Source organism: Rhinoderma darwinii, chromosome 7 (genome assembly GCF_050947455.1).
Source record: "Rhinoderma darwinii isolate aRhiDar2 chromosome 7, aRhiDar2.hap1, whole genome shotgun sequence".
Taxonomy (NCBI): domain Eukaryota; kingdom Metazoa; phylum Chordata; class Amphibia; order Anura; family Rhinodermatidae; genus Rhinoderma; species Rhinoderma darwinii.
The window spans coordinates 94006510-94150688 of record NC_134693.1 but is presented as its reverse complement, the minus strand read 5'-3'; the positions used below and the strand labels follow the sequence as shown (position 1 = coordinate 94150688).

At 43.9% G+C, this 144179-nt stretch overlaps 1 protein-coding gene and 1 long non-coding RNA gene across 3 annotated transcripts; one reads left to right on the top strand and one right to left on the bottom strand.

Moving 5' to 3' along the window:
* Window positions 1-50899: 50899 nt before the first annotated feature.
* On the bottom strand, window positions 50900-109537 carry HMGXB4 (HMG-box containing 4). Of its 2 annotated transcripts, none has more exons than XM_075833696.1 (11): window positions 109417-109537; window positions 107725-107809; window positions 105890-106038; window positions 104153-104231; window positions 103078-103919; window positions 85491-85572; window positions 84966-85030; window positions 80493-80598; window positions 79573-79742; window positions 51389-51511; window positions 50900-51197 (listed from the first exon to the last, which is right to left on the bottom strand). In XM_075833696.1, exons 2-11 carry the CDS (start codon window positions 107744-107746, stop codon window positions 51153-51155), a joined length of 1683 nt encoding a protein of 560 aa, XP_075689811.1. In that variant the 5' UTR covers window positions 107747-107809; window positions 109417-109537; the 3' UTR covers window positions 50900-51152. The 2 variants fall into 2 exon arrangements, with proteins under 2 accessions (XP_075689811.1, XP_075689812.1); XM_075833697.1 differs by lacking the exon at window positions 109417-109537 and adding an exon at window positions 109281-109407.
* LOC142658038 (uncharacterized) lies at window positions 109408-122615 on the top strand. The gene is made up of 3 exons (XR_012850024.1): window positions 109408-109744; window positions 122198-122338; window positions 122456-122615. It is a non-coding gene; the product is annotated as an uncharacterized LOC142658038 (long non-coding RNA).
* Window positions 122616-144179: the final 21564 nt, after the last annotated feature.

Genomic DNA, 144179 nt, shown 5'->3' with positions numbered 1-144179 from the left:
GGTGCCGCGGGCGTTGCGAGGGGGGCCCGTGAGCGTTGCGAGGGGGGGGCCCGTGGGGGGGGGGCAACAGTCCGAGGGGAGGGGGGGAGCAACAGTCCGAGGGGGGGGGTGCGATGGCAGCCCGGCGGGCCCCTTTTACTTCATTCATGTGGCCGGGCCCCTGACGGGAGTACCAGTAATACCCCCCTGATGGCGGCCCTGGTTGTGTAGGCCAGCTTGTAGCAGAGAGCAGTGGTGGTGGATTGGTGGTGGTTGACTGGTAGTAGTGGTGGTGGTGGACTACTGACAGCACGGGTGGTGGTGGTAGTAGTAGCTGCATCAACAGCACAGCAGCACATTAAAAAAGAGTGGACTGGACAAAGCCCTGTGGTTGTTTTTCTGAGACTTGTCAGAGGTACTGCAGATGGTGCTGTGTATGAGGACCGGCGTCGGTTACTAGGCAGACACAGACAGCATGGAAGATCAAGCCAAGGCTTCCTTTGGAACAAAACATGTGGAAAATAAACTTTGGTAGAATTTTACAATCCCCAAGATAAAAAGAGGACATTAAAAAAAGACTGTGGTGGGGCAGGCCTGCTTGTAGCAGACGGCAGTGGAGGTGTATTGGTGGTAGTAGAGGTAGCCATCGGACAGCATGGGTGGTGGTGGTAGTAGTAGTAGTAGTAGCAGCACATTAAAACAGACTGGACAGTCACAAAAAAAGCCCTGTGGTGGGGCAGTCCTGCTTGTAGCAGACGGCACTGGGGGTGGACTGGTGGTAGAAGTAGTAGCAGCACCAACAGCGGCACATTAAAAAAAGAGTGGACAGGACAGAATCCCGTAGTAGCAGGCGGCAGTAGCAGGCGGCAGCGGCAGCAGCAGCAGCAGCAGCAGCAATGTCAGATCTTATCAGTGGCATCAGGCACAGGGGTTTTAAAATCCTCACCGATCCACGCTTGATTTATTTTCAGAAACTTGAGATTTTCCAAGCTCTTGGCGGACAATCTTGTTCGCTTAGGGGTGACGAAGCCCCCTGCCGCACTGAATACCCTCTATGACGCTACACTGGAGGGTGGACAAGACAGTACACCCATGGCAAACTGGGCCAGTTCTTGCCAATGATCCAATCTGCTGACCCAGAAGTCCATGGGGTCTGGGATCAGGATTTCTGACGGAGAAAGGGCACCGTCCAGGTACGAGTGAACCTGGTTGTTTAGGTGCTGGTGATGGTGAACATCCCTTTGGTGACTACGATGTGTGTCAGGTCGGGATATTGGATGTAAAAATGTTGTCATCATATTTTCCAAACTGAATTGGCTGCTGCTGCTGCCGCTGCTGCCACCTATTGCAGAGGTAGCTCTGCCAGAGGCGGTGGAACGATGAGACAGTGGGGAGCGGAGAGTGGCTCCCCTGGTCAGACATGGTTGTGGCAGGTGTTTGCCGTTTGAAAGCCGTGACAAGCTGGCTGCATAGCTTCTCTCGATAATAAGCCAATTTTGCCTCCCTCTCGGAAGGCGCAAAAAACTCACCCATTCTGGCTTTATACCGAGGGTTTAAAAGTGTGGCTATCCAGTACTCATCTATTTGCTTCATGCTAACAATACGACAGTCAGCGCGCAAGTAACAAAGCATACAGCTCGCCATCCTGGCCAGCGTTTCAGAGGGCCCGGTTGGTTCCATCTCCGCCCCATACTGCCATGGTTGTCCATCATCAAGGTCGTCGTCAGACTCGTCATCATCATTACTGTCATGTTGTGCGGCTGCCTCGTCCCCTATCCCTTCCTGTGATTCCATCTTCAAATCCAGCTCCTCTTCAGGTCCTGTTTCCTCATCCCCATCCTCCTCCTCCTCCTCCTCAACATCCATAGCCAGATGTGATCCTTCCTCCATCCCTTGCTGAATCATCGCTGTGAGCGTTTGCTCCAGAATGAATATCAGCGGCATAACATCGTTCATTCCGCTAGCGTCACGGCTCACAAATCGTGTGGCCTCTTCAAAGGGCCTCAAAACGCGTCATGCGTCACTAACCAGCTGCCAGTGCCTGAGCTCGAAATTACACTGGCTCCAAACGCTGCCCGTCTGCTGCATCAGGAAATCATTCACAGCTTTCCGCTGTTTGTACAGACGGTCCAACATGTGCAGGGTGGAATTCCAGCGTGTTGGAACGTCGCAAATCAGGCTGTGTTGTGGGAGATTGTTTTGACGCTGCAAGTCCAGGAGGGCGTCCTTGAATGCATACGATCGTCTAAAGCGAACGCAAACCCTCCTGGACATGGCCAGCACACCCTTCAAACCAACATATGATTTTAAGAAGCGTGTTATGACCAGATTGATCACATGTGCCATGCAAGGAGCGTGTGTCAGGTGACCTAGACGCAGTGCAGCCACAACGTTCTTCCCGTTATCAGAGACAACATTGCCCAGTGTGAGTTTCAGAGGAGACAGCCAGCGTGCGATTTCCTCCTTGATGCACAGCAGCAGCTCCTGCCCTGTGTGGCTTTTCTCGCCCAGGCTCAGCAGGTGTAAGACAGCGTTGTGGCGCTTCACCTTGCACCTATGAAAAGAGGAGGGAGGAGGAGTGGAAGATATGCTGTGTCCTGTCGGGGACGGGAAGACCTCCATTGAGGAGGGCAAGGAGGAGGAGTAGGAGGAGGAGGATGGTAGGCGCCTGGTGTCCGGGGTTGAACCAGAAAGATACAAGCGTGGAGGTGGTAATGCCTGGCATTGCTGCGGTGGTGCATCGGACTGCAAAATATTGACCCAGTGGGCCGTGAAAGACATGTACTGTCCCTGCCCATAGTTGCTGCTCCACATGTCGACAGTGGCATGTACCCTGCTGCAAACGGATAATTGCAAGGACTGGCCCACCTTTTCCTCCACGTGCTTGTGCAAGGCAGGGACAGCTGTCTTGGAGAAGTAATGGCGGCTAGGTATTTGCCACCTAGGCTGAGCGCACGCAATCAATTGCTTGAAGCCGGCGGAGTCGACCAGGTGGTACGGCAGCGACTGCACCACCAACAACTTAGCCAGGTGTGAATTAAGCCGCACGACAAGTGGATGACTGGGTATATATTGTTGCTTATTGAACAACGATTCCGTAATGGATAACTGACGGGACGTAGGAGGAGTACTGGATGACAGTGATGATGATGATGACAACGAGATGGTGGATAAGGCCTGGCTACTACTTAGATGACAGGGACACGGAGCAGCAGCAGCGGCAGAGGGGTCTTCATTAGATGTACATGATGGTGGGGCATGTCGATTGTCCCACATGGCCTTGTGATGCCACTCCATGTGTTTACGTAGAGCGGTAGTTCCTACATTGCTGCCCTGCTCACGCCTTACTTTCTGCTTGCAGATACGGCACTGTGCCATGTTTTCGTCCTCCGGGAAGGTACAGAAAAATTGCCACATGGCAGAGTACCGTAAAGAGGTAGTACCACGTCCACCACCACCACCACCAACACCACCACCCGAGCTTGCCCCTTGTCTGGCAGGCTTTTTTCGGGAGCCTACACCAGTAGCAGCAGTGTCGCCGTCACCGGCTCCTGAGCTGACTCTACCGCTGCAACGTTTTGCAGATTTACTTCTGCCGCTACCTCGGCTTGGCTGTTTATCACTGCCAGTGCCGCCACTATTACCCTCCTCCTCTGACGCCGTCATCACCTCGTCACCTGGTTCCCACGTCCTGTCTAAAACAACATCATCATAGCCCTCCTTATCATCCCCGCCACTTCTGTCACTGTGTTGTGATGTGAAATCATGGGCTCCATGCCCCCCCACATTACTGCGTCTGCCACAACGGCTACCACCAACACCCCCACTACCACAGCTATGCGTCTCGGACACCGCTTCCACCTCCACCACCGCCGCAACACACTCCGTTGGCTGACTCGCGGAAAACAAATCATCATCACTATGTTGTTCAGTATCTTCCTTCGCACCCGAGGAGATGTCTCATAGGACTCTCAGGAAAGATGGCTTCCCGCTAGGAAGGGGGAGTGAAGACATAGATGATGGAATGGAAACGCTAGAAATACTCATATTACTACTGTGCCAAGGAACTGTAGAGGATCTGGAATCCAACGAAACCTGGCTTGAAGCCAGATCGTCAGAGTCTTCCTGCTGAGATGACCGCGAGCCAGCCAACAAGTCCACAATGGCCGTATTGTCTGAAATAACCCGCCCACCGGAGGAGATGGACAACTCTGGCTTGCTGATACTGCTACTACTACCAGCAGGCACATGGCTGCTGCTACTAGTAGAACTGGGCACATGTCTTGTGCCACAAATGCTGGTACTGACACCAACAGATCCAACATTTGGACTGGAAGAGGACATGGCATGGGTGTTTTTTCCTCTACCCCGTCCTTTCACAACCTTTTTTTTACCAGACATTTCACTGCTGGAGTGCAGCAAGTTGAATCAAAACCCCTTCCCCTACTAGAGGAATGAGGCCCTTATAAAATATTATTTGGACTGGCTGAAAATGAGTGACTGTGAATAGGTGGCAGTCAGTGTATGCTGTGACTTGTATAATAGCACCAAAGGCATCGGCTGTACTTAATTAGCACGTTGAATTAAACCCTTAGGGTATGTTCACACGGCCTATTTACGGACGTAATTCGGGCGTTTTTGCCCCGAATTACGTCTGAAAATAGCGCCTCAATAGCGCTGACAAACATCTGCCCATTGAAAGCAATGGGCAGACGTTTGTCTGTTCACACGAGGCGTATATTTACGCACCGCTGTCAAATGACGGCGCGTAAATAGACGCCCGCGTAGAAGAAGTGACCTGTCACTTCTTTGGCCGTATTTGGAGCCGCTATTCATTGACTCCAATGAATAGCAGCGCTAATTACGTCCGTAATTGACGCGGCGTTCAAGCGCCTGCACATGCCGGTACGGCTGAATTTACGGGGATGTTTTCAGGCTGAAACATCCCCGTAATTTCAGCCGTTACGGACCCCCGCCGTGTGAACATACCCTTAGACAGAAGTGAGGCCCTTTTAAATTGTTATTCGGACTGGCAGAAAATCAGTGACTCATAAGGTGCCAGTCAGTAGGGGAATGCTGGGCGTTGTAGTACTACAAAGGCTGCCTGTATGGCAAGTTGGATGTTAACCCATGCAACGGGGATGAGCCCCTTCTAAAAGCTTATTCACACACTGGCTTGGCAAATGGCAATGAATGAGAATTTCTATCAGCCACTGTGCACTCAGGGAATGCTGGGCGTTGTAGTACTACAAAGGCTGCCTGTATTGCAAGTTGGATGTTAACCCATGCAACGGGGATGAGCCCCTTCTAAAAGCTTATTCACACCCTGGCTTGGCAAATGGCAATGAATGAGAATTTCTATCAGCCACTGTGCACTCAGGGAATGCTGGGCGTTGTAGTACTACAGCTGCCGGCCTGGATGGCAAGTTGGATGTTAACCCATGCAACAGGGATGAGCCCCTTATAAAAGCTTATTCACACACTGGCTTGGCAAATAGCAATGAATGAGAATTTCTATCAGCCACGGTGCACTCAGGGAATGCTGGGCGTTGTAGTACTACAGCTGCCTGCCTGGATGGCAAGTTGGATGTTAACCCATGCAACGGGGATGAGCCCCTTATAAAAGCTTATTCACACACTGGCTTGGCAAATGGCAATGAAGAATGGCAAATGGCAAATGGAGAATTTGTATTGCAATTTGGATGTTGAGAGTAGAGTAGACTCCCGCTGTAGTGGATGAGCCCCTTCAATTGCTGGATTCCTGGCTTTTAGATTCCTAAAGCTTTCCCTTACTGCACAGAGATGCTATCCTTACAGCTCCTGTCTCTAAAATGGCCGCTGAGCTCCGTGCATAGACTTTTATTGCAGGCTTGAGCCCGCCCCTATGCTGCCTCCCGATTGGCTGGAAGAGCCGTTTGCAAGGCATTATGGGGTAGCCTGATGTCAGGTGATATTTTGAAATCCTCCATTTCAGATCTAACATGTGGCAGGCGCCAAAATGTAGCCGGGTTCGGTCAAAACGTGTTCGGCCGAACGCGGTGAAGTTCGGATTCGCTGCGAACCAAACTTTTCACGATGCTCGGACCGAAACCGGGTTCGGTTGTCCCGGTTCGCTCATCTCTTCTCCTGATCAATACCCCAGTGTGAACATCCTGGGCGGGTACCCAAGTCCTCTCCTCATGCCCGTATCCTCTCCAATGGACCAGGTACTGGAGGGAGCCTTGGACCATCCTGCTATCCACAATCTTGGCCACCTCGAATTCTACCCCTTCAGGGGTGAGAACACGGACCGGAGGTTTCCTCGAGGTAGCCAAAGACGGGGAGCAGCGTTTCAGGAGGGAGGCATGAAACACGTTGTGTATTTGAAAAGACGGGGGTAACTCCAGCCGGAAAGAGACAGGGTTAAGGACCTCAATGACCTTGTACGGCCCTATATACCGGGGAGAAAATATTTTGGACGGAACTGTAAGAAGCAAATTTTTTGAAGATAGCCACACCAGATCCCCGACCACAAACATGGGGTTAGCAGAATGTCTTCTATCTACCTGAGTCTTTTGTATGCTCTGGGACGCCTCTAGGTTCTTCTGAACCTGGGCCCAGACTGTGCACAGTTCCCGATGAACTACATCTACCTCGGGATTGTTGGAACCACCAGGTGAAACGGAGGAGAACCGTGGATTAAACCCAAAATTACAGAAAAAGGGGGAGACCCCTGACGAGTTACTGACCCGGTTATTAAGGGAAAATTCGGCAAGGGGAATGAAGGAGACCCAATCATGTTGACAGTCGGAGATAAAACACCTTAAATATTGTTGTAGAGACTAATTAGTCCTCTGAGTTTGGCCATTAGTTTCAGGATGGAAGGCCAAGGAGAAGGACAGATCAATCTCCAACTTTTTACAGAACGCTCTCCAAAACAATGAAACAAATTGTACCCTGGAGACGCAGGATGTGTTTGACAAACAAGGTAGCTAACGTCTTGGCATTGGGTAGTTTCTTGAGGGGCACAAAGTGGCACATCTTACTGAAGCGGCATACTACAACCCACACCACCGACTTGCCTTCAGATGGAGGCAGATCGGTGATAAAATCCATGGAGATATGGGTCCAAGGTCTCTGGGGAATGGGCAAATAACATAGTAAGCCCGCTGGTCGGGACCTGAGAGTCTTGGACCTAGCACAAATTTCACAAGCGGCGACGTAGGCCTTAACGTCTTTAGGCAACCCAGGCCACCAATAGTTTCTAGCAATGAGGTGCTTGGTACCCAGGATGCCTGGGTGGCCAGATAGTCATGATTTTCCCTGAGTACCCTTAGCCGGAATTGCAGGGGAACAAACAGCTTGTTCTCAGGAAGGTTCCCGGGAGCTGAACATTGATCAGCCGCAATTTCGGAGACTAAGTCAGAATCAACAGAGGATATGATTATACCTCGGGGCAAAACACAAGCAGGATCTTCCTCCGAAGGAGGGCTGGCCATGAAGCTACGCGACAGTGCATCTGCTTTAATATTTTTAGACCCAGCCCTATAGGTGACCACAAAGTTAAAGAGGCTCTGTCACCAGATTTTCAAACCCCTATCTCCTATTGCAGCTGATCGGCGCTGCAATGTAGATAACAGTAACGTTTTTCTTTTTCAAAAACGAGCATTTTTGGCCAAGTTATGAGCATTTTTATATTTATGCAAATGAGCCTTTCTTATGGACAACTGGGCGTTTTTAATATTATTTCCAACTGGGCGTGTATTGTGTTTGTTACATCTGGGTGTGCTTACTTGTTTTACTAGCTGGGCGTTGTGAATGGAAGTGTATGATGCTGACGAATCAGCATCATCCACTTCTCTTCGTTACCACCCAGCTTCTGGCAGTGCACAGACACAGCGTGTCCTCTCGAGATCACGCTGTGACGTCACTCACTTCCTCCCACAGGAGGAACGAGCGAGGACACGCTGTGTGTCTGTGAACTGCCAGAAGTTGGGTGGTAACGAAGAGAAGTGGATGATGCTGATTTGTCAGAATCATATACTTCCATTCACAACGCCTAGCTAGTAAAACAAATAAACACACCCAGATGTAACAAACATAATACACGCCCAGTTGGAAATAAGATTAAAAACGCCCAGTTGTCCATAAGAAAGACTCATTTGCATAAATATAAAAATGCTCATAACTTGGCCAAAAATGCTCGTTATTGAAAAAGAAAAACGTTACTTTTATCTACATTGCAGCGCCGATCAGCTGCAATAGGAGATAGGGGTTTAAAAATCTGGTGACAGAGCCTCTTTAAGGCCTCATGCACACGACCGTGTTTTTGCGTCCGCAATTCCCCCGCAAATCCACGGGAGAATTGCGGACCCATTCTTTTCTATGGGGCCGTGCACACGACCGTAGTTTTTGCGGTCCGTGCACGGCCCGGGAACCCGGACCGCAGAAAGTACGGACATGTCCTATTATGGTCCGGAGTTGCGGTCCGGGCTCATTGAAAACAATGGCCCGGCCATGTGCATGTGCGGGCGGCTTGCGGCTGACAGTCCGCTGACAGTCCGCAGCCGGCCGACACGAAAATCACGGGCGTGCACACGGCTACGGTCGGGCTACGGTCGTGTGCATGAGGCCTAAATCTAGTAAAAAACAACGCCCATCAAGCTTGTCTCGGGTTTAGCCTCCGGGCAGATTCTAGGAAAACCAGATTCTTGTGGTCGGTAAGGACAGTTACCTGGTGCCTAAGAAGTGGCGCCAATCTTCAAATGCCCATTTAATGGCTAAGAGTTTGCGGTTGCACACGTCATAGTTACTCTCAGTGGGCGAGAACTTCCTGGAGAAGTAGGCACAGGGACGGAGATGGGTGAGGGACCTGGTACCCTGGGACAAGACAGCACCCACTCCCACCTCGGAGGCATCAACCTCCACGATGAATGGCTCCATTTGGTTAGGCTGAAACAGCACTGGGGCCGAAATAAAGCACTTCTTAAGGATCTCAAAAGCCTGGACCGCCTCCCGAGGCCAGTGGAGGAGATTAGCACCTTTGCGAGTAAGATCCGTAAGAGGCTTAGCGATGACCGAGAAGTTTGAAATAAATCTCCTGTAATAATTAGCAAATCCTAGGAAGCACTGTAACGCCTTCAGGGAGGCAGGTTTGGTCCCATTCAGCCACAGCCTGAACCTTGGCAGGGTCCATGCGGAATTCATTAGGAGTGAGGATTTGACCCAAAAATGGTATCTCCTGCACCCCAAACACACATTTTTCGGATTTAGCAAAGAGTTTGTTTTCCTGAAGGGCCTGGAGCACCTTCCTGACATGCTCAATGTGGGAGGACCAGTCCTTGGAAAATACAAGTATGTCACCAAGGTACACTACAAGAAATACCCCCAGGTAGTCTCTTAAAATCTCATTTATGAAATTCTGTAAGACCGCGGGGGCATTACACACCCCAAATGGCATGACAAGGTATTCTAAATGACCTTGGGGCGTGTTAAATGCAGTCTTCCACTCATCCCCTTCTCTGATTCGGATAAGGTTATAAGCCCCCCGAAGATCAAACTTAGAGAACCATTTGGCCCTTTGAACCTGATTGAAGAGATCAGGAATCAAAGGAAGGGGATACTGGTTCCTTACAGTGACCTTATTCAAGTTTCGGTAATCGATGCACTGCCTAAAACTACCATCCTTCTTCCCTACGAAAAAGAAGCCAGCACCTACCGGAGAAGTAGAGGGGCGAATGTAACCCTTGGTCAGGATTTCCTGGATATATTCTCTCATGGCCTTACGTTCGGGACAATAGAGATTAAAAATCCTACCTTTAGGGAGCTTAGCTCCTGGTATCAAATCGATTGCGCAATCGTATTCTCTATGAGGAGGTAACACTTCGGAGGCCTTTTTAGAAAAAACATCAGCGAAGTCCTGAATAAACTCAGGTAGAGTGTTTACCGCCTCAGGGAGAGAAATAAAATTAACAGAAAAACAGGACGTCATGCATTCATTACCCCATTTGGTACAGAGCACTGCTCCAAATGAATGGAGCGAACAATGAGTTCAAAAACAGGGGTATGCTGCGTAAAATAACCATTAGCAAGTGGAGTGGAGTCGATACCCACTACCGGGACAGGTTTAGGCAAATCAAACAATGGCATAGGTAGAGACATAGCAAATTCCAGAGACATAATATTAGCATAAGACCCTGAATCCACGAAGGCGCTTCTGGTGGCAGACCTACCCTCAAAAAAGACCTGAAAGGGAAGCAAGATCTTATTAGGTTTCATATTTACGGGAAAAACCTGTGCGCCCAAGTTACCTCCCCGATGATGAAGAAGAAGAAGAAGAAGAAGAAGAAAAAATGGGAGAGTTCCTCCAGCTCACCTTATTGTGTAGATAGATGGAATCGTTCACGCACGGATCCCCGTGTCGGCACACATACAGGCATAGAAAAAAGCAAAAATTGGATCCAGCGTTGAGTCCTTTTGGTCTGTTTAAAATAGGAAACTTCTTCCAAGTTTTATTAACAAGAAAATAAAAACAAGTGCGGTGAAATAAAATAGAGGGATAGTGAAGCAGTGTGAGCGGTGCCTACGCGTTTCTGACGCTGACTGCGTCCTTAGCCATGACTAAGGATGCAGTCAGCGTCAGAAACGCGTAGGCACCGCTCACACTGCTTCACTATCCCTCTATTTGTACTCTGGAAATAATTTTATTTCACCGCACTTGTTTTTATTTTCTTGTTAATAAAACTTGGAAGAAGTTTCCTATTTTAAACAGACCAAAAGGACTCAACGCTGGATCCAATTTTTGCTTTTTTCTATGACCTCCCCGATGGTCACTTAGGCGCAGAAGTATTCCGGCTGCTTATTCTTACGCCTTGGACAGTTGTTCACTTGATGCTTGTCATCCCCACAGTAGAAGCAGAGACCATTCTTCCTGCAGAGCTCTCTACATTGTTGGGGAGACACGGAGGCCCCGAGTTGCATTGGTTCATCCGAGATTCCCGTGGAAGAACGAAGCAACAGAACCTCGGGAGGCATCATGGGGGAGCCAGAGGAGAAGGCACAAAAACGTTCAAGTCGTCGTTCCCTGAGACGTCGGTCAAGACGTACCGCTAAAGCCATAACCTGATCTAGAGAGTCAGAAGAGGGATAGCTAACTAATAGGTCTTTCAGGGCATTCGACAGACCCAATCTAAACTGGCACCTCAAGGCAGGGTCATTCCACCGAGAAGCTACGCACCACTCCCTAAAGTCAGAACAGTACTCCTCAACGGGTCTCTTACCCTGACGTAAGGTCACCAGCTGACTCTCGGCAAAGGAAGTCTTGTCAGTCTCGTCATAGATGAGCCCGAGAGCAGAAAAAATAAGATCAACAGAGGAAAGTTCAGGGGCGTCAGGAGCCAAGGAGAAGGCACATTTTTGGGGGCCCTCCTGGAGCCAGGACATAATTATACCCACTCGCTGGCTCTCAGAACCTGAGGAGTGGGGTCTTAATCGGAAATAGAGCCTACAACGCTCCCGAAAGGAGAAAAAAGTCTTCCTGTCCCCTGAGAACAGGTCAGGCAACTTGAGGTGGGGTTCAAGAGGTGAGGTGGAGGGCACTACGTGGTTAGCATCACGCTGGTTGCACCTCTGAGTCAGGGCTTGGACCTGTAGGGAGAGACCCTGCATTTGCTGAGCCAGGGTCTCAAGGGGGTCCATAGTTGTGTAGGAACCCGGGTAGAAAAGGTATATGTGCCTGTGATTATGTAATGTCGGGGTAGGTAGACAGACAGGTGAGCCCTAATCTACCCGCCACTCAGTCCCTGCCTACTTGCACGGCCCGTCCTAGGCAACGGCGTACAACTGGGCGACGGTCCCTACGCTCAATAAGTGCACGACAGACAAGCAGACAAGGGTACACAGAAGCTAAGGGAAATGGGGCAGTTGCCCACGGCCACACCGTGAGCAGCAAGAGTAGTGAACGAGCCGAGTCAAACCAGTAGTGTACGAGGTACCAAACGCAGAGCAGGAGAGTAGTCAGTAAAGCCAGGGTCAATTTGAAGCAGAGGTCAATAGTACTAGCAGGAACAGCAGAGCCAGGAAACCAGACAGAATCACAGGCAAAGGAAGAGCAGTAAATGAAGGTATAAATAGACCGAGGACGGGAGCTAGCTCCGTCTGGCCAGCTGTGATAGGTTCTCCCACTCCTCAGCCTACCAGCCTGAGTAGTAGCAGATCGAGTCACTCTATCAGACCTAGCAGCAGATGCAAACTGATTAACCACTGGCGTCGACACAGAAGCTGTGTCTGGCAGATCCTTTACAGAGACCATTTGCAAGACAAACTTTAGGTACACAATGCTCAAGCAATGATCAAGGGGGCAGAGCCCTTTTTATAGTCCAGCAGCATTCTGGACTGATTGCAGCCATTTAAGGCTGTGCACGCGCGGGTGCCCACACCCTGCGGGAGATAGTCTCAGATCCTGGAAGTGAATGCCGGCGTCTCACAGGAGGGAGACGCTGCAGAGAACTCATGTGTCCATGGCCGCGGCCGTCAGGAGGGTAAGTCAGAACGATGGGCCGCAGTCATAGACGTTACATAATGTACATCTGATAGTTTACCCTTTAATAAAACATTCATGCACCTACCAAATAATGCCACTATACAAGGCCCAAATAATATCTCCACACCTTGACCACATATACACCGCGTTCCAAATTATTATGCAAATGTTATTTTTCGCTGATTTTCCTAAATAGTCGATGGAAATGACAGTCCGTATAATCTTCAAGCCATCAACCGTTGGAGTATAATGCGAATTTTATTGAACAAATCTCCTAATGATAACAGATTTTTTTTTAGAAGTAAAAAACTCAAAATGCACTGTTTCAAATTACTATGCACAACAGAGATCAAAATTTTTTAAAGGTTAGAACTAAAATGGTAATTTGTTGAATTTGCAGCATCAGGAGGTCATATTTACAGAAATCAAAAGCTCTTTCAATCAAAAAAAACTTAACAGGCCAAGTTACATGTTAACATAGGACCCCTTCTTTGATATTACCTTCAGAATTCTTGCATCCATTGAATTTGTGAGTATTTGGACAGTTTCTGCTTGAATATCTTTGCAGGATGTCAGAATAGCCTCCCAGAGCTTCTGTTTTGATGTGAACTGCCTCCCACCCTCATAGATATTTTGCTTGAGGATGCTCCAAAGGTTCTCAATAGGGTTGAGGTCAGGGGAACATGGTGGCCAAACCATGAGTTTCTCTCCTTTTATGCCCATAGCAGCCAATGACACAGAGGTATTCTTTGCAGCATGAGATGTTGCATTGTCATGCATGAAGATAATTTTGCTACGGAAGGCACGGTTCTTCTTTTTGTACCACGGAAGAAAGTGGTCAGTCATAAACTCTACGTACTTTGCAGAGGTCATTTTCACACTGTCATGGACCCTAAAGGGGCCTACCAGCTCTCTCCCCATGATTCCAGCCCAAAACATGACTCCACCACCTCCTTGCTGACGTCGCAGCCTTGTTGGGACATGGTGGCCATTCACCAACCATCCATTACTCCATCCATCTGGACCATCCAGGGTTGCACGGCACACATCAGTAAACAACACGGTTTGAAAATTAGCCTTCATGTATTTCTGAGCTCACTGCAACCGTTTCTGCTTGTGAGCATTGTTTAGTAGTGGCCGAATAATAGCTTTATGCACACTTGCAAACCTCTGGAGGATCCTACACCTTGAGGTTCGCAGGACTCCAGAGGCACCAGCGGCTTCAAATACCTGTTTGCTGCTTTGCAATGGCATTTTAGCAGCTGCTCTCCTAATCCTATTAATTTGTCTGGTAGAAACCTTCCTCATTATGCCTTTATCTGAACGAACCCGTCTGTGCTCTGAATCAGCCACAAATCTTTTCACAGTACGATGATCACGCTTAAGTTTTCTTGAAATATCCAATGTTTTCATACCTTGTCCAAGGTATTGCACTATTTCACGCTTTTCGGCAGCAGAGAGATCCTTTTTCTTTCCCATATTGCTTGAAACCTGTGGCCTGCTTAATAATGTGGAACGTCATTCTTAAGTAGTTTTCCTTTGATTGGGCACACCTGGCAAACTAATTATCACAGGTGTCTGAGATTGATTGCAATGATCCAAAGAGCCCTAAGACACAATACAATCCATGAGTTTAATTGAAAAACTAATAATTAAATGTTTATGATACTTAAATCCAATGTGCATAATAATTTGGAACACGGTGTATCTTCCACAATGACCAATGCAGACAATAATACCACCATACAGTGGTCACATACCAGTCCTACACTGGCGCTCTGCAGAGCATAATCACCGTACAGTGACCATACAGTGGTCACAAATCAGTCCTACACTGGCACATGGCATAATGTAATTACAGTGTAGACCTTATATAAGTGAATAAAGTACAGCTGTATCCAGTGACTCACGGTAATGTCTTCTCGTTTACTTTCCTTTTTTCTCCATCCGACCCAGAATGCTATGACAACTTGGCATTGTTTTTTCCTCCGTTTAAAGTATACACCGGGAAAATCTCCCATCATATAAATTAAAATAGAGGCTGTTACAGTTTGTTATGGACCCATGCTTAAGGGACCACATGGTCCCCTAAGTGTGGGTTCATGACAACTTTTCTGTACTTTAAAGAGGCTCTGTCACCAGATTATAAGTGCCCTATCTCCTAAATAATCTGATCGGCGCTGTAATGTAGATAACAGCAGTGGTTTTTATTTTGAAAAACAATCATTTTTGAGCAAGTTATGAGCAATTTTAGATTTATGCTAATTACTTTATTAATAACCAACTGGGCGTGTTTATACTTTTGACCAACTGGGCATTATACAGAGGAGTGTATGACGCTGACCAATCAGTGACCAATCAGCATCATACACTTCTCATTGTTCCAACCCAGCATGATCCACATCACAGTGTGATTGTGCAGTGAAAGAAGCTGGGCTGGAACAATGAGAAGTGTATGACACTGATTGGTCACTGATTGGTCAGCGTCATACACTCTTCTGTACAACGCCCAGTTGTCTATTAAGAAACAAATTAGAATACATCTAAAATTGCTCATAACTTGCTAAAAAATGATCGTTTTTCAAAATAAAAACCACTATTGTAATCTACATTACAGCGCCAATCACATTATGTAGGAGATAGGACACTTATAATCTGGTGACACAGCCTCTTTAAGCTCATATGCTTCTTGATGTCTCTTGACATCATTGCACTATTGCACGTTACCTTCTAGATCTTGTATTTCAGTGATGCTGAGGTAATAAGTTAATCTTGTATTATATTGTTATATACATATATTTGATCCGGGGATGCTGTACATTCTGCGTTGTGGGACTGAAGTGTTTTTATCTGGATTAATAAAGATATATCTTTTATTTCAATATTCGACTATTTTGTGCACACTTGTTTTTTTCTTTGTCGGTTTAGGAACAGTGCAGCGTTTGATGTGGTTCGGTGAAATACTGCTCTTACATTAGTTGAGAAATTTTTGTGGCTGTTGAAAATGTATGTCTTCAAGTATTGTTGGTTTAAAGGTATTTGCAGTTGCGCCACGCTCTTTCATGGTTCTTTGAGCTTAGGAAACTTATTTCAACCTATTTTAGTTTCTACGGCGTCCACCGTACAGTAAAAATGTCAACTTTATTCTGCGGCTCAATACGATTACGTAGATACCAAATTTATATCGTTTATTTCATGTTTTACTACTTTTACAAAGAAAACAAGTAATTTTTAAAACTAAAATTTGTTTTGTGCCACCGTATACTGGGAGCCATAACTTTCCTATTTTTCTGTCGATTGAGAGCTATGACGGCTTGATTTTTGCTGGATGAGTGGTTTTATTTCTAAAATTTTGGGCTACATACGACTTTTTGATCACTTCTTATTCCATTTCTTGTGGGAGATGAGGTGACAAAAAAAGCAGCGATTCTGGCAGTTTACATTTTTTATACTGTGTTCACCATGCGGGTTAAATAATGTTATATTGTAATAGTTAGATTTTTTAAGTCCATGGCAATACCAGTTATGTTTATTAGTTTATGTTTACATAGCTTTTGGTGGAAAATGCAGTTTATCGTGATTTTTTTACAGGCTCCTATTAACCCCTTCCCGCCGCAGCCCTTTTTCAGATTTTCATTTTCGTTTTTTCCTCCCCACCTTCCAAAAGCCATAACGTCTTTATTTTTCCGTCGATATAGTAATATAGTATAGTTTTAAAAAAGTGATTCCTCCATGGTTTTTTGCACGCCGTTTTTACGGAATTCACTGTGCAATTAAAACAACATGTTAATTTTATTCTGTGGGTCATTACGATTACGCCGATACCAAATATATATAGTCTTTTCTATATTTTACTACTTTTACAAGTAAAAACCTAAGTGTAAAAAAGAAAATGTATTTTGTGTCGCCAAATTCCGAGAGCCATAACTTTTTTATTTTTCCATCGATTAATTGGTATGAGGGCTTATTTTGTTGCAAGATAAGCTGTAGTTTTCAATACTACCATTTTGGTGTACATGCGACGGTTTGATCACTTTTTATTTCCTTTTTTGGTGGGAGATTAGGTGACCAAAAAATAGAGATTCTGGCGTTTACAATTTTTTCTTTATGGCGTTCACCGTGCGGGTTTAGATGAAGCTATTGGCCATGGCATTTAAGGGGTTAAACAAGTGGGATCCCGCTCGTTGCAGTGAAGAGTCGGTTGTTTCCGTACTCCTGACCATCTCGTCAGTCAGTGGCCAGAGAGAAGCAAGAGAAGGTTGAACAGGAGTTATGGGGCCCCTTTCTAGACATAGGTGTGGGTCCCAGAGGTGGTACTTGCATCTATTGGACATTTATGGCCTATCCTGTGGATAGACCATAAATGTCCAAGGTGAAAATGCCCCTTTAATAGTTGTTTTGGGTATTTGTTCTTGGTTATTTTCAGATCAAAATAAATCAATTTATCCGTTGTGTAAAGGGATTTTCTGAAGTAGTGTCATTGCCTGGCCCTATAGTAGGTAGACTATTGATGAGAAACAAAACAAAAGCTTGGCACTTCTATGCAATACTGACCCCAATACAAGGGCAAACACACCATCGAGGAAAACCATTCATCCCTTGCAGAGTCCAGGATCAGTACAATCCTTTTTGCTACTGAGAACTTTTGTTGACAAGCAAAGGGATGAGAAATTGGCCCAATGGTCATAGAATGGGTGTAGAGGAGGTAAACAAACAACATGCCCCTCTGTCCTGCAGTGGCAAAATCGAGCACCATAATGGAGGGACCATTTTGTTCTTTGCTATGCCAGTGCCCAAATATTTAGTGACAACAATGCTGGCCATATAGTTATTAGATGTGGGCATGCAATGCAGACCCCAATTTCACAATTACTATTAAAGAGGCTCTGTCACCACATTATAAGTGGCCTATCTTCTACATAATGTGATCGGCGCTGTAATCTAATTTACAGCATTGTTTTTATTTAGAAAAACAATAAATTTTGACAAAATTATGACCTATTTTAGATTATTGCTAATAACTTTCTCAGTAGACAACTGGGCGTATTTTTACTTTTTAACAAAGTGGGCGTTGTGTAGAGAAGTGTATGACGCTGACCAATCAGCGTCATACACTTCCCCCCATTCATTTACTCAGCACATAGTGATCCTGCGTTGTTCACTATGTGCTGCCACATACTCACACATTAACGTTACTGAAGTGTCTTGAGAGTTAATAGACATCGCTTCCAGCCAGGACGCTATGTTTATTCACAATCCCGAAACTTCGGTAACGTTTGTGTGTAACTTAATGACAGCAAGCGTGATCTCGCGAGATCACGCTGTAAGGGCTTATTTACACGAACGTGATTTTCACGCGTGTCGCACGGACATATATTAGTCTATGGGGCAGTGCAGACTGTCAGTGATTTTTGCGCAGCGTGAGTCTGCTGCATAAAACTCACGACATGTCCTATATTTCTGCGTTGTTCGCGCATCACGCACCCATTGAAGTCAATGGGTGCGTGAAAATCACGCGCACCACACGGAAGCACTTCCGTGGGATGAGCTTGATTCGCGCAACAGCTGTCAAACTATGAATGTAAACAGAAAAGCACCACGTGCTTTTCTGTTTACAAACATCCAAACGGAGTGTCATAATGATGGCGGCTGCGCAAAAATCACGCAGCCGCGCATCATACGGGGCTGACACATGGAGTTGTTAAGTGCCTTTTGCGCACGCAAAATGCTGCGTTTTTTGCGTGCGCAAAACGCACACGCTCGTGTAAATCCCCCCTAAATCTCGCTTGCTGTCATTAAAGAGGCTCTGTCACCAGATTATAAGTGCCCTATCTCCTACATAATCTGATCTGCGCTGTAATGTAGATAACAGCAGTGGTTTTTATTTTGAAAAACGATCATTTTTGAGCAAGTTATGAGCAATTTTAGATTTAGTTTCTTAATGCCCAACTGGGCGTGTTTTTACTTTTGACCAAGTGGATGTTGTAAAGAGGTGTATGAGGCTGACCAATCAGTGACCAATCAGCATCATACACTTCTCATTGTTCCAGCCCAGCTTCTTTCACTGCATAACCACACTGTGCTTACCTGCAAACGCTGATGCTGGTGCAGAATCAACTGTAGCCTCTGGTGCCGATGTGTCCTCGCTCGTCTGATGCAGGACCTGTGAGTGACGTCACAGCGTGATCTGGCAGAAGCTGGGCGTTCTGAAGAGAAGTGGATGATACTTCTCATCAGAACGCCCAGCTAGTAAAAGTATTAAAAACGCCCCGATGTACGCACATAATACACGCCCACTTGGACTTTTACTTTTAAACACACCCACTTGGACTTTTGCAAGCCTCATTTGCATAACTACAAAAATGGTCATAACTTGGCCAAAAATGCTCGTTTTTAAAAAATAAAAACGTTACTGTAATCTACATTGCAGCACCTATCTGCTGCAATAGCAGATAGGGGTTGCAAAATCTGGTGACAGAGCCTCTTTAAGTCCCACACAAACGTTACCAAAGTGTCGGGATTGTGAATAGACATCCTGGCTGGAAGCGATGTCTATTAACTCTCAAGACACTTCAATAACGTTAATGTGTGAGTATGTGACTGCACATAAGGCAAGAACACTATGTGCTGAATAAATGAATGGAGAGAAATGTATGACGCTGATTGGTCAGCGTCATACAATTCTCTTTACAACGCCCACTTGGACAAAAAATAAAACCACGCCCAGTTATTTATTAAGAAAGTAAGTAGCATAAATCTCAAATAATTCATAACTCCGTCAAAATTGCTTTTCTATATAAAAACACTGCTGTAATCTACATTACAGCGCCGATCACATTATCTAGAAGATAGGTCAATTATAAAGTGGTGACAGAGCCTCTTTAACTACTCTGTAGTGTGTGTTCAAAAATCTCAACAAGCATCTGACTGCTATATTGAGACTATATTCTGAGGCAGAGATAGCTATTATCACTAGGGATTGAATACACTGGACCTTGCTCAGGAGCAAGCCCATATGGTATGAGGAATGCATTTAAGTGTGTCTATATAGATCTGGTAACAGATACTAACAAATAAAGGAACAGGATAAGCCAGAGATTACATATCTTGATTTTCTTGTGAACAGAATTTTTTATTCTGCCATTATCTGCTGTTATTTTAAGGGTCCTCTAAGGCTTCATTCACATCTGCGCCAGGGTCTCGTTCGGCGTCGACTACACTATTGATTCCGTCAAAACGACGGAACCCTTGCATAACAGAGAAAAATGGAAACTATTGGCACCGGATCCGTCACCGGATCCGTCGGTTTCCGTTTGTGTAAGTCAGGGTCGAAGCCTTACATGGCCCGACATGGGCCGTGATAACGAGCGCCGATCAACGAAACAGCTCGTTGATTTGGAGCTCATTTGCCTCTTTCACAAGCAGCCATGTTTGGGGAAGAGTGATTGTTACTACGTTCGCTCGTCCTCATACATTTCTATCGTGTCGGCAGCACATCTCTCTGTTTACACGGGGAGATGTGCTGCCGACAACAATAATATTTCTTGCAGCATAAACTACAAACAGCGGATGAACAAGCGTTTGCTCGTGCATCGGCTGATCATTGCCCTGGTTACACAGGGCAAGGATCGGGAACGAGTGTTCATGTGAACGCTCTTTTGCCAAATAATAGGCCCATGTAAATTGGCCTTAAAGGGAAGGTATCATTAATTTTTTTTTTTTTATAATATTGCTTTTAATGTAATATTTTCAAACATTTTATTAAATTGTGTTCTCATGTTTCACTTTTTTATGTTTTCTGACTTTTACTTCTCTATGGGGGCTGCCATTTTTTTTCATCTCTGTATGTGTCGATTAACGATACATACAGAGATGGAATACGGCACATACAACCCCATAGAGAATGCGAACGGGAGCCGTTCCATTCGCAGTTGCGTGTGCCGTCTGTGTGGGAATGGCGCATGCGCCGCTCCCACACAGACCAAAACGAAGCTTGTTCGTAGAGCGAAATCCTGCGCCATTTTCATGTGGACCGGAAGCCGCTGCCGGACAGTAAGATGACGACTTCCGGCCGCGGCTTCCGGCCATATGTTCAACGAAGCGAAGGTGCAAGGAAGAGGAGCGTAGACCAACGGAGGCGGCGGCAGGAGCAGGTAATTTATGTTCGTGTGTATTATGTTCGTGTGTATTATGTTCATGTGTATTATGTTCGTGTGTATTATGTTCTTGTGTATTATGTTCGTGTATTACTGTCTGCTGAGCCCTGAATCTAAGGGTATGTGCACACACACTAATTACGTCCGTAATTTACGGACGTATTTCGGCCGCAAGTAGTGGACCGAACACAGTGCAGGGAGCCGGGCTCCAAGCATCATACTTATGTACGATGCTAGGAGTCCCTGCCTCTCCGTGGAACTACTGTCCTGTACTGAAAACATGATTACGGTACGGGACAGTTGTCCGGCAGCGAGGCAGGGACTCCTAGCGTCGTACATAACTATGATGCTAGGAGCCCGGCTCCCTGCACTGAGTTCGGTCCGGAACTTGCGGCCGAAATACGTCCGTAAATTACGGACGTAATTAGTGTGTGTGCACATACCCTTATCCTCCTACACTGTGCAGTCGCTCAGAAAATGGCGGCACACAGTGTAGGAGGTTTGAATACATTCAAACCCCTCCCTCTCCTGGCACTAGTCAGAAGAAGGGAGGGGGGATTGTGTGAGCCCCAAATTTGCAGCATAAATCAATGAGGTTGCTTTACCACATTGACCATGCTGCAATTTTGGGAACTGTTCCCTCTAGTGGCCAGCACATAGAAATGTTATAAATTATAATCTAATTTCCTGACTTGTGAAAAAATGTAAAAAATTTAACTGAAAAAAATAAATATTCTAGCGACACATTCCATTTAAAGCTGCTCATATACTGTCTGACCTACCAACTGTGGGAGAATTGGGCTGTGTATAGGGGAGAGGGTTAAAGGGAATGTGTCACGAATGAAACCTTTTTTTTAAGTAAATTACTTATTACTATTATATTTTTTTAACATTCTTGCTGTATTTTTTATAGGACACACCAAAAGGCTAAGGCTATGTTCACACGCTTACTAAACAAAGGGAAAACAGCTCCTGATTTTCAGCCATTTTTTAATCAAACTCGCGTTTTTGGCCGCGTTTTTACGACCGTTTTTGGAGCTGTTTTTCTACAGAGTCAATGAAAAACGGCTCAAAAAATGTCCCAAGAAGTGACATGCACTTCTTTTTGGCGGGCGTCTTTTTACGTGCCGTTTTTGGAAAACGGACGCATAAAAAACGTCCCGTCGGAACAGAATGACGTATTTCCCATTGAAACCAATGGGCAGATGTTTGTAGGTGTTCTGCTTCCGATTTTTCAGCCGTTTTTCGGGACGTTTACGGCCCGAAAAACGTCTGAAAACACTGCATGTAAACATACCCTTAGAATGATGAAAGTGAAGTGAATGACTTTTCAGTTGACTGGTTCACATGGCGTGTATTTGACACGTTATTTTTGCACATTTTACATGCCAAAAACAGCATAAAAAAACAATTGATTTTATTTACATAATTGGTAAAGTGCGCTGTTAGTGCATACAACGCGCTTATTTACACACGCGTTTTTAAAATACGCGTTGTGTAAATAAAATACACAGACACACAATCAGCTCTGCTACACACAGACACACACTCAGCACTGCTACACACAGATATACATACACAACTCTACTACACACAGACACAGACACACACACACACACACACTCAGCTCTGCTACACACAGACACACTCAGCTTTGCTACACACAGACACACACACACACACACACATGGGGGTAGGGGTTGTGAGGGGGGTCACGAGAGGGGGGGTCTGTGAGAGAGAGATAGGGACAGACAGAGAAACACACGCCTTACCTGCAGTGCAGCCGCTCTTCATAATGGCGCCTGCTATCTCCCTACAAATCAGCTTCTCTGCTGGGTGGCTCTGAACTGCGCCTGTGCAGTACAGAGCCAGAAGGCAGATGCAATGAACGGCTCCCGTTCATTGTGTCCTATGCACTGTGCTGCCGTATTCCATCTGTGTATGTGTCTCGTTAAGAGACACATACACAGATGAAATAAAACATGGCAGCCCCTAGTACAGTAAGAAAGTGTTATTAAAAAAAACTTTGTGTGTGAAAAATTAAATAAAGTCAATATAATATTCTATTAAATAAAAACACATAAATTAATTTAAAAAAAAAAAGCAACACTAGACCAAAAACTTGCCCCTTGTGTTTGTCAGTCTGCAAGATTTTCTGCATGTTCCTAAAAAAACTGGTAGAAATTTGGCAGAGGACACGGGTTAATTTCTTGCTGATATGTTCCAATTTTTGGCTGGTTAATGGCTGAGGGGACGTGGCTTAGCAAATAGGTGTGGCTTAATCTGTATGTCCTGCTACAGACAGGGCAAAAAAGAGGCTCCTGCTGCAGCCAGTTGTCTTACAGCCAGACACATTCTTGTGGTGAAGAGGAAGAGGAAGAAAAGGCTATAGAGATCGAAATATGAGACAAAATAGGATCAAAGAAAAGCAGAAGAATAAGGGACAAATTGCAGGTATTTCTTCTTTTTTTGTGTGTGTATTTTGTATGTTTAGTATTTCTAAAGTATTCGAAAGTTCATGCACACGGTGATCCTGCATAATCAGCTATGACAGACTAAACTGAGAGGAAATGGCAATAAGCACAATTATAATGGAGGTTAAACCCCTACAAAGCTGTTCACTGCAGGGTGTGGTGTGGTGTTATTTATATCAGGGTGTATGCATGTGTGTGCTTACATAACTCTATGAGAGTAAACAATGCTAAAATAAATCAGAACTCTCAGCATGTAGCCAGAGCAGACTTCATGGAAAGCTGGTTTATGGGATTTCCTCCCCACGGAGAAAATGTATAAACTGGATCTTGTGATTCACTATATTTATAGCTGAATGGGTTATCTGCTGCCGTTATTATAAATGCCACTTCCATGTAATGACACATTCAATGCTTACATGTGGTAATAACTCTTGATTGGGTTATTTTCCCATAGGTGAATAACTTTAAAAGCACAATTACAACAAATTATATGCACAACTATCTGTGATTATCTGCGTGATTAATGCATTTCAGTACTAGTCTATAATTCCTGATGACTGGATAAAAAAGCGAAAAAGATCACTGATGATTTGGAATCTTCCCTATGTAGTAAATGTCGTATAAGGCCCTGTTCACACAGTTTTTTACAGGCAGCAAAAATCTACTTTAGCCCTGTTGTCCGTTTTTGCAGGCAGAAATATCTGCCTCGAAATTCCGTCAGGACTTTTGAGGCAGATTTAGACCTGCCTGCACTCTATTTGCTGTGTTTTTCGGCTGCGGCCATTGAGCGCCACGAGCAAAACTTGCAGCAAGGACCACTTTCTCTGCCTCCCATTCGTGTCAATGGGAGGTCAGAGACGGAAACGCATGACACTCCTTTTTCCCGCAAGTGTTTTTTTCAGCTCGCGGGAAAAAAACACCTCTGCCTGAAATCAATGGAAGGGGTTTTCGGATGTTTTTTTTGGCGCAGTTTCAGACGTGGTTTCTTCGTCAAAAACAGAGCCAAAAAAACTCTGTGTGAACTAGGCCTTAGAATTCCTTCAGAAATTTTCAAGCAGATTTTGACCTGCCTGCACTTTTGTGCCCCATTTTTCGCCCACGACCATTGAGTGCCGAGGGCAAAAAATGCAGCGAAAAACGCTTTTCCTGCCTCCCATTGATTTCAATGGGCGGTCAGAGGCAGAACCACGGCAAGAAAGGACAACCCGCTATCTTTTCCCGCGAGTGGCTGAACGCCTTTGCCTCCCATTTAAATCAGTGGGAGGTGGTTTCGGACGTTTTTTAGTGCCGATTCCGACACAGTTTCCGCATCAAAATCAGCACCAAAAAACTCAGTGTGAACTGGGACTAAAAGTGCAACCTGCTTCTCCTGCTTTAAGGGTCAGTTCATATAGAGTTTTTTTGACGCAGAAGCCGCGTTGAAAGTGCGGCAAAAAACTTCAGAAAATGCCTTCCATTGATTTCAATGGGAGGCGGAGGCTTTTGTTTCCCGTGAGCGGAACAAACGGCTCGCAGGAAAAAGAAGTGACATGCCTTATCTTCGGGTGTTTACGTCTCTAACCTCCCATTGACATCAATGGGAGGCAGAGAAAGCGTATTTCAATGCGTTTTTTGCCCGCGGCGCTCAATTTTCGCGGCGTGCAGGCAGAGCAAAATCTGGCTCAAAATTCCAAACAGAAATTTGAGACAGATTTTCTGTCTTCAAAAAACTCTGTGTGAACCCAGCCTCCGCCTCCCATTTTCGGCCGTTTTTTTTACGCGTTTTCCTCGTCAAAAAAACTCTGTGTGAACTGGCCCTAACACAGTAGTTTTGTTTTCACTAATATTTAATATCCACCATCATTTTATAATATTTATTTTATAGAGGTCAGAGTTGCGTTTTTCACAACATAGACCTACATGGTACAACTCTGGCTGCCTACAACCACCCCTAGGGAGAGCTCATTGCATTTGGATTTATGGATTGATTATTGAACTCAGCACTGGGAGTTGTAAAACATCTCTGCAATGAGCTCCTCCTAGTGAAGGCTGCAAGAAAACACTATGGGTGGAGTTTATTAACTTTTCTACACCAGTTTTCTGCCGTAGAAGTTGCAACGGCAAGCGAAAAAAATTGCGGCTTTTGTGGTGTTGCCGCCGCTCATGGCACTTTTGAATAAAGTGGGCAGAGCTTAGCTGAAAGGGGTGTGGCCACCTGCCGGCAGAAAAATGTACTTTCATTTATTCCAGTAACTGGCAGAAATTATCAGTCTTAAAAAAATCTCCCCCAATGACTATACTGTTCCTTCTCAATGAATTAGAATATCATCAAAAAGTTTATTTATTTCAGTAACGAGTGATCTATTTCCAGATTTGTTTTCTTTTAATGTTGATGGTTATGGCGAACAATTAATGAAAACACAAAATTTAGTGTCTCAGAAAATGTGAATATTATATAAGCCCAATTTCAAAAAAGATTTTTAATACCGAAATGTTGGCCTAGTGAAAAGTATGTACAGTATATACACTCAATACTTGGTGACGGCTGCTTTTGCATGAAGTACTGCATCAATACGGCGTGGCATGGAGGCGATCAGCCTGTGGCACTGCTAACTGTCATGGTCTGTCGGTATGTGGACCCACTTGGCCGCACCGCCGTAGCGGGGAGGCAGCTGGCCAAGCAACAGAGCACCCAATCAAATACAAAGTCCCGCACTAGGGTACCTGAATAGTCCAGACAGTGGCCGAGGCTTTAGCATGGATAGAGGTGGGTGCAGCAGGTTGCGCCAGACGTGGCAGATGACACTAGATGTGGTAGATCATACTGGACGTGGCGGATGACACTGGATGCGGCAGAAGGCAGCAGGTTCAGTAGGACATGACTCCAACTCTAACAGGCTCAGGAACAAGGACACAGCACAGGATACAGGTAACAGGGCACGGAAGCAACGGGAACAGGATAACACTAAGGGACCATCTACGAGGAAATTTTAGAGCACTTCATGCTTCCATCTTTATGGAGATGCTAATTTAATTTTCCAGCCGGACTTGGCAGCTGTCCACACTGCAAAAAGTACCAATACCTGGTTTAAAGAGAACATTTTACTTCCCCAAACATGTGCAGCTGAGTGCAGCATGTAATGGGGAGGGCTGCACAAACCCTGGGGCACTTTAAATTATTTTTCTACCTCCCACCGTTATTTAGATAAATAGTCCTCTGCCGAACTGGCAAGGGGGCGTGTCACTGCTATGGACAGTGTAAGAGCTGTGGAGAGGAGAGCGCACTCTCATCTCTTCAGCTCTTGTGAGAGATCAGTCTTGTATTGTCTGCCGAACTGGCAAGGCGGCATGTCTCTGCTACGGACAGTGCAAGCGCTCCACAGCTCTTACACTGTCCGTAGCAGTGACACGCCCCCTTGCCAGTTCGGCAGACAAAGTACAAGACTGATCTCTCACAAGAGCTGAAGAGAAGAGAGCGCACATGCGCGCTCTCCTCTCCACAGCTCTTACACTGTCCGTAGCAGTGACACGCCCCTTTGCCAGTTTAGCAGAAGACTGATCTTGAAAGCTGAAGAGAGAGAGAGAGTGTACGCGCGCGCACACTCTCTCTCTCCTCGCTCTTGCTGTTACACTGTCCATATCTGATTGGACAGGGTCACAGCCCCCTTGCCAGTACACGCCCCGTTGACAGTTCAGGGGGTTAAATATCGGGTGCCAAATATAACAGCACCAATATGTAAATAATGGAGGGAGATAGAAATTTTTTCTAATGTGCCCCAGGGTTTGTGCAGCCCTCCCCAATACATGCTGCACATGTATGGGGACGTGAAAGGTTCTCTTTAATAACCACAGTATCACTGTTCTGATTGGCCAGAAAACTCACCTGACCTAAACCCCATAGAGAATCTATGGGGTACTGTCAAGAGGAAGATGAGACACCAGACTCAACAATACAGGCGAGCTGAAGGCCGCTATCAAAGCAACCTGGACTTCCATAACACCTCAGCAGTGCCACAGGATGATCGCCTCCATGCCACGCCGCATTAATGTAGTAATTCATGCAAAAGGAGCCCCGGGGCGATCAAGTATTGACTGCATATACTGTACATACTTTTCAGTAGGCCTACGTTTCGATATTAAAAATTTATTTTTGAAATTGGGCTTATATCATCTAATTTTCTGAGACACAAAATTTTGGGTTTTGATTAACTGTTAGCCATAATCATCAACGTTAAAAGAAAAAAATGCTGGAAATAGATCACTCTGCGTGTAATGAATCTATCTACAATATGAGTTTCACTTTTTGATTTGAATTACTGAAATAAATAAACTTTTTGATATTCTAATTAATTGAGAAGGACTAGTACATACCGGGAAGCAGTGGAGCTCCGGGCACTCGCGATCTGATCTGCATCTATGGTGATTATGCCACTCACAGATAGATATATATATACAAAGTCGAATCACATTATTATGACCACCAGCTAATATCCAGAGTCACCGCTTTGTGCAGCACGGACATAGTTACATAGTTAGTACGGCTGAGAAAAAAAAACACGTCCATCAAGTTCAATCAAGGAAAGGGAAGGGGAACCTTTCTACACATAGCTAATATTTTTTTGTTCTAGGAAATTATCTAAGCCTTTTTTAAAGCCATCTACTGTAGCTACTGTGACCAGCTCCTGCGGTAGACTATTCCATAGACTCACAGTTCTCACAGTAAATAAGGCTTGTCGCCTCTGCAGATTGAACCTTTTTTTCTTCAGACGGAGGTAGTGCCACCTTGTTTGTTTTTTTTAGGGAGTTTTACATGAAACAGGATTTCACCATATTTTTTGTATGTGCCATTCATATATATATATAAGTTAATCATGTCCCCCCTTACTCAAGGCTAAATAGGTTTAATTCTTTTAATCTTTCCTCATAACTTAGATTCTCCATGCCCCTTCTTAGCTTCGTTGCTCTTCTTTGTATTTTTTCCAACTCCAGGGCATCCTTTCTATGAACTGGAGCCCAGAACCAAATGGCATATTTTATGAGGCCTCACTAATGCTTTGTAAAGTGGTAATATTATATCCCTGTCCCGTGAGTCCATGCCTCTTTTAATACATGACAATATCTTACTGGCCTTTGAAGCAGCTGATTGGCATTGCATGCTGTTATTTAGTTTATGATCTACAAGTATACCCAGATCCTTCTCAACAAGTGACTCTCCCAGTATAGCTTAACTTTACATTTATCCACATTAAACTTAATTTGCCAAGTAAATGCCCAAACACTTAGTGTGCCCACATCAGCTTGCAATTTACGTACATCTTCCATAGACTGAACTATATTACATAGCTTGGTATCTGCAAAAATAGAAATAGTCCTATTAATCCCAAACCTCTATATCATTAATAAATAAGTTTAATAATAGTGGTCCCAGCACGGAACCCGGGGGTACACAACTTATAACCGGGGACCATTCAGAGTAGGAACCATTGACCACAACTCTCTGGATACGGTCCTTACTTTCTAAACCTATAGTCCTTAATTTACACATTAGACGTCTATGAGGGACAGTGTCAATTGCCTTTGCAAAGTCCAAAAACACTATATCCACAGCGGCCGCTCTGTCTAGGCTTCAGCTCACCTCTTCATAAAAACAAATCAGGTTGGTTTGACAACTTCTGTCCATAGTAAAACCGTGCTGGCATTCACTTGTAATAGTATTTTTTGTCACATAATCCTGTATATAGTCCTTCAATAGCCCCTCAAACATTTTTCCCACAATGGATGTTAAGCTTACTGGTCTATAATTACCCAGGGAAGACCTAGAGCCCATTTTGAAAATGGGCACGTTTGCCCTGCGCCAGTCCCTTGGCACTATACCTGTCACTAGAGAATCTCTAAATATTATGAAGAGGGGTACAGAAATAACTGAACTCCGCTAAGAACTCTAGGGTGTAACCCATCTGGTCCCGGGGCCATGTGTACATTTATTTTAATTAACTTAGCTTGGATATCTACATTCAGCCAATTCAGTATATCAACTGATATATTAGCAGCACTGGCACCGGCTACATCAGCTGCTCTTTCTTCTGTTGTATATACAGAGCTAAAGAACCCATTTAGTAACTCTGCCTTCTCTTGATCCCCTGTGACCAACTCCACATTACCACTGTTTAGGGGTCCTACATGTTCAGACCTTGGCTTTTTAGCATTTACATACTTGAAGAAGTTTTTGGGATGTTTTACTATCCTTGGCCACCTGCCTTTCATTTTGTATTTCTGCGGATTTTATTAACTTTTTACAGATTTTATTAAAGAGGCTCTGTCACCAGATTTTGCAACCCCTATCTGCTATTGCAGCAGATAGGCGCTGCAATGTAGATTACAGTAATGTTTTTATTTTTAAAAAACGAGCATTTTTGGCCAAGTTATGACCATTTTTGTAGTTATGCAAATGAGGCTTGCAAAAGTCCAAGTGGGTGTGTTTAAAAGTAAAAGTCCAAGTGGGCGTGTATTATGTGCGTACATCGGGGCGTTTTTAATACTTTTACTAGCTGGGCGCTCTGACGAGAAGTATCATCCACTTCTCTTCAGAACGCCCAGCTTCTGCCAGATCACGCTGTGACGTCACTCACAGGTCCTGCATCGTGTCGGACACATCGGCACCAGAGGCTTCAGTTGATTCTGCAGCAGCATCGGCGTTAGCAGGTAAGTCCCTAGCTACTTACCTGCAAACGCCGATGCTGCTGCAGAATCATCTGTAGCCTCTGGTGCCGATGTGTCCCCGCTCGTCTGACACGATGCAGGACCTGTGAGTGACGACACAGCGTGATCTCTCGAGAACACGCTGTGTCTGCACTGCCAGAAGCTGGGCGTTCTGAAGAGAAGTGGATGATACTTCTCATCAGAACGGCCAGCTAGTAAAAGTATTAAAAACGCCCCGATGTACGCACACAATACACGCCCACTTGGACTTTTACTTTTAAACACACCCACTTGGACTTTTGCAAGCCTCATTTGCATAACTACAAAAATGGTCATAACTTGGCCAAAAATGCTCGTTTTTAAAAAATAAAAACGTTACTGTAATCTACATTGCAGCGCCTATCTGCTGCAATAGCAGATAGGGGCTGCAACATCTGGTGACAGAGCCTCTTTAAGCTCTTTATAATTTACTAAGGCTATAGCTGTATCCTCAGATTTGTATTTTTCAAATGCCCCTTTTTTGTCATATACTGCCCTTTTTACAGAAGGTGTAAGCCATGTGGGGTTTAATTTTAGTCGTTTATACTTATTACCTATAGGAATACATTTTGCACTATAATTACCCAAAGTAGATTTTTAAATCTCCCATTTAGAATTTGTACCATTATTTTACATTAGTTCTTCCCAGTCTATATCCTGAATTGCAGCCCTCATCCTGGGGAAATTGGCATTCTTAAAATTAAGTGTTTTTGCCCTCCCAGCCTGTGTTTGTTTTTTACAGTATAGGTAAAATATAACTATATTGTGATCACTGTTACCGAGGGTTTCACGTGCTGGTAGTGACTCAATAAGGTGCTGGTAGGTTGTCTCAGGTATCTGGAGCCATGCTGACTGCAGTGGATCCCACATTTGTTGGAGGCTGTGTGGGGGAGGATCCATAGAGTAAACAAGACAATCAAGGTGGTCCCACAGATGCTCAATTGGGTGCAAGTCTGGCGAATTAGGGGGCCAGGGAAGTACTTAGAAGTTTCGGTCGTTCTCTTCCAACCACTGTTGGACATTTCTAGCTGTGTGACATGTCGTATTGTCTTGCTGGAAGATTCCATCTGCCCCAGGGAAGACAAACAACATGTATGGGTGGACGTGATCTGCAACAATAGATTCATACCCAAAACGGTTCAGAGTGCCTTTCACATGGATGAGTGGGTCCAGAGAATGCCATGACAAAATTCCCCAAACCATAATGCTGCCGCCGCTATCTTGTATTCTTCCAGATATGGTTGCAGGGTGTTTGTTCTCTGATGTTTCTCGCCTGACATGCCAATGTCCATCCATTCAATGAAACCGTGACTCATTGGAGAAGGCAACCCTTTGCAATCGTCGGTGGTCCAATTCAGACACGGCCGTGCAACTTGAAGCCTTATTTTCCAATGAACCTTTGTTAGCATAGGAGCAGTGACTATCCGTCTGCTTCGGAGCCCTATACGCAGTAGGGTTTGCTGAATTGTTGTTTTAAACACACGTCTAGCAGCCCCCTGGTTGATTTTCAAGGTGAGCTGCTGCACTGTAGCAGCTGATGTTCACCTTTCACACCAATGGCACGTGGTGCTCCACAGTTTCCACGTCGGTAATTCCAAATGGTGCAGAGGCATGTTAAAACAGGTTCATCAGAGACTATAACATTGATGTTTTATCAGTAGGGGCTCAACATCCGGACCCCCGCTAATTAGAATAAAGGGGCCCACAGCACTGCTGCGAGTGCCACGTCCCCTTCAATGTATACATACGCACAGCGGCTCATCCATACAGGCTCCCATGCCTCATACTACAATTAAATCCAAGAATAGGCCATCCATGTCCATGTTATAGAAGAACCCTTTTAACGATACATGTTGGTGAGCACGAAAGAATCTGTAAAGGATCTGCCAGGCACAACTTCTGTGTATACGCCCATAGGTAATCAGTCTGCACCTGAGTCTATGTCTCTGAGACTGACTCCAGCTTCCACCACTCAGGCTGGCAGGCTTAGGAGTGGGAGAGCCTATCGCAGCCTGGCCAGACGGAGCTAGCTCTCGCCCTCTGTCTATTTATACCTGCCTTTCCTGTTCCTCCTTTGCTTGTGATTCTTCTCATGTGGTTTCCTGGCCCAGCTACAGCTTCTACTATTTGATCCTGCTCCATACTGACCCTGGCTTACTGACTACTCTCCTGCTCTGCGTCTGGTACCTCGTACACTCCTGGTTTGACTCGGCTCGTTCACCACTCTTGTTGCTCACGGTGTTGCCGTGGGCAACTGCCCCATTTCCCTTAGCTTTGTGTACCCTTGTCTGTTTGTCTCGTGCACTTACTGAGCGTAGGGACCGCCGCCCAGTTGTACCCCGTCGCCTAGGGCGGGTCGTTGCAAGTAGGCAGGGACAGAGTGGCGGGTAGATTAGGGCTCACTTGTCCGTTTCCCTGCCCCCATCATTACAGAATCTTTCATGTTTTGAGTGAGGCATATTTGTTTCTCGTTTTTACACTTATACAGTAAAGACAGGTAGGCCAACAAGTAACTTTTTTTTTGTACATACACATTTACGCTCGCTTGACAATAGCACCTTCCTAGTTGACGAACTCGATGATTAGAGCGTCCAGCTAGTGCAGCTCTATAAAGAATACTGGCATGGGGGGGGGGGGGGTTCTTGCCAGAAAAATCTTAAGACAATATTCTTATACATTTTCCAAAATATAGTTTTAAAATAGCGTGGCCCCTGATCAATTAGCAGTGTGGAATGTGGCTCAAAAGAAAGAAAAGAGACAAAATAAGGTGCTTTTCTTGTTTTTAATTCTTTTGGTGGCTTTATGCTGCCTGGCTCCCAGTGATTTGTGGGCACTACAGTTCTTTATGGGTCACATCTCTCGCTAGTGGTACTGTATTGACTTTACAGCACTGCTTGCTTTAGCATGCGTGCTCCCGTCCCATGTGTAGCAGTATAGAAGGACTCCAGGATATTTACGTATGACCTGGAGCTGTGTTATAAACTTGGATGGAGCTGCCAAGAGATAGCTGGGCAGGTAGGTACTGCACATGCTCCAGCATACGCGCTCCCGAGATTCCAGCCATCCTCACTGTAAAAAAATGTGATAGAGCAGTGAAAGCGCCGCCACCACTGCTGGACCATAGTCGTAACCATTGACAAGAGTGGATAAACGATAAAGGGGACCATGGGTGGAAAAGACTGTGTATCTTGATAATAGTAAATTTGTGAAAAATTATTTTGCTAAAATTTATATTTTAACAGCGATTATATTAAGGAAGATTGCCGAGATGGGAATACCGCTTTAGTTAACATAAAATAATTTAAAGTCTATTTTCTACAAATTATTTTACTAGAATAGTTAACGTTGTAGGAATGACAGCTGACCATATAACCAGACTGCATACAACAGTACTAAAAATATTAGAAGTGGTTTGTATCTCTTAGCATAAGTAGAATGCAAATTGACCCATTATGTGCCTGCAGCCTTTAATACTCTGGTGCAATTTAAAGGGAACCTGTCACCAGCATTTCACCTATTAAACCGACTATACCTGGTGGTAGTGGGTGAAAAATCATTTCTATATAACCTATAATTATCTTCTTAGTCGGCTCTGTAGCTTTAGTATTTAGCTTTTTAGTGTTCCCACACCATATGCTAATGAGTAGAAAAGAGTCAGATCTTCATTTGAAAAGAGTCAAATCTTCGTTTGAAAAGAGTCAAATCTTCATTCCTCAAGTTTTTCCTAGTTTACTTCGCCTCCTTACTTTTGATTGACAGCTACTCGCCTTCCCCCAGCACACAAAATCCTGCGCTTGTGCATTGATGTCCTCTTTTGGTGTGTGCGCACAAAGGGACACCGCATAATTACGATAAAAGGCGCAAAACGTTTGCAGACCGATATTTACAGTCGGAAGAGGAGTTTAGGAGAGGGGATAACGGCAATGAACTTTTTACAGCAGTGGCCAGTGAGGGAGAAGTAAAGTTCAATAGGTGAAATGCTGGTGACAGGTTCCCTTTAAAGAGCATTATTTTTCAAAGCAGTTGAGCAGGTAGACTTTACTTATATTATGGTGCTACAGTTAAAAAATATTTAGTCAGAACTTATTAGTTCCCTGACAGTATTAGCCATTTAATGGCAGTGCGCTATACAGTGTGATCTGCTATTAGAATGAAGTATGCGCCAATAGGATGTGAATAGTCAGTGGTCGAGCAAGAAGAGGTTTTAAGTGTTCAGTCTTGAATACAGCCTTTTCATGCAAAAAAAAATGCCAGAAATAGCACCCAGGAGTTAGCTCACTAAAGGCATTATTGGTATACCTCTAGGACAGGGGTCAGCAACCTATGGCACCGGTAGGCACTTGGGGCATGATTTGCTGGCACACTTCCCTCTCCTAGTGTCCAGATCAGTTATGTGCTTGGCGGTCCTTCATAAGGCGCTTGGCAGTGCTGATCACCAGGAGAGAGATAGAGAGAGCAGTACTTCATTGTGTTTGTTGCTACTGAACACTTGGCAAGCACACAATGCAGCACTGCTCTCTCTTCTGTTGTTCAGCGTCGCCAAGAGCATAATGAAGCGCTACGCTCTCCTAGTGATCAGCATCGCAAGGACACAGTTCAGTAGCCACTCTGTAAAAGAAAAAGTTAGCAAAAGTTGTCAGCTGACTCTCTTATGTGCACCCCCCTCCAGGCTGGTGTTCAGTAGCCAGTCTCTCCTGTGTGCAGTTCCCCCAAGCTGGCGTTCAGTAGCCGCGGTCTCTCCTGTGTGCAGTTCCCTCTATCTGGTGTTCAGTAGCAGCGGTCTTTCCTGTCGGCACCCCTCCAGCTGGTGTTCAGTAGCCTTATGTGCACCACAGATGGGTCATCTTTGCAAAGCAAGTCATGAACAAGGGTTACACTAAAATGTAAGTTTTTAATAAACGGATTCATTTTTTTCCTGCCACATACATGGTAACAGTTTGTCTTTTATGACTTTTCTATTTGCATGGCATATGGAGTACTTCATCATTGATTCTTTTCTGGAACGACAGACAAAAAAGAGCCTACCCCTGCTCTAGTATATACCATCAAAGTTCGATTGGTGGGTATATGACTGTTGTGACCCCAAGAGATTCTAGTCGCTAAGAAAGTGCCATTTCCCTTAAGCTGCTTACACACATATTTTATCAGTTTTTTTCTGTCCGTAATAAAGAGCCAATGTTAATCTATACGTTTATTGACATGGACGTATAAAATATGCACATATTTTCAAAAACGCTGCATACAGTACTTTCCTCTTGTTGCAGATGGAGAAAAGGCGATTTAAGTATATGCAGAGTGATTAAAATATGGGTGCATCCGTATGTGATCCGTATTGCATTAGTAGATCATCAATATTGTATGTGTATTGCATTTGTTTGTGGCTGTCTCATGTAGTTCAGTTTCCTACCTAGAACACAGCCCATCAGTCTTACTAATCAATAATATGGATCAAATACTGATGATACACTAATGCAATTATACCTGTAATGTGTCCGTATTGTGGATTAATTTGACAGTTTACGTCTTAGAAATACGTGCGTGTGAAATAGTCCTTAGGCCACTTTCACACAGCAGTATTTTGGATCAGTATTTATAATCCAAAGCCAGAAGTGGATCGTACACCGGAATAAAGTATAATGGAAAGATTTGTACCTCTTCCTTGTTTTGGACCCACTCCTGGTTTTGGCTTACAAACACTAAAGCAAAATATTGATAAGAGTAAGAAAGTCGCCTTAGGCTCTGGTTGGCTTTTGTGAGTTTAAACTCAAAAAACAGTGACTGATGCACGAATTCTCAAGCCGTCAATACAGCATTTTTGCCGATCTAAGACCTCCATCTATGAAGATGGTACTGGCACATTGGGGAATGGTACCAGTCCTGAAGAAATTGTATAGATTGTACAATGGTAATGTTTCCCAACATGCCATTTGCTATACATGAGGGAAAACAGATTTGCTATTATATGCTACTGAAGTTCTCATCAAAGGGACTCAATAGCTTGACACATGAGGTGTTGGGTTCATCAGGACAAAATATTGCAGTGTGTATAGCCAGCATATGGGGTAGTCATGCAATACCAGATTTTATAATATGATAAATCATCTCTCTGTTAATTATAATAGGTGTAACTTAAAAGGATCCTCCAGTCAGAAGTCACTTATCATGAAATGTCTGGGTAGCTTTATTCTGCCCTGACGTTTTACTTCTATGAAAATTGTGGTAGTGGAAATCATGGAAATGAATATTGTGATAACTTCAGACTATCCGAAACTATTGGGGTTTGCTGCACACAAATCATCATCTCATTTAGGGGATGTTCACACGCAGTGACCAAAAACGTCTGAAAATACGGAGCTCCTGATTTTCAGATGTTTTTTAAGCCGCTCGCAATTTTCGCTGCGTTTTTTTACGGCCATTTTGGAGCTGTTTTCAAGTCAATGAAAAAGGCTCCAAAAACGTCCCAAGAAGTGTCCTGCACTTCTTTTAACGAGCCGTCATTTTACGTGCCGTATTTTGACAGCGATGCGTAAAATAAAGGCTCGTGGGAACAGAACATCGTAATTCCCTTTGAAAGCAATGGGCAGATGTTTGTAGGCGTATTAGGGGCATTTTTTCCACGCGTAATTCGAGGCATAAAAAAGGCCGGAATAACGTCTGAAACCACTGCGTGTGAACATACCCTTATAATCGCGGTTTATTACAGCAAATTTTTGTATTGCGATAAACATTTTGCGTGTAGTTTTAGCCTAATGAATTTATATAGACAGCGATTTATCACTCTCTACAACAACAAAAAAAGAAGCCTAGGTCTAGCCCCAGTCTATACATATTTAAAAAAAAACTATGTGGCATGTTATTCTGGCAGGATGAGCCGATGATCTAAAGTGCATCAGGGCCTCCTGACTCTTACCCGACGACAGATGTCTCATGCACACGACCGTTGTTTTCGTCAGTGTCCTATCCGGTTTTTTTATGGATAGTATACTGAACCATTCCTTTCTATGGGACAATGCACAATGTTTTTGCGGACCTAGGTGTCTGGTCCGCAAATTTATAGAACATGTCCTATCCTCGTTCGTCTTTGTGATCCATCTCACCAATTCTAGCGTATGGGTCCACAAAAAAAACAGACCGCACACGGAAGCCACTAGAACCCGTGTTTTAAGAATCAGCAAAACGGAAACTGTTGTGTGCATGATGATTAAAGAAGGATTGAGCACGATGGATTTCAAGCTGTTTTTCCCATTGAAATAAACATGCACATTCAGCCAAGCCAGGTGTGTATAGTTATGGTGGATTTAGGAGAAATACCTGTCAGACACAACTTAGGTCTATAGCCACCTTTAAACTGTCTCCCGACAGTGCAGACGTCTAATATTAGACGTCTTCGCTATGTAGCAGACAGGCAAGGGCAGGTAAAATCATATTTCAGTGCCTGTTTGCCCACTTTGCAATACAGTGCCAGGCAGAAAATGAGCATCAGGCCCCCGAGACCCAGTTCCTCACTAAGTATAGCCATTTTTATGTTCTATATCCTACTTGCTAAATCCAATTTAAAATTAAACTCAAGTACAGAGGACTGGAGTACCGATTTGAAGTATATAGCAAAAGTGGTCTATTAGGCTGAAGAGAGGAGCTGAAACAGCAAATACTTCAAACAATTCTTCAGCTCCTGCAAAATGTTGTTCCAAAGGAAACACCTGTCATATGACGCTATAATATCCATATTGGCAGACACCAAGGTGCAAAGCAGGTAAAACAGGTTTCTCAATTGCACTTTAGCATTTATATAAAATTTCTGTCCTCCCTAATCTAGCATTATAAATTGGACTTTACAATGTTTCTATGAGAGATGCCCGAATTAGGGCATGTAAACGTGAAAGCCAAAAACCGAGTTGCTGCAAATAACATCTTCCACTCTGGTGGAGTCAGTATGCACCATGTAATACTTAAATACTCCTGCAGGATCGACTCACATGCCACTTCTCTCAAGGGTAACCGCTGATCATGGAGTGTCCCTGCAATCAGCATTACCTTATGCTCATCCCCCATTGAAATAAACATGCATGCCTGACAGATTCAGATCTGCATGTGTATGGGGGAGTCGGAAGGGAAAGCCATCTAAATGTGTATGGCTATCCTAAAGGGGTTGTCCGCTTTGGACAATCCCTTTTTGTTAAAAGGGTCCCCCTATATAGTATAAAACAATTGTTGCGCTCTACCAAGTTCCACAGCAAACACAGTGTTGTGAAGGTCAAGTATTCCCTTCCGTTCCAGGAATAAACATCAATTCCCACTGGCTAAGGGGAAGTCTGCACTTTAAGTCCAATAAGATCTTCCCATACAGAAGTCCTCAATATTCAGCAACAACATAAAAAGGTGGACATAGTGCAATAACATCTAAAGCCAGTGCTCTGAACTATCGCCTGTATCGGCTTCTTCCAGGGCATGACGCCCGACAATAAGCTGATCATAGGTCATCCTGCTTCAGGGACACCTGTGATCAACTGTAATCTATTGGGTAACCGGACAGCAATTGCCCAGCAGCACCACTACAGGGAAAACAGAGCATTACACAGTTCAAATTTATTTTAATGGGCTGTCCATGTAATGTGCAGGTGGACACAGCTCCAGCGACCCTTGACCACCTTCTCCCTCATAATATGTTTCAGAGTTTAGTAAACCCGATGTGTGGTGCCTACATTAACTGGTAAATAACATGCTCTGATATAAATAGAACACACAAAAACATAGTACACCCAAACTTCCGCAAAGTGCTAATGATCATACCTGCCCTCTTTACAACACATTAGAATTACTATTATGGTGACAATTACCATTAAAGTTAAAGTGTCACGGAAATTTTTTTTTTTACATCCGTTTGATTTTAGTGTTTTATTAAAAACTTCTATATTTATTTGTGCGTTTGTGTTTTACTTTTTCACTTTTTCTTCCCTATGGGGGCTGCCATTTTTTTTTCCATTTCTGTATGTGTCGATTAACGACACATACAGACATGGAATACGGCAGCTACAGTCCCATAGTGAATGCGAACGGGGCCCGTTCCATCCACTATGCTGTACGCCGTCTGTGTGGGAACGGCGCATGCGCCGCTCCCACACAGTCCAAGTTGAACTGTGCGCCGTCCGGCGCCATTTTCCTGTAGACCGGCAGTCGCGGCCGGACAGTAAGATTACTACTTCCGGTCGCAGCTTCCGGACTTGTGCACTTGGAGCGGCGGTAGCAGACGGCGCGGACGGACCGGAGGGAGCGGCGGCGACTGGAGCAGGTAAGTTATTTCTGTGTATGTAAGTGTTTTACTGTGTGTTTACTAGTGTATGTAAACCTACTACACTGTGTGTTAGCTCAAAAAATGGCGACACACAGTGTAGGAGGTTTGACCGTTCAATCCCCTCGTTTCTCCCGGCACTAGCCAGGATAAAGGAGGGGGGGGGATTCTGAGAGCTCACTAGAGCGAGTGAGTTTTCTCAAATTTTGCAGCATAAAGCAATGTGGTTGCTTTACCACATGCAATGCTGCAATATTGGGAATTGCTCCATCTAGTGACCAGCACTGGGAAATATTATAAATTAGAATCTAATTTATAATATTTCCTGACTCGTGAAAAAAATTAAAAAAATTAGAACAATGTTTAATCACCTATACACTAATTGTTTAACTAAAAAAAAAAAAAAATTTTTTCTAGCGTCACATTCCCTTTAATATTCTAGAAAAACTGGATTTCACCAACTACTTAATAGCCTACTAAACTACTTATAGAGCACTGCCTGCCATAGGCCGGATTCACATGAGCGTTGCGCATCTCAGACGTGAAAAACTGCAGTTTTTCACGTCCGAGGTGCATCTGTGCTCTGTGGGACGCGTTGTCACACATCCCCCATAGATAAGAGTCTATGGAGGGATGCGTGAAAAAATAGGACATGTCCCATTTTCTCACGGACCCTTCACACGGTTCGTTGAAACAACGGACATGTGAACAGCCACACTGAATTATGTAGGTCCGTGTGACGGCCATTGTTTCAACGGCTGACACACTGACGTTTAACACGTTCGTGTAAATAAGGCCATAAAAGGGACATTCCGGCCAAAACTAAAGTTTCCCATGTGTACCAGTATGGTATTCCATGTGTCAGGCTCTGGCCGGTTATTTTTCTTGCTGCTTCTATTTTTACATATCAGACTGGGATGCTTGCTTAGTAGCAGTGTGAATCAGGCTCGGTGAAACGCTTTCTATAGCTGATTCTATGGAGATCTATACGTCACCCATCACAGGCTTCAGCAGTTCCTGTACTACACTAGCTTAGCACAGGGGGGATAGAAACGTCTATCATCAGCTACCACTGATACAAAGGCCTGATTTAGACGAGCGGTGTATACGTACCTATGCAATTCAATGGGGCTATTCAGACGTCCGATTTTTCACGCAGCGTGTTTTCGTTGCATGAAACTCACTGCATGTCCTATTCTGGTCCGTTTTTGCGGACCACGTCACCCATTGAAGTCTATGGGTGCGTGAAAATCACAGACAGCACATGGATTTCATCCGTGTGCCATGCACCCCTTAAGAAATGCTGAGAAAAAAAAAATTATGTGCACCAACACGGACATTTAAAGCTAACGCACACGGACCGGAAATGCATTAAATGCTAAAATAAATATGAAAATCGAATCATATTTGAATCATCTTGAGCGTGGTCGTACGGTGCCAACCAGGGGATAACAATTTTACTGATACAAAAAATATGGAAGGGGAGAGGAAAAAAAGGGAAGGGAAAGGGAGGAGAAGAGGGATAGGGAAAGAAAATAAGGAAATAACCCCTGGTAAAGAAGGCACTCGGCTCAGCATAAAAATATCAAAACGTTTATTTAGCAAAATATAATAAAACCACATAACGAAAAATAACAGATAGTGATCCTGTATCCAAAATTAAATGAACACAATACAAAAAATGACAGACAAACGTCACAAGCCCGTCCGGGTAAATAAGAATTAGCTCAGAGTACGATTAACCTAGTTAGTTATGAAAGCATACATCGTGCACGAAAAGTGTTGCATACAATAGTAACTATACAACAACTGATAAATAAGTCGGTCCTATATGGACCATATAGATCAGGGGTCTCAAACTAGGCCGGGTAAGTAGGCCACATTACTTTCAAATTTGATACAATACAAAATTATTCTTAATCAATTAGTTATTTGAACTACTATAATAATGCTCTATTACTACATTACTATAATAATACTGCTAGGTTTAAACTTAACGGAAATTTGCGAGATTTCTCCACATGCTTATTTCAACAATCCAGTTTTCCAGGTTAAGGCTGGATTCACACGAGCATGTGCGTTTTGCGCATGCAAACAACACAGCGTTTTGCGTGCGAAAAGGCACTTAACAGCTCTGTGTCATGATCATATGGTGCGCGGCTGCGTGCTTTTCGCGCAGCCACCATCATTATGACACTCTGTTTGTATACAGAAATATAGTTACATAGTTAGTACGGCTGAAAAAAGACACATGTCCATCAAGTTCAACCAAGGGAAGGGAAAAGGGAAGGAAAAATTTCTACACATAGGAGCTAATATTTTTTTGTTCTAGGAAATTATCTAACCCTTTTTTAAAGCCATCTACTGTCCCTGCTGTGACCAGCTCCTGCGGTAGGCTATTCCATAAATTCACAGTTCTCACTGTAAAGAAGCCTTGTCGCCTCTGCAGCTTGAACCTTTTTTTCTCCAGACGGAGGGAGTGCCCCCTTGTTTTTTGAGGGGGTTTTACAAGGAACAGGATTTCACCATATTTTTTGTATGTGCCATTAATATATTTATACAAGTTAATCATGTCCCCCCTTAGTCGTCTTTTTTCAAGGCTAAATAGGTTTAATTCTTTCAATCTTTCCTCATAACTTAAATTCTCCATGCCCCTTATTAGCTTCGTTGCTCTTCTTTGTATTTTTTCCAACTCCAGGGCATCCTTTCTATGAACTGGAGCCCAGAACTGGACTGCATATTCTAGATGAGGCCTCACTAATGCTTTGTAAAGTGGCATTATTACATCCCTGTCCCGCGAGTCCATGCCTCTTTTAATACACGACAATATCCTGCTGGCCTTTGACGCAGCTGATTGACACTGCATGCTGTTATTGAGTTTATGATTTACAAGTACACCCAGATCCTTCTCAACAAGTGAATCCGCCAGTGTAGCGCCCCCTAGGACATATGATGCATGCAGGTTGTTGGTACCAAGATGCATAACTTTACATTTATCTACATTAAACTTCATTTGCCAAGTGGACGCCCAAACACTTAGTTTGTTTAAATCTGCCTGTAATTCATGAACATCTTCCATAGTCTGAACTATATTACATAGCTTGGTGTCATCTGCAAAAATAGAAATAGTGCTATTAATCCCTTCCTCTATATCATTAATAAATAAGTTGAATAATAGTGGTCCCAGCACTGAACCCTGGGGTACACCACTTATAACCGGGGACCATTCAGAGAAGGAATCATTGACCACAACCCTCTGGATACGGTCCTTGAGCCAATTCTCAATCCAATTACAAACTATATTTTCTAAACCTATAGTCCTTAATTTACCCATTAGGCGTCTATGGGGGACAGTGTCAAATGCCTTTGCAAAGTCCAAAAACACTAAATCCACAGCGGCCCCTCTGTCTAGACTTCTGCTCACCTCTTCATAAAAACAGATTAGGTTAGTTTGACAACTTCTGTCCTTAGTAAAACCGTGCTGGCTGTCACTTATAATGCTATTTATTGTCACATAATCCTGTATATAGTCCCTCAATAGCCCCTCAAACATTTTCCCCACGATGGATGTTAAGCTTACTGGTCTATAATTACCCGGGGAAGACCTAGAGCCCTTTTTGAAAATAGGCACCACATTTGCCCTGCGCCAGTCCCTTGGCACTATACCAGTCACTAGAGATTCTCTGAATATTATGAAAAGGGGGACAGAAATAACTGAACTAAGCTCTTTAAGAATTCTAGGGTGTAACCCATCTGGTCCCGGAGCCTTGTGCACATTTATTTTATTTAATTTAGCTTGGACCATCTCTACATTCATCCAATTCAGTATATCAACTGATATATTAACAGCACTGGCACCGGCTACATCAGCTGCTCTTTCTTCTGTTGTATATACAGAGCGGAAGAACCCATTTAGTAACTCTGCCTTCTCTTGATCCCCTGTGATCAACTCCCCATTACCATTATCTAGGGGTCCTACATGTTCAGACCTTGGCTTTTTTGCATTTATATGCTTGAAGAATTTTTTAGGATTTGTTTTACTATCCTTGGCCACCTGCCTTTCATTTTGTATTTTTGCTAATTTTATTACATTTTTACAGATTTTATTAAGCTCTTTATATTTTACAAAGGCTACAGATGTACCCTCAGATTTGTATTTTTTAAATGCCCTTTTTTTGTCATGTATTGCCCCTTTCACTGAAGGTGTAAGCCATGTGGGGTTTAATTTGAGTCGTTTATACTTATTACCTGTAGGAATAAATTTTGCACTATAATAACTCAAAGTAGATTTGAAAATCTCCCATTTATCATTTGTTCCATTATTTGACATTAGTTCTTCCCAGTCTATATCCTGAATTGCAGCCCTCATCCTGGGGAAATTGGCTTTCTTAAAATTAAATGTTTTTGCCCTCCCAGCCTGCGTTTGTTTTTTACAGTATAGGTAAAATGTAACTATATTATGATCACTGTTACCGAGGTTTTCACGAACATTGACATTCCCAACAAGATCTGCATTATTAGAAATGACCAGATCCAACAGAGCTTCACCTCTAGTCGGGTCTTCCACAAACTGGCCCATAAAATTTTCCTGCAATAGGTTGAGGAAATGTCTCCCCTTTGCAGTTGAAGCCGAACCATGACACCAATTAATATCCCGGAAATTAAAATCTCCCATTATCACTACAGTACCCGCCTGTGCAGCCCGCTCCATCTGTTTATATATCTGACCTTCCATCTCCTCAGTTATATTGGGGGGTCTATAGATTACACCTAAAGTAATTTTTTCAGTGTTTACCTCCCTTTCTAGTTCCACCCACAAGGTTTCAACCTCCTCACAGTCTTGACCCACTATTGTCTCTTTCACACTCGCCTTCATATCACTTCTCACATACAGACATACACCACCACCTTTCCTATTTGTCCTGTCTTTACGAAAAAGTGTAAAACCCTGTAGATATATATGGACAGAGATGTCAGGGGCAACCCCAGAGCTGGAGTCCCGGGCCATATGTGGACAGCGATGTAAGGGGATTCCACAGAGTCCCAGAGCAGAGCCTATACTATCGCTCTGCCCGGGACTACGGCTCTGGGGAAGTCCCAAACATCGTGTGTCCATATATGGACAGCGATGTCATGGAATTCCACAGAGTCCTGGAGCAGAGCCGATACCAGTGGCTCTGTGTCCCGCGGGCCGCAGATGACTGCCTCACGGGCCGCATGTGGCCCGCGTGCTTGAGTCCCCTGATATAGATGGTGAGCTAAGCGTAATCCCGTACAGCAACAGGGAATGAGGGGCAGATAGCCCAAGGTATATTACCACGTGGACATAGGAAAAAGCCTCGAAGGAAAATCATTACTGGGACGGACAATCCCCATTCTCAGCAACCACTGCAACTGGGCCTACGTTTGGCTGCTGGTGAAAAAAATGGAGACATGGTCTGTTGAAAAAACTACACGCTTACAACTAACAGATTGGAAATCTCAGTTGAACGCACTATCTACTGGCCTGCATTTCAGAAACCACACTATATGGCGATGAGTATATAGCTTGGAATATTTATGTCCTGTTTATCTTTTGCCATGGATTGACTGCAGTTGGTTCTGTGTGTTGTGTTTTGTCTGCTATGCTAATTCCACCGTAACCATATTGCGGACCTAAATCAGGTTAATTATTGCTGTTGGAAAATATTTCTCCAATTTTTACAATTGTGTTATAAATAGGTAACAATATCTATTTCACATCCACAACTGACACATTTCCTATGTCCACATGGTAATATACCTTGTACCCCTCATTCCCTGTTGCTGTACAGGATTACACTTAGCTCACCATCTATATGGTCCATATAGGACCGACTTATTTATTAGTTATTATATAGTTACTATTATATGCAGCACCTTTCATGCATAATGTATGCTTTCATAACTAACTAGCTTAAACGTACTCTGTGAGCTAATTCTTATTTACCTGGCCGGGCTCGTGACATTTAGGTCTGTAATTTTTTATTTTCTTTCCCTATCCCTCTTCTCCTCCCTTTCCCTTCCCTTTTTTTCCCCTCCCCCTTCCATTTTTTTTTGTATCTGTGCATTAAATAGTGTCTGTTTTTTGTGGACGCAAAACGGACACGCTCATCTGAATAAGGCCAGACAGGTTCCTGTCACACAGGTATAATGTAGAATAATATAGTGCTGCCTCCCTGTCTATATACTTATGATTTCTCAGCTTATTTAGGTGAATATAGAGGGAATGATATTCAGTGTCCCCCAGAATGCAGAAATGGTATGGTCATGCGATTTTGTGCTGAAGCATCATGGGATTGATAGTAAAGCAGAGGGGAAGAAAAAAAATGGGCAAATCTAAGAATCAAGATGGAGGCTTTTTTAAAGAACAGACAAGGCAGCAGTTCAAAAAGTAAGTACAGTATACATAAAAAGTGTAGCGTGTGGTATACAGTCAGGTGGGGAATACAGACATGGAAAGTTGTGTTTCCACTGGGGGTCTTCTTTAAGAATACACAGAAAGCTGATCTATTACAGTTTACCATTTATTTATAAAATTGCAACACTTTAAAAATATGCCCAAAAGACAATACAATTTAGACATAAAACTGAATTTTAAAATTTCCCAGGGTTATTTTTGGATGGGAATTGCTATCTGACCTGATTGAAGTACACACTTTTCTTTAAATAAAATAAAAGCTGAAGAAAATAAGAAAAATTTACTTTTGCATATGTGCAACAAAATATACATGTATGGATATTATACCTATTATTGGACACTCTACTTAGGACTAAAAAGCTGCACAAAATTAGCGCTGACCCCCAGTTTTCCATTAAAAAATAAAAAACATCAATTTTTTTTTTTCTATCAAACCAGCGTTCCAGGGAAAAATGTTCCAGTCATAGCAGAAATCCCACAGTAAAACTGCAACTGAATTTATTACATGATTACCTGTAAACAGCCCTTTCAAGCTGAGGAGAGGTCCACTATAATGTTCATCAATGCAATTACTTATGGAAAGTCCAGAGAATCCCTGCCCACTATTTTATCTCACAACTCTGGTCTAGTCACCTCCAGATTCCTATACATATTTGTAAATGAGCAGCTTTAAGGGTGTCCCACAAATCAGAAGTGGTAATTTAATTATTTCTCTTTTATAGAAAAATAAGACTTTCCCCAATTGGAAGAGTGTAAAAAAAAAAAAAAAAGTTTAGCATTTTTTTATTTACACTGGCACCTCCCGCAGTTTCTAGCATAAGCTCCTTTACAAATCCATCCAGTGATAATTTAGCTAGATTTCAACTAGACTTTGACAGTTTTCTGTCGTAAATGATAATATATTTGTCCGCCCTTTTTTACGAAGCTACACCCCTTTTTCAAAGAAGTCTCAAGGACAGCGCAAAAAGGACTTTTGAGCCCTGGTGCGCTTTCATACACCAGAAATCTGGCACAGAAAGGTTGATAAATCCTCCCCAATAACGTTCGGCATGTCTAGGAGGGGGAACTGAAGGCGCAAAAAAAATAAAAAAAGACATTTTCAGCAAGTTAAAGGTTTTCCAGCCAGTAAAAATTGTTGATGGGTCAGGTTCCGCCTCCGAGGACCCCTGCCGATCAGCTATCTCTAGAACAGGGCCCCCTAAACCCCGTTTTACCTCTCTGTGCTCCGGTTGACGTGTGTGATTTCAGATTATGAAGAAGAAAGCAGCGTCTCATGGAACTGAATGGTAGTTCATGTTACACTGCTTCCGTAACTGCCATTCACTATTATGGGAGTTACGGAAACAGCGTAGCTCAGCGAGCTACACAGTTTTCTTCTTCATGGTTGGAAATCACACACTTCAGCTGCAACACAGAACAGTATAACGGGGGCCCTGTTCTAGTGATAGGTGCGAGGACCGAAATTTGACATATCCTGTGGATATGTCATAAATGTCCCTGATGGGAAAACCCTTTAAAGTCCTGAAATGATGTTATTAGCTTTTTTAAAGAAATTAGCAGTTTTTCAATCCGAGCATACAATACTCAATTTTTTATTTCCCGGGGTGCTGCTGCTAATCTGTTCTGCTGGGGAGGAGTTATGAGCAGAATCAGTCTCCTACTCCCTCTGACAGCTGATAGTCCCTTCTTACTTCCCCTGCAGGAGGAGTCTTCTCAGCTGTACTGCTGCAGAGGCTCTGCTCCTTCCCTGACAAGCAGGGAAGAAAACCATTTCTATTGACTACTCTGTAGTGAACAGAGAATCACTATGCAGAGAACTGGCTGTGGAAAGTAAGACTGGGAATGCGTGTCAACTAGCATTCAGCTCATTAAAGAGGGTCTGTCACCAGATTATAAATGCCCTATCTCCTACATAATCTGATTGGCGCTGTAATGAAGATAACAGTGGTTTTTATTTTGAAAAACGATTTTTGAGCAAGTTATGAACAATTTTAGATTTATGCTAATTAGTTCTTAATAGACAACTGGGTGTTTAACTTTTTATCAACTGGGCGTTGTAAAGAGAAGTGTATGACGCTGACCAATCAGCCCAGCTTCTTGCACTGCACACACAGCGTGATCTCGCTGTGAATGACAGCACAGCGTGATTTCACAAGATCACGCTGTGCTGTCACTTACTCACATATTAACTTTACCCTAGTATCTTTAGTGAATAGTAGAGAGTTACCACAGCACTGAACCGCCAGACCGGTGCACGCCTCTTCAGAACCCGGTCCAAGGTCCTCAGTATCAAGCAAAAAATAGTCAAGGAGACAGCACTTCCAAAAATGTAGAAAACCTTTAATCACCCATGCAACGTTTCAATCCCTCAGGACCTTTCTCATGCTTGAGGGTGAATAGACTGCCTCCAGCCAGGATGCGATGTCTACTCACACTCCCGACACTTCGGTAAAATTTCTGTGGGACTTACTTACACAGCACGATCTCGCGGTGAATGACCGCACCAGCGTGATCTCGCGATAACGCTGTGTGTGCAGTGAAAGAAGCTGGGCTGGAACGATGAGAAGTGTATGACGCTGATTGATCAGCGTCATACACTTCTCTTTACAATGCCCAGTTGGTAAAAAGTTAAAAAACACCCAGTTCTCTATTAAGAAACGTATTCGCATAAATCTAAAATTGTTCATAACTTGCTCAAAAATGATCGTTTTTCAATATAAAACCACGGTTATCTACATTACAGCGCCGATCAGCTTACGTAGGAGATAATGTAGAGATTCTTTGGAAAAACGGGACCCCGTGAGGCGCTGCTACTCAAGAAGGATTCAATAGTAATAATAAATGATGCTTTATTGTTGTAGGCTACGCGTTTCAATGCCGCACCGGCATCTTCCTCAGGAAGATGCCGGTGCGGCATTGAAACGCGTAGCCTACAACAATAAAGCATCATTATTACTATTGAATCCTTCTTGAGTAGCAGCGCCTCACGGGGTCCCGTTTTTCCAAAGAATCTCTACATTATCTATTGCGGTGGTCCTCCAGGGCTGACCGGCTGGGATCTCGGCAGCAGCACTCATTCAACACCTACCTACCTACTATACGCTCTAGTCCTATCCACCTGTGATAAGCCTCCATTTGTCAAGCTAAAGTTTGTTATTTCCTGGGCTTACTCACACTATGTGGCGCCGTGCTTTTTTCTTTTAATTCTCTACGTAGGAGATAGGGCACTTATAATCTGGTGACAGAGCCTCTTTAAGTGAAAGTGCACATAGCTATACGCTTTGAACACCAGGCGCAGCAATACTATGCAAGTCAACGTCATGATTTTTCACTTTTTTTTCTTTTTTTTTTTAACTTGTACATTTTTATGAGCTATACAATAATTATGATATTTAATGGTGGGACAAACCTAAGTTTTCTTGATGAGCTAAATTATCAGTAGATGGTCCTGATGTTTTCGTTATCCATCATCACACGGGTATGAATGTGCACCACCAGCTTTTCTAGTGAATGTGAGTGAGAAATACCAAGCAGCCAAAATAACCTGAAATCAGGCACGATCATCCATGGACCACGTCACTCGTTACGGTTACTATGGAGCAGCCAGAACCTATTTGGGCCTCTGCATAGCCAACATTGCAGCTAAATAATATTTTAATAGGGGTTCAGAAAGAGTCCCCCCAATTAACAATTACATTGAGGTTTTTACCAGGAAAATAAAAATGCTAATAGTTTATGGTCAAACCAATATCTAATAACTAGAGTTAATACCTTTTTGCCCGGATGCAGCTATACAAGATCGTTTTTTTGCCGAATAAGTTGCAATTTCTTTAAGTGTACCTACCACTTTGGCTATTAGCATTTAATCTATTAATCGAATAGCACATGTTACAGTTATGAGTAAACCAAATATGTGGAGTTATTTTTTATAGTATGTATTAAATAAAATATACTTAAAAATTTCTTCTTTTATTTATGTCCCATAAAAGGACCTTAACTTCAAACTTTGTTTATAACTTGGCATATAAATTTATTACAGCTGCACTCTACATGGGCAGTGACAGTTCCTGTGCAGTCACTTTGACATGATAATTTGCCCAGACTACCTCAGGCCCTCGACACTCTATCCTGAAATTGTGAAACCCACAAAATGTAAATACTGCTGACACAACTTACGTATACCAGTGCAGACCCATGGACGTGTCTTGTGTATGGCATCCATGAACGAAACATTGCACTGGTCACTTGTACTGTGCATGTAATGTGGCCTGGCACGTCTTTTATTATATAACCCTGCTGAGAATGAATGCCAGGAGTCACATGGCTGACGCCATTGTTTAAAACCTATTCAGTTAGCCCACGGGCGCACTAGACTGGACACATGCATGAACTATACTATTCGACTGTGCAGAGATAGTAATCTACTGTACTGGTATAAGAATGCTGCGTGAGGAACAGTTAACCCATTTTATGAACAATTAAAAAACGAAATACCTAATAAAAATATGCATTGAAAATTGTCCTTAAATCATCATGAAATACTCATCCTAATCCCTGACAAAGAGCATTAAAATGGTCACTGTTCTTTGCAATGTGATATATTCTAAAAGCTACAGCTACAGTGACCGCTATACCATTGAATTATATCATAATGTATATAAAGCGCTTGAAGCTATTTTGTCAGACAAGCATCCTGATCGCTGAAATGGAAAATTGAATGGCAGCTTATATGTTCACACATACAATTGCTATATGAAGAACTAGAACACGATATTTCAATATTTATGTTCAGTTCCATGCAAAATTTTTAAGAGTTAATAAGTAAATCTTTGCAAAATTACTTTAAAGAGGTAACTCAGAAATAAACCTTTATCACCCATCCACAGAATAGGAGGAGATAAATGATGGATTGTGGGGTTTCTGCCTCATCAGCTAGAATGTGGGACCTCAGTCCCCCCTCCACCCTCACAATGAGGAGCAGTTTGGATGTAGCAGTGGTTCAGCACGCTCCATACAACTCTATGGGAGTTATAGAAATAGCGGAGCTGTCACCTTGGTCAAGTGTGCATGTGTACACAAAGGTCCCCAATTCTAGCAAACGGTGGGGGTCCCAGCACACAGACTCCCATTAATCTAACATTTATCACAAATTGGCTGGGTTAAAAATGTTTTTTGCCTTTTTAGAGCTTGATCAAGCAGTGCTATTTTAGTACAGATATTGTATGCTTTATTCAAAAACCGTACTGGTTGACCAAAGCCTTACCATATTGAACAAGATCATGTGCCATCTGTGTACTGCAGAGGAGCATATGCTTGTGCTTCATCTTAGAGAAATAATTGTCATTTTATTGCAGGATGGGTGGGTGGACTGCACAAAACTTTTCTTTTAACACACATTCTGTGAGTCGGTTTCAAAGAGCTAGACCGCATGTTCTTGTAGGAACAGTGCCATTTCATTTAAAAATCCCAATAAAACTATGAAGTGATATAAAAGTTTAGACATTGTATACATATAATACAGCATGTACATATATAAAAACACACGTTGCTCCAGACATTGCATGCATCACTTCTGTTGTCACAAGCCTGGCATCACATAGGCAATGTTATCCAAAGTGTTGGACTAGAGAAATAAAAGACAGAAAATGCAAAAAAAATTAATTCTAAATACAAGTGATTTCTAGAATTATGCTGAAGTAAATTTTCCACTAGAAAAAAGGCACATTTCTATTTTTAAAACAACATTCAGGACCTACTATATGTTTTATCTCACAACTATGAAACAGTAGTAGCTAAACTTCAGATACTACTTACCAACACTTGCTTCGAGCAGCCATTTAGCTCAGGAACATTGCTAGTGAGGCACACCAAAGGGCTCATTGCACAAAGGATAGAATCCAACAGAACAGACAAGCTACCAGAAACTGCAACCATGCCCTACAAAAAATGAAACCATCAATCAGGTAGAAGCGGATTTCTTTCCTAACTTTTTATTGACTATATCTATTATTACAAATTACTTCATTTGAGCAGAGGCATCCATATATGTTCCTCTGAACCCCCTGGAAATTAAAAGAATCATCATCATCAAAAATTGTTTAACCCCTTCCCGCTTTGGCCACTTTTGAGCTTCCGGACAGAGCCACATTTTTAAAATCTGATGTTTCACTTTATGTGGTAATAACATCGGAATGCTTTTACCTATCAGAGCGATTCTGAGAATGTTTTCTCGTGACACATTGGACTTTGTTACTGGCAAAATTTGCGCCATAAGTTCAGTATTTCATTGTGAAAAACACCAAAATTTAGCGAAAAATGGCAAAAATGAGCATTTTTCTCAATTTAAAATGTATCTGCTTGTAAGACAGGCAGTTATACCACACAAAATTGTTGCTAAATAACATCCCCCATATGTCTACTTTAGATTTGCAGCATTTTTTTGAACATCCTTTTTTTTTTCTAGGACGTTACAAGACTTTGAACTTTAGCAGCAATTTCTCACATTTTCAAGAAAATTTCAAAAGGCTATTTTTACAGGGGCCAGTTCAGTTGTGAAGTGGCTTTGAGGGCCTTCTATATTAGAAACCCCCAAAAAGTCACCCCATTTTAAAAACTGCTCCCCTCAATGTATTCAAAACAGCGTTTAGAACGTTTCTTAACCCTTTAGACGTTTCACAGGAATTAAAGCAAAGTAGAGGTGAAATTTACAAATTTCATATTTTTTTGCAGAAATTAATTTTTAATCCATTGTTTTGTAACACAAAGTTTTACCAGAGAAATGCAACTCAATATTTATTGCCCAGATTCTGCAGTTTTAGGAAATATACCACATGTGGCCCTAGTGTGCTTATGGACTGATTATTAGAACCTATTTTAGGCACCATGTCAGGTTTGAAGGGCTTTTGCGGTGGAAATCCCCCAAAAGTGACCCCATTTGGGAAACTACACACCAAGGAAATTATCTAGGAGTATAGTGAGCATTTTGACCGCACAGGTTTTATACAGAAATTATTGGCAGTAGGCCGTGAAAATGAAAATCTACATTCTTTCAAAGAAAATGTAGGTTTAGCTAATTTTTTCTCATTTCCACAAGGACTAAAAGGAGAAAAAGCACTGCAAAATTTGTAAAGCAATTTCTCCTGAGTAAAACAATACCTCACATGTGGTCATAAATGGCTGTTTGGAAACACGGCAGGGCTTAGAAGGGAAAGAGCGCTATTTGGCTTTTGGAGATCACATTTAGCAGGAATGGTTTGCGGAGGTCATGTCACATTTGCAAAGCCCCTGAGAGGACAAAACAATGAAAACGCCCAAAAAGTTACTCCATTTAGGAAACTACACCCCTTGAGGAATACATCTAGGGGTGTAGTGAGCATTTTGACCCCACAGGTGTTTCATAGAATTTCTTAGAATTGGGCAGTGAAAATAATAACAATCCTTTTTCTTCAATAAGACGTAGCTTTAGCTCAAAATTTTTCATTTTCTCAACAAATGAAGAAAAAAAAAAAAAAGAACCCCAACATTTGTAAAGCAATTTCTCCAGAGCACGGCAATACCCCATATGTGGTCATAAACTGCTGTTTGGGCACACGGCAGGGCTCAGAAGGGAAGGAGCGGCATTTGGCTTTTGGAGTGCAGATTTTGCTGGATTGGTTTCTGGGCGCCTGTGGAACCAAAACCGTGGAAACCCCCCCAGAAGTGGCATTTTGGAAACTACACCCCTCAATGCATTCACCTAGGGGTGTAGATATACCAATATATGGTGCCCAGCTTGTGCCACCATAACAAGACAGATCTCTAATTATTATGCAGTGTTTACCGGTTTTAGAAACACCCTACATGTGACCCTAATTTTTTGCCTGGAAATTTGACAGGGCTCAGGAGTGAAAGAGTACCATGTGAAATTGAGGCCTAATTTAGCGATTTACAAAGTATTGGTTCACAACTGCAGAGGCTCTGATGTGAAATAATAAAAATAAACCCCTGAGAAGTGACCCCATTTTGGAAACTACACCCCTCAAGGCATTTATTGAGAGGTGTAGTGAGCATTTTCACCAAAGAGGTCTATTTCATAAATGAATGCAAATTAAAAATTAATATTTTTTCCTAGATATGTCATTTCAGTGGTAAATATGTCATGCCCAGCTTGTGCCACATACCCCAAAAATTGTTAAAAGGGTTCTCCTGGGTATGGCGATGCCATATATGTGGAAGTAAACGGCTGTTTGGGCACGCTGTAGGGTTCAGAGGGGAGGGAGCGCCATTTGGCTTTTGGAGAGCGGATTTTGCTTGGTAGTAGTTTTGTTTGAGTATTGCTGGTGTTTCCGTTTATAATGTGGGGGTACATGTAAGCTGGGCAGAGTACATCAGGGGCATAGTCAGGTGGTATAATAATGGTGTAAAAAAACAATAAAATAATCCATAGATGTGTGCTACGCTGTGGAGCAATCCTTTCTGCACAGGCCGGTATCGAACTGATAAATGGTGTCTTTTCTTATCCCCATTTTGGTCCACACTCCGCACCTTTGCAATTTGGGGAATTTTGAAAGGAAAGTGTTGTCCTGGTATAATACGGGCACCCACTCTTACAGCGGATATGTTTGGGCCCTACCCTTCCTGGTTCCCTAATTTTAGGGCCTTGATAAATCGCCTCTTGAAACAGAAGAAATGTTCCCCTCGGACCAGCACAACTGCATATTTTTTATTTCCTGACTTATTGGAGCCTTAACTAATTTTATTTTTTCAGACTTCGTGGTATGAGGGCTGTTTTTTTGCGGGACGAGCTGTAGTTATTATTGGTACCATTTTGGGGTACATGCGACCTTTTTGATCACTTTTCATCCAATTTTTTGGGAGACCAGGTAACCAAAAAAAAAAGCAATTCCGGCAGTGTTCACCATGCGTTATAAATTACATGTTAACTTTATTTTGCGGGTCAGTCCGATTCCGGTGATACCTAATTTATAGCACTTTTTTATGTTTTACAATATTTTGCACAACAAAATTACTTTTGTAAAAAGAATGTATTTTTTCTGTTGCCAAGTTGTGAGAACCATAACTTTTTAGTCGACGGAGCTGTATGAGGGCTTGTTTTTTGCGAGACGAGCAATAGTTTTTATAGGTACCATTTTTGGAATACGTGCGCCTTTTTGGTCACTTTTTATTCCAATATTTGTAGGGAAAAGTGACAACAAAAAATACCCGAATTTCTGTTTTTTGAAGTTTTTTTTACGCTGTTCACTGCGTGCAATAAATAAAATATTTTTATAGCTCAGGCCGTTACGGTCGCGGCGATACCAAATACGTATGGTTTATTTTATTTTTATACTTATGGTTTATTATGTTTTCAAACTTATTTTTTTTCACACTTTTTTTCAAGTCTCACTAGGGGACTTGAATGTCCAACTGTCTGTTTTTTTTTCACTGACAGAAAGCCGATTACGCTTCACCTCCCGGCAGCGCTCAATCGGCTTCCGTAATGGCAGAGCAGGCGGCCATTGTGTCTCCTGTTGCCATAGCAGCAGTCGGCAGTCCTGATTGCATGTCAGGGCTGGCGATCTCCTAGCAACCGCTAAGATGCAGCAATCGCTTTTGACATTTGGATTTTGCTGGATTGGTTTTCAGTGCCATGTCACGTTTGCAACACCCTGGAGGGACCAAAAAACTGTGGAAATCCCCCAAAAGTGACCCCATTTTGGAGACTACACCTCTCAAGGAATTTTTCTAGGGGTATAGTTAGCATTTTGACCCCACAGTTTTTTTGCTGAACTTAGTGGAATTAGACCGTGAAAATGAAAATCTACTTTTTTCTGAAAAAGGTCAGTAAAATTTTTACAATGAATAAAGGAGAAAAAGCACCCCAAAATTTGTAAAGCAATTTCTCCAGATTACGGTAATACGCCATATTTGGTAATAAACTGCTGTTTGGAACCACGGCAAGAAGAAACAATATTTGGGTTTTTGAGCTCAAATTTAGCTGGAATAGTTTTTGGGTGTTATGTTGCATTTGCAAAGCCCTTGAGGTACCAAAACCGTGGAAACACCCCAAAACTGACCCCATTTGGGAAACTACACCCCTTAACCCCTTCCCGCAAAATCACGTACAGTTACGTCATGGGAGATGGACTGTTCCCGCATCTTGACGTAACTGTACGTCATGGAGATGAAGCTGGCTCAGGAGCTGAGCCAGCGACATCACCGCCGGGTGACAGCTGTATGTTACAGCTGGCACCCTGAGGTATCGGCCAGGACCGGAGCTAGCCTCCGATCCGACCGATTAACCCCTCACATGCTGCGTTCAATAGCGATCGCAGCATGTGAGGAGTTTATAGCCACCGGCGCCCCAGGAACATGATCGCTGGGTTGCCGGTGGCTGCAAAGGCGATCGGAGGGCTAATGCTTACCTCCCGGTCCGCCAGCAACGGAATCCTCCTATGCCCCGTCGTCGGCGGGGCCCAGGAGGCTTCCGGTACCATCGGCAAGATGGCGCCGGCTCAGCTTCCGGCTCAGAAGCTGAGCCGGCGTCATCAGCAGTGGGTGTCCGCTGTATGTTACAGCGGACACCCCGATCTATCGCCAGGAACCGGAGCTAGCTCCGATTCCTGGCATTAACCCCTTCGATGCAGCGATCCATTGTGATCGCTGCATCCTAGAGGTTTGTAGCAAATCGGCAGCCTTGCCACGCGATGGCAAGGCTGGCGACTGCTACCATGGCAACAGGAGCCCTAACAATGGACTCCTGTCTGCCATTTCGTAAGCTGATTAGGCCCCGCCCAGAGGCGGAGCCTGATCGGCTTGCTGTCATTGAACAACTGACAGTTCTAATACATTGCACTACATAGGTAGTGCAATGTATTAGAACATCAAACAAACTGTTGGACCTTCATGTCCCCTAGTGGGACTAAAGAAAAGTGTCAAAAAAAGTGTCAAAAAAGTAAAAATAAAAAGTTGTAAAAAATACAATAAAAGTTTCAAATAATAACCCAAAACACAATCGCCCTTTTTCCCTTATCAAGTCATTTATTATTGAAAAAAATAATAAAGCCATACATATTTGGTATCGCTGCGACCGTAACGACCTGAACTATAAAAATATTATGTTATTTATTCCGCACAGTGAACGCCGTAAAAAAAATAACTAAAAAATACTGACATAATTGCTATTTTTTGGTCACTTTGTCTTCCAAAAATTGAAATAAAAAGTGATCAAAAAGTCGCATGTACATAAAATGGTGTCTATAAAAACTATAATTCGTCTCGCTAAAAACAAGCCCTCATACAGCTCCGCCGACGAAAAATGTAAAACCGTTATGGCTCTCACAACTTGGCGACAGAAAAAATCCACTCTCTTTACAAAAGTTATTTTATTGTGCAAAAAGTTGTAAAACATAAAAAGTGCTATAAATTAGGTATCACCGGAATCGGACAGACCCGCAGAATAAAGGTAACATGTAATTCATAACGTGTGGTGAACGCTATATAAAAAGAACTAAAAAAATATGCCAGAATTGCTGTTTTTTGGTCACCTGGCCTCCCAAAAAAAAAAGGATAACAAGTGATCAAAAAGTCGCATGTACCCCAAAATGGTACCAATAATAACTACAGCTCGTCCCGCAAAAAAATACAGCCCTCATACCACTACGTCTATGAAAAAATAAAATTAGTCAAGGCACCAATAAGCCAGGAAATAAAAATATGCAGTTGTGCAGCCCGAGGGGAACATTTCTTCTGTTTCAAGTGGCGAATTATCAAGGCCCCTAAAATTAGGGATCCAGGAAGGGGAGGGCCCAAACATATCTGCTGGAAGCGAGGGTGCCCGTATTATACCAGGACAACACTTCCCAGCAAAATTCCCCAAACTTCAAAGGTGCCGAGTGCGGACCAAAAGGGGGATAAGTAAAGACCATTTATTAGTGAGACACCGGCCTGTGCAGAAAGGATTGTGTCACAGCATAACACACATCTATGGATTATTATTTATTTATTTTTTTACCCCACTATACCACCTGACTATGCCCCTTATATACTCCGCCCGCCTTACATGTGCCCCCACATTATAAACGGAAACACCAGTAAGACTCCAAACAAAACTACTACCAAGCAAAATCCACGCTCCAAAAGCCAAATGGCTCTACCTCCCTTCTGAACCCTACAGTGTGCCCAAACAGCAGTTTACTTCCACATATATGGCATCGCCACACCCGGGAGAACCCTTTTAATAATTTTTGGGGTGTGTGTCTCCAGTGGCACAAGCTGGGTATTGGCATATCTATTGAAAAACCATTTTCACTCTGCAACATCACGTGCACACCAATTTCTGCCAATCACCTGTGGGGTTAATATGCTCACTATACCCCTAGGTGAATACCTTGAGGGGTGTAGTTTCCAAAATGGGGTCACTTCTGGGGGGGATCCACTGTTTTGGTCCCACAGGGACTTTGCAAATGCGATATAGCGCCCAGAAACCAATCCAGCAAAATCTGTACTCCAAAAGCCAAATGGCGCTCCTTCCCTTCTGTGCCCTACTCTGTGCCTAAACAGCAGTTTATGACCACATATGTGGTATTGTCATACACAGGAGAAGTTGCTTTACAAGTGTTGTGGTGCTCTTTTACATTTATTTGTTGAGAATATGAAACATTTTCAGCTAAAACTACGTCTTGAAGAAAAATGATTTTTTTTATTTTCACTGCCCAATTCTAATAAAATCTATGAAACACCTGTGGGGTCAAAATGCTCACTACACCCCTAGATGAACTCCTCAAGGGGTGTAGTTTTGTGAATGGAATCACTTTTGGGGAGTTTCCACTGTACTGACACCTTAGGAGCTTTGCAAAAGTGACATGGTGTCAAGAAACCAATCCAGCAAAATCTGTGCTCCAAAAGCCAAATGGCACTCCTTCTCTTCTGATCCTTGCCGTGTGCCCCAACAGCAGTTTATGACCACAAATGGGGTATTGCCGTACTCCAGAGAAGTTGCTTTACAAATGTTGGGGTTCTTTTATTCCTTTATTTGTTGAGAAAATGAAAAATGTTGAGCTAAAGCTACGTCTTATTGGAAAAAAAGGATTTTTTTTATCTTCACTGCCCAATTCTAATAAAATCTATGAAACCCCTGTGGGTTCAAAATGCTCACTACACCCCTAGATGAATTCTTCAAGGGGTGTAGTTTCCTAAATGGAGTCACTTTTTTGGTGTTTTCACTGTTTTGGTCCCTTAGGGGCTTTGCAAATGCGATGTGGTCTCCGCAAACCATTACTGCTAAATTTGAGCTCCAAAAGCCAAATGGCGCTCTTTCCCTTCTAAGCTCCGCCGTGTGTCCAAAAAGCCGTTTATGACCACATGCGGGGTATTGCTTTACTCGGGAGAAATTGCTTTACAAAAGTAATGGTGCATTTTCTCCTTTTAGTCCTTGTGGAAATTAGAAAAAATTAGCTAAACCTACATTTTCTTTGAAAGAATGTAGATTTTCATTTTCACGGCCTACTTCCAATAATTTCTGCAAAAAACCTGCGGGGTCAAAATGCTCACTATACCCCTAGATAATTTCCTCAAGGGGTATAGTTTCCAAAATGGTGTCACTTTTGGGGGATTTCCACTGTTTTGGTGCCGCAAGAGCCTTTCAGATCCGACATGGAGCCTAAAATATTTTCTAATAAAAAGGAGACCCCAAAATCCTCTAGGTGCTCCTTTGCTTCTGAGGCTGGTGCTGCAGTCAATAAGTGCACTAGGGCCACATGTGGGATATTTCTAAAAACTGCAGAATCTGGGCAATAGATATTGAGTTGCGTTTCTCTGGTAAAACTTTCTGTGTTACAAAAAAAATAGATGAAAAATGAATTTCTGCAAAAAAAAAAAGAAATTTGAACATTTCACATCTAGTTTGCCTTAATTCCTGTGAAACATCTAAAGGGTTAAGAAACTTTCTAAATGCTGTTTTGAATACTTTGAGGGGTGAAGTTTTTAAAATGGGGTGACTTATCGAGGGTTTCTAATATATAAGGCCCTAAAATCCACTTCACATCTGAACTGGCCCCTGTAAAAATAGCCTTTTGAAATTTTCTTGAAAATGTGAGAAATTGCTGCTAAAGTTCTAAGCCTTGTGATGTCATAGAAAAATAAAAGGATGTTCAAAAAACGATGCCAATCTAAAGTAGACATATGGGTGATGTTAATTAGCAACAATTTTGTGTGGTATTACCATCTGTCTTACAAGCTGATACATATAAATTTAGAAAAATGCAAATTTTTGCAATTTTTCGCTACATTTTGGTGTTTTTCACAATTAAATACTTAATGTATCGAGCAAATTTTGCAAGTAACATAAAGTCCAATGTGTCACGAGAAAACAATCTCAGAATCGCTTGGATAGGTCAAAGCATTCCGGAGTTATTACCACATAAAGTGAAACATGTCAGATTTGAAAAAATCGGCTGTGTCCTGAAGGCCAAAACAGGCAGTGTCCTTAAGGGGTTAAGGAATCTATCTAGGGGTATAGTGAGTATTTAGACCTCACAGGTCTTTTGCAGAATTTATTAGAATTAGGCTGTGAAAATGAATAGCAACATTTTTTCCCCAAAAAAGTAGAATTTTTCATTTTCACAAAGGATAAAGGCGAAAAAGCACCGCATCATTTGTAAAGCAATTTCTCCCAAGTACGGCAATACCCCACGTGGTCATAAATTATATTTCAGTCGAAATTAATTAACCCTTTCAGGACTGATCCATTTTTTGCTTTTACATTTTAGTTTTTCCCTCCACGCTTTCCAAGAGCCATAACTTTTTTTATTTTTCCGTCAGTATAGTGGTGTGAGGGCTTATTTTTTGCGGGACGAGTTGTAGTTTCTAGTGACACCATTTAATGCAGTGGAAAACTAAAAATAAAATTCTTTGCAGACAAATTGGAAAAATCTGCGATTCCTCCATTGTTTTTTGGGTTTCGTTTTTATAATACGATTACGGCGATACCAAATTTATACAGTTTTTTTTTTTTTTATATTTTACTACTTTTACAAAGTAAAAACTGTTTGATAGCAATACCACGCGATCTTCCATGTTGCTACAGTTGGGAGGTGTACGCGAGGATGTGGGGCTTATCCGACACGATTTACAGAAAGTCTTAGACAGGTGGTCGGTGGTGGAGGGCCGCGTTAGTGAGATTGCAGACGCCATGTTACCCATGCAAAGAGATCTTTTGAAGCATGACCGCGCCATTTTGAATTTGCAAGCTAAGGCGGATGATTTGGAGAACAGACTCCGACTAAATAATGTCCGATTGGTGGGTTTGACTGAACGCACGGAGGGTAATACCCCGACTGAATACGTTGAGATGTGGCTGAAATCTACTTTTGGTGATACAATTTTGTTGCCTATGTATGCTGTAGAACGTGCTCACAGGGTCCCCATGAGACCACTTCTGCCTGGGTCACAGCCGCGGACCATGCTTGTCAAGCTCCTGCTATATCGTGACAGGGATGCCATTCTGAAAGCGGCCAGAGATATGAAAGATGTTACTGTTGATGGTCATCGTATATCATTTTTTCCAGACTTCTCAGCGGATATCCAAAAGAAACGTCTTCTATTCCAGGAGGTAAAGAGGAGATTGCGTACTTTCCAAATCCCATATTCGATGTAAAATCCTGAGAAGCTTCGAGTGGTCACCTTGGGGGAAACGCATTTCTTTGAGAACTCTAAGGACGCTGTGAGATGGCTTGACCGCAGCGAGCGTCGTATTCGAGATGCAGATGGATAGATGGTGGAACAGGATATGTTTGTCTTCATTGCACTATATACACAATATAGAATTATCGGAGTTTATATTCCGCCTCCCTTTAATTACGATGTACTTAGAAAGGTTTTGAATTTTACTGGCACTAGACCAGGTATACCGTTTGTTCTGCTAGGAGATTTTAATAATTATATACATAGACCCCTAGAAGAAGCCAGAATGCTGGCGAAACGTGCTTTGGGTGCATAGTACTTTTTAACCAACCTAGGTGAAATACAATGGCCTCCATACATACAGTATAACCGCTTGCGTGTAGCTAATTTCATCTCACATTGAAAGCTGACAGCTGCATCACAAGCGCACTAGCGAGGTCTCGCGAGAATTGTACGCAACCTCGCTCTAGGAGCAGAGCGAGACTCAGCGCTCATCTGCCACACGCCTGTGGACATTTCCCTGTTCCCTACACGGAACGGTCTCTCCTGCTTCTCCGCCCCATCAGCCACTTGGGACGCTGCTGCAGTAGCCCACCTGTTCAGGGGACAACTGGCTGGGCTAACTCCTGCAAGATTGCCTCGCTTCTCACATCCAGTCGGGTGGAGCTAGCCGTACCACCGCTCTGCTCATTTAGACGGAGCACATCAACTGTCTTGAACCTATACAGACAGTGCAGCTTAAGAAATGCGTGGCAGTAGCTCCATTGTGATTTTTCACAGTAATATATATTTTTGTTATACTCTTTACTGGCTCTTAGGTATGTGAGTTTGGGGGGTCACTCACACATACCCAATTGCACCAAGGTATTTTATATAATTTGTTTATTTAAACCAAAACAATAAAAGTTATTTATTAATCAGACCACATACCTATCCCTTCTCTCTACTTTTCCTCACAATCTACATAATAATTATATACATCCTTAGTGGGATAAATTTAATAATGATGGAGCAAGTGTGGATGGTCCTATAACTGCTTTTGGTTATTTTCTTCATGAGGTGATGCTGCTGGATTTATGGAGAATGAAACATATTCATGATAAACATTATTCCTGTTTTTCTAGCTCACAAAACAGCCTGTCCCGTATAGATCTTGGATTGGGCCCGGACACTGTAGCAAGAGTGATTGTAACTGTTGAATATTTACCTAAGGCACTCTCTGATCATTCTCCCCTATTGTTGGTTATATCTCTATCTCAACATACTAAAACTAATAGTACACTGCGGAGGTTGAATGCCTTTTGGTTAACTATTATAAATGTATCTGATGTGCTTAAGGTATTGACGGATTATTTTTCAGAAAATGTGGGCACGGCGAATACAGGAATGGTATGGAATACTATGAAAGCTACGCTGAGAGGGTGTTTGATTCAGTTAATAAGCAGGGTCAAATTGAAAACTAGAAAGTTGGGTGATACTCTTAGGGATAGGACAGACTGAGGCGACTCATGTTATGAATAACACCACTACGTCTTTGGCTGATTGGTGCGAGGCTCAGGAACTACTAAAAACGCATTTAATGGAAACTGCAAATAAGAGGATGTTTCAGAAACAGCGGTCTTATGCTGTAGGGGAGAAGGTGGGACATATGCTTGCTATGGTTGTGAGAGCACAGTATGGCCAAACATATATTGCAACAATACGAAATACGGAGGGGGTCTTGGCGGCTGGTAATGCAGAGATAGCAAATGTATTTAAATCTTACTGTGCTTCTCTATATAGTTCATGTGTCTGAGGCACAGCTAGAATCATACTTATCAGGTATTTCATTGCCACTTATATCTTCTATTGATAAAGAATTTTTGGAGACCCCATTACAGTTGGAGGAATTGCAGGAGGCGGTAGCATCTCTAGCTAATGGTAAGGCTCTGGGATCGGATGGCCTTCCGGTGGAAATTTTTAAAAAACTGGGTGTCATACTTTTGCCACATCTTCTAGATGTTTATACGTCAGCTGTTAGAGACCAGGGTTTACCTGACACTATGAGAGAGGCAGTGATTGTGGTTCTTTTGAAACCTGGTAAGGATCCTTTGCTTGCGGACGGTTATAGACCGATATCTCTATTGCCAGAAGACACTAAAATTATCGCTAAGGCCATAGCCGTTCGCCTCTCTAGGATCATCACAACGGTAATACATCCTGATCAAACTGGCTTTATGCTTAATAAATCTACAGCTATAAATCTCAGACGGCTATTTTTGAATGTACAACTTCCAGCTGATAACTCAGGTAGACGGGTGCTTTGTTCTTTGGCAAAAGCCTTCAATAGTGTTGAATGGGCATATTTATGGGCAGTACTTAAGAAAATGGGCTTTCGGGACTCGTTTATCTCATGGATTAAGATGCTGTATGATAGACTTGTGGCTAGACTTAGAGTGAATAACTTTATGACTGACACATTTCCACTGGGTAGAGGTACACAGCAGGGTTGCCCGCTTTCTCCATCACTTTTCGGCATAGCTATAGAGCGGTTAGTAGTTTTGATTCGGGGTTCAGTAGATATTGTCGGGTTCAGTCATGGAGAGCAGGAGGATAAACTAGCATTATACGCTGATGACGGTTTTTGGAGGATGATGCTGCTTCCCTGGATGCTGCCATGTCTGCTATTGGGGAGTTTGGTCAATACTCCGGATTGACCATTAACTGGTCCAAGTCTGTTCTGATGCGAGTGGATGATACACGCGCACAGGTGACATGTGAAGATCTCCCTATGAAGTGTGTTACATCCTTTAAATATCTAGGTGTGGAAATATCCATGAAAACGGAGGAGGACTTTAAAAAATTTAATTTTAATATAATTACTGACCCGGTTTAAACTTAAGCTGGATGTGTGGCATAAATTGTATCTCTCAGTGATTGGCAGATGTAACTTAATCAAAATGATATGGATGCCCCAATTGTTATATCTTTTACACAATGCACCTATATGGTTACCACAACATTTTTTTTTAAAAGGTCGACAGGTTATTTCGATCTCTCATTTGGAATACGGGGCATGCACGCATAAAGTTGGAATCGTCGAAGAGAGATAAGACGGACGGAGGTATGGCTGTTCCTAATCCTCGATTATACTAATTGGCTTCTCAGCTGCAGCATCTAAGAGGTTGGGATATTGATGATTCAGTAGATTTCAATAGGCTGTTGCTACAACAATTCTTATGTTCGGATTCCCTATATGAAGCGCTAGAGGCCCATAAATTTCAACAGCATACTAAAAAATATACAACGTAATATTTAATGCACAAACTATGGTGGTTTGTTAGAAATATGCAAGGTGTTACGGGATGTACACAATATACAGCTATTTGGGATACGCCTTGGTTATCTCATATGAATACTCGAACAGATTTTGCTTTGTGGAAGAACAAAGGGGTACGTAGAATAGACTAGTTGTTGGAAAATTAGGAACTGAAGTTCTTCTCATGTCTGCAATCAGAATTTGGTCTCCCTCATACTCAATTTTATAAATGTCTTCAGGTTCGTCATGCGTACGGATTGGAGAGTAGGACTACTGCTGTCACAGTAATGGACAATGTCCTGATAGGAGTTATTAGCAAGGCTAGTCACACCTCCGGCCTTATATCTCTTCTGTACAAAAGCCTTCTGACGAGGTTTCTAGGTGGATTTCCTTCCATGTTAAGGAGTAAAAGGGAAGGAGATCTTGGGCCTATAGAAGAAAGTCAGGGGGGGGGGGGGATATATTATCGCGGATTCCTAAATTATCTATGAATGAGGCACATCATATTTCTCATCTATTTCTGATACATTGGGTTTATAGCACACCAGTATTTCTGACTGAAATTGGCTTCAGGGACTCCCCCCGACTGTCCCAGATGTGGTGGGGAACCTGGCACGTTGATACATATGATGTGGCAATGTGTGCAGCTGCGACAGTTTTGGTCTGAGGTAGTGGACAATATTTCTTCTGTATAGCAGGTGTCGGTGGATGTGTTTTGGGGTATGTGGAGGATATCTCTGTTTCTGAACATGTCAACTTAGCTGTTGCCTGTATGTTATATGTGGCTAGGAAGCTTATTGCATAACATTGGTTGGATGATCGACCGCCTATGTTATCAGAATTTAGTAACAATGTCACATGGCTAACACTTATGGAAAAATATATTTACACGGCTAGGAATGCTAAACACACATTCGATAAAATATGGTCTTCAAGGGTGGAGAGACGAGGCCTGAATTCATCGCCTGATGCTGCGGCTGAGCTGCATTCTGGAATGTAATAGCCTTGTAGACAATGTGTGCTGCTAAGGGGGACCTGATTGGCCTATGGGGGATTTTGGTGATTATTTTATATATCTACTATGGATTTATATATGTTATGTAATGTATTTGGTGCTTTTATATGTGATAATATTGTGTATTCATGATCATACATACTCTGGAAGATGGGGGAGGGGGGAGTTTGTACTTTGGATGTGATGATGTATCACCAATGTTTTATTTTTGCTGAAAATAAAAAAAAAGTTACTTGATTTAAAAAAACTGTTTGTTAAAAAAAACGAAACTTTTTGTTTCACCACATTCTGGGAGGCATATTTTATTTTTTATTTTTTTTGGTCGATTGAGCGGTGAGGGCTTATTTTTTGCACGACAAACTGTCGTTTTTATTGGTGCCATTTTTTTTTACATACAACTTTTTGATTACTTATGATTTTTTTTAAAAAAAAGCTAAGGTGAAGAAAAACAGCGATTTTGGCGTTTTAAATTGTTGATTTTTTTACGGCGTCCCCAGTGCGAGTTAAATAATGGTATATTGTAATAGTTCAGACGTTTCCGGATGCAGCGATACCAATTTTGTTTATTTTTTACATTACTTTAAAGGAAACATGGGAAAGGTAGATTTTTTGGACTTTAAATATATTATATATTTTTTTCACCAATAACTTTTTTTTTTACGTTTTATTAGTTCCCCCTATGGGACTGGAACGAGCGATCATTAGATCGCTGGTACAATACACTGCAGTACTGATGTATTGCAGTATGTAATTTTTACAGGCTCCTGTAACAGTACGATCGCTGTTCCTGTCCGTTGGTCTCAAGTGTCAGCTGTAATGCACAGCGGACACCTGCAAAATATGGAGCGAGCGGAGCGCATGAGCCCGCTCCATATATAACCCCCCGCACCACGACATGCTATTAAGTCGTGGTGCGCGAAGGCGTTAATGAGCAGCGGATGGTGCAAAGTGAAAATTTACATTTTCCACTGATATGCCATTTTAATGCACAATATGTTGTGCCCAGTTTGTGCCACTGAAGACAAATACCTCATACAATGTTGAGCGGGTTCTCCCGGATATTAAATGTCATATGTGGATGTAAGCTGGTGTTTGGGCACGCTGTAGGGCTCAGAAGGGAGGGAGCACCATTTGGCTTTTGGAGTGCAGATTTTGCTTGGTAACTGTTCTGTTTGGGGTTTTACTGGTATTTCAGTTTAAAATGTGGGGGTATATGTAAGCTGGGCAGAGTACATCAGGGCATAATAAGAGGGTATAATCATGCGGTAAATAAATAATAATTCATAGATATGTGGCTGGTGTCGCACTGATAAATGGCGCCAGATCTTATCCACTTTTGGACACTCTGCACAATTTCTGTCGCTATATTCTGAGAGCCTTAACTTTTTTATTTTTTTCCACCGGAGCTGTGTGAGGGCTTATTTATTGCGGAACAATCTGTAGTTTTCATTGGTACAATTTTAGGGTACGTGACTTTTTTGGCAAGCAAAGTGACGAAAAAAAACCAACAAATTCTGACAATGTTTTTTGTCTCTCTTTTCTTTTTACAGTGTTAACCATGCGCTATAAATGACATTTTACTTTATTCTGCGGGTCGATACGATTACGGTGATACCATATGTATACAGTTTTCTTTATGTTTTGTGGCGTTTGCGCAATAAAATCACTTCTCGATAAAATTATTGATTTTTTGTGTCACCATATTCTGAGAGCCATAACTTTTTTATTTATCAGTCAAAATAACTGTGTAAGGGCTTGTTTTTTGCGGGACAGGATGTAGTTTTTATTGGTACTATTTTGGGGTACATGCGACTTTTTGATCACTTTTTATTTATATTTTGTGAGGGGTGATGACCAAAAAAAAAATAGTGATTCTGACATTGTTTTTTAATTAATTTTTTTGCGGTGTTCACCCTGCAGGAAAAAATTATATTATAGTTTTATAGTTTGGGTCATTACGAACGCGGTGATACCAAATGTGTGTACTTTTTTTTTTTTTTTTACATTTTCATTTTTTTCCTATAATAAAAGACTTCTTATAGGAAAGAACATTTTTTTTTGATTTGGTAACTTATTTTTACACTTTTAGAAAACATTTTTATAACTTTTTTTTTTTTTTTTACTTGGAGACCTGCAGCACTGATAGCTGCTATAATACATTACACTACCTAGGTAGTGTAACGTATTATAAACGGTCAGCGTGACGCTGAGTCACACTGACAGGAAGCCTAAGAGGATCGGCCTCCGGCTGCTACAACAAACTTTCCCTGTGATCACATCATCGGGACCTGAACCAATCAGGTCCCGATCATGTCTCCCGGACCAGAGGCAGGGATTAACAGTGCGATCTGGGTGTCAGCGCTACTCTGAGACACCCGGATCGCACTTTTAACACCCACCGTAAATTCACGTTGGCACTGCACAGAGCCCAGCAAACACCGATGTGAATTTACTGTGGCGGTCGGGAAGCGGTTAAGATATTAAAATGCCTTATTTTGTAATAACTTTTGTCCGTTTTTTTGAATAAATAACCATCCTGAGACAACTTGTTAAAGTGCAACATTTCTGTACTGAAAGCTGATCACGCTCCTGCTAATCTGAAGGGAAGTGGTCACCTTAAAAGGTGTTTTCCGAGTTATTAAACAAATTAACCTAAGTAGGAGGGATGCATTGAAAAAAAGAGCCATTACTCACATCACAGATCTTCAGCGTTCCAGCCCTGCCGCTTCGGTCCTCCCCACTGCTGTTTATTGACATGCCTGCAGCAATAACATGCTTGTATACACACATGATCGCTGCAGCCAATTATTGGTCTCAGTGGGTATACAGCACAGGATCACTGATGTCAGTAAACGGCTGCTGTAATAAAGTGAATATACCGGCACGTCATCGCTGCAGCCATCTGTGAGGCATTTAAAGAGGCTCTGTCACCAGATTTTGCAACCCCTATCTGCTATTGCAGCAGATAGGCGCTGCAATGTAGATTACAGTAACGTTTTTATTTTTAAAAAACGAGCATTTTTGGCCAAGTTATGACCATTTTTGTAATTATGCAAATGAGGCTTGCAAAAGTCCAAGTGGGTGTGTTTAAAAGTACAAGTCCAAGTGGGTGTGTATTATGTGCGTACATCGGGGCGTTTTTAATACTTTCACTAGCTGGGCGCTCTGATGAGAAGTAACATCCTCTTCTCTTCAGAACGCCCAGCTTGTGACAGTGCAGATCTGTGACGTCACTCACAGGTCCTGCATCGTGACGGCCACATCGGCAGCAGAGGCTACAGTTGATTCTGCAGCAGCATCATCGTTTGCAGGTAAGATCGACTTACCTGCAAACGCTGATGCTGCTGCAGAATCAACTGTAGCCTCTGGTGCCTATGTGGCCGTCACGATGCAGGACCTGTGAGTGACGTCACAGATCTGCACTGTCACAAGCTGGGCGTTCTGAAGAGAAGAGGATGTTACTTCTCATCAGAGCGCCCAGCTAGTGAAAGTATTAAAAACGCCCCGATGTACGCACATAATACACACCCACTTGGACTTGTACTTTTAAACACACCCACTTGGACTTTTGCAAGCCTCATTTGCATAACTACAAAAATGGTCATAACTTGGCCAAAAATGCTCGTTTTTTAAAAATAAAAACGTTACTGTAATCTACATTGCAGCGCCTATCTGCTGCAATAGCAGATAGGGGTTGCAAAATCTGGTGACAGAGCCTCTTTAAGGTATCCACTTCATTCCAGATTAGCAGGAGTGTGATAAGCTTTCAGGACAGAAATGTTGCACTTTAAAAAGTTGTCTCAGGACGGTTATTAATTAAAAGAAAAAAACAGACAAAAGTGATTACGGAATAAGGCATTTTATGGTTTGAAAAGACTCCCAGATAAGTTTTTTTGTACACACTGTAAAATCTCTTTCTTGTTGCATTCATTGGGGGAGACAGCACCATGGGTATAGGCCCTTGCCACTAGGAGACTGACCCTAGGAAGGAAAGTTTTTGCATCGCCCATGAAGGCCCTACCCTTCCCTCAGACACCGGTTAAATCAGTTTTTACAGAAAGTAGTAAGAGAAGATAAAAAACAAACAACTTGCCCATGGTCCTGGGAGAAAAAACAACCAAACACTTAGAGCAACAGGTCCCAGGCTTGGAACAACAAAAGAGGGCGGGATCTGTGTCCCCAATCAATATAGGAAAAATTATTTTACAGCGACTACAAAAATCCTATTTTCTCATTCAGATAATTGGGAGACACAGCACCAACAGCCCTTGTGGAATGAGCAGTGACCTAAAGGGGAAGAACTTTACCCTTGACTGATAGGCGTTTCAAATCAAAGACCGGATCCAACACACAACAGTGGCATTAGACGCGGTTAAAACCTTGCGTGGCCTTTCAGGAACAACAAAAAGAGAATTGGTGCAACAAAACTACTATCGCAGTTAATGGATGTGGGCTGATTTCACCATACCAAGGCAATACAAAACCCGATCCCCCAAATAAGATCGGAAAGGGCAGAAGGGAGGACAATGATATGTGTGGTCAAGGCTATCTTCGAGAGGATGGGACAGGCCAGAAAAATCACTTTATGCCTATAGATTATCAAAAAGGCAACATACAAAGTAGGGCAGCTAGTTCAAAAATCCGCCTGACAAAAGGAACGGCTTCCAGGAAGGAAACCTTTCAGGAAGGTAGATGAAGCGACACATCCTTCAAGGGTTCAAAGGGAGCAACCACAAAAGCCCCAGTACCAAATGGAGATTTTCATTTTAATGCTCAGAGGGCTGCCAGAATGCAGGGACATCATGAGCCACTCCTTGCAGGAAAATCTTCACTTAAAAATGAAGGTCCAAAGCCCACTGAAAAAGGATGGACAGAGAAGAAATCTGACCGTTAAAGGAGTTATCCAGTCATTAAAAATTCACTTCAATATGAGAAAAGGCTGCAATACCTGTGAACCGCTGGTACTTCCGTGTCGACGATTCAGTGAGCAAGCAGAAATCAAGGGGAAGCAGCGCGTGTACCAGCACTTCAACCCCTTCAAAACAGCTGATCAGGGGGATGTTCAGTTATTGATTGCCTATCCTGAGGATAAGCCATTTAGGTAAAAAACACTACCCAAAAACAAAAAAACATGAAAAGGAAATCTCGTGACTTTGTGGAGGTCTACGGAAAATCCAATTACCGGCAAGAGTAATTTTCATATTTTCCTGGCACCTTCACAACAGAATTTATAGGTGGAAAAACTGAGTATTTAAAATTTAGGGAGGGACAACTGTCTAAAGGATTTAACGCCCAAATGACTAGTCCTTGTCAGACAAAATATCTAATTTGTAATGTTTAAAGAAGATTAAGGGGTTAGCCCAGGTAGATGCCCGACAAATCTGATCAATAGAAGTGGAAGCCCCTTCAGCTCATGAGATGAAAACTGCTCCAGTAGAATGTGCTTTTAATCCCAACGGGGGCGATACATATTTGTTCTGTAACAAGTAGAAATGGTCATCTTAATCCATTCGGCGATAGTGGATTTACTTGCAGCCATTCTTTTGTTCTTGCCCTGAAATTGGACAAGGAGGTGGTCAGTCTTCCTAAAGTCAGTGACTCTTTCTAGGTAACCCGGAACACATCTTCTGACATCTAAATGATGGTATTTTTGCTCCTTGCTGGAAGAAGGATTAGGGAAAAAAGGAAGGAAATGAGAAATGGTGTCTTAAGATGATTCTGTCACTGAAAACTATAAATTATGGCGCTTTATAGGAAAAAGCATGCAATTCTCCAACTCTTCTGGCTGTTATTGCTAGAAAAAAGATGGTTTTAAATAGTTAGAAGCCTGAGAGAGATGTCAGATATAGGTTCAAAGGAAGCATTTGAGAGTACTGACAGTACTTGGTTTAAGTCCCTGGGGGGTAACAAAGAATGGACCACTGGACATAGACCTTCAGATGCCTTTATGAACCTTCTGACAAAGGAGTTCTCAGCTAATTTACAATCCAAAACGGCATTTAGAGCTGATATATGCACTTTAAGAGTTCCGATTTTTAGGACCCTTTCTAGACCCTTTTGTAAAAAGTCTAATATTAATGAAATGCTAGGTTTAGAAAAACTAGCCCATTTATGGGGAGAAAAAGAGATAAATTGCTTTCTAACTCTTGGAAGTGATTTTCTTCCTGTTTTTTTGACATAGTTGAAATAACACCTTTAGAGATCCCCATAATTCTTAGGATCCTACGTTCAACATCCAAGCCGTCCGTCGAAGGATGTTCGCATGACCAACCGGCCCTTGAGATAGAACATCCGGTAAAGAAGGGAGAGGCCAGTAATTCCCTGCTGCCAGCTGTCCAGGCGGACAATCTGCAACAATTCTGATATACAGAACTGATAAAAACAATTCTGATATGTGTGAATGTAGCGAAAGGAGATGAAACAACAATCTAATGTGCAAGGGAATAGCTTGGCTACTCCCTCAACAACTCGCAGCCTCTAATCTACGTCAATCTTTGTTTCCACGTGAGATAGGTGGGGAAAGAGGTGTCTGCTAGACGCTTGCCACCATTAAAATAACACACCGTAGGCGCCGAGCTAAATGTGTATGTTTAATGGTACAATCACCGAACACTATTCTGCCCACTGCGGCATGTGGCATGTTTTTGGAGTTAGTGGTATTTTTATACATATGGAGCTAGAACTTCAAAAACACTTCAAACTGCAGACTTTTTTTTACATGTGGTTTAAAACGCAGAACAAAAACCCTGTCTAAAGAAAATCTTGCACCATGTCAGAGGCTTTATAATGTTAAAAGATACGCACAGGTTATATGTATTTTTTTTTTTTATATACACCTCTTGTTCTTGAGCAGCGCTCAAGTCTGTACATGACATGGTGTAGACTAAGAATCCCCACCGCAAGTCAATTTCCACACGTGTTTTCTGCGGATTTATTCTGTAGCGTGTGAATGAGATTTGTATAAATCTAATCCATTTTGCTGCTACTGTAACAAGCTGCATACATTTCCACAGCATTTCTGTCCCATGTGCAGGAGGCCCTTCAGTTCTAGCACCAGTAGAAGAAAATTATCAAATGCAACTTTGGGTTGTCATCTCAAAGAGGTTTCACTGTAGTTGATTGACCAACACAAAGACTGTTGTTCGTGTATAGTCACGAAAAGGTCAAAAAGTCCCACGTTAAAAGGGCATGAAAGCAACCCTTGTCCAGATAGAGATAGATAGAGAGCGAGAGAGAAAAACTGTGACTTGATGTTCTCTTTTGAAGCGAAGAGGTCTAGATCTGCCCTCCCCAATCTGTCGTATTGTCAGTAGTTGAGAGCTTGGTCTCCAAGGGACTCCTCTCTGGAGATGAACGGATATTAGCCACCAGTTTAGAGATAATCTTACCCTTGAAGGAACTTTGACTCTCCTGTCCAGGAAGGATTTGTTCTTGTCCCAAACAGAGAGGAGAAACCGCTGCAAGGGTTGATGGGCTTGTGCCCAGAGGACTGCTGGAATCGTTAAGGTTGGGAGGCCCAAGATAATCATAATCTCTCAAATGAAGTGATATAGTCTTCTGTAAAAATAAATTTTCAATGGGATGGAAATTTGTATTTCTTCTGGAAGGTACAAGGTCATTCTCAGCGAGTCGAGGAGGACCCCTAGAAATCGCTTTTTCTGGTTTGGGAAGAGGTCCAATTTTCTGTGATTTATCAACCAGCCTAGAGAAGAGAAAGCTTAAAGGACGCGTTTCAGATCTAGAAGCAGTTGTGAAGCTGATGGGGCTGAGATAAGGAAGTCATCCGGATAAGGAATTATCTGGACACCATTTAGATGAAGAAAATAGGTAACCTCTGCCATTACCTTTGTAAAAATTCTTGGTGCTGCACAGAGCCTGAACGGAAGAGCTTGGAATTGAAAATGATAAATCGTGTTGCTGAAAAACAAGGCCGTCCATAGGAACATCTGAGATTCTGAATTAAAATGTGGTGGTAGGTGCCGGTCAATTCCAGTGTAACCATATGACCTGAAGATAGACTGTGGATTTTATGGTCTCCATCTTGAATTGTGTGGGTGTGTTAAATAACGGTTGAGGGCTTTTAGATTTATTATGGCTCTTGCGGAGCCATCTCTTTTCTTGACGAGAAATACAGGAGAATAAAACCCCAGACCACCTTCCCATTTTGGAACCTGAGTGATGACTTGCTTAAAGAAGTTACATTTATTTTTCTAAACAGATCTGAATTTCTGGGGAAAGACGATTCATAGACCGGAATAATTGTGGAAGAGAGGAAAGGAATTCTAGCTGGTAGCCATGATAAATTATGTTTAGAACAAAAAGGGAAAGGTGAGATGTTTTCAGGCTACTAAAAATGTTTTTAACCTGCCCCCTACCGGACATCTAGCATCACTGTGGAAGTTCACTACACTGCCTGTTGAACAGAAATGTTTTTCCCTTGCCTCTGTAAGGCTGAAGTTTAAGATGATTCCTGCTTCCTCTTATAATCTTGCTTCCTCCATAACTATTCTTTTTTTGGTTACGAAAGGATCTCCGTTGCTGAAAGAATTTCTGATCTACTGGGAACTTCTTTTTCTTTTCTGCCGCCTTTTCTAGGACGTCATCTAATCAAGATCAAAATAGACTGTCTCCTTCACAAGGAATTCCTACTAGTTTATTCTTAGAACGAGGATCCCCTGACCAGATCCTTAACCAGGTGGACCTTCGTGCTGCGTTAGACAATGAGGCGGATCTAGCGGACAGTTTAAATCTGCTGAGGCATCTGCTAGGTAGTTGGCAGCTATTTTCAACATGGGTAAGGATGAGATGTTGTCTTCCCTGGGGGTACCAGCAGCAAGATGGCTTCCCAGTTGATCGATGCAGACAGAAAGAGACCTCGCAGTACAAGTAGCTGAGATCCCAGGCCTAAACATCGCTGTGGAAGCTTCCCACATTCTTTTTAGAAGAGCTTCTGCTTTTTTTATCCATGGGGTCAGTGAGTAGTCCCATGTCCTCAAATGGTAGTGAGGATTTCTTGGAGATACCTGCTACAGGGGCATCTACTTTGGGAACTTTGTCCCGGAGTTCCGAATCTTCTTCAGCAAAGGGATATTTGAAGGAGTCAGAAGCTATTCTTTTTTTCAAGATCCTTCCATTCTTTAGATAAGTTTCTGAACGTTCTTATGTACAGGAAACACTAGTTTTCTCTTCTCTCCCAGGCCCTGGAACATCTGATCCTGAATGGAAAGAGGTTCTTTAGTATCCTCTATATTCATGGTAGCCCGAATGGCTTTAAGACAACACTCTATCTTCTATGAAACTGCAGGGCATACCGGTAGTGTAATCTGATAAATCTGAATCAATCTGGGACTGAACTTCCCCCTCATCAGTGTCTGAAAATATAGGAGCTGTAGAGAGTATAGAAGGTTGATGACTGCTAGAAGTAGTGGGCCTGGGAGAACAAGCATCTATTTGAAGAGAAACAGCGGATCTAACTTTCTCTTTATGAATAGATTTTACACTATCCAAAAAAAAAAAAAAAAGACGGTGCATCATCCACCACTAATTTATGAACGCATTTAGAGCATAATGCAATCTTATAAGAGGACAGTGACTTCTTACAAACTCCACATTTCTTAACAGGCCGCTTAGGCAGAGCAGTTTCTTTAAATAAAAGCACAAATAAGTGTCATATTGAGGTAAACTTAGGCGATAGGAAGAGGTCACTAGTAAAACAACATAAGCCTCCAACCTAGTGAAGGGAGAAGTATACGGAGGAGAAGGAACATACCGGGGCACTACATCAGAAGGAACCGACATGGTTGAGAAGACGCTGGAATACACTTAGCAGCAGTCTTTTTATTTTGAATTCTGGCGCCCAATCCATTTGGCTCCGCCCCCTGGCTGTTCCGGCCAATCACCGATCTCCTCCGGATATCAGCGTCATGACGCCGACATTCTCATGCCTGTGCATGTGTGCATTATAGCCACATCACAAGGCACCATGTGACCGAAATGCTGAGACCCAGGAGGAGGAGAGGGATTCCCGACCAAAGGAATCCCCGTCTGCCGAGGTGCGTCTGTGCCTGATCCAGGTTCCTGCACAGGAAGGAACCGGGCCCAGGGCTGCCTCCAGCGGAGGACTTTCACTAAAGAGTGTGGTGGAAGCCCGTAAGCCGCCCACGACCCCGCTCACTGTACCATACCTCCGGACCCCACCATTGGTGTGGACCGGGCAGAGATAAGGCTGGGCGAGTAAAAAATTTGTTTCCTGCTCTTCCACAATGGCTGGAGACAGCCATGCTTCCCAGTGAAACAACTGGATAAGGTATGGAGGAGGGGCCTTTTATTTCTGTGTACATGTCGTTTCCTGTCCTTCAAAAGGTGGGGAATCCTCCTACGAGTGGCGTTGTGGAGGTGCCAGGAAAAGAAGGCTAAAGAGGGATTTTTTTGGAAGCCTGGTCGGCTGCCCAAGATTTCAGATGAATAAAAAGCTGGATGACAAACAAATTAGTTGATGCGGCTGATTTAAGGGAAGCATCAAAGAGAAACTTTGAAGAATGAGTCACTTGAGATGCGAGAGCAGTCAAATCCTGATGTGGCACTCCAAGATACGGAGGTGCAGCAGTTTACTACAAACCGAAGCTTCAAGCACTAGAGCAAGCGTAATCTCGCGAGATCTCGCTGTAAAATGACAGGTTACAGCGAGATTACGCTTTGCTCTGCTGTAAGTACCACAGAAACGTTAACAAAGTGCCGGAATTGTGAATAGACATCCCGTCCTGGCTGGAAGGAATGTCTATTCACTGTCTAAACACTTCAGTAATGTTAATATGTCAGTATAAGACAGCACATAGTGAATAACGCAGTGTCACTATGCGCTGAATAAATGAATGGAGAGAAGTACATGACGCTAATTGGTCACGATTCGTCAGCGTCATACACTTCTCTCCACAACGCCGACTTGATCTAAAGTAAAAACACGCCCAGTTGGGCATTAAAGTAATTAGCATAAAGCTAAAATCGCTCCTAATAAAATAGATTGTTTTTCTAAATAAAAAGCACTGCTGTCATCTACATTATAGTGCCCATCTCCTTATGTAAGAGTTAGGGCACTTATAATGTGGTGACAGAGTCTCTTTAAAGGCAACAGTGAGGAGACAGAGCAGTACAGCTCCTATCTGTAACTATACAGAAGTTGAGCCATCCGGTCAGTGTATTTACAAGCTGGACGGAAGGAGGAGCACCACAGTTTGTGAAACCACTTGCTCTGCCTGTAGATGCTGAGAATCTGCATAAAGGGATTGTCAAGGATTAGGGTAAAGCTTTTTTTTTTACTGCACCAACTTTTTGTGTGCGCCCTGCGGCCACTGAGTGCGGAGTCTATAATTAGCCTCAGTGGTAATTTGCTGACACATGTTTTTTGTTTTGTGAATTTAATGGTGGCCCAGATTAATGTTTACGCCCAGCAATTATTAGCCCAAAACCCCACGTCATCATTTGCTAGGTGGACCCCCATAGAGGCAGCGGAGATTATTATATTTTGGGCCCTTGTGCCAAATATGGGCCTAGTAAAAAAAGCTGGCGATTAGCCAATCCTGGAGTATGGACACTTTATACAGAACCCCATTTTACCGCATGGCAATGCCCCGGACACGTTCTGAAATAAATAATTCAGAAATTTTTGCATTATAATGATAATGTACAGTGCCCGCCCTGTGATGACCCCACATATGACCGCCTATTTAAAATTAGGCCAGTCAATCATTTCTGAACCAAATTTCAAGAAGTTTATTTCGCCGAAAAAAACTTTGCAACAGACGAGTCGGTTGTATATTTGTGTACATGCTGTGCGAGAGCAGCCCAGGGTACACCTACAGGTTTAGGGATTATGAAGGGAAGGACACCAGGATAAAACCTCCAGAATGCCCCCCCCCCCCCGCGTCCTGGGAGTTAGTGGGAAAATAGTGTGGGATTTCATGCACCCACTGCTGGACCAGGATTATCACCTTTATGTGGATAGCTTCTACACCAGCATCCCATTATTTAAATGCCTCTCCACCAGAAGTACTGCAACATGCGGCACCGAATGCAAAAACCAGAAAGGCCTCTCAAACTCTATTAGAGAAACTCCTAAGAAAGGGAGAAAGCAGGGCACTAAACAGCAGGCACATGTTGCTGGCCCAGTATAAGGACAAGAGGGATGTCCTTATGTTGACCACAATACACGGTAGAGGGAGCACCCCTGACGCTGTCCGAGGTAGCACAACAATGACCGCCAAGCCAGATTGCATCCTAAGATATAAGAAGTACATGGGAGGGGTTGATCTCTCTGATCAAGTACTGAAGCCGTACAGTGCCATGCGGAAAACAAAGGTGTGATACAAAAAAGCTGGTCGTGCACATGGTAAAGATGGCGTTGCATATCTCTCGCTATACCAATGTGCAGGCCGAACAGGGACATTTCTCCAGTTTCAAGAGGCGGTGATCAAGGCCCTTGTATTTGGGAACTAGGAATGGGAGGGCCCCAGTACTTCTAGAAGCGATGGTCCACTTATTGTACCAGGGCAACACTTTCCCAGCGAAATCCCCTCCACTGGTAAAAACGGAAGGACCCAAAAAAAATGCAAAGTGCGTTAAAAAGGTGGAATACAAGACACAACTTATTCCGTAACCTGCCCCAGAAAAACCTGGCGTGTGTATAAAGGAGTGCTTCAAAGTATATCACACATCAGTGGATTTTTAATTGAATCATTTATTTAAATGCTCACTATACCCCTAGATAAAGTCCTTGAGAGGTGTAGTTTCCCAAATGGAGTCACTTTTGGGAGATTTCCACGGTTTTGGCCACTCAAGAACTTTGCAAACGCAACATGGCCTCCTCAAACCATTCCAGCTAAATTTGAACTCTAAATGGCGCTCCTTCCCTTCTGAGCCCTGCCGTGTGTCCAAACGGCCATTTATGACCACATATTGGGTATTGTTGTACTCGGGAGAAACTGCTCTACAAATGTTGGGGTGCTTTTTGGCCTTTAGTTCTTGTGCAAATTAAAAAAAACTGAGCTAAACCTACATTTTATTGGAAAAAAAGCTGATTTTTTTCACGGACTAATTCCAGTCATTTCTGCAAAAAAACTGTGGGGTGAAAATGCTCACTATACCCCTAAATTTCCTTGAGGGGTGGAGTTTCCAAAATGGGGTCACTAGTGTGTGTGTAGGGGGGTTTCCTTTGTTTTGGTACCACAAGACTTCTTCAAACCGGACATGGTGCATAAAATATAATCTATGGCCACATGTGGGATATTCCTAAAAACAGCAGAATCTGGGCAATAAATATGTAGTTGCGTTTCTCTGGTAAAACTTTCTGTGTTACAGAAAAAAAATGGATTAAAAATTAATTTCTGCAAAAAAAAAAAAAAAAAAATTAAGTTTGTCAATTTTACCTCTACATTCCTTTAATTCTTGTGAAACGATTAAAGAGTTTAGAAACTTTCTAAATGCCGTTTTGAATACTTTGAGGGGTGCAGTTTTTTTAAAATGGGGTGATTTATGGGGCTCTCAAAGCCACTTCAGAACTGAACCCTGTCAAAATAGCAAATAGATACTGAATTTATCGACCGAATTTTACCAGTAACATAGAGTCCAATGTGTCACGAGAAAACAAAGAATCGCTTGGATAAGTAAAAGCATTCCAAAGTTAATACCACAAAGTGAGATATGTCAAATTTGAAAAATGAGGCTGTCAGGAAGGTCAAAAGTGGTTGCAGCGGGAAGGGGTTAAACTTTCAAACAAATTCAGACAGCCGCAAGATACATTCCTGCCATAAAATGCACTTTAAGATAAAACTTCTGCTTGTTAGTGTCATATTGGTTTCATACTGACTGCTCTAAGTCAGCAATAGGACATAAAGTATTTACATATACAGTATATCCATTCACCTTACTTCCAACAACACTACTAAGCACCATAGAGGCTGTAATAATTTATCTTCTATACCACATAACAGAAAAATTGGGAAATGGCATCCAATTTCTGCAGAGCATCACCTCAGTTTCTTGAAGTCTGTGTCCTATCAAGCTCATAGACTCCCCCAAGAGCTGCAGATGGGCTGCCACATCAATAGGCTCAGTATCGGGGACTTTTGTTGGAGAAGACGAGAAGGATACAAGACTGCCGGGAGACTTTTTGTGTGGTGATGATAGCCCCGAGGAGGACCCTACCAAATGAAAAACACAAAATAGAAAACTTTTGGTATTACAAAGACTACATAAGGCCCTGTTCACATAGAGTTTTTTGACGAGGAAACCGTGCCGCAGAACTCCTCAAGAACCGCCTGAAAATGCCTCCCATTGATTTCAATGGGAGTTGGACGAGTTTTTTTACCACGAGTAAAAAAAAAACGCGTCGCGGTAAAAAGAAGTGTCATGACCCATCTTGAGGCGGTTTCCGCCTCCAAAACCCCATTTCAATCAGTCAGAAAGAGGAAAAAAAACGCCTCGACGAGTGTTTTGACGAGTTTTTGTCAAACCACTGTGCAAAAACCATCTGGAGCAGTTTTTGCAGGAGGAATTTTCCTCCTGCAAAAAACTCACACTGAGTTTTTTGACGAGTTTTTTTAACGTGGAAGCCGCGTTGACAAACGGGCCAAAAAACGGCCGAAAATGCCTCCCATTGATTTCAATGTGAGGCGGAGGTGTTTTTTTCCCGTGAGCGGAAAAACCGCCTCACCGGAAAAAGAAAGGACGTGCCCTATCTTCGCACGTTTACACCTCTGACCTCCCATTGACATCGCTGCTATTTTGCCCACTCAATGGCCGGCGCGAAAATCGGTGTGCAGACAAAGCAACATCTGTCTCAAAATTCCAAACTGAATTTTGAGGCAGATTTTCCGCCTGCAAAAAAACTCAGTGTGAACCCAGCCTAATCAAGCAAGACTGGCAAATAAATAATATAGTTAATCATAAACCTTTAATTTTTGAACAGGATTCAGAAGGACTTGATTTCCGTTTCACAGTTGTGGCCTCGGCTTTGTTCTGTTTGTGCTGGAGATACTGAGCTTTCTGCTTCCAAACCTGTAGTCCGCATAAGTTAGAGGCACAGTTCACACATCAGAAAGCGAATAACAAGTTAAGTTGTAATTTCATGTCTTTGAAAAATTTTAAATAAACTATCTAAGAAAAGAAAAAGAAAATCGAATGACTCGCGTAAGGACCCGATCTCTTATAAGATGAGCAGGTGGCAATGTTGAATCATCCAGTCTTTTAGCAATTATATGATTTGTATGTGGCACTATTTAGCAGTTTTCCGCTCTGCTGGCTCTTTCTCTAATTCTCAGTTGTCTCAAAGCTAGTGGGTTGAGCCTAACTGCTATCATTTCTTCGATGCACTGCACACATAGAAGAGGAGAATCCAGCTCTCCTATCTCTAGTGATCACACACACACACACACATATATATATACACATACATATATATATATATATATATATATATATATATATACACATACATACACACACACATATTATATATATATATATATATATATATAAATATATATATATACATATATATAAATAATTACACACACACACACACATTTATATATATATATATATATACATATATATAAATAATTACACACACACACACACATTATTTATATATACATATAGATTACACACACACACACACACACTACCGTTCAAAAATTTAGAGTCACTTAGAAATTTCCTAATTTTTGAAAGAAAAGCAGTTTTTTCAATGAAGATATTAAATTAATCAGAAATACACTTTAACCCCTTAATGACCAGCCTATTATAGACGTTAATGACCAAGCTATTTTTCAAGTTTTTCCATCGTCGCATTCCAAGCGCTATAACTTTTTTATTTTTGCGTCGACATAGCTGTATAAGGTCTTGTTTTTTTGCGGGACAAGTTGTATTTTTTAATAGCACCATTTTGAGGTACATATTATTTATTGATTAACTTTTATTAACTTTTTTGGGGGGGGGGGGGGGAATAGAAAAAACTCTGAAATGTCGCCACTTTTTTCGTCCTAAATCTACGCCGTTTACCGTGTGCTATAAATAACACAATAACTTTATTCAGCGGGTTGTTACGATTGCAACGATACCAAATTTGTATCGTTTTTGTATGTTTTACTACTTTTACACAGTAAAAACACTTTTTTTTAAAAATAATTTGTTTTTGTGTCTCCATATTTGAAGAGCCGTAACGTTTTTATTTTTTCGCCGATGCAGTTGTATGAGGGCTTTTTTTTGCGGGAGGACTTGTAGTTTTTATTGGTACCATTTTGGAGTAGATGCGACTTTTTGATCACTTTTTAATCACATTTTTTTAAAGTCAGGATTCACAGAAAACAGCAATTTTTCCATCTTTTTTTATTTAATTTTTTACGGCGTTCACCGTGCAGGTTAAGTAATGTAATAGATTTATAGTCGGGGTCGTTACGGCGATACCAAATGTGTGTAACTTTTTTACTTTATTTTGTTTTTTTAATACTAAAGCAGTTTGTAAGGGGAAAAAGTGGGTTTTTCATTTTTTTTCCACTTTTTTTTTATTAACTTTATTAAACTTTTTTTTTTACTTTTTTACTAGTTCCACTAGGGGACTATAATATGCGATTCTGCGATCGCTATTATAATACTATTATAATACTATTATAATACACTGCAATACTTCTGTATTGCAGTGCATTATGCCTGTCCGTTTAAAACAGACAGGCATCTGCTAGGTCATGCCTGCGGCATGATCTAGCAGGCATTCATTACAGGCAGACGGGTGTCGGGGGGAGAGAGAGGGAGCTCCCTCCCTCTCTCCAAAACCACTCAGATGCAGTGCTCGCTATTGAGCACCGCATCTGAGGGGTTAAACGGCAGAGCAGGGACGCTCCCAGCTCTCAGCTGCCTCTAGCAGCAGAGAGCAGGGAGATTTGACAGCTCCCTGCTCTGTTTACTTATTCCGATGCCGCGACGTAAAAAGTCTATGGCATCGGAATAAGGCCCGTTAGTGACTGACGTAAAAACACGATGGGCCGGTCACTAACGGGCTATACATTGTTAATGCGCTAAATGACTATTCTAGCTGCAAACGTCTGGTTTTTAATGCAATATCTACATAGGTGTATAGAGGCCCATTTCCAGCAACCATCACTACAGTGTTCTAATGGTACATTGTGTTTGCTAACGGTGTTAAAAGGCTAATGGATGATTAGAAAACGCTTAAACCCTTGTGCAATTATGTTAGCACCGCTGTAAACAGTTTTGCTGTTTAGAGGAGCTATAAAACGGACCTTGCTTTGAGCTAGTTGACAATCTGGAGCATTACATTTGTAAGTTCGATTAAACTCTCAAAATAGCTAGAAAAAAAGAGAGCTTTCATGTGAAACACGACAGTCTATTCTTGTTCTTAGAAATTAAGGCTATTCCATGTGAGAAATTGCCAAGAAACTGAATATTTCCTACAACGGTGTGTACTACTCCCCTCAGAGGACAGCACACACAGGCTCTAACCAGAGTAGAAAGAGAAGTGGGAGGCACCGCTACACAACTGAGCAACAAGACAAGTACATTAGAGTCTCTAGTTTGAGAAATAGACGCCTCACAGCTCCTCAACTGGCAGCTTCATTAAATAGTACCCGCAAAACGCCAGTGTCAACGTCTACAGTGAAGAGGCGACTCTGGGATGCTGGCCTTCAGGGCAGAGTGGCAAAGAAAAAGCCATATCTGAGACTGGCTAATAAAAGGAAAAGAATAATATGGGCAAAAGCACATAGACATTTGACAGAGGAAGATTGGAAAAAAGTGTTATGGACAGACGAATCGAAGTTTGAGGTGTTTGGATCACGCAGAACAACATTTGTGAAATGCAGAACAACTGAAAAGATGCTGGAAGAGTGCCTGACGCCATCTGTCAAGCATGGTGGAGGTAATGTGATGGTCTGGGATTGCTTTGGTGCTGGTAAAGTGGGAGAATTGTACAAGGTAAAAGGGATTTTGAATAAAGAAGGATATCACTCCATTTTGCAACGCCATGCCATACACTGTGGACAGCGCTTGATTGGAGCCAATTTCATCCTACAACAGGACAATGACCCAAAGCACACCTCCAAATTATGCAAGAACTATTTAGGGAAGAAGCAGGCAGCTGGTATTCTATCTGTAATGGAGTGACCAGCGCAGTCACCAGATCTCAACCCCATAGAGCTGTTGTGGGAGCAGCTTGACTGTATAGTACGCAAGAATTGCCCATCAAGCCAATCCAACTTGTGGGAGGGCCTTCTGGAAGCATGGGGTGAAATTTCTCCCGATTACCTCAGCAAATTAACAGCTAGAATGCCAAAGGTCTGCAATGCTGTAATTGCTGCAAATGGAGCATTCTTTGACGAAAGCAAAGTTTGAAGAAGAAAATTATTATTTCAAATAAAAATCATTATTTCTAACCTTGTCAATGTCTTGACTATATTTTCTAGTCATTTTGCAACTCATTTGATAAATATAAGTGTGAGTTTTCATGGAAAACACAAAATTGTCTGGGTGACCCCAAACTTTTGAACGGTAGTGTACACACACACACATTATATATATATATATATACATATACATACACACACATACACATATATATATATATATATATATATATATATACACACACACACACACACACACACACACACACACATATATATATAGATCTATATATGCTGCAGCAGGATGGAGGATATTATACAGCAGTAATGAGCAGTGAAGCTGAGATCCAGCACTTGGGCGAGATAGGCTGCTGGTAAAATTTATATGTCTTTCTCACTCTGCCCCCGCTTCCTCCCCCTGATCCCCCCCCTCCATAGACTTGTATAGGCAAGCAGTGAATAGACACACCACTACCTTCTGCAGCCTGTCAATTCTGCTTTGTAACCAGGGAAGGACAATGCATGACAATAGGGGTTGGACAGCAGATGACAGGAAGGGAGACACCTAGTGGCAGTAAACTTCACACAGAAATTGCATGAATAAAACTAAATTTTAACAATAAGTTTGAAAGTTGATCTATATCAGGAATACTATTAGATCAGTACACGTTGTTTGAAAAGTTAGTGTCCATTTATGTTAAAGGGGTTTTCACATCATCATAAATGACCACCTATCTACTCGCCTCCTGAAGCCTCATACACAAAGAAACTTCACCAGCACCCTCCCTTCCCTGTCTACTCTTCTAAAGGTTCAGTTGGGGGGACTGAGGAGGTTTCTGACATTTTTGAATAGACCCTGCATGCAGGAAAAAAAGAGAAATACAGGCTGCTGTAGAATGAAGATGTCAATTTCCCGTAAAAGAAATATTACAATTCACATTCTATATACTACTGATTAATACAAAAACGATAAAAGGATATGTACGCTTTAACTCTTGGACTTACAAGTTTGTCTCTCTCTGGTAGTTGTTTCCACACTTCAGCCAATTTCTTACTAAGTTCCCCAAAATCTAAGAATAAACGAATGAGAAAAGTAATAAAATAAAATGCCACATCAAGACATGCAAGTACATACTATCATAAAGTACATAAAAATGTCTATGTGAACGGTGCTTATATAACATTCTGAAAGTGAGATTTTGGCAGAAAGGGGATTGTCTGAGACCAAGAACTCCCCATTCAAGTATATATCTTAGAACAGTAATCTAATGGGTGCTACCCACTGAATGCCCCAACTGCCCGAGCGAAGGGGTATTACATGAAAAGGAGCATGTGACTAGCTACATAGCAGTTTTAGATAATAATGTGATGGACCACGCATTTATGAGACAAGAATCGTTTAATGCCTTTTTACATTGCTTTCAGCAGCACATTGACACTGAATAATCAGAGGGAGGTGAACCACCACCAATGTTCAGTATGGGAGAAAGGTTTTATATGGCAGCTCAATACATTTTATTCACCTCTTACCAATTCCTGGATGTTCTGCTATGATGCTGCCTCTATATTCTTTAGAGAAAACTTGATATGCAGACATATTCTTCTTCTTAGGCTGCGTATACACACATAAAATATAAAGCTCATTTTTGTTACCTATCACAGGCCAAATGTAACAGTAAATAGCAGATGAAGTTTAAAGTGTAGCTAAATGTTTGACAAACTTCTGACATGTCATAGTGACATGTCAGAAGTTTGGATTGGTGGGGGTCCGAGCACTGAGACCCCCACCAATCGCTAGAACTAAGCAGCTCAAACGCTCGTGTGAGCACCCGGTCTCTTCGGGTCTGTGCCTCTTTTTCCGGAAATAAATGTATCAGTGTACGGACTCAATAGAAAGTCTATGAGCCCGTACTCCGATACATCGGCTTTCCGTAAAAAGCCGAAAACACACAGAGCGGCTGAGCAGTCACATGAGCGCTTCAGCTGCTTCGTTCCAGAGATTGGTGGGGGGGGGGTCCGAGGTTTGTCAAACGTTTAGCTACACTTTAATTAAGTACTATTCATGTATATCTAACTCAATTTTCTTAAAGGGGTTGTATGAAATGAAATCTATGAAGTGAATGGGGCTAAGGTGCAATACCAAACTAAGCAGACGAACTAAGAGAAGAGTAGCACTGTTTTTCTATTGTACAACCCTTTTAAATTGACAATAGATATGTAGACCGTGTGAAAAATACTCCTTTGTGCGGCGGTCTCGTACAAAATTCTTAAATAATCCACCATAGGTATTCAAAATAAAATTTGGATTTATTTGTATACATATTTTAAAAATATTGGTGCTAAATTGGCAATAGAGGGAGAACAGAGTTTGTCTGCTGCTCTGAATGGCAGCTTCTGTTTGAGCTCCCGCTCAACTCCTGACTCTTACGCTGCTCAAAGCAGTTTGTCAAGCTGCAACCCAGTTACTGCAATTTCTACTACTTCTCCTCTCCACTCCCACTTGAAATGGTGAAGACCGGGGGAAAAAAAGACGGGTCCCTGCCGTATTACAGACTTTATCCGTCCAAGATAACGCTGGATCGAAGAGCCGCAGTCCACAGAGTGCAATTGCACTGACCTCAGGAAATTTATCCAGCGTCCCTGCAACCTCACAGACCCCTGGAGACTCCTCTCCTGCTTCTAGAGATCAGGGTAAGCGCTCTGCTCCGGTTTCTACACACAACTCACCTAGTGGAAAAGGCACTGCTAATAAAAGAGGGGACATATTTCTCCGAATCTGATAAAGATTTGGCTTTCATACCTGGCTCAGGTAACCTACTCAAGACCATGCTGTTATCCCTCCACAGGCACTTCTCTTAACGATATGAATAAACTGGTCCTTCAGCTTCAAACCAATACAGATGGCTTGGTCACTCAGACATCTCATGTAGAAACCAAAATGGGCACATTTTCAGTGGCCCAGAATAATCTAGTGGATGTCCACAACTCACTTGAAGGGGAGTGCAGCGCTTGCGTAGCAAGGTTATAGATCTAGAGCAGGGGTCTCAAGCACGCGGCCCGCATGCAGCCCCTAGTATCGGCTCTGCTCCGGGACTCTGTGGAATTACCTGACATCGCTGTCCATATATGGACAGTGTTGTCAGGGTCTTCCCCAGAGCGGAGTCCCGGGCAGAGCGCTAGTATTGGCTCTGCTCTGTGGAAGCCTCCGACATCGCTGTCCATACATCGACAGTGATGTCATGGGCTTCCCCAGAGCAGAAGTCCCAGTGATGTAAGGAGCACAGCTTGAGCCCCAGGAAGAGCCTACTTGCGCTCTGCCCCGGACTCTAGCTCTGGGGTTGCCCCTGATATCCATATATGGATTGATGTCAGGAGTAGTGCTGGAATCCCAGGCAGAGTGCTAGAAGTGGCTCTGCTCCGGGACTCCAGCTCTGGGCCAGCCCTTGACATCACAGTCCATATATGGACACGGATGTTAATGGCTTCCCCAGAGTTCCGACGCAGAGCCCATACTAGTGCTCTGCTCCGGGACTCCGGCTCTGGGGTTGCCCCGGATACCACATTCCGGTCCAGGAGGATCCCCTGACGTCAGAGTATGGACAATGACGTCAGGGGCTCCCACAGTAGAGGAATCCCCAGCCAAAGCGTCGGCAACGCTCTGGCTGGGGATAGCTCCATTGGGACTCCCTCTAGGAGTGGAATCCCCAGCCAGAGCGTTGCCGACGCTTTGGCTGGGGATTCCACTCCCAGAGGGAGTCCCAATGGAGCTATCTACTTGGGGTGTGTGTGGCAGCATCTGCGGAGGGCACTGTGGCAGCATCTGCGGAGGGCACTGTGGCAGTATGTACAGAGGGCACTGTGGCATTATCTAGGAGTCTGTGGCATTATCTGCAGAGGGCACTGTGGCATTATCTGCAGAGGGCACTGTGGCATTATCTGCAAAGGGCACTGTGGCATTATCTGCAAAGGGCACTGTGGCATTATCTGCAAAGGGCACTGTGGCATCTGCAGAGGGCACTGTGGCATTATTTAGGGGGGTGTGGCAGCATCCGCAGACCGCTCTGTGGCAGCATCCGCAGAGGGCACTGTGGCAGCATCCTCAGAGGGCACTGTGGCAGCATCCTCAGAGGGCACTGTGGCTATCTAAAAAGGGGCTGCCCAATCTTGACATGTGTGTTTGCCAAACACTGCGACACTTAAACTGGATTGTTGAAATAAGCACGTGGAAAATTCTCTCAAATTTTAAACCTGGCGGTATTATTATAGTAAAGTAGTATTATTATAGCAATATAGTGTTATAGCAGATAAAATAACTAATTAACAATAATTTTGTATTGCATCAACTTTGAAAGTAATGCGGCCCGTCAACCAATTTTTCTATATGTGGCCCACTTACCTGGCCGAGTTTTAGACCCCTGATCTAGAGCATCGTTCCTGCTGCAACAAGATCACATTTCGCAGTATAGCGTACGACGTTTCTTCCCAAGATCTCTACTAATATTTTCTGACCCTGTTTAAGAACTAACTACGTTCTCTCGGATTTGGATTTCTGAAAAGACAGGGTTCACCATATTCAAAAGCCCGCTCCGAAAAATGTTCCCTCGCCTCTGTATAGTGACTATATCGCATTTTGTTTTTTTGGGGGGTTTATTTGGTTACGTGCAGCTCTACCTAGACCTCATGCCCACTTCCATTTTTTCCTTCAGGGTGCTATCCGTTTTTTTCACGGATAGCACCCTGACCCATTCATTTCAATGGGCCCATGCACACTTCCGTTATTTTCACGGATCCGTTGTTCCGTTCCGTCAAAAGTACAGCATGTCCTACTTTTGTCAGTGATTCTGTGACCGTGGGGCCCATAGAAGTCAGAGGGTCCGTGAAAAAAACGGACGGCACACTGAAGGCTTCCGTGTGCCATCCGTTTTTGATGGATCTGTTGCCCTAGCAACAGCAGGGCATGCCATAGTTCACAGACTGGGACATGCGACAAGTTTAAATAAAGTTCAATACCTTCCGCTTTTTTTTAACGGAAACACGGAAGCCAAACGAACGCACAACGTCCATTTGAAACGGAAACGACACTGAGTACACACGGAAACCATAACGGACACACGGATCCGTGAGAAACGGACGTGAAAACGGTGATGGAAGTGTGCATGAGGCATTACTATGTTTGTATATTGCAACCTGTTTTCTGCTAAATGTTTTGTTTCAAGCAACTTGACTATAAATGTGTGTTAGGACAGTAGCTATTGCTGGTCATTGAGATTTCAATAGCCTTTCATGCCTTTATCCACACTCCATATATCTTAGATCTCTTAAAGAGGCTCTGTCACCAGTTTATGAATTCCCCATCTCCTAACTAATCTAATAGGCGCTATGATAACTTCAGTGTGATTTTTTATTTTATTTATTATTTGCAAAGTTATGAGCATTTTTATAAATATGCTAATGTGGCTCGAATAGCCAAATAGGAGGTGACTTTGCACTCTGGACGGTGTAATGTTCTCCGTATGACGCTGTCCAATCGTCATACAGCTTCTCCCCCTTTCCTGCAACAAAGTGCGATCCATTCCCGACGGTGTATTCAACTGGCGTTATCTCCCGTTATGTCATATGAAAGATTAGAATCTCCTCTTTCAATTTCCACCAGAAACCCTGTTCCAGGTGGTCCACAGCCCAAAATATGGCTGTATGAAGTGAATCAGCCTCACTGTCTCATACTGTGTGAAGCAGCTTCATGCTAATAGGGCAGAGGAGAATCGCTGGTGTTGACACCCACTTGTCTAATAAAGACTAAATTTCCATATTTAGAAAAAAGCTCATAACTAAAATAATAGTTTTGGGACACAATTTTTCACTGGCATTAGCAGTGTTACATCAATCACTTATTAGATTAGCTAGGAGACAGGGCATTACTAAACTAGTGACCGAGCCGCTTTAAAAAGTGTAATGGTCCAACAAACTTCTGACAGGTCATAGTGACATGTCAGAAGTTTTGACTGGCGGGGTCCGAGAACCCCACCAATCACTAAAACAAAGCGGCAGAGGCGCTCGTGTGAGCGCTTAGCCGCTTAGTTTCTGTTTGACTTTTTCCAGAAAGCAGATTAGCAGTGTATGGACGCAATAGAACATTTATGAACCCATACACCTCTACATCGATTTCTGGAAAAAGGCGAATAGAAATTAAGCGGCTAAGCGCTCACACGAGTGCTTCTGCCGCTTCGTTTTAGCGATTGGTGGGGGTCTCAGTGCTCCGACTCCCAGCAGTCAAAACTTCTGACATGTCACTAGGACACGTCAGAAGCTTGTTGAACGCTTAGTTACTTTAACCACTACCGGACCGCCCATAGACTACAAACATCCGGGCGGTTCGCAATTAACTCTGCAGGGCGGTTCCAGAACGTCCTGCAGAGTTCGCAGGTTTGCCGCTCCCTGGCGGCCTTTAGCTCTGTGATACAGCTGTCTCCAGACAGCTGTATCATGGAACTTTAATCGGAGACCACTCAGCGTGGTCTCCAGTCGTGTGATCGTTGTGACAACCTGTCAAAACGATCACATTGCTCCTATCCGCAGCGCTTACGCGCCGACTGTGAAGAGCTCCGTGATAAAGTTGTCTGGAGACAGCTGATATCAGAGAGCTTTCACCCGGAGACCACTCAGTGTGGTCTCCGGTCATGTGATCGCTGTGACAGTGATCACATTGCTCCTCCCAGCAGCGCTTGTGCGACGGCAGTAAGGAGCTCAGCTATGTGAACGCTGTGACAGCCTGTCGCAGCGATCACATGCGTGTCGGCGGTAAGGAGCAGACAGTTGTACCACCAGAGCTTCAGAGTGGTCTCTGGTCAGCTGATCGCTGTGACAGCCGGTCATAGCGATCACATGCGTGCCGACGGTAAGGAGCTCCATGATACTGCTGTCTAGAGACAGCTGTATCACTGAGCTTCAAAGTGGTCTCTGGTCAGGTGATTGCTGTGACAGGCTGTCACAGACATCACCAGTTGCATCTTCTCCCGCTCTGGCAGACTGTAAAAAAAAAAAAAATTTCCTCTATAAATAAAATTTGTCTATCTGCTACACGGCGACTTTGGCCACGCACGACACAGGTCGACCAGCCAAAGATCGCTATGTCCCATTGCCTACATTGCATGTAATAAAAGTCAATGTGGTTGTGTCGCAACGCGCAAGTTGCTACGACATGACAGTTGCAAGAAATCCAAACTGTCGTGTCAAAGTTACTTGCAGGTCGCAACGCGAACACACTGACTTTCATTACTTGCGGTGTAGGCTACTGGACATAGCGATCTTTGGTCGGACAACCTGTACACAGAGTATTTTACAGGCAGAAAAAAAATCTGCCTCAAAATTCCTGAAGGAAGATTTTGACCTGCCTGCACATTTTTGCCATGTTTTCCGCCTGAGGCCATTGAGAAACGCGGGCGTAAAACATTTTTCTGCCTCCCAGGAAAAAAACAAGTTTCGGCTGTATATTGGTGCCGATTCCGACGCGGTTTCCACGTTAAAATCAGCATCAAAAAACTCTGTGAATTGGGCCTTAGCGTGATGTGGCGGATCCACGGCAAATTTTACATTTGCGCAGGCAAAGTCTGCAGCGGATTACAGTACAAGGCAAGTAGATGAGATTTTACAAAAAACTCATCTGCATGCTGCAGACATTTAACACTGCAGATTTTGAAATCTGTGATATGTCGTTAAATTAATACCTTGGGGTCTACTTTCCATAAAATAATCATACGGGGGGGCTGTGTGGCACTACCTACGGGGGGGGGGCTGTGTGGCACTACCTACAGGGGGGGGGCTGTGTGGCACTACCTACAGGGGGGGGGCTGTCTGGCACTACCTACAGGGGGCTGTGGCAGTATCTACAGAGGGCAGTGTGTGGCATTATCTACAGAGGTGTGTGGCAAAAAATGTAAAAATAATATTCATGCGATTTTAAAACTGACAGGGAAAAAAATGGATGCAAAATGGGTCAAAATCAGGCGTTGAAAACAGAAACACGGCCCGGAACTGATGCAAAACGGTGGGGAAAAGCGGCCGACACTCTGACCCTGTCGTGTGAATAGAGCCTTAGCCATCAATATCTGATTGGTGGTGGCCGGTCTCCCCGCCGATCAGCTGTTTTGAAGGGGCCGCGATGCTCGTACCATCGTCGCTTCCCTTTCATTTCCTTTACTGCTCACACCGTGAATCGCGGACAAACTTGTAGCGGCGGTTCACAGTATTACAGTATACACTTGAATAGTAGAAGGCTGTAATACTGTGAACCGCCGCTACAAGTGTATGTGCGATTCAGTGTAAGCAGTAAAGGAATGAAGTGGAAGCAGCGCTCGTATAAGCACTGTGGCCCCTTCAAAACAGCTGATCGACAGGTCAGATATTGATGGCCTATTCTGAGGATAGGCCGTCAGTTTTTGTGGACTGGAAACGCCACAAATTCTGTAATGGTCATATGGTGTCAGCGAACCAGGTTTGGAAATTTTTTTCTCTAAAAGCCAGTTTGCGCACCATTATTTGTAAGCGCCACCTTGCGCCCAGCGTTTAAGAAATGCACACATATTTGGTATCATTGAAGTCGGCAGAAGTTGGCAAATATGTATTCAGGTGAGTTTACCCAGTGGCATGCACCAGATGTAAAAAAAAAAAAAAATATCACGTAAAATCACATATTCACATTTTTTTCAACTTTATTTTCCGTTATTCCTTCCATATTTTTTAAAAAAGTAAAATGATCGATCATTTTTTTTTTACACAATATGGAAGCCCAATATGTTCTGAGAAAAACAAGACCAAATACACGTACGTGGGAAAAATAAATAGAACAACAATTTGCTTTTAAATTGGCACATGGCTAAAACGTAAAAATGGGCCTGGTCAGGAAGGGGGGGGGGGGGGTAAAGCTCCTGGTCAGGAAGTGGTTAAATACTAAATGTCATGGGTCTTAAAGGCTATGTACACCTTTTAAATAGATGATAATTTTTTTATAACTAAAAACGTCAGTGTGTTTGGTGCAACTTTCTAAATACTTGTTATCACTAATTACTTTTACTTTTTGAGATACAGCTGTTTTTTATTCTGTGTACAGAGCAGCTGTAGCTAGCGCTGAAACCTGAATCAGTCAGGTCAGCAGCACTGACAGGTTCAGTGTCAGACGGTTCCTGCGTATTTTGGCCAAAATACCAATTACCACCTTATGTTTATCATGTATATTCTTTCAGGATGCAGCCAGGCTTTTAATGCTGGGGTGTAGTGGGTTATCAGTACTTAGTGTGGTGCACCTAGATCATGCTGGGCACCTAATCTAATAGTATGGGCGTAATCAATAGGCTGCAAGCCGGCATGGTGCACTACACGTAACAGAGTGACTGGCACCCTTGTACAAGATCTGTGTGAAATGATACCAAGCAACCACCCCCCTCACGAATAGTAGGTGTGAGTGGTTGTTCATCCGTATTTTGAACCTGTGCAACCTCCCTCCATGTGGCATTGTGGTTTTCTGCATCCTGCTGGGAGTTGGTGATTGGGTCACTAGCAAGAGGTCAGGTCAAGTGGCAGGAAAGTATGGCCAAAAGGTACAGGCAGAGGTCAAACACAGCAAAACCAATAAACGATATTACAGATATGCACAAGACAAGCTTGAATGAACCAAATTTATTTTGGCAGAGCACAGAGGGGAGGACCCTTTATACCCAGGAAAACCTGGGTGGAATAATTTGGCGTAAACTGGCACATAAAAGGGAACCTGTCACCAGCATTTCACCTATTAAACCAGCAATACCTGGCAGAAGTGGTAGAAAAATCATTTTTATGTAACCTACAGTTACCTTCTACATAGGCTCTATACCTTTAGCAGATCTTCGTTCGAAAAGTCATATCTTCATTCCTCAAGCTTTTCCAAGTTAACTCTGCCTGCTTACTTTTGATTGACAGCTGCTCACCTTCCCCCAGCACACACGAAATTCCGCGCTTCCGCATCGATGTCCTGTTCTGGTGCGTGCACGCACCAGGACACCATAGCGCACATGCGCGGGAACTATATTTGAGGCCTGGACCAAGCAGGGTAGGGTATCGGACCATCCATGACGTGAAACGTGCGCTATCTTAGACTAGATTTTGCCAGAGTGGGCTAGTTTTTAGCGGTGGGCAGGCACCAGAAGAGGAAAGAACGAGACTGACGGATTACTACCATAAAAAGCGCAAAATTTTTGGAGACCGTTATTTACGATCAGAGAAGTTTAGGAGAGGGGATAACTACAGGGTGGGCCATTTATATGGATACACCTAAATAAAATGGGAATGGTTGGTGATATTAACTTCCTGTTTGTGGCACATCAGTATATGGGAGGGGGGAAACTTTTCAAGCTGGGTGTTGACCATGGCGGCCATTTTGAAGACGGCCATTTTGTATCCAGCTTTAGTTTTTTCAATGGGAAGAGGGTCATGTGACACATCAAACTTATCGAGAATTTCACAAGAAAAAGAATGGTGTGCTTGGTTTTAACGTTACTTTATTCTTTCATGAGTTATTTACAAGTTATGGGTGACATTATGGGTGTCAGGTCTGAGCATTCCTAGATGAACAGTTTCCTGGAAAGTGGATTGGTTGTCGTGGGCCAGTTGAATGGCCCCCTAGGTCTCCCGATCTGACCCCCTTAGACTTTTATCTTTGGGGTCATCTGAAGGCAATTGTCTATGCTGTGAAGATACGAGATGTGCAGCAACTGAAACTACGGATACTGGAAGCCTGTGCTAGCATTTCTTCTGCGGTGTTGCTATCAGTGTGTGTAGTGTGGGAGAAGAGGGTTGCATTGACAAGCCAACACAATGGGCAGCACTTTGAACACATTTTATAAGTGGACAGAAACTTGTAAATAACTCATGAAAGAATAAAGTAGCGTTAAAACCAAAGCACACCATTGTTTTTCTTGTGAAATTCTCGATAAGCCATCTGTTTGGCTCTGTGAAAAAGGGTTTCTAAATTTTATTAAATACAATGAGATTAGGAGGCGTGGCTTGGAAATGGCGCTGACCAGACGTGCTGCTTGAGAGCTCCGTCCCGGCACTTCAATAACCCGATCATAAGCACTGTTAGAAGCTGAAGTACACATACCTGATGGTGAGGAAATCCAAGGCAACCTCTGGGACCCCATATCAGACGAGACAGATGTCGTCGACCGGCTCAATTCAGCGTTTCCTCACGGACACGGCTGCTGGAGCTCCTTCCAAGATGGCGCCGCCGGAGGGGAGACAAGACGGCGTGGGGACTCCGCTAGTTGAGGGGCTTTCATCTGCGTCCACCGATGCTGTTCCAGGTACCGGTTGTACCCTCTCCTCTCCCTGTGGGACAGTTTCCACCCATGCTGGCTGGGGGTGAGCAATGTTCTCTTGGGACTGTCATGGCGTTTCCCGCTCTGGAGCGCTCGCCACGTGGTGCCTGTCATGGCGGCCGGGTCTCACCTACTTTCTCCTCTTCTATGTCGGGGCCTTCATCATTACCCCCATCTCCTTCAGCAATACAGCAGGCCACACGTCTCAGTCTCGCTGCCCCAGGGGATGATTTACAGGGATTGAGGCTACAGTTATCTGCTCTAACCACTAAACAGGACATGGAGCGTTATATTAATCGCCTGGAGACCACTTATAAATCGGAGATTCAATCGCTCACTAATAATCTCTCTCACTTGTCTGATCAAGTACAGCGTATGGAAGGCGATATCTCCTCTGTCTCAGTGCAACAGGCTTCACATGCTGATCGTTTGGAGCAAAACTCCCACCAGATTCACATGCTTTTTAATCTTTCGGAAGACCATGAAAACTGGAACCGTCGTAACAATATTCTACTCAGGGGTATTCCTGAGGATGTCTCCCCTGGGCAACTTATACCCACTCTACAGTCTATGTTTAACTCCTTACTGGAGCGCCCCACTGATGATCCTCTGGAGTTGGATAGAGCTCACAGAACTCTCGGTCCTTGTAACCCGGATCCTGACATACCTAGAGATGTCTTATGCAGAGTTCACTTCTTCGCTCTCAATGAACGGATCATGAGGAAGGCCCGTGATAAAGGCGACGTTTTATTGAATGGTGTAAAGATCCAATTCATGTCTGATTTGTCTAGGATGACTTTAGACAAGCGAAGAGTGCTGCGTCCTTTGTTGGATGTGCTAAGAGAGCATGACATTTCTTACTCGTGGGGATACCCCTTTCAGTTACAGGTTCGAAAAGATGGCGGGTTGCGGATTGTTCGAGATCCCGGGGATATTCTGGATTTTTGTGCTGTTCTTCATTTGCCGCGAGTCTCTATACCTGAATGGCCTTATGTTCCTCAGCCGCCCTCGCGTCCACGATACCGAAGACGTGGCCGCTCCCCTGCCTCTCCTGTGAGGCATAATGGTGGTCGGGATGCTTCTCCATTAGGAGTCCTTCCTGCGGTATATTGTGAAGTCTGCTGTTGGTTCTTCAATTCGGCCTACGCCCTGTGAGGCCGTTTGCTGCTCACATGTTCCTATGATTCACCTGTTGCCTGCTTAATTTTCTTTTAGGTGGACTTTTATGTTTTATGCCATTTCTTGCTAATTTACAGCTCCTGCTGGGCTATCGACATTAATCCCATATGAATGTTCACTTCATATTTTTGAATGCCTAAATGTACATGTATGTTGCCAATAACTATATGTTGGGAAGTCCTTTATTGGGGTTCTCTGCCTGTTTCGGACTGGGTCACGTACCTTATGCTATATGCTCTCTGTCCTTGGTCTTTGGCCCTAATATTTCGTCACCTGGTTTCCCTTCCTTTTCCTTAATCATTTCTTTCTTATCAATTCAGCTATGTTTTATATTATTGCTGGGTTGGGGGGTGCAGGGCGCTGGCTAGACCTTGTCCTGACACCACTTCTCTTAGGGACCCACTGGTTGTATCTGGTGTTTACTGTATTTGGATTGTTTCTCCTTGATTAGTTCAGGGAGTGGGTGATCATTTCACCCGTTTTGTTTGTCTTTGTTGTCGTGTTATCCCTTCCTGGTTTGTCTTGTCTTTGTCCCTGGTACGATAGTACACAGTATTGGCTTGCTCATTCGGACTACGGCGATATGGCACAGTTGAAAGTCTGTACCCTTAATGTTAGAGGGTTTAATGTCCCTGAAAAACGCTCACAGGTACTATATCACATGCACAAAGAGCGGGTGCAGATCCTGTTTCTACAGAAAACTCATTTTCAGGTGGGCCATACCCCTCAGTTTACTAACCGGTATTATCCGGTTTGGTTTCACAGTGCCAACCCAGACGGTAAATCCAAATGGGCTAGTATATGTGTCCATAAATCACTTGCTCATAAGACCATTGATGTTCTGATCAACCCAGGTGGTCGGTTTGTCTATTAAGAACAAGATTTTCACATTGGCTAACTTTTATCTTCCTAATCAGGACCCGGCTCGGGTGTGTCGTGTATTTCTCAGGAAATTAGAGGAGTTTTCGGAAGGTGTTTTACTTGTGGGAGGTGACTTTAATTTAACTTTTGATGCCAGGCTTGATACCTCCTCGGGCAGGTCTGCTGTTCCTAAGACACAATTGGCAGCCTTGATGACTACGATGCACTCTATGCAATTGATTGACGTGTGGAAGGTTCTCCATCCTCAGGTACGAGAATATACTTATTTCTCTCCATTGCACAATATATACAGTCGTTTAGATGCCTTTCTCGTTAGCCATCACTTACTTACTTGGCGCTCTACTTCTGAGGTGGGTCCCGTGTTTTGGTCGGACCATGCCCCGGTCTTTTTGTCTCTTACCTTCCCTGACTCGGCACCCACGTTCCAGTCTTGGAAGCTTAATGATAATCTCTTACGTGATACGGTGTGTATGTCTGCCCTTAAAGATACGCTTAGCTCTATTTTCGCGGTGCACGCCCACGACTCTACTTCGCTACCTTTACAGTGGGAGGCGGCATTGAAGTGCGTGGTTAGGGGTGTCCTGATTCAGAACGGGGCTCGTTTGAAAAGGGAAAAAAAGGGGTTTGCGCGGCTCTTGGAGCGGATACAAGAGTTGGAGTCCAGTCATAAGCGTGCTCCTTCCTCCTCACATGTTTTTTCTGAACTCACTACGACGCGAGAATCTCTGCGTTCTTTGCCAGACCAGTTGCATGCTAGATTTCGGGATCGGATGTGCAAACACTCCTACAAATTTGCGGACAAATGTGGTCGGACTTTAGCCCGGATTTTACATCCCCGTACGCAAGCATCGTATATTCCTAAAATTGCGTCTCTCACTGGCGGCGAGATTCATGACCCAGTCGGTATCACTGAATGTTTTAGGCAATATTACTCCACTTTGTATAATCTCAAAGGTCATTTTCAGGACATGCAGGCTGATGCGTTACGAGAGAAAATTGATCAGTATGTGCAAGACACGGCTTTGCCGTCTTTGGAGGCTGGGGACGCCTTGGGACTTGAGGAAGAATTTTTGGAATCCGAAGTCTTACAGGCGATTGGAGATTTTCCTTTTGGCAAAAGTCCAGGACCTGATGGGTTCAACAATAGATTTTATAAGACGTTCATGGATCAACTTGCTCCCTTTTTTACGAAAGTCTTTAACTCTCTGTCTTCCTCTTGTCTCTTTGCGCCTCAGTCTCTTGAGGCTAATATTACTCTCCTACCGAAACCGGGTAAGGACCCCATGACGTGTGCAAATTTTCAGGCCATCTCATTGATTAATGTAGATGTTAAACTCTTTGCAAAATTAATTGCAGCCAGACTTTCTCCGCTATTACCGGGCTTGGTCACGGATGATCAGGTAGGGTTTGTGCATGGTAGAGAAGCCCGGGATAATACTAACAAGACCCTGCTTTTTGCATCTTATTGTCAGTCGCGCAAGAAACCGATGTGTGTACTTTGTCGATGCCGAAAAGGCTTTCAATAGGGTACACTGGGTGTTTCTCCGCAGTGTCTTGAATCAGGTCGGCCTTGGCTCTACCATGGTGGCTAGGATTATGGCTCTATATCACAGGCCTACAGCTCGGGTACGAGTTAATGGTCTCTTGTCTGATTCTTTGCCTATTACAAATGGAACAAGACAGGGGTGTCCACTTTCAACTCTGTTATATGTGTTAGTCATGGAACATCTGCCCGTGGCACTGCGGAATAACCCCAACATTCAGGGCGTTTGCGTCAGGGCTCAACATCACAAGTTAGCACTGTACGCTGATGATCTTTTAGTAGTGTACCTCACGACTCCAATGATTTCTTTGCCATCTTTGACGGGGTAGTTTGAGCGATTTGGTCACTTGAGTAACTTCAAGGTCAATTATTCTAAATCGGAGGCGCTGAATGTATCTCTGGACGCCCCTCTAGCTGCCCATCGTGCTCGGGTTTTCCCGTTTAGTGTATGTTCATACGGCTTATTTACGGACGTAATTCGGTCGTTTTACGCCTCGAATTACGTCCGAACATGCGTCTCGATAGCGTTGGGAAACATCTGCCCATTGAAAGCAATGGGCTGACGTTTGTCTGTTCACACGAGGCGTATATTTACGCGTCGCTGTCAAAAGACGGCGCGTAAAAAATAGAAACCCGCGCCAAAGAAGTGTCATGTCATTTCTTCAGACGTAAATGGAGCAGTTTCCCATGGACTCCATGGAAAACTAGCTCCAGTTACGTCCGGAATGGACGCGGCGTTCAAGCGCCTGCACATGCCGTTACGGCTGAAATGACGGGGCTGTTTTCTCCTGGAAACAGCCCCGTAATTTCGGCCGTTACGGACGCGGCCGTGTGAACATACCCTTAAGTGGCAAACTGCATCTTTAAATATTTAGGGATACATATCCCCACACATTTGTCTGACCTGTTTGTCCTGAACTACACACCTCTCTTACAGCGTACCTTGCGAGTTGGAGGCATTTGGGGGTCGGCGCATGTCGTGGTTCGGACGTATCAACGCGGTCAAAATGGATATTTTACCGAAATTTTTGTACATATTTCAAACTGTCCCCATTGTGGTTCCTGCGTCCTTCTTTAAGACCTTGCATAGGGCTATAACCAAATTTGTATGGGGCTCTTCTCGGCCTCGGCTTAGATTTTCTACTCTCAGTAGGCCCAAGGTGGAGGGAGGTGCAGGCTTGCCGGACTTTAAGCGCTACCATCATGCTGCGATTCTCATGAGGTTGGTGGACTGGTACCATGCGGCTGCGGGTAAGCAATGGGTGCGAATCGAGAATAAAATGCCCTCTCTTGCATTGTCCTCTTTACCTTGGTTGTCTGGTTTCCAGCGACCAACGTCCTCCCTGCCTTTCCTCACACGTCAGTTTCTTGTGGTATCGGAGCGGATCATTGGTACCCTGGACATTGCTTACCGTCCGGGTCCTTTGACTCCTCTGTTTGATAATCCTTCCTTGCCTCCAGCGGTGGGTGTGGACACATTCCTCTGTTGGGGGAGACAGGACGGCGGATACTTGGCGCAGACCCTTACACCGGAGGGTACAATTTTGCCGCTTGCTGCTGTTTCTGAGGCCTGCCCGGGGAGACGATCAATATGGTGGTCCTATTTTCAGCTGTGTTCCTATCTCTCTTCCATGGGTGATTGTCTTGTGTTACTGCAGGGTAAGACTCCTCTGGAACATTGTCTGTCTTTAAAGAGGCTCTGTCACCATATTTTGCAACCCCTATCTCCTATTGCAGCAGATCGGCGCTGCAATGTAGATAAGAGTAACGTTTTGTTTGTTTTTTTTAAAACGAGCATTTTTGGCCAAGTTATGACCATTTTTATATTTATGTAAATGAGGCTTTCTAAAGTACAACTGGGCGTGTATTGTGTGTGTTACATCTGGGCGTTTTTACTTCTTTTACTAGCTGGGCGTTGTGAAGAGAAGTATCATCCACTTCTCTTCACAACGCCCAGCTTCTGGCAGTGCAGACACACAGCGTGTTCTCGAGAGATCACGCTGTGACGTCACTCACTTCCTGCCCCAGGTCCTGCTTTGTGTCGGACGAGCGAGGACACATCGGCACCAGAGGCTACAGTTGATTCTGCAGCAGCATCGGCGTTTGCAGGTAAGTCAATGTAGCTACTTACCTGCAAACTTTCTGAATGCTGTTTTGAATACTTTGACGGGTGCAGTTTTTAATATGGGGCGATTTATGGGGTCTATCTAGTACATAAGGCCCTTAAAGCCGCTTTAGAACTTAACTGGTCCCTGTAAAAATCGCCTTTTGAAATTTTCTTGAAAATGTGAGAAATTGCTGGTAAAGTACTAAGCCTTGTAACAAATAATGTTGAAAAAATTATGCAAATATAAAGTAGACATAAGGAATATGTGAAATAGTAACTATTTTGTGTGGCATTACTACCTGTTTTGCAAGCAGATACATTTAAAATTAGAAAATGTTTGCAAATTTTCTCTAAATTTTGGTGCTCTTCACAAATAAGCAATGAATTTATTGACCACATTTTTCCACTAATATAAAGTACAATATGTCACGAGAAAACTATCTTAGAATCGCTTGGATAGGCATAAGCATTCCAGAGTTATTACCACATAAAGTGACAGATTTGAAAAAATGGGGCTGGTCCTGAAGGCCAAAATGAGCTCTGTCTTGAAAGGGTTAAGCAACTCTTTACCATAAATCTAAAATCGCTAATAAAGTGGTGAAAACAGATCTTTTTAAAAAAAAAAAAAAGCACTGCTGTTATCTACATTATAGCGCCGATCTCCTTATGTAGGAGATAGGCCACTTATAATGTGGTGACAGAGCCTCTTTAAATAATGGTATATTGTAATAGCTCAGACTTCTACAGATGCAGCAATACCAATTTTTTTAATTTTTTACATTGTGCTTGGAAAAAAAAAAAGTGAAAGTGTTATTTTTTAACTTTAAATATTTTTATATACTCCTGAAAATGTATCTAACTTTTTTTTGGACACATTTTATTAACTCCCTTATGGGACTTGAACCAGCGATCGTTAGATCGCTGGTACAATACACTGCAATACAAAATTTATTGCAGTACATTGTAATTTCTACAGGCTTCTGCTAATCCCTGCCATAGGCATGGCTTAGCAGAGGCAGACCTGGGGGCCTTCATTAGTCCTCCAGGCTGCCTTGACAATCAACGGCGCTCCCCGTTCGCGATGAGGTGGGTGGGGCGTTGGGCTTTCCGAGGGGGCCGCCCCCTCCTAACTGTTTAAAGGGGTTTTCCCATGAAGAACATTTATGACATATTCACAGGATTCCTGTAGATATGTCATAAATGTCCTTCATGGGAAAAACCCTGATTGCGCCATTTAACTAGTAAACAGCCAGGAAAACCGCAAACGCTGTTCCTGGCTGTTAGAGCAGTGTGACACCTGCAGCTGACACCTGCAGTGTATCGAGCGCGCTACAAACATCACCCCCCCTCCCGCTCTATGACGTGCCAGAACGTCATGGGACGGGAAGTGATAAAGGAAGAGGTACGTGTGTGGGGGGGGGGGGGTCTGGCGGACCCTTGACTGACGACTAAGACGCAGGGACCTTTTATCAAAATTTATTCTTGCTAAAAAGTGTGTCTTCTAGTCAGAAAAATACGGTAATTATTTTTTAAGTCCGTTCCTCTGTACAAGGAGAGTGCTATTGGAGCCCAGTATGCAGGTACGCTGTGCCTGTTCCTACAGTAATAATTATGGCAAAGCAGGTTATAAATATCAGATTTTTGTCAGTATAATTTATGTGGATGCCCCTTCCTCTGTAAAAGGGGAGTGCTTGCTTAAGAAATCTCCAGGCCTATTAGAAATCAGTAGCAAGTACACTGTGCCTGCTCCCATAGTAAAAATTACAGTAAAGCAGGTTATAGACATCAAATTTTTAGCAGTAAATCCCACCAATTTTCATCCATATGAAAAATAATGGAGTCTGGCTTAAACAGACTAGATTGTGCGGTCTGATTCTAGTTTTCCCAAAGATGAATAGCACCAGAGATATCTGGCAGCAGGTTTACACCTCCACTTTTATTAATATAAAATGCTTGTTCAATCCAGTCAAACAAGTATGTAATCTGGGTTGACAATGGTTTGGTGAACAGTTATCGCATGGCTGCTGCGATCTTTATACTTTGGTTTTCTTTTCTTACCTTTTCTGTCTCTTCTTTCTTCTTTTTCTTATCTGATGCAATCTCAAGATGGGGGACAACAGTGGCTGTTGTCAGTGTTGGTGCTAGCAGTTGTGCAGGTAACTGGGGCAACGGTGGAGTTGGAGATGCAGCAGCAATGGAAGTTGGTGGTGAAGGAAGTACAGGAGTTGGTACTGATGTTGGGCTACTATCCAACCCATGCTCTCTCTTACTTTTACTATGTTTCTTGTGCCTTTCCTCTTTGTGTTTGTCTTTTTTCTTCTTGCTCTTTTTTGATTTCTTTTTCTTCTTCAGCTCCCGAAAGGAATCATCAATCACCAACTCTCCAGCCTCAAGCTCCCCTCCAGAGGATGAAGCGGAATCTGGTGTTTCACTAGGCCGAGGTACATGGCTTTCTTTCCTCTGTTTCTTATGGCTGCTCCTCTCCATTTCGTCCCTTGAGGATTTCTTGCTGCCCCTCTTGGGAGATGTGCCGTCACTGAGAACTGGAGTTTCTTGTAGTGGGAATATGTGTTCACTTGTTTTCTCCTGGGGAGAAAGTATAAGTTTCATCCTTAAGCCATCTGGTTCACGAAGCGTCAGAGGTTTAGGTTTTTTAGGTTTGTGTGAGAGGTCCTCAGCAGTTTCTTCTTTTTTACGATGTTCTTTACGCGGAATTTGTATAGGCAACTGGAAATTCACGGGTGCTGCCAGTATTTTCTCGGTTTTCTTGGAAGTGGACATGCTTGAAGTAATTACAGGAGAGGAAATGGAGTTAAGCAAGTCCATAGCTGTATCAGAGGTAGGGGATGATGAGCTGGGAAGGGGTTTCTTTTTCTTCTTCATGTCTGAGGAAGATAATTCTAAAGTACATAGAGGGTGAGATATTACTAGTCTGTTTTAGATAAGTCTAAGAAAAGAAGTATTGCACTTAAAAATACTGGAACTATCCATTAGACCGTATAAAATACAAACAAAGCCATATTTTCAAAGAAAATGTATGTAAATATAAAGAGAGGAGACACTGATAACGTACAGGTGCAAACGAGGTACGAGAATACATACATGTTCATGTACAGTTTATGTGTAAACGTACCTGGGTAATAAGCTTCATCTGAGGAAAGCTTCTTTTTCTTCTTATGGGACTCTGACCCGACAACCAATAAGTCTGCGTCCTAAAATCAGAATCATATATTAACTGCATTAACTAATGTATACACTTAGATTATACTTAATAAATGTATAGTTAAAAGGGGTATTGCTGTTACAAGTTATCCCTAACTTGCTGATCGGTGGGTGTCCGACAGCTGGGACCCCAACTGTTTACGAGAACAGGGGTCCCGTATCCCTCGTTTGAACGATCATTCTCTACGGTAGCGCCTGAAATAGCATATTACAGCGTTTGGCTATCTCCGGCACTCCCATAGAGAATGAATGGAGTGGCAGTGCGAATGAGCGACCTGGCCCTCCGTTTAAACAGGGGTACGGGACCCCCGTTCTCGTAAATTGACGAGGTCCCAGCTGTTGGATACCCACCGATCAGCATGTTATCAACTATACTACCAAAAGTGGTAACTTGTTGCAACCGGAATACCCCTTTAAGTATAATACTATGCACTAGCTCCGGTTCCTGACGCTATACAGTGGGCACCCACTGCTGATGATGCCGGCTCAGCTTCTGAGCCGGCGCCATCTCACTGATGGTACCGGAAGCCTTTTAGGCCCTGCCTCAAAGCGGGGCATAAGAGGCTTCCGTTGCTGGCAGACTGGGTGGCTAGTATTAGGCCTCCAGTTGCCATTGCAGCCACCGACAAGCCCAGCGATCACGATGCTGGGGTGCCGGTGGCTAAAAACCCCTCACATGCCGCGATCTCTATTGAACGCTGCATCTGAGGGGTTAGTCGGCCGGATCAGAAGCTAGCTCCTGTCCTGGCCGTTATATCAGGGTGCCAGCTGTAACATACACACTATATATATATATATATATATATATATATATATATATATATATAAGTTGCAGCAGTATGGAGGACATTAGACAGCAGTAATAAGTAGTGTGGCTGCAAATCCTGCACTGGGGTGACAAAGAAATCTTGCCAGCAGCGTGTCCTTGTGTGTCTCTCTCTCTGTCTCATGCGCTGCTGACACTATGTAAATGCATGGAGATTAACTTAACGGGGAGCAAACCAGCACAAATCGACAAGCTGTATTATCGATCGGCACTCGTTGAAGGTGGTTAAACACAGGCGATATAATCTAAAAAACACCTTTAAAGAAGCACTCCAACTTTATTCTTTTATTGCACATTGGTGTTTCAGTGGGGTGCTGTGTGTAGAAATGCTTACCGATCCCCGCATCTTGTTGTTTTTTGGGTCCAGCGCCGCTCATGTGATCTTCATTCTGACCTGGTCTGGAATCACGGCTGTTCAGAAAACCGGAAGTAAGGCTCTCAATGCATTCCTAGTTCCATATCCCATAGGAATGCATTGAGAGCCTGAGTTCCGGTTTAATCAAAAGCACAGTGACTCCAGACAAGTCAGAGGGAAGATCACGTGAGCGGCGCTGGACAGGAAAAAGCTAAGATGCGGCTATCTGTAACCTTTTTTGCACAAAGCACCACACTGAAACACCAATATACAAATGGAGGGTGCAATTAAAAAAATAAAAGTTCCTTTAAGCAATGTTTGACCTCTGTAAAATCAAGGGAGAGCTGCTTAAAATGCTAGGCTATAGATTATTTCCTCCTTTTTTCTAACAAAAACAAATCTGCCTGCTCACTTTTGGGATACTATTTACTATATCTGGGTCTAAAGGCAATGAATAAATAACTCACCTTGGATCTCTTTTTTGAAGATTTGCGGACTTGCTCTGCAATCTCTTCTTCCTCACGTAGTAGGTCTTTATATGATCGTTTTTTCTCACGCTGGCTTCTACCAGCAGCCAAGCTCACATCATCCATCCCACGTTCTAAATCTAAACTTTCTAATGGTCAAAAAGACAAGTAAAAGAATCATAAAAAAACAGGAAACCATTAAATACAGGTTAGATCACTTATAAATGTTCATTACTTGACACAAACTCTTTGCCAATTTACATTGCTACAATGTTAACGGGAACCCGTCATCAGAAAAGACCACTTTAACAACAAGTCAATGTGGTGTCCCTGCACCAGAAAAGAGCCATGTCCTGTATGCAAACTGACCATTCTTTCTACTGCTTCAGCTCTAGTGGGTTCACAGACTCTGTTCTAGGTATGCACGATTTATTAAAATGGATAACATTTCGATGCTGTGCGCTGGGATCGGTTCGATAGCATCAATTTACGTATATTTCGATACTAAGCTATGCGTCCGCACAGCTTACTATTGAAATACATGAAGAGAACATGGCGCGCGCACAGTACAGCGCCCGTGATGTGCTCTTCTTTCAGTGACCGCCCCGCTCGTTATTAGTCCAGGGCGCATCACAGTAGGCGGGAGGGACGCTCCTCCTTCCTTTCCTACTACCACCGATGATGATCTGCTTCTGTGTGTAGGGGAAAGGAGGGAGAACGGCGCAAGCGGTACAGACAGTGGGTTCCTGTTGACGTGCCGGTGTCGCTCGCGCCCTAAGTTTGGAATCAGGACCGCGCTGCAGTGTCGTCACTGAGAGGAAAGCCCCAGGCAGGTACTAGAGCAGAACAAAAGCCTAAAACAAAGGCACTAGCATTTATTTCAGCCAGCATTGAGGAACATTGGGGTTAATGTGACCCACATTAACCCTAATGTTGCCTTTACTATTAAAGGGGTTTTCCCACAAATCACATGAATCCCCTATCCACAGGATAGGGGATACGTGTGATTGCTGGGTGTCAGCCGCTGGGCCCCCATCGATAAGGAGAACGGAGACCGAAAGTCCCCCGAAGTGCTCCATGAGAATGGAGCATTGGTGAGCATGTTCAGCCAGAGCTCCATCGACGGAGACAGCGGTCCCGGAAGACCCATAGAAATGAATGGAGCGCTGGCCGGGCATGCTCACAAACTCTCCATTCTCATGGAGCACTTCGGGGGACATTGTCCCCCGTTCTAATCGCTCGGGGTCCCAGTGGCCAACACCCAGAAATCACACATATCCCCTATCAGATTCAATCCAATAAAAACTTTATGTAAAGAAAACGGTTTTTATTTTTTTGTTTTTTTCTTATATTGTTGCTAAAGTGTCGTATTGGTATCGAAAATTGCAATACTACACTAAGTATCGGTACTGAAGTCAGGTATCGTGACAACCCTACTCTGTTCACACCATACAGGGATGGAAACCACGACGGACGACCAATGGACTCCATTATAAGTCAAGACGGAGTCTGACGAGCACTGTCGGGATCCATCATAGCATTGTGGTCTCCATTATGAACAAAAACCACAACGCACATGTGAGTAGAGCATAACAACTGATGCTAGCAATAGACAGAATGGAGTAATCGCTCTCCTCTCATTGATCTATGCGTATGGACAGAGCAGTGCATGTTGGTAACAGTACACTACTGAACTTCAGCAATGGTGACCAGTACAATTAAGAGTGACTACCTACACAAATAAGATTTCTATGTTTTCCCGGACAGTACTAGAACCATTACTTTTGGAAAATACATGGAAAACTTCTCAGTACAATTGACTAATCCATTGCTACCTCTGCTGTCACTGTATGCCATGATCAGGTCTTCTCATCACGCAGTCTATGGAAAGGGTCTGGGATAAACCTTAGAGCACCCAACCTGTAAGAAAATAGAATTGTTAATGTTCTGTAAAAGACACTGGTTGAACATTTCATAAAAACATGGTCATATTTTCCCAAAATTGTTACATGGCTACGAAGTTGTTTTTTTTTTTTCCTCCCTTTGGTCTTCTTCAGACCACCCACTAAGCATACAATTCTGTATCCCCCATCAGTCTTTGTCTACACTTCTGCAGAGATGACACATCATGCCGACATATGGCCATGGAAGCGACATCAGTAATGTTGACACATTGCACCAAATTTATCATACTCTGTGGGTCATTTTAATAAATTTGGCACAATTTCACCTTTTATGAGGACTCCTAAACAGTACAACTCTATTGATATATATCCTACAATGTCTCTAACGGAGACTACTTATTCTCTCACAAAGCATTAGCCTTTAAAGAAAAAACAAACAAACCCATGACTATCCACACCCTAGCACAGGAGAAAAGCAGTCTTTCACTGGGTAATGCAGAAACAGGAAATGTGCGGATAGTAAATATCAAAGCGGAGAACCAGTCATACTGATCTACAGTGAGGGACATTTCTGGATCGCCACTCAAACATGGAGACCAGCTGCCATTTGGCCACTGTCTATGATGCACAACACTAGCACAAATTATCCATTAGGCAGTTTGAAGAAGTAACTAACAAATTACAATGGTGAGGTTGTCCAGCCTAAACCATTTATTACTATTCCACAGGAAACGGCATACTCGACGGCAACTACATTCAAACTACTCCTTGTCTCAATTACGCAGCTGGGGAGGACCGGTGGGGGTCGATTTAACACCTATCTAGGGGATAGGTAATAAATGTTTTAAGCTGGAAAACCCCTTTAAACTGCAAGCCAAAACAAGAGAATACATGTTCCAAAGGGATGAAAGAAAGGGCCAAAAATCACAGTTTAGACACCATCTGGCTTCTCTACATATTATACACATCTGCAGGTGCCTAAAGAGTGTGATTTTGGCTTCGTAACGATAGGTACACTTCAGGCTAGGGCTCCATGACGACTGTTGGTCGCAGTAAAATCACAGGTTCTCTCAAACCTCATAGTTCACTATAGAAACAAGCAGGTCACGTGACGGTTGCAGTAACCTACAATTTTACTGCGATCAAAAGTTGTCGTGGAGACTGAAGTGCCACTGAATTAATACGGTGTTTTAAATGAGGGCATCTTTAGAATGGGATGCCCACACTTTCATATTCCTTCTAAGAAGAATGTATATACAAAAAAAATCTAAATCTCTCTAATATTAAGCTATTAGGCATGCTGGTAATTAATTCTTAGGATTTGTATTTATTTTTTATAACACAGATCAGCACTTCTATAGCCAGTTTAGGGCAGTAGCTGACCTGTGCATATAGACAAGCAGTACCCAGCAGGGTAGTTGCAACCCTGTGCGAGTGCAAATGTCAATAACACAACCAGTACATTTACTCATCTGCCAGGAGGGTACCTGATAAACAGCTCTCACATCCGCACTATAACATATCCACTCTTTGTACACTGCAGTCCGCATCACAACACAGCTATAAAGGAGCATAAAAAAACAAGTCATGAGCTCCCCGCTTTACAGACTATTCACTCCCCACCTCTGGACGCTGTTTGCCGGTTTCATTCCGCTAAGCTCCTCCAGCTTCCCGCCATCATGGAGGAGACAAACCGAGCCACGGACATAAGAGCGTCACGACGTTCACTTCGAACAACTGGTAACACACAGACGTCTGATTGGTCAGCCTGACTATACCGAGCACCCTGATTGGACGGCTGCATTGTTTATCTCCCGCCCTGCGAGTACAAGGGGAAGACAAAAGAGTTTTGGGTGTCTGAGGTGACTAAAAATGTAAATGTGGGGACACATGTGTGAACGGAGAAGATGACGGCTACCTGTTGAGTCTCAGCAGGTCAGAGGAATATTAGGTGATTCCCAGATTCTCTGGTTTAATAAAACTGGTGTTGTCCTCTATGTACTTGACTATAGTGTACGTTATAACATATAGAAGAATATTTGTAAGCTGTGCTACTCAGTGGTCAGCAGCAATGTTGTGGCTGCAAGTACAATCCTATAAGGTGTCATGAATTTTTTTTTAAATTAACGTGTTTTTATTTAATCAAATTTTATATGTACGTTATTTTTTCACATGAAATGTTTTTTTTATTAACACTTTTTTCATTTACTGGGGGCTGGCATATTTTATTTGATCTGTGTATGTGTCTCTTATCGTGACGTACACAGATGGAATACGGCAGCTACAGGGCATAGACCATAAACGCGAGCCGTTCATTACAGCCTCTGCTGTTTCGCTATGTATTGCGCATGCGCATGGCCGGCCTTAGGCTACAGGGTGCCCTGTGCGAAATTGGCCTTTGGTGCCCCCCACTCCATTCATCATTTTTATGTATTGTCGGCATTTGGTGCTTTTGTTTGTGCATTTGTAACGCCAAAAAACGTGTAAAAAATGCTTGGTTTAACCGTCCCATTGACATCAATGGTAAATTGCATATGACACGTTTTGTTAAAAAATGTGTCGCGTAAAAAAAGTAATGTCAGGTCAATTCTTCGTCACGTAAAACGCGCTGAAAATGCGCCAAAATCGCACCTAATTTCTGTAGTCAATGGGAGTTCTGATTGAGCGACAAAAAACGCGATGAATACGCGTCAAAAGCGCCTGTAGTTTAAAAAGAACTTTACAAAAACACTAGTGTTTTTAAGGGTATGTGCACGCACAAAGTAAAAAACATCTCAAAATACGGAGCGGTTTTCAAGGGAAAACATCTACTGATTTTCAGCCATTTTTTTATTCAAAGTCGCGGTTATCACTGCGTTTTTAACAGCCGTTTTTGGAGCTGTTTTTCTATAGAATCTATGAAAAATTGCCCCAAAAACGTCTGAAGAAGTGACATGCACTTCTTTTTCGTGGCCGTATTAAAAAACGCCCCGTTGGAACAGAATGCCGTTTTCCCAATGGGCAGATGTTTGGAGGCATTCTGCTTCCGATTTTTTTAGCACAGAGTGAACAAGGCCTATGTTTTGTTAAGGCTGTTTTCACATTACGTCCTGCCTGTCCATTTATCATATGCGGCGGAAAAGCTCCTGGCGCATATTTTAAATGGACACAAAAAACATACAGTATAATTTTTTTACTGGACGCCACTGCATAAAATAGCGCAGTACCCCCCAAACTGAGGCTTTTTTAACCTCCATCAGGTGTATGGGTCTGTTTACCATACTTTCTGGGAGCTTCCCCGGTGCATACATTACACGGATGGGCAGAATGTAATGTGAAATTACTTTTAGGCTGAGTTCTCACGGAGCGGATACGCTGCGTAAAAGAACGCAGCGTATCCACCCTGTGCGTCGCAGGGAATTTGGGGCGAAAAACCGCACCAAACTGTGGGGCAGTTTCTCGCCTGGAAGGTCTGCTGCGAAAAAATGCAGCACTTAGCCGGCCTCCTGGCATGACGTTTCATCCATGTGACCACCGTTACAGCCTGTGATTGGCTGCAGCGGAGGTCACATGAGATGAAGCGTCATGCCAGGAGGATAAAACACAGATCTCTAGGTAAGTATAAATATTGTCTGTTTTCTGAGTGGCGTTTTTTTGCGACAGGATTGCTGCGAACCCACCGCAAAAAACACAACTGCCATTTGTTGCAAAGTTTACCTCCGCATTGATTACAATGGGGAAAACTCGCAACAGATAGGGCGCGTTTACGCAAATACAATTGACATGCTGCAGAATAAAACTCTTCACCGCAGGTCAGTTTTTTCGGCTCAGTGTTTACGCAGCATGGATGAGATTGTTTTATCTCATCCACTTTGCTGCTACTGTATTTGCTGCGGATTTTCTGCAACGAATTCCGTTGCGGAAAATCCGCAGTATTTACGCAACGTGTGAACTGGCCCTTACTCCGTTTACTCAAAGGCTATCTTTTGCATAACAGGAAAAAATATTAAAACTGCTGTCCACGTGGGTAATGTTGGTACTGTTTATTACTTCTTATTTAACGCCTTCCCGACATTTGGGTTACAGTGTCAAAAATAAAAGTTACAAAGTAAAGATGGCTGCTGTTCATAACAGCAGGCCATCTTTACACGAGGCCTAGGGGGGTGGCTCACCCGCCCCGCATCGGTGATCGCTGCAATTGGCCGGTCAATTCAGACCGACCAATTGCGGCTGTTTGCGGTTTTCGCCAATCACTGTGCCACAGGGCACAGTGATATAGTGGTGATTGGTACTGCCTAGGACAGCACCAATCCCTGCCATGTAGCGATGATGAGTTGGCAGTGATGCCACCGTCCCGATCGCTACGATTCGTGGGTCTGTACCGACCGACCAATCGCAGCCATGGCGGGTGCTTGAAACACCCTCCACCGGCTCTGCCCACCTCATTCCGGTTAGGAACGGTGAGCAGAGCTGGTGTGACCGTCTGTGAAGCCATACTTACCGAATCTGAGGCCTTCTGTGCTGCGATCCTGCTGTGACGTCTTCATCCGACTACTTCCTGCTGAAGAGTGAACCGTCATCATCATCATCCTCTGTGCTGCTGCTGATTTTTTTTATTTTTTTTAGCAGCAGCACTTGTTTTTTCCTAAACTTCTTATCCCTGTACCCTCCCCCCTCTTTCCCGTTTTACGTCCTGTGGCCGCTGAGTGCGGATCAGTGACCGCCCTCACTGACCGCCAATTTTTGGCACAGGAATTTTTTTTTTGCTGTATTTTTGCACCTCCCTGTGTGTTCCCTGCGGCCACTGAGTGCTGATCAGTGACCGCCATCACTGATCAGCATCCGTGGTAATTTTTTTTGCCACAAGTTTTTTTACTTTTTGGCCTTTTTTTATTACTGCACCTTTTTATTGCGTGCACCCTGCGGCTACTGAGTGCTGATTCTAATAATCAGCCTCAGTGGTAACTTGTTTACGCAGGGTTTTTTTTGGCCTTTTTTTTTTGTTTTTATAAAACTGTAAAAAAAAAGAGTAGCATTAGAGTAGCGGACGTTTACTGACGTCTATTTTGTAAAAAAAAATATATAGCAGAAGTTATAGCTATATATTTTTTATACAGTTTGAATAAATTTACATCTTATAGTCAGCATCTATTTAGTGACGGACATTCAGTTTTTTTTAACTGAAGTTCGTTCACTAAATTTGTGATAGTGTAGCAACAGTTTTAGTATAAATTGACATCTTATAGTCAGCGTCCGTTTAGTGACGGACATTCAGTTTATTTGAACTGAAATTTGTTCACAAAATTTTTGATAGCGTAGCGACACAGTTGTAGCTCAATTATTTTTACAGTTCTATATTGAACGTTGAATAAATTTCTTTCTCCTACATTTTTCTTATTCTTCTCTTTTTCTTTTTTCCCTATAGATTTCATATTACACGTGTAAAAGCACAACATACACAACCACCTCTATAAAGAGTATTACACGTGTTGAAGCACTACATACCCCCTAATAAAAATGTCCCAATCATCTCAAAGGGTCTACTCAGCTGAGGAGGCATATGCCATCCTGGCCTCTGAGGGTATGTGTACACGCTAGCTTGCTTTTACGTCTCAAAAGACAGACTGTTTTCAGGAGAAAACAGCTGCGTCGTTTCAGACGTAAAAGCTCCTCCTCGCATTATGCGAGGCGTCTTTGACGCCCGTAATCTTGAGCTGCTCTTCATTGACTTCAATGAAGAACGGCTCAAATTACGTTGCAAAGTAGTGCCCTGCACTTCTTTGCCGAGGCAGTCATTTTACGCATCGTCATTTGACAGCTGTCAAACGACGACGCGTAAATTACTGGTCGTCGGCACAGTACGTCGGCAAACCCATTCAAATGAATGGGCAGATGTTTGCCGACGTATTGTAGCCCTATTTTCAGGAGTAAATCGAGGCATAATACGCCTCGTTTACGCCTGAAAATAGGTCGTGTGAACCCAGCCTGACACTTAATCGACCAGCGAGGGAGAAGAGGAAATTGCCCCATTCCTCTTGACCTCATCCAGTGATGAGGAACCCCCACAAAGACGACCCAGGACATCAGCTGAGGCAACCCCCCAAATGAGTGATACCCTGTGGAACCCACCCCCTGATAATTATGAGCCTCACATTGCAGATTTCACAGGGAGCTCAGGAATTCGGTTTGAGACTGTAGGCCTCGCAGAAATTGACTATTTCAAACTCTTTTTCTCTGAGGATTTTGTTAATGTAATGGCGGCCCAGACAAATTTATACGCCCAACTATTTTTATCCCAAAACCCCACGTCATCATTTGCTAGGTGGACCCCCATAGAAGCAGCGGAGATGATGACATTTTGGGGCCTTGTCCTACATATGGGCGTAGTAAAAAAACAGAGATTAGGCAATACTGGAGTGCGGACATTTTATACAGCACCCCATTATACCGCATGGCAATGACCTGGACACGATTTGAAATTATTCTGAAATTTTTTGCATTATAATGTTAATGCACAGTGCCCGCACCGTGATGACCCCACATACGACCGCCTATTCAAAATCAGGCCAATGATTGATTATTTCTGCATCAAATTTCAGGAAGTGTACACCCCCGAAAAGAACATAGCAATAGACGAGTCCCTTGTACATTTTAAAGAGGCTCTGTCACCAGATTTTGCAACCCCTATCTGCTATTGCAGCAGATCGGCGCTGCAATGTAGATTACAGTAACGTTTTTATTTTTAAAAAACGAGCATTTTTGGCCAAGTTATGGCCATTTTTGTATTTATGCAAATGAGGCTTGCAAAAGTACAACTGGGCGTGTTGAAAAGTAAAAGTACAACTGGGCGTGTATTATGTGCGTACATCGGGGCGTTTTTACTACTTTTACTAGCTGGGCGTTCTGATGAGAAGTATCATCCACTTCTCTTCAGAACGCCAAGCTTCTGGCAGTGCAGACACACAGCGTGTTCTCGAGAGATCACGCTGTGACGTCACTTCCCCAGGTCCTGCATCGTGTCAGACGAGCGAGGACACATCGGCACCAGAGGCTACAGATGATTCTGCAGCAGCATCGGCGTTTGCAGGTAAATCGATGTAGCTACTTACCTGCAAACGCTGATGCTGCTGCAGAATCAATTGTAGCCGATGTGGCCGACACGATGCAGGACCTGTGAGTGACGTCACAGATCTGCACTGCCAGAAGCTGGGCGTTCTGAAGAGAAGTGGATGATACTTCTCATCAGAACGCCCAGCTAGTAAAAGTAGTAAAAACGCCCCGATGTACGCACATAATACACGCCCAGTTGTACTTTTACTTTTCAACACGCCCAGTTGTACTTTTGCAAGCCTCATTTGCATAACTACAAAAATGGTCATAACTTGGCCAAAAATGCTCGTTTTTTAAAAATAAAAACGTTACTGTAATCTACATTGCAGCACCTATCTGCTGCAATAGCAGATAGGGGTTGCAAAATCTGGTGACAGAGCCTCTTTAAGGGGAGACTAAAGTTCCGCCAATACCTGCCAAGTAAGAGGGCGATGTATGGAATTAAAATGTACAAGCTGTGCGAGAGCAGCTCAGGGTACACCTACAGGTTTCGGGTTTATGAAGGGAAGGACACCAGGATAGAACCTGCAGAATGCCCCCTGTCCTGGGAGTTAGTGGAAAAATAGTGTGGGACTTGGTGCACCCACTGCTGGACCAGGGTTATCACCTTTAGGGCTGATTCAGACGAACGTGGCGTTTTTGCACACGCAAAATGCGCAGCGTTTTGCCTGCGCAAAAGCCACTTGACAGCTCCGTGTGGCAGCAGCATATGATGCGCGGCTGTGTGGTTTTCGTGCAGCCGCCATCATTATGACACTCCATTTGGATGTTTGTAAACAGAAAAGCACGTGGTGCTTTTCTGTTTACATTCATCCTTTTGACAGCTGTTGCGCGAAACAGCCAGTTTGCACGGAAGTGCTTCCGTGCGGCATGCATGGTTTTCTCGCACCCATTGACTTCAATGGGTGCGTGCTGCGCGAAAAACGCCGAGATATTGAACATGTCGCGCTTTTTACGCAGCGGACAAACGCTGCGCAAAAAGCACGGACTGTCTGTACTGCCCCATATACTTCTATTGGTCCATGCGAGCCGCGTGAAAACCACGCGGCCTGCACGGACGCAATTCACGTTCATGTGAATCGGCCCTTACGTGAGTAACTTCTATACCAGCATCCCACTATTTAAATGCCTCTCCACCAGAAGTACTGTAGCATGCGGCACCGTGCGCAAAAATCAGAGAGGCCTCTCTAAAAATCTGAGTGGGCAACCCCTAAGAAAAGGAGAAAGCAGGGCACTACACAGAGATAACTTGTTGCTGGTCAAGTATAAGGACAAGAGGGACGTCCTTATTTTGACCACAATACACGGTAGTGGCAGCACCCCTGTCCCTGTCCGAGGTAGCACCACAATGACCCCCAAGCCAGACTGCATCCTCGGCTACAATAAGTACATGGGAGGTGTTGATCTCTCTGATCAAGTACTGAAGCCATACAGTGGCATGCGTAAAACAAAGGTGTGGTACAAAAAGCTGGCCGTGCACATGGTACAGATGGCATTGTATAACGCTTACGTTCTATACCAATGTGCAGGCCGGACAGGGACATTCCTTCAGTTTCAAGAAGCGGTTATCAAGGCCCTTGTATTTGGGAACCAGGAAGGGGTGGGCCCCAGTACTTCTAGATGCGATGGTCCACATATTGTACCAGGGCAACACTTTCCTGGCGAAATCCCCTCCACTGGTAAAAAGGGAAGGTGCCAAAAAAGGTGTAAAGTGTGTTGCAAAAGGGGGAGAAGACGAGACACAACTTATCATTGTGAAACCTGTCCCGACAAACCTGGCCTGTGCATAAAAGAGTGCTTCAAAGTTTATCACACATCCATGGATTTTTAATTGAAACATTTTTTTAAATGCTCACTATACCCCTAGATAAATTCCTTGAGGGGAGTAGTTTCCCACATGGAGTCACTCTTGGGGGTTTTCCACTATTTTGACCACTCAGGGGCTTTGCTTTTTCTCCTTTAGTCCTTGTGGGAATGAAAAAAAATTAGCTAAACCTACGTTTTATTGGTTAAAATTTAGATTTTCATTTTCACGGCCTACTTCCAATAAATTCTGCAAAAAGCCTGTGGGGTCAAAATGCTCACTATACCCCTAGATAAATTCATTGAGGGGTGTAGTTTCCCACATGGAGTCACTCTTGGGGGTTTCCACTGTTTTGACCACTCAGGGGCTTTGCAAATTTGACATGGCCACCGCAAACCATTCCAGTTACATTTGAACTCCAAATTGTGTTCTTTCCCTTTTGAGCCCTGCCGTGTGTCCAAACAGCCGTTTATGATATGACCACATGTGGGGTACTGTTTTACTCGGGAGAAACTGCTCTACAAATGTTGTGGTGCTTTTTCTCCTTTAGTCCTTGTGGGAATGAAAAATTTAGCTAAACATACGTTTTATTGGTTAAAATTTAGATTTTCATTTTCACGGCCTACTTCCAATAAATTCTGCAAAAAGCCTGTGGGGTCAAACTGCTCACTATACCCCTAGATAATTTCCTCAAGTGGTGTAGTTTCCAAAATGGGGTCACTCGTGAGGGTTTCCACTGTTTTGTCCCCTCAGGGGCTTTGCAAATGCGACATGGCCTCCGCAAACCATTCCTGCTAAATTTGAGCTCCAAAAGCCAAATGGCCTTCCTTCCCTTCTAAGCTCTACCGTGTGTCTAAAGAGCAGTGTATGACCACATGTGGGCTACTGTTTTACTCGGGACAAACTGCTCTACAAATGTTGTGGTGCTTTTTCTCTTTTAGTCCTTGTGGGAATGAAAAGAAATTAGCTAAACCTACGTTTTATTGGAAAAAATTTAGATTTTCATTTTCACGTCCTACTTCCAATAATTTCTGCAAAAAACCTGTGGGGTCAAAATTCTCACTATAACCCTAGATAATTTAATTTAAATGTAGTTTCCAAAATGGGGTCACTTGTGGGGGGTTTCTACTGTTTTGGCACCGCAAGAGTCCTTCAAACCTGATATGGTGGCTAAAATATATTCTAATAAATACAAGGCCCCAAAATCCTCTAGGTGCTCCTTTGCTTCTGAGGCCGGTGCTTCAGTCCATAAGCACGCTAGGGCCGCATGTGGGATATTTCTAAAAACTGCAGAATCTGGGCAATAAATATCGAGTATCATTTTTCTGGTGAAACTTTCTATGTTACAAAAAAAATTGATTCAAAATGAATTTCTGCAAAAAAAATGAAATTTGTAAATTTCACCTCTACATTGCTTTAATTAGTGTGAAACGTCTAAAGGGTTAAGAAACTTTCTAAATGCTGTTTTGAATTCTTTGAGGGGTGCAGTTTTTAAAATGGGGTGACTTATTGGGGGTTTCTAATATATAAGGCCCTCAAAGCCACTTCAGAACTGAACTGCCTCCTGTAAAAATAGCCTTTTGAAATTTTCTTGAAAATGGGAGAAATTGCTGCTAAAGTTCTAAGCCTTGTAACGTCCTAGAAAAATAAAAGGATGTTCAAAAAACGATGCCAAACTAAAGTAGACATATGGGGGATGTTAATTAGCAACAATTTTGTGTGGTATAACTGCCTGTCTTACAAGCAGATACATTGAAATTGATAAAAATGCTAATTTTTGCAATTTTTCACTATATTTTGGTGTTTTGCACAATTAAATACTGAATGTATCGACCAAATTTTACCACTATCTTAAAGTCCAATGTGTCACGAGAAAACAATCTAAGAATCGCTTGGATAGGTACAAGCATTCCGACGTTATTACCACATAAAGTGAAACATGTCAGATTTGAAAAATGAGGCTCTGTCAGGAAGGTCAAAAGTGGCTAAAGAGGGAAGGGGTTAACTCACTGGGAAGGCCGGAAAAAAAGAATCCGTAAATAGCCTAAATCGCTGTTTTTTGTTCAGATTAGCTTTAAAAAAATATAATAAAAAATTATCAAAAAGTTGCATGTACCAATAAAAGCTATAACTCGTCCCGCAAAAAATAAGCCCTCACACCGCTTAGACAAAAATATAAAAAAAAGTTCTGTCTCAGAATGTGGTGAAACATTTTTTTTTAAAATTATTATTATTTTTTTCAACATTCATTTTTTGTTGAACATTTTCAAATATGATAACATTGACACATATTTTCAGTGCATTCATAAACTAGTGGTACAACGGTGCTGGTAGCACTGATCAATCATGTCCACTTAACAATCAACATAGAACATTAAAAAAAAAGAAAAAAAAAAGGGGGGGGGGGAATCAGGAGAAAGGAGGAGAGGGAGGGGAAATTGCAGGTACATGTGTCATCTCCAATGCCACTTTATGATACAATATCCAAGGATTCCAGAAGGCAATATAAGAAGTATATCTATTTTGTCTAAGATAGAAGATACGTTCATATACACAGTGTGTTGACACCCTGGCCACAACCTCCTCACATGTGGGGGATGTCGGGGACTTCCAGGCCTTAGCTATCAAAAGTTTGGCTGGGAGAAAAACATGGCACACTAGGCGTTGAGAAACAGGCGGGATCCTTTCTATTTCCAAAGATAGTAAATCTAGACAGGGATCTTGGGGTATGGGCATACCTATAACCGCTGAGAGTAACTAAAAAATGTCGGTCCAAAAGTTGACAAGATGGGGACAACCCCAAAATATATGGTAGATCGAGCCCCCTTGGCACTGGTGTAGCTATAGGGGTCGCAGTGGTCGCAATTGCGACCGGGCCCCGAAGCCAGGGGGGCCCACGGCCCCCCGCACCACATCAATAAAAAGTTACTATAGTAACTCGGGCCACGGGCCCCTGTTACTATAGTAACATACTTTACTTACCTTCCTGGTTCGCAGCGGAGGTCCTGACGTCAAGCGCTGTGCGCAGCGCATGACGTCACAGCGCTATGCGCCGCGCACAGCATCGAGACGGCAGAACTCCCGCCACGGCCGAAGAGGAAGGTAAGGTTAGGCCTGACTGGCGGGGTCAGACTCCCGGGACCCGCCAATCAGCTGTTTTGAAGGGGCCGCAGCACTCGTACGAGAGCTGCTCCCCTTCATTCCTGTCACTTCATTCCGGTCACACTGTGAATCTGTGTCGGCGATTCACAGTGTGGGCGAGTAGTGAAATGAGGGGGAAGCAGCGCTCGTACGAGTGCTGCGGCCCCTTCAAAACAGCTGATTTGCGGGTCCCGAGAGACACATCAGCTATTGATGGCCTATCCTGAGGATAGGCCATCAATGTTTAGGGACTGTACAACCCCTAAGCCTACGATGTAGCAGGCTTAGGGGGCCCATGAGACAGGATCACAGATTGTGTGATCCTGTCTGCTGGGCCCTGTATCTAAGCCAATCACATGGTAGGCTTCGATACATGGCCCATGCGTGATCCTGTCTGCTGGGCCCTGTATCTAAGCCAATCACATGGTAGGCTTAGATACATGGCCCATGCGTGATCCTGTCTGCTGGGCCCTGTATCTAAGCCAATCAGGGCCCCAGCACACAGTAATCTTATACTGTATAAGATTACTGTCTGCTGGACCCTGTATCTAAGCCTACGTTGTGGTAGGCTTAGATACAGGGTCCCACAGACAGTATCACACATGGGCCCTGTATCTAAGCCTAACACATGTGTTACTAATCATTTTTTGTGTGTTTTCTTACATGTACGGTCGCTGGACTACGTCGGATTCCAGGACTACTTCGATGACAGCTTTTTTTTTATTATCAATAAAATGGTTAATGAGGGCTGTGTGGGTTTTTTTTTTAATTTCAATAAAATATTTTTTCTATGTCTTTGTGTTTTTTTTTAAACTATATTACTACCGCCTTAGTAATGGCCGCCGGCTGATTGACAGCATCCATTGCTAAGGCGGGGCTTAGTGTTAGCCGATGCAGAGGCGAACACTAACCCCCTTTATTACCCCGGTACCCACCGCCACCAGGGGTGCTGGGAAGAGCCGGGTACGATCCAGTACCTGACCATCTGTAGTGATGGCCGGCCACTAGGGTGGCCGCAGGCTGGTATTATCAGGAGGGGAAAGGCCAAAAACAGTGGCCCTTCCTACCCTGGTGATGCTAGGCTACTGCTGCTTTATTGTGCACCAAACAAAAGAAGAACCAAGGAGTCTCGAAGTCCAAAAATACATAATCTTTTTATTTAACAATATTACACTGTTTACACAAAACGAGTTTCTAAAAATGAATCACAAATAAAAGCATGGCCGCCACATGGGTCAATATAGATCAAATATAGTCATGTAGGTAAGGACATATTACAGTATACCTCAAAACAACAATATAGGTAGCATGATGTAGATAAGGTGAGGTATACAGGCTACAGGTAATATGTTAAACTGCTTCAAAAAACGGTGAGAGGGATGTTACTCCCATGCATGAAAGGTACAATTGAGAACAGGACTAAATGAACAATGTGTTATAATGTCCAAAGAGGAGAGCTCATGTATGTATAGATACTGGGGAGTTAACCATGTATATGTAAGAGCCCAAATACCAAGAAGCAGTGAACAATAAACCAAGGAGTACTACCAAAGTACTAACCCATGTAGCTGAGACTCCAAGAATGGCGGCCGGCCCCAACGCGTTTCGGCTTCCGCCTTCGTCTGGGGGTGGCATCTACAAGTATATCCCTCCTATTTATCTAGCCTAGGGACCAATCAGGGAATGATTGGCCAGGTGAAAATATTGTATAATACAATTACCTCAATCAGCTGTGGCGTCATGTCCGCGTTTGTCAGTAGACAAACATCACATGGTGTGGGCATCATGTGATACGCGATGAGTGCGCCGCGTGATGATGTCACAGCGGCGCCCTTCATCCCGCGCACATCAAGATGCCGACTCCTAGTGAGTTGCTAAGGACGCCAGCGCATGCGCACTAGATTGAGGCATGTTGATGATGAATCCACCAAGTGTAATATATACGTATAGGGGCGTTGGGGCCGGCCGCCATTCTTGGAGTCTCAGCTACATGGGTTAGTACTTTTATACCCCAGTTCCACAGGGAATTAGATTCTTTGGGACCAAAGGCCCTAAATGGGGGTGTTCCCCTTGTGGAGGATGCATTTCATGTCCCAATATTGAACGTGCAGAAGAGTTTACTGACTCTGAGAGAAGTAAAACATTCAAAATTGTGTGGCACATTACATGTGCTACACGCGGGGTGGTATATTATGCAGTGTGTCCATGTAATAAAGTATACATAGGACTGACCACACGCGAATTTCGAATCAGAGTACGTGAACATGTGCGGGATATTGAATCTGCAAAGGAGGTCCATGATACTGATAAAATAGAAAAATTGAAAACGATTCCACGCCATTTTAAACAGTTTCACAATTGTAATTCCAGACTACTAAAGGTACGAGGAATAGACCATGTGGAATTAAATATAAGAGGTGGAGATTTGATGAAGAAATTATTGAGATTGGAAAGTAAATGGATCTGGACTTTGAAGACCATGCAGCCGAGAGGCTTAAACGAATCGCATGGGTATGCCGCGTTTCTCTGATCACTGTGTATGTGTTTGTGTGGCATCATTTTTTTAATTTAATTTTGTGATGTAATAATACTTTTGTGATTTTAACATATGTTCCTCTTCTCTCCTAGTTTCTCTTCCAGACGTAGACGTGTATGAAATACTATCGATATACAGTGATGCATTATTTCTGCAGTGAAAGACAACAAATTATGCCGAAGCGTTGTGTTACAGTGATTTATATATATAGAACAACTTGCTCTTCAGATGTTGTCTAACTCCTATAGTAATCTATATATGGCAGCATAGAATAATAATAAAATAATGAAATGTATAATTTGTAACAATTTTGTAGATTTTATGAATTCTTGCACTATTGCACTTTAGTATTGAAATGTATATTTTTATACCCTTATGTATTTATTATATTAGCACCTATGTACTTTTCACACAGAGAATTTTTATATATATATATATATATATATATATATTTTTTCACCTGACTATATGCATATGATTTATGTACATACATATACATGAGTATGACAATAAACGCTTATCACTATACAATATATATATTTATTTCTATATTCACTTTATATAATATGGTGTTATGCGTTTGAGATATATATTTGCATGTATATGTATATATATAATTTTTCTCTGTTATATACAACACTTATTCATTCATTTCCTTCTCTTTTTTTCACCACAAAAGATATATGTATATACACTAATTTGTATTGTTTAAACACAGTATATTCTGTGTCAATATAGCTTAATCCATGCTCATTTCTCATTTAATTTCTTCTCTATGTCTTAACATAAAGCCACGTATTTTAATATAATCTATTATGCATTTTCTTGAAGATCTTGTGCTATATATCACAAAGGTATTTTCCTTGTGTTAAAAACCATATATTTTCAAAGATTGCTATGGGTTTTGGTATATTTATAAACCTTTATAAACATTGAATATCTAATTTCCATTGCACGGTGTGTAACCTTTCCCTATACGTATATATATTACACTTGGTGGATTCATCATCAACATGTCTCAATCTAGTGCGCATGCGCTGGCGTCCTTAGCAACTCACTAGGAGTCGGCATCTTGATGTGCGCGGGATGAAGGGCGCCGCTGTGACATCATCACGCGGCGCACTCATCGCGTATCACATGATGCCCACACCATGTGATGTTTGTCTACTGACAAACGCGGACATGACGCCACAGCTGATTGAGGTAATTGTATTATACAATATTTTCACCTGGCCAATCATTCCCTGATTGGTCCCTAGGCTAGATAAATAGGAGGGATATACTTGTAGATGCCACCCCCAGACGAAGGCGGAAGCCGAAACGCGTTGGGGCCGGCCGCCATTCTTGGAGTCTCAGCTACATGGGTTAGTACTTTGGTAGTACTCCTTGGTTTATTGTTCACTGCTTCTTGGTATTTGGGCTCTTACATATACATGGTTAACTCCCCAGTATCTATACATACATGAGCTCTCCTCTTTGGACATTATAACACATTGTTCATTTAGTCCTGTTCTCAATTGTACCTTTCATGCATGGGAGTAACATCCCTCTCACCGTTTTTTGAAGCAGTTTAACATATTACCTGTAGCCTGTATACCTCACCTTATCTACATCATGCTACCTATATTGTTGTTTTGAGGTATACTGTAATATGTCCTTACCTACATGACTATATTTGATCTATATTGACCCATGTGGCGGCCATGCTTTTATTTGTGATTCATTTTTAGAAACTCGTTTTGTGTAAACAGTGTAATATTGTTAAATAAAAAGATTATGTATTTTTGGACTTCGAGACTCCTTGGTTCTTCTTTTGTTTGGTGCAATATATTTTGGGAGTACAGTCGTAAGTTATAAGGGAGGATATACATAATTTGTGCCAGATGATGCAGCATGCATGCCCTGTATATAGGATTTGCTGCTTTATTGTATCTGGCTGGTTATGAAATATGGGGGGGACCCCACGTCATTTAAAAAAAAATAAAAATTGGAAAGAACGATGTGGGGTCCCCCCCAATTTTCATAACCAGCCAGATACAACACAGCAGCAGCAGGCAGCATTACAAGGGTGGGAAGGGCCACTGTTTTTGGCCTTCCCCAGCCTAATACTACCAGCCTGCGGCCACCCCGGTGCCTGCCCGTCACTACAGATGGTCGCGTACTGGTTCGTACCCGGCTCTTCCCAGTACTGCTGGTGGCGGTGGGTACCGGGGTAATAATGGGGGTTAGTGTAGCCTCTGCACCGGCTAACATTATAGCCTCGCCTTAGTAATGGAGGTTGTCAATCAGCCGGCGGCCATTACTAAGGCGGTTATAATAAAGTTTAAAAAGATACAAGCACATAGAAAAAATATTTTATTGAAATAAAAAAACACAACCCTCATTAACCATTTTATTGAGAATAAAAAAAACGCCATCATTGAAGTCCTCGAATCCGAAGTCCAACAACGGAACCTGTAAAAAAACACAAACACACAAAAATAATCATTAATACATAAAGAAGCAAAATTATTATTCTTACCTATCCTGGGTCCAGCGCTGGAGCCACAATGTCAGCGAGCTGGGCCCTGTATCTAATCCAATCATGTGTGATACTGTCTGCTGAGCTGTGTATCTAATCCAATCATGTGTGATACTGTCTGCTGGGCCCTGTATCTAATCGTATCTTGTGTAATACTGTCTGCTGGGCCCTATATCTAATCCGATCATGTGTGATACTGCCTTCTGAGCCACTGTATCTAATCCTATCATGTGTGGTACTGTCTGCTGAGCCACTGTATCTAATCCTATCATGTGTGATACTGTCTGCTGGGCCACTGTATCTAATCCTATCGTGTGATACTGCCTTCTGAGCCACTGTATCTAATCCTATCATGTGTGATACTGTCTGCTGAGCCACTGTATCTAATCCTATCCATAGTTTATAGGGTCGTAGTGCTATAGATATGCTATGCTGTCTCCTATACACACATTTTTTTTTGGGGCAGACACATATGTATTGGGGCTATTTCCCCTGACATTTTAAGTCCTGAGGGTATGTTCACACGGCAGCGTCCATTACGGCTGAAATTACGGTGCTGTTTTCAGGAGAAAACAGCACCGTAATTTCAGCCGTAATGGCATGTGCAGGCGTCTTTCGCTGCGTCCATTACGGACGTAATTGGAGCTGTTTTTCTATGGAGTCCATGGAAAACGGCTCCATTTACGTCTGAAGAAGTGACAGGCACTTCTTTGATGCGGGCGTCTTTTTTACGCGCCGCCTTTTGACAGCGGCGCATGAAAAAAAATGACCGTCGGCATAGAACATCGTAAGACCCATTCAAATGAATGGGCAGATGTTTGCCAACACTTTGAGCCGCATTTTCGGATGTAATTCAATGCTAAAACGCCCGAATTACGTCCGTAAATAGGGTGTGTGAACCCAGCCTGTGACGCCCCCGGCTGCTAGTGCTGCATTGTTGGGTCACTTAGGAGACCCAGCGATGCAGCTGAAAGCTGCGGACCGTCGGCCATGAGAAGTTACCGGGGGGGGGGGCCCCAGTAAGAATTTTTGCATCGGGGCCCATGAGCCTTTAGCTACGTCCCTGCCCCTTGGCCTCACGCCAACATAAGTTGGATGTTTGAGGGTATATCCTAGCCAATTTGAACGGAGTGTAATACCACCTCAACAAAACCTTATGGAAAACTTCCGAAAGATTCATACAAACTGAAGATTTCAGAGTCCACTTAATCGCCGTTTCCCATTGTGCCAGAGTAAAGGATTTACCCACATCTCTCTCCCAATTTAGAAAATGTGCTCGCCTGGAAATCTCCACATCCCCATTCAAGGTGTCATGTATTCGAGCCGTGAGGTTCCCAACTCCCCAACCAGACCCAGATAGGAGTGTGCTAGTAGATAGGGGTAGCTGAAGATCCGACAGAGGGGAGGCAGCCAAGTAAGACTTTATCTGAGTATACTTATAAATATCTCTATCCGAAATATGAAACTTCTCCTGTATGTCGGCAAAGGACTTAACATCTTCCCCAGAAAGCAAGTCGGAAATAAAGTGGATGCCTGTTGCAGTCCAGTGTTTGATGCCTAGATTGGGAATCAACAACTCCAGCACCCCACCGGTATCTGCACGCTACTGCTCCTAGGAATTCTAGAGGGCCGTGTTATAAAATGAAGCCAGCTCTGCACTGCAACCTTTACCGTGGGGATATTGGGAAGAGGGAGTTCAGGCTTTAAGGCATAAGCCAACAGTACATTAGACATAGGTTGACCCCCCATTAAATAGTTTTCAATCGAAGGCCAGCTAACCCCAGTAGAGGAGATAAACCATTTTCCAGATTGTTTTATTACTAATGCTCTATGGTAGGATAACAGGTTAGGAACTCCCAACCCCCCTCTATGTTTCCGCTTCATAAGGAGAGCCGCAGCCACCCTAGGCTTCCTTCCTCCCCACAGGAAAATCTGGAGTTGCTTTTGGAATTTAGAGAGCCATAACAACGGTATAGAGATTGGCAGTGTTCGCAGATAATGTAGTATTTTGGGCAGTATGAACATCTTATAACAAACATTGCGTCCTAGCCATGAGGGTTCATGCGTAGCAATTTGATCTAGTTCTCTCTGTAGAGAAGCTAGGAGAGGTTCAAAATTAATTTTGGGAAGTCGGGACCAGGGATACCCAATTTGAATTCCCAGGTAAGGAATGGAAGAGTTTTCCCACTGATATGGGAACTCAGTTTGTATAGATTGTTTCAGAGCCGGATTGATAAAAAGCCCAAGAATCTGGGACTTAGAGGCATTCACTTTATAGTAAGATATTAACCCAAATCTTGAGATAGTTTGAGATATTTCCCTTAAAGAAGGCAGAGGACTTCCGGTTCTGGCGATGCAGGACGCGAGTGACTGAGCTCCCGTCCAGCCTGCTTGCTCGCAATAGTCGCTCCGGCGATGACAATCAGCAGTGAAGCCACCAGCCCTGCACAAAGAAACATACCCGGTGGTGCCTGTATGGACAGGTACCTCCTCAGAAGTGCGCATAAGCCAGCCATGGAAGATTCAGCCGCGGCCGTGGAAAAGGGAGGTAAGATGGCGGCGCTTCCCGTCACTGCTCCCCTGCTATACACACAGGAAGATGAGCTGCAGCACCCTCAGTCCCAGCTTTCAAGCCCTGCAGAGCCCATAGTCTCTTCTCATCCTGCACCTATTGATTATATAGCCCTGGCCCGTGAAGTGGCCAAGCAGATAGCGCCAGACCTGCAAAAGGCATTGGAAAAAACGGTGCAAGATTCCCTGAACCGCGTGCATGCGGAGCTGGCACAAGTCACTTCCAGGACTGATGAATTAGAACAGCGTATGACGTTGCTGGAGGATGAAAATGAGCGCCTGCAATCCAAACTTAAAGTGGTGCTGTCTGCTACTACGCAGTTGGGGACAAGGTGGAGGATCTGGAAAACCGCTCCAGGAGGAGCAACCTACGACTGGTGGGTCTGAAAGAAGCGGTGATCCCTTCTGATTTACAGCGATGATGTGAGAGGACATTGCCAGCAGCGTTAGGTCTTCCACGTCCCTGCCGGGTGGAGAGGGCACACAGGGTGGGGCCGGACCCCAGACATCTCCCAGCAACAGATGACCACAGTTCGCTTCGTCCCAGACAAGTAATCTTTAAGCTGTTGGATTACAATGATAAGGTGGCACTTATGAAGGCATTCCGCAGCAGATCGCGTCCTTTGGAAATAGTGGGCATGAAAGTGCTACTTTTCGAGGACTATTCTACGGAGGTAGCAAAACGAAGGCATTCTTTCAGCAAGATCTGTACCGCGCTGTTCCAAGCGAAAATACGTTTTAACCTGCAGTACCCAGCCATCTTACGGGTGTTTCAAGAAAACGGGCGGACCAAGATTTTCGCCACACCGAAGGAAGCGGAGGACGCACTTACAGAGCTTTGCAGACACAGACCCCAGCACGAGGAGCATCGCAGTCCAAATCGCAAGTCAAGAGAAGCCCAACGGAATCGACTAGATATGGAGCGAACCTGGGCAGAAGCTTTAATGCCCACACCAAGAAGATCCCGGGGGGGTCGATCCGGAAATGGAGGGGACTCTCCGAAGCCGCAGAGGCGAACGCGAGACCGCACCCGATCTACGTCTCCTGATTGACGGGCGAAGTTTTCTCAGCACCATTTTATCTGATGTGATGATGGTCATGTGGACGCTGTAGATCAATCGCAGGTTCCGATCGGCTGCAGATAAGTTTGCAGATAATTTTAAGAGTTCTGAGGGCGGCAGTTGGCGGTCTTATAAGGCACCTTGTACCGGTCAGCAGCTGGCCTAATGTTATAACGTTATAACGTTATAATGTTAAAATGTATGCATTTTGGTGTTTTCCCGCATTTTCACTACAGGGGATTAGAGAGTGAGTTAGGGCAGGCTCTGAGATCTCTCCTTGTGGGCGTGCTCGACCGGGAATGATATAATGCCTCCCCTACGCAAGGGATTAGTTATATCTGCCACAGATCGCATATTTGGGGAAGGTTCGGTAGGGGATCTTGGAAAAGGAGGCAGGGAAACCTAGAGGTGAAGCAGGATTCATTTTGACATGTTATTTTATAGTCCAAACAGACTCTAGGATGTTAAACCGATGGTATAAGAATGTATAACTTTGTGTACAGGCGGCAAAGGGTCAATGAGGTGGAAAGGGCAGGTGCAGCTTACTCATTGAAGGTGATATATATGCAGGTCTGGGGGGGAGGGGAGGGAGCGACGTGTTTTGGCACAACAGAAAAAAGTGAAGTCTCTTACGCCAATGGGTATTAAGGGGCTGGTGACCCTTGCCGCAGGTGATTTTTCGTTTTTTTTAGGTAATGGCCTGATGGCCTTGATATGGAGTTTAGTTTTGGTTTCTAGGCCGGGTTTTGGCTACGTTCTTAATGTTTACGCATGGCTTTTGGGAAAAGGTGGATCTGACTCCCCGAACCTATCACGACTTTTAGAAATTTTAGCTCATCTTATGCACTGCCCAATAACATGAAAATAGTCTCATGGAACGTTAAAGGGCTTAGATCCCCACAGAAACGGACCAAACTTTTGCGACACATGAAACGATTACACCCAGATGTAGCCCTATTACAGGAAACTCACCTTACCGATCAGAATTTCAGTATTTACAAAAATTCTGGGTGGGCCAGGTTTTTGGCTCGCCGGCAAGGGAGGGTAAGGCGGGAGTTATAATTTTGGTACATAAAAATTTTGCGTTTACGCTGGTGTCCCAGGAACGGGATGACGAGGGCCGTTGGATCCATCTAGTGGTGGAACATGCAGGGGAAACTATTAGTATTCATAATGTGTATGGCCCAAATACGGTTAACACAGGTTTTTTTGGTCATTTGGAAGCCCAACTCCAGCAGGATCGTACTAGGCTTTTAATTTTAGGGGGAGACCTTAACACTGTAAGGTCCTCCAGGGAAGATAGGAGCGCAGGGACTAGTTCGCAGAGAAATAGGGATAAGATCTTGCCAGACTTTTTAAGACACACTGCCCTAACAGATGCTTGGAGGAGTCTACACCCTGATGCGCGGGAATACACACATTTTTCTCATGTCCATCAGTCATGGTCGCGTATTGATTACTTGCTAGTTAATGAGGCATTATGTCGACGATTACGAGAAGCGGCGATTGAGGATCTCGTTATTTCGGACCATGCCCCGGTTACCATTACTTTGGCCGACACAGTAGCTAGGGGAACGGATTTTATTTGGAGGTTCCCCGCCTTTCTGGCAAAGGATGAGGGCTTTCTACAGAAGCTTAAGGGGTGGTGGATGGAATTTGATGGGGATAATGCATCACATCGTTCGGACCCGTCACTGTATTGGCGTACAGCCAAAGTGGTAATACGAGGGAAAATCATGCAATTTATGTCTAATCTTAAACGCAGGACTACCGAAGGGTACAAGGCAGCGAGCGACCGATTACGGTGTGCATACACAGCATTTCTACACTCTCCATCAACGCCTTTGGGGGAGAAATGGAGGGAAGCGAAGCGGCAATTCGATCAGTGGTTAGACAAAAGAGAAAGTATTTATCGGTCCCAATTTGATGCAGATCTAATGCGTTTCGGCAAAAAAGCGGGCAAATTATTAACGAGACTAGCGAAGGGGAGGTTTGCACTGTCGCACATTTGAACACTTAACGACTCCAATGGAAATCCTACATCAGACCCCAAAAAAATTAACACTATATTAAGTAAATACTATCAAGCCCTTTACTCAGACACGCCCATAGACCCCCAAAAAGGTAGGGAATTTTTGGAGAAGGTAAAGCTGCCAGGGCTCACTCAGGAGCAGAACGACCACTTGAGCGCAGAAATTACCTTAGAGGAAATCCAGAGCACCATTAAGACCTTATTCAACGGAAAGGCCCCGGGTCCAGATGGATTTGCAGGAGAGTTTTTTAAATCTCTGAGAGAAGAAATTAGCCCTACCTTGGTGGCATACTATAATATCTTACTAAAGACCGGTGCTCTCCCAGCAGAGGCCAAAATAGCGCATATAAAGGTATTACCCAAGAAGGGGAAGAATCCTCTTGACCCGGGGTCGTACCGTCCTATATCACTGATAGACCAAGACCAGAAATTACTCACAAAAGTTTTGGCCAATCGTCTGGCTACATATCTACCCACACTGGTGGGAAAATCCCAAGTAGGATTTGTAAAGGGCAGGGCAGCAGTGACTAATTTACGCAAAATGTTGACGGTGCTAGAAACAGTCAGGCACGATCCCCAGCCAGGTACCCGGCCGGCACTCTTAGCGCTAGACGCAGAGAAAGCTTTTGATAACATACAGTGGGAATGGCTGGGGATGGTGCTGGACAAAATGAATGTCCAGGGAGCCTTCCGGGTCTTCTTGAAGGGTGTTTACAATAATCCACAGGCCCACGTTCACTCCTCAGGATTTCGGTCGGATCCCTTTCAATTGCATAAAGGAACCCGGCAGGGATGCCCCCTTTCGCCCCTGTTATTCAATCTAGCACTGGAACCTATGGCTAGATTCCTGGAGGAATCCGATATGTTCAGAGGTATTCATGTAGGGTCTCTGGCAGTTATGTTAGCCTTGTTTGCTGATGACGTTATACTTTTTATGTCAAATCCTCAAGAGCATTTACTGCCGGTTTTTCACTTTTTACAGGAATTTGGGCAATGCTCGGGATATAAAGTCAACCTAGCTAAAAGCGAACTGCTGGAGTTGGGCAAACCATTGCCTAAGACCTTTTGGCAATCCTTGGGGTGTGGGATATCCCCGGTTGAACACTGCATTACTTATCTGGGCATCAAGATAGGGCAGGTGCCAGACACCCTGTATGGCCTAAATTATCCCCCGTTATTTAAAAAAATACAAGCGGAACTCACCCGATGGTGCCAATTGGCATGATCCCTCCTGGGGACGTGCCACCTGATTAAGATGGTTAGTTTCCCCAGATTGCTATACCCCTTTCAAACACTCCCTCTCCTATTGAAACATGTGGATGTCTCTAAACTGACTTCCGCATTCACAAAATTTATATGGGCAGGAAAAAGGCCTCGCATTGCACTCACCAAGCTCATGATGGGCAAACAAGAAGGGGGTGTGAACTTCCCGAATATCAGGGGCTACAACGTGGCATGTCTTTTTCGTCATGTAGTAGATTGGCTTCACGAAACGAGCCATTATTCCAACTTAGATCTGGAGGGGGAGTATGCCTCACCCTGGAACCTGAAGGCTTTGCTACATTGTAGAGTTGCTTCTCTTCCGTGCCGTCTCAAAACCTCCATTGTATTGAGAGATACAGTACTAGCTTGGAAAGCGGTACGTAAGCATTTTGATCTACCTCACATGGTATCGAAACATATGCCGCTGAGCGGACACCCGGAATTTTTACCGGGAGTAGGCAAGGGAGACAGATTTGCCTCTTGGGGGACGGTAGGCATCAATAACGCAGGGGATCTTATGCATATAGAGGAAAGGAGATGGTTAACCGGGGCGGAAATTACCACTAAACTCAGACCCCTAGAAGGTAGGGTTAATTTTTTACAAATTCTTCAGGCACGAGCATTTTGCACCTCTAGGCTCAGGGATTTGAACAAGGAAGCCACCTCGCACACTCTAGATGAGGTCATAGGTCCAACGACTGGGCGTGCGACTATTTCAGGGTTGTATAGAGCACTGGGAGATGGTTTTGTTCGTCCACAATCAAGGGTTAGTTTCAAAGTCTGGGAACGGTGGACTCAAGATCCAGGTATAGGTGAGATCATATTGAGGGGTTGGGAGACGGTACGGAAGAGTGTTATAAACAAGAGCTGGAGGGAAACCTATTTTAAATTGATGCATTCAGCTATATATGGCTTTAATATTTTGCCTTCACAATCCTTCCCCGACCGCATTACGTGTTGTCCCAAATGCAACACACCCTTGACGAATTTATGGCATGGAGTATGGGGGTGTGTTCATACGAAGCGATTTTGGGGGATGGTACACAAATATATTGCGGATCATTGGAAAACGAACCTCCCAATGACGCCTCAAGCGCTATTGTTCCATCAGGCGCGGCCACCGGAGGAACAGGGTGCTCGAGGGGTGAGATCACCTCTCCTGCTGGTGCACACGATTTTACTGGTGGCCTTGAGATGCCTCCTGAGTAAATGGCTGGAAACAGACACGCCGGGGTTAGACCTGATTGTGTCTCGTCTGAAACAGTTATTAGTTCTTGAGAGGGTGGAGGTGGAAAGACGGAAGGAAACGGGAACCAAGAAGCTATTCGCTAAGTGGCAAATATTCATAGAATCGCAGTGCACAGCAGCCGAGGTAGTGGAAATTGTTACGCCTTTCAGGCACACAAAGTGGTACTATACGCAGCTCTTGGCAGGCACTTTAGGGGGTCTGCAACTTTGATCTAGTAGGGGAATAAATGATAAGTAGATACTCATTGATGACCTAAGTCGTGTCGGGGATGGGGGAAGTCATGTTTTCGGTCTATATGAAGATCGACACTTATGCCATGTTTGTATGTTATGTTATGTTGTATTTAACTCAAGGTTAATTTAATGATAGTTGAGTGCTGCGCACTCATGATGCAACCTTTGCGTGAAATGTGTGTAAGAAAATGTGAAAATTTTTAATAAAAATGATGTTTTAAAAAAAAAAAAGAAGGCAGAGGGTCAGTAATAGTCAAAATAATGTCATCTGCGAATAATCCAATTTTATGTTGTCTAAATCCCACTGGAATACCTCGAATAAGTAAATTAGAGCGTATAGATTCCGCGTTCCATAACCAATGTGAATAACAAGGGAGATAGCGGGCACCCCTGTCTAGTGCCATTGGTAATATGGAAGGGAGTGGACAGGAAACCATTAGAAAGAACTTTAGCAGTAGGCAGTGTATATAACGCTTGTATAGCTTTAAATATGTTCCCCATGAATCCAAACTTCGTCAAGGCTGAGAATGCGAACCCCCAGTGTATTCTATCGAACGCCTTCTCTGCATCCATGGTAAGGAGGAGAGAAGGCGCTCGAGTCTGTCCTACCCTAGTTATGAGATCAATTATCCGTCTAGTACCATCAGGAGCTTGCCTCCCTTTTATGAAACCAACCTGATCAGAGTGGACTGACGTGGGCGGGATATCTAATAGACGGATGGCAAGAAGTTTGGCATATAGTTTAGTATCACAGTTAAGAAAGGAGATGGGTCTAAAGTTGGCCGGGGTTGTAGGAGATTTCCCCGGGTTTAAGGATCGTCACTATCGTGGCTTCCAGCATCTCCTGGGACATACTTCCCTCTGACATTGCGTTATTAAAGACTGCAGTTAGATGGGGAGCGAGAATGGAACCAAAGGCTCTGTAGTATTTGTTAGAGAATCCATCAGGCCCGGGAGATTTATTGGGTTTAGATAGGTGGATTATTTTAGATACTTCTAAATGGGAAATAGGGGCATTCAAAATAGATAATTGGTCTTGAGATATGGAAGCTAATTGAACTTACTCTAAAAAGGTCTTTATATCCCTATCTGTAGGTTGCGGAATGTTGGAATCTGACCTCAAGTTGTATAGTTTAGAATAATAAGAGCTGAATTGATCCGCTATTACCTGGGGATTAGTGATTTTTGACCCATCTGCTAGTGAAACTAGATGAGTTATTTTAGTTTTTACTTGGCGCTGTTTAATTCTACGCGCCATCAGTTTACTGGCTTTATTGTAGGAAGTATAATAGTTCAACCTTAAGGAAGCAATCTTTTTATCGAATTCATCTATAAGGAGGGCTTTCAAATTCCTTCTGAGGGTCATGAGTTTATCTTGCAGGGGGGGTCACTTATTCTGTTGAAGTTCTTGTTCCACAGAACGCATATCAGACAATAAAGACTCCAGAGTGGCCATTTTCTATTTTTTGTACCGCGCCCCCTGTTGTATCAGAAACCCCCTCATGACTGCCTTATGGGCATTCCAAATAGTAAATGGACTCAGCTCTCGGGATCCGTTCAGTTGAAAATATTCCTGCAATTGGGAGGAGATCTTTTCCTTATATTTGGGAAGACTTATAAGAAAATTATTGACCCGCCATGAAAACCGTAGCGAGCTGGTATGTCCCAAAGAAAGAAGGAGATATGTGGGAGCGTGATCTGACCATGTTATTTGTCCGATCTCAGAAGCCTTGACTCCCGAAATAGAATTCCTATCTACCAAAAAAAGATCTATTCTGGTGAAGGAGCGATGTCTCGTGGAATAAAAAGTGAATTCTCTGGAGGAGGAATTCATCCACCGAAACGAGTCATATAAGTCCTCTGTAAAGGATCTGCCAGGCACAGCTTCGGGGTTAACTCCCAGAACTAATCAGTCAGCACCTGAGAATACATCCCTGAGACTGACTCCTGCTTCCACCATTCAGGCTGGCAGGCTTAGGAGTGGGAGAGCCTATCGTAACCTGGCCAGACTCAGCTAGCTCCCGCCCTCGGTCTATTTAAGCCTGCACTTCCTGTCCCTCGGTGCTTGTTATTGCTTGTGTTTCCCTCCTTGTGGTTTTCTGGCCCAGCTACAGCTCCTGCTATTTTTGATCCTGCTCCATACAGACCCTGGCTTACCGACTACTCTTCTGCTTTTCGTTTTGTACCTCGCACACTCCTGGCTTGACTCGGCTCGTTCACCACTCTGGTTGCTCACGGTGTTGCCGTGGGCAACGGCCCCTTTTCCTTGCTTGTGTTCCTTTGTATGTTTGTCGTGTTTGTCGTGCACTTACTGAGCGCAGGGACCGCCGCCCAGTTGTACCCCGTCGCCTAGGGCGGGTCGTTGCAAGTAGGCAGGGTCAGAGTGGCGGGTAGATTAGGGCTCACTTGTCCGTCTCCCTACCCCCTGCCATTACATAATAACAAGCCCATACCTAGTCTACCCCTGGTCCCTGACACCACTATGGATCCCCGTGAGACCCTGGCTCAGCAAATGCAGGGTCTCTCCCTACAGGTCCAGGCCCTGGCTCAGAGGGTCAACCAGCCTGATGCTACCCTGGTAGTTCCCCTCACCGCACCTCTTGAACCCCACCTCAAGTTGCCCGACCGGTTCTCAGGGGACCGGAGGGCTTTTCTCTCCTTTCGGGAGAGTTGTAGGCTTTACTTTCGTTTAAAGCCTCATTCCTCAGGTTCTGAGAGCCAGCGGGTGGGTATAATTATGTCCCGGCTCCAGGAAGGGCCCCAAGAGTGGGCCTTCTCCTTGGCTCCTGACGCCCCTGAACTTTCCTCCGTTGATTGTTTCTTTTCTGCTCTCGGACTTATTTATGACGAGACTGACAGGACTGCCTTTGCCGAGAGTCAGCTGGTGACCTTAAGTCAGGGTAAGAGACCTGTTGAGGAGTATTGCTCTGACTTTCGGAAATGGTGCGTAGCTTCTCGGTGGAATGACCCTGCCTTAAGGTGCCAGTTTAGGTTGGGTCTGTCGAATGCCCTGAAAGACCTGCTAGTTAGCTATCCCTCTTCTGACTCCCTAGACCAGGTTATGGCTTTAGCGATACGACTTGACCGACGTCTCAGGGAACGACAACGTGAACGTTTATGTGTTTTCTCCTCCGACTCCCCCATGATGCCTCCCGAAGCTCCGTTGCTTCGTTCCTCCCCGAAAGATTCAGAGATACCTATGCAACTCGGGGCCTCCGTGTCCCCCCAACAACGTAGAGAATTCCGCAGGAAGAATGGTCTCTGCTTCTACTGTGGGGACGACAAGCATCAAGTGAACAACTGTCCTAAGCGTAAGATTGCAGCCAGAGAACTTCCGCGTCTAAGTGATCATCGGGGAGGTCACTTGGGCGCACAGGTATTTCCCGTAAATATGAAACGTACTAAGATCTTGCTTCCCTTTCAGGTCTCTTTTGGTGGTAGGTCTGCTACCGGCAGTGCCTTCGTGGATTCAGGGTCCTCTACTAATATCATGTCTGTGGAATTTGCTATGTCCCTTGCTATGCCTCTGATTGATTTGCCTAAACCTGTCCCGGTAGTGGGTATCGACTCCACTCCTCTTGCTAATGGTTATTTTACACAGCATACCCCTGTTTTTGAACTCCTTGTTGGCTCCATGCATTTGGAGCAGTGCTCTGTACCGTTGATGCAGGGATTATCGTACGATTTGGTTCTAGGTCTTCCCTGGTTGCAGTTGTATAATCCTACGTTTGACTGGAATACTGGGGAGCTAACCAAATGGGGTAATGAATGTTGTACGTCATGTTTTTCTGTTAATTCTATTTCTCCCCCTAAGGAGGCGAATACGCTACCAGAGTTCGTTCAGGACTTCGCTGATGTTTTCTCTAGGGAGGCCTCCGAAGTGTTACCTCCTCATAGAGAATACGATTGCGCTATCGAATTGGTACCAGGAGCTAAGCTTCCTAAGGGTAGGATATTTAATCTTTCTTGTCCCGAACGTGAAGCTATGAGAGTGTATATCCAGGAATCCCTGGCCAAGGGTTACATTCGTCCCTCTTCTTCTCCGGTAGGTGCTGGCTTCTTCTTCGTGGGGAAGAAGGATGGTGGTCTTAGGCCATGCATTGACTACCGTAGCCTGAATAAGGTCACGGTAAGGAACCAGTATCCCCTTCCTTTGATTCCTGATCTCTTTAATCAGGTTCAGGGGGCCCAATGGTTTTCTAAATTGGATCTACGGGGGGCGTATAACCTTATTCACATCAAAGAGGGGGATGAGTGGAAGACTGCGTTTAACACGCCCGAAGGCCATTTCGAATACCTCGTCATGCCCTTTGGGTTGTGTAATGCCCCTGCGGTCTTCCAGAATTTCATAAATGAGATTTTGAGAAATTACCTGGGGATTTTTCTGGTAGTGTACCTTGATGACATACTGGTGTTTTCCAAGGACTGGTCCTCCCACATTGAGCATGTCAGGAAGGTGCTCCAGGTCCTTCGGGAAAATAAACTGTTTGCCAAAACCGAAAAATGTGTGTTTGCGGTACAGGAGATTCCATTTTTGGGTCAAATCCTCACTCCTCATGAATTTCGCATGGACCCCGCCAAGGTTCAGGCTGTGGCGGAATGGGTCCAACCTGCCTCCCTGAAGGCGTTACAGTGTTTTTTGGGGTTCGCTAATTATTACAGGAGATTTATTGCTAACTTCTCGGTCATCGCTAAGCCCCTTACGGACCTCACTCGCAAAGGTGCTGATCTCCTCCACTGGCCTCCTGAGGCTGTCCAGGCTTTTGAAGTCCTTAAGAAGTGCTTTGTCTCGGCCCCGGTGCTGGTTCAGCCCAACCAAATGGAGCCATTTATCGTGTAAGTTGACGCATCTGAGGTGGGAGTGGGGGCTGTCTTGTCCCAGGGTACCAGGTCCCTCACCCATCTCCGCCCCTGTGCCTACTTCTCCAGGAAGTTTTCGCCAACTGAAAGTAACTATGATATTGGCAACCGCGAACTCTTAGCCATTAAATGGGCATTTGAAGAGTGGCGCCACTTCCTGGAGGGGGCTAGGCACCAGGTAACGGTCCTTACCGACCACAAGAATCTGGTTTTCCTAGAATCTGCCCGGAGGCTAAACCCGAGACAAGCTCGATGGGCGTTATTTTTTACCAGATTCAATTTTTTGGTTACCTATAGGGCTGGGTCTAAAAATATTAAGGCTGATGCACTGTCGCGTAGCTTCATGGCCAGCCCTCCTTCGGAGGAAGATCCTGCTTGTATTTTGCCTCCAGGTATAATCATTTCCTCGATCGATTCTGATTTAGTCTCTGATATTGCTGCTGATCAAGGTGCAGCTCCCGGGAACCTTCCTGAGAACAAGCTGTTTGTTCCCCTGCAATTCCGGCTAAGGGTACTTAGGGAAAATCATGACTCCGCACTATCTGGCCATCCAGGCACCCTGGGTACCAAACACCTCATTACCAGAAATTATTGGTGGCCTGGGTTGCCTAAAGACGTTAAGGCCTACGTCGCCGCTTGTGAGGTTTGTGCCAGGTCCAAGACTCCCAGGTCCCGACCAGCGGGCTTACTGCGTTCGTTGCCCATTCCCCAGAGACCTTGGACACATATCTCCATGGATTTTATCACCGATTTGCCTCCATCCCAAGGCAAGTCGGTGGTGTGGATGGTGGTGGACCGCTTCAGTAAGATGTGCCACTTTGTGCCCCTCAAGAAACTACCCAACGCCAAAACGTTGGCTACCTTGTTTGTCAAACACATCCTGCGTCTCCATGGGGTCCCTGTCAATATTGTTTCGGACAGAGGGGTACAATTTGTTTCATTGTTTTGGAGAGCCTTCTGTATGAAGTTGGGGATTGATCTGTCCTTCTCCTCTGCCTTCCATCCTGAAACCAATGGCCAAACGGAGAGGACTAATCAATCTCTAGAACAATACTTAATGTGTTTTGTCTCTGACTGTCAATTTGATTGGGTCTCTTTCATTCCCCTCGCCGAATTTTCCCTTAATAACCGGGTCAGTAACTCGTCAGGGGTCTCTCCTTTTTTTTGTAATTTTGGGTTTAATCCACGGTTCTCCTCCGTTTCACCTGGTAGTTCCAACAATCCCGAGGTAGAGGTCATTCATCGGGAACTGTGCACAGTCTGGGCCCAGGTTCAGAAAAACCTAGAGGTGTCCCAGAGCGTACAAAAAACTCAGGCTGATAGAAAACGTTCTGCTAACCCCCTGTTTATGGTCGGGGATCTGGTGTGGTTGTCGTCTAGGAACTTGCGTCTCAAGGTTCCGTCCAAGAAGTTTGCTCCCCGGTTTATTGGGCCATATAAGGTCATTGAGGTCCTCAATCCTGTCTCCTTCCGGCTGGAGTTACCCCCGTCTTTCCGGATACACGACGTGTTTCATGCCTCCCTCCTCAAACGCTGCTCCCCGTCCTTGGCTCCCTCGAGGAGACCTCCTGTTCCCATCCTCACCCCGGAGGGGGTGGAATTCGAGGTGGCCAGGATTGTGGACAGCAAGATGGTCCAAGGCTCCCTCCAGTACCTGGTCCATTGGAGAGGATACGGGCCCGAGGAGAGGACTTGGGTACCCGCCCGGGATGTTCACGCTGGGGTATTGGTCAGGAGGTTCCACCTGCGTTTCCCCAGTAAGCCAGGTCCACTTAGAAAGGGTCCGGTGGCCCCTCATAAAAGGGGGGGTACTGTAAAGGATCTGCCAGGCACAGCTTCGGGGTTAACTCCCAGAACTAATCAGTCAGCACCTGAGAATACATCCCTGAGACTGACTCCTGCTTCCACCATTCAGGCTGGCAGGCTTAGGAGTGGGAGAGCCTATCGTAACCTGGCCAGACTCAGCTAGCTCCCGCCCTCGGTCTATTTAAGCCTGCACTTCCTGTCCCTCGGTGCTTGTTATTGCTTGTGTTTCCCTCCTTGTGGTTTCCTGGCCCAGCTACAGCTCCTGCTATTTTTGATCCTGCTCCATACAGACCCTGGCTTACCGACTACTCTTCTGCTTTTCGTTTTGTACCTCGCACACTCCTGGCTTGACTCGGCTCGTTCACCACTCTGGTTGCTCACGGTGTTGCCGTGGGCAACGGCCCCTTTTCCTTGCTTGTGTTCCTTTGTATGTTTGTCGTGTTTGTCGTGCACTTACTGAGCGCAGGGACCGCCGCCCAGTTGTACCCCGTCGCCTAGGGCGGGTCGTTGCAAGTAGGCAGGGTCAGAGTGGCGGGTAGATTAGGGCTCACTTGTCCGTCTCCCTACCCCCTGCCATTACATCCTCTTTAAGTAACCATGGGGATAAAGTCGGGGGAGATCTTCTGTCCTGGTTAGTAGAGTCCCACTGAGCATCAGGGATAATGTTGAAATCTCCACATAATATAAGCTTCCCTTGCGAATTTTGAGCATAATTTTGTTGAGGAAGCGTATTTGGGACGCATTTGGGGCATATATGTTAGTGATGGTGACGGGACAACTGTTGAGCAAACCCACCAGGACTAAAAATCTCCCCCGCTCATCAATAACAGAAGACTGCATTTGAAAGGACATTGTATCCTTAAAGGCTATCAACACCCCCGCTCTTTTCTTATCAGCATTGGAGGTGTAAAGGATCTGCCAGGCACTAAGTCTGTGGGTACTCCCAGGATTAATCAATCGACACCTGTGGCCGGACCTCTTAGACTGACTCCGGCTCCCACCAATCAGGGTGGCAGGCTCAGGAGTGGGAGAGCCTATCGCGGCCTGGTCAGTCGGAGTTAGCTCCGCCCCCTGTCCATTTATACCTGCCGTTTTCTCTTCCTCATTGCTTGTGATTCTTCCTGGTTTCCTGGCCTTGCTACAGCCTTGCTCCAGCCTGCTACTGCCTTGCTTCAGCCTTGCTACAGCTTCCGCTTTTCCTGCTTCGCTCTGACCCCGGCTTGCTTCCTGCTCCTTGCTCTGCGTTCGTATACTTCGTGACATCCCGATTCTGACTGGCTCGTGGACCACTCTGGTTTCCTCACGGTGTTCCGTGGGCTACTGCCCCTTCCCTTGCTTGTTCCCTGTTTGTATTCCCTTGCACTTAGTCAGCGTAGGGACCGCCGCCCAGTTGTACCCCGTCGCCTAGGGCGGGTCGTTGCAAGTAGGCAGGGACAGGGCGGTGGGTAGATTAGGGCTCACTTATTCCCTTCCCCTTCTTCCTGCCATAACATAATCACAAGCCCATACCTAGTCTACCCTTTCTTCTACTCTATCATGGACCCCCTTGAGACCCTGACCCAGCAGATGCAGGGCCTCTCCCTACAGGTCCAGGCCCTGGCTCAGAGGGTCAACCAGCCTGACGCTGCCATAGTAGTACCCCTCGCCTCACCTCTAGAACCTGACCTCAAGTTACCTGACCGGTTCTCAGGGGACCGTAAGACTTTTCTCTCCTTTCGGGAGAGTTGCAGACTTTACTTCCGTCTAAAACCTCACTCCTCAGGTTCTGAGAACTAGCGGGTGGGAATCATTATATCCCGACTCCAGGAAGGGCCCCAAGAGTGGGCCTTCTCCTTGGCTCCTGACGCCCCTGAACTTTCCTCGGTTGATCGTTTTTTCTCTGCCCTCGGACTCATTTACGACGAGACTGACAGGACTGCCTTGGCCGAGAGTCAGCTGGTGGCCTTACGTCAGGGTAGGAGACCTGTTGAGGAATACTGTTCTGACTTTATAAAGTGGTGCGTAGGTTCTCGGTGGAATGACCCTGCCCTAAGGTGCCAGTTTAGGTTAGGCTTATCTAACGCCCTGAAGGATCTGCTTCTTAGCTACCTCTCTTCTGACTCCCTAGACCAGGTTATGGCCTTAGCAGTACGACTTGACCGGCGTCTCAGGGAACGACAGCTTGAACGTTTCAGTGTTTTCCCCTCTGACTTCCCTGCGATTCCCCCCGAGGTCCCGTCTCCTCGCTATTCCACGGAAGACTCAGAGGTACCTATGCAACTCGGGGCCTCCGTGTCCCCCCGACAACGTAGAGAGTTCCGCAGGAAGAATGGTCTCTGCTTCTATTGTGGGGATGACAAGCATCAACTGAACACCTGTCCCAGGCGCAAGAATAAGCAGCCGGAAAACTTCCGCGCCTAAGTGATCATCGGGGAGGTCACTTGGGCGCACAGGTATTTCCCGTTAATATGAAACGCAATAAAATTTTGCTTCCCTTTCAGGTCTCGTTTGGTGGTCGGTCTGCCACCGGCAGTGCCTTCGTAGATTCAGGCTCATCTGCTAATATCATGTCTGTGGAATTTGCTATGTCTCTAAAAATGCCTTTTATTGATTTGCCTATTCCTGTCCCGGTAGTGGGTATCGACTCCACTCCTCTTGCTAATGGTTATTTTACTCAGCATACTCCTGTTTTTGAACTCCTTGTTGGCTCCATGCATTTGGAGCAGTGCTCTGTACTGTTGATGCAGGGATTATCGTCCGATCTGGTATTAGGTCTTCCCTGGTTGCAGTTGCATAATCCCACGTTTGATTGGAATACTGGGGATCTCACCAAATGGGGTAGTGAATGCCTGACGTCATGTCTTTCGGTTAACTCTATTTCTCCCCGTGAGGAGGTAAACACGCTACCTGAGTTTGTTCAGGACTTCGCTGATGTTTTCTCTAAGGAGGTCTCCGAGGTGTTGCCCCCTCATAGAGATTACAATTGCGCTATCGATTTGGTACCAGGTGCTAAGCTTCCTAAGGGTAGGATATTTAATCTTTCATGTCCTGAACATGAAGCCATGAGGGAATATATCCAAGAATGCCTGGCCAAGGGTTTCATTCGCCCCTCTACTTCTCCTGTAGGTGCTGGCTTCTTCTTCGTGGGGAAGAAGGACGGTGGTCTTAGGCCGTGCATTGACTATCGTAACTTGAATAAGGTCACTGTAAGGAACCAGTATCCCCTTCCTTTGATTCCGGATCTTTTTAATCAGGTTCAGGGGGCCCAATGGTTCTCTAAGTTTGATCTACGGGGGGCGTATAACCTTATCCGCATCAAAGAGGGGGATGAGTGGAAGACTGCGTTCAACACGCCCGAAGGTCATTTCGAATACCTGGTCATGCCCTTCAGGTTGTGTAATGCCCCTGCTGTCTTCCAGAATTTTATTAATGAAATTCTGAGAGATTACCTGGGAAATTTTCTTGTAGTGTACCTTGATGACATACTGGTGTTTTCCAAAGGACTGGTCCTCCCACGTGGAGCATGTCAGGAAGGTGCTCCACGTCCTCTGGGAAAATAATCTGTTTGCGAAAACCGAAAAATATGTGTTTGGGGTACAGGAGATACCATTTTTGGGTCAAATCCTCACTCCTCATGAATTCCGCATGGACCCTGCCAAGGTTCAGGCTGTGGCGGAATGGGTCCAACCTGCCTCCCTGAAGGCGCTACAGTGTTTTTTGGGGTTCGCTAACTATTACAGGAGATTTATTGCCAACTTCTCGGTCGTCGCTAAGCCTCCTACGGACCTCACTCGCAAGGGTGCTGATGTCCTCCACTGGCCTCCTGAGGCCGTCCAGGCTTTTGAGACCCTCAAGAAGTGCTTTATCTCGGCCCCTGTGCTGGTTCAGCCCAACCAAAGGGAGCCATTTATCGTGGAGGTTGACGTGTCCGAGGTGGGAGTGGGGGCTGTCTTGTCCCAGGGTACCAGGTCCCTCACCCATCTCCGCCCCTGTGCTTACTTCTCCAGGAAGTTTTCGCCCACGGAGAGTAACTATGATATTGGCAACCGCGAACTTTTAGCCATTAAATGGGCTTTTGAAGAGTGGCGTCACTTCCTGGAGGGGGCCAGACACCAGGTAACGGTCCTTACTGACCACAAGAATCTGGTTTTCCTAGAATCTGCCCGGAGGCTTAATCCGAGACAAGCTCGATGGGCGCTATATTTTACCAGATTTAACTTTTTGGTTACCTATAGGGCTGG

What these genes read in the sequence shown, in the direction of transcription:
- HMGXB4 (XM_075833696.1), bottom strand. Translation starts at nt 107,746, where the DNA reads ATGGCATACAGTGACAGCAGAG. An exon ending in AGCAGAACATCCAGGAATTG is followed by an intron (nt 85,031 to 85,490) that starts GTAAGAGGTGAA and finishes GTTTATTCTTAG; the next exon opens with ATTTTGGGGAACTTAGTAAG. An exon ending in ACAGACTTCAAGAAACTGAG is followed by an intron (nt 51,512 to 79,572) that starts GTGATGCTCTGC and finishes CATTTTTTGTAG; the next exon opens with GGCATGGTTGCAGTTTCTGG.